General features: G+C 39.5%; 4 protein-coding genes across 7 annotated transcripts; 2 read left to right on the top strand and 2 right to left on the bottom strand.

Annotated features, from left to right (window-relative positions):
* Nucleotides 1-1,489: 1,489 nt before the first annotated feature.
* Nucleotides 1,490-27,719, bottom strand: slc1a2b (solute carrier family 1 member 2b). Of its 3 annotated transcripts, none has more exons than XM_040025278.1 (11): nt 14,756-15,039; nt 12,262-12,401; nt 10,350-10,502; nt 9,848-10,098; nt 8,078-8,225; nt 7,340-7,466; nt 6,881-7,114; nt 6,593-6,787; nt 5,736-5,870; nt 5,335-5,599; nt 1,490-2,877 (listed from the first exon to the last, which is right to left on the bottom strand). In XM_040025278.1, the coding sequence occupies exons 1-11, from the start codon at nt 14,791-14,793 to the stop codon at nt 2,806-2,808; spliced, it is 1,758 nt and encodes a 585-aa protein (XP_039881212.1). In that variant the 5' UTR covers nt 14,794-15,039; the 3' UTR covers nt 1,490-2,805. The 3 variants fall into 3 exon arrangements, with proteins under 3 accessions (XP_039881212.1, XP_039881214.1, XP_039881213.1); XM_040025280.1 differs by having other exon boundaries at nt 5,411-5,599; nt 14,756-15,037; XM_040025279.1 differs by lacking the exon at nt 14,756-15,039 and adding an exon at nt 27,509-27,719 and having other exon boundaries at nt 2,806-2,877.
* A 5,858-nt stretch (nt 27,720-33,577) lies between these two features.
* pamr1 (peptidase domain containing associated with muscle regeneration 1) lies at nt 33,578-54,924 on the bottom strand. The gene is made up of 14 exons (XM_040025277.1): nt 54,577-54,924; nt 47,808-47,984; nt 46,624-46,749; nt 45,970-46,084; nt 42,037-42,254; nt 41,251-41,358; nt 38,713-38,883; nt 38,345-38,536; nt 37,305-38,153; nt 37,036-37,212; nt 36,206-36,272; nt 35,824-36,053; nt 34,636-34,994; nt 33,578-34,563 (listed from the first exon to the last, which is right to left on the bottom strand). Exons 1-14 carry the CDS (start codon nt 54,734-54,736, stop codon nt 33,988-33,990), a joined length of 3,525 nt encoding a protein of 1,174 aa, XP_039881211.1. The 5' UTR covers nt 54,737-54,924; the 3' UTR covers nt 33,578-33,987.
* An 18,063-nt stretch (nt 54,925-72,987) lies between these two features.
* On the top strand, nt 72,988-77,634 carry fjx1 (four-jointed box kinase 1). The gene has a single exon (XM_040025276.1). The coding sequence runs from the start codon at nt 73,392-73,394 to the stop codon at nt 74,688-74,690; it is 1,299 nt and encodes a 432-aa protein (XP_039881210.1). The 5' UTR covers nt 72,988-73,391; the 3' UTR covers nt 74,691-77,634.
* Nucleotides 77,635-97,717: 20,083 nt separating this feature from the next.
* On the top strand, nt 97,718-143,673 carry trim44 (tripartite motif containing 44). 2 transcript variants are annotated; one of them, XM_040025274.1, is made up of 6 exons: nt 97,718-97,960; nt 98,700-99,381; nt 100,627-100,704; nt 106,899-107,195; nt 112,541-112,563; nt 139,526-143,673. In XM_040025274.1, exons 2-6 carry the CDS (start codon nt 98,737-98,739, stop codon nt 139,608-139,610), a joined length of 1,128 nt encoding a protein of 375 aa, XP_039881208.1. In that variant the 5' UTR covers nt 97,718-97,960; nt 98,700-98,736; the 3' UTR covers nt 139,611-143,673. The 2 variants fall into 2 exon arrangements, with proteins under 2 accessions (XP_039881208.1, XP_039881209.1); XM_040025275.1 differs by lacking the exon at nt 97,718-97,960 and adding an exon at nt 97,974-98,312.
* Nucleotides 143,674-144,179: the final 506 nt, after the last annotated feature.

Raw genomic sequence — 144,179 nt, 5'->3', positions numbered from 1 at the left:
AACAGGTATTAGAGAATAAAAAAGAACAAGCAATTTATGACATATTTTCCTCTCTATACATTTTGTCTAATCTAATTTTACTCGTGACATGGATGATTTTTTTCTCTCTAGAGGATTACATTTATAAATGTCACAGCAATGAAACTATATTTCTACGTACCATTTTGATACCCCCCACATCCCCTGGAAAAAAAAAACCCCAAACAAACAAAAAGCATCTGTTACCTACAATATGTACACAAAGTGCAAGGAGGCACTTCAAAATATCATGCTTTTAAGATAGTGGTGCAAAAAATAATTATCATATTATTTTAATTCATGCTTCTAAAACCGTGAGTTTGAACATAATATTGGTCCAACACACAATCCCCATCGGTGACACTGTCGGCTACTCGCTGTATATGTATATAAAGATATATATGTGTATGTGTGTGTTTGTGTGTGTGCGTGTGTGTCGTGAAGATCATAAGAGGTTAGAGTGTCAGTGCTGTACTCACTCATAACAATTACAAATGTACTGACCTTCCATGTGTTTATTTGTTTACTTATTTTTGCATTTTTGTTACGTGTGCATTTGGAGAAAAGTGTGAAGATGGTGCATATATACATCATTCTATGCAGTATGTTGAGCAGAACGCTGCATGCTCATCGTGATGTATAAAAGTAGACAAATGACAGAGCGCTGCACTAGATGTTGTGTTAAGTTTCCTACTGTTACTTTAATTGGCATTTGTTTGAATCGAACACCTTCAAGGCAAGGTCATTCAGCACGGATGAAAAGAAACAAGAGAGGAGAGAAGAATACAGTGCAAAGAAATCAAATTCACATTGACATCAGTTTCACCTCCCTCACACATGCACCCAGAAAACAATAACAGACAGCATTCCTGCTTTGTTTGTGTATTTGCCATATATTGTTTTTAATCATTTAGTTCTATGAGATGATTATATGTGTATTACCTGATAACTGGAACATCCTGGCATATAACTGTGCGTGTCCGTTCTCATATTCTGGTTTCATCAACTACCTTCCCACTTTATGGATAAACAGCTGCAGCATTTAGGGTTTGTAGAAACAGTCTTGAGCTCTGGTGGCAAAAATATATTGTTTACCTTTATAGATCTGGCTAAAACAAGAAGCTGGCAGGTGTTCCCAGAGAGGATCTGTCTCTGTTCGTGCAAGCCAAGAATCCATCTGACAGCCGAATGCCGCTCTACTTCCTTCTCAATTTCTTTTTATAAACGTTTCTAGCTGTTCACCTTTTGTGCTATGCCAGTGTTTAGTAATAACTATGTCTGTGCTTTCTAGTACACTGGTTCACAGGCTCACTCAGCCACTGGAATGTAGTTTGAAATAATAAACGTGTGCTCACTGTATTTTCATATATTATAGAATAACTTTCTTTCGACAAAGACTTTTGCTGTCATTTTTCATAGACAAAGCTTTTAAAGTTGTGCTCTTAAGAGGCCATTCTCAAGGAAACACTGGTCTTACAAACAAGTAAACATTTTAGGATTAAAATATGTTTCCCTGTAAGAGTAAACATGACAAGCCTGAGTATCTTTTGATCTCACTTATTTTAAAGTAGTTTCTTTTTTAAGTTGGAAAGATTATTGTCTGCACTCACATTCTGGCCCAATTTGTGCTTTAAAAAATATATATTTTCAATATATTTTATTCAATATTTTATGTAGGTATGCCATTTAGATTTACATTTAGTTTTAAACTGATTGAAATGTCTTTTTCATTGGTATTAAAGAATTACTATTTTTGGTGAAAACCGATACTCTATACATTGTAATTTTAGGGCAACGCTTTAGATTTTGAGGTTTTATCTCTTGTTGTGCTATAAATGGATAGTTTAAGAAAATGGATGTCATGGTGACAGTTCAAAGGCCTCTGTGAGCTGATTGATTTTCTGCCTGTTTGGTCCCTTTAATTGACTCGGTCATGTTTTGACCTTAGCACTCTCTCTCTCTATCACACACACAAATTAGCTTTAAATATCACTGAATGCGTGACACAAAGAAAAAGATCCCTTTTCTACACAGTAGACAAAATAAAATAAAATAAAACCATTGGGTGCTTTGAGGCTCAGCATGTTTTTCCTGTTCACTATTGTTCTCCCTGACCCCTTTATCAGTTTTCTGGTCCACAGGGATACTGAGTAATATTGGGTAACTATAATTGCAGTAAGAAGCACTTTAGAGACACTTTTGTTCTTAGATGAGAGGCTGGGTTGAAAACAAAAAGCAGTGGCCATGTGCACACATTGTGATAGTACTGACAGGGATGGAAAGAAGGGGATTTCATTACAAATTGCATTGGCTGTCGTGAATAATGCTCCAACTCCCACTTGTCTTTGACACTATAATAACGTGTCACCTTTAAGAAACGTGTAAGACACTCAGTGCATCTCCGCTTCTTCACTCCTCATACAAATAGGGGACCAGGATGTATTGCTAAGAATAGCTTTTCTAACCTTTGTTTTCCTCCCTTCCTTCACCCTCCAAGTCTTGAAGTATGTTGTGCAAGTGTCTGCTATACAGGACGTAACTGCGCTCTAACATGTGAGGTATGCCTATGTTATCATTTCACAATTAAGTGAATTAGTATCATATATATCAGTCAGATAGACAGTTAAAATTTTATAGGGACTAAATTTTTTTAAAAAAGAAAAGAAATGTAAGCTACATAAAAAAGAACAATTAGTAGTTCTGTTCATGTGATTTTTCATTCATTCTTGTATATCACCAGACAGGAAAGCTTGTGGAGCCCAGAAGCAGGGGATCTCTGTGCTGCCATTATTCATGTTTCCATGGTTCCTCCTCAACAAGCGTGCACTCCGCAGCAGAGCCATTAGTGGCTGAGGTTACCTGTAAGAAGTTAGCAGAAGATCTAAACAGCGGATCCAAGAAAAAAAGAAAATTCTGGTCAAAAGACCTTAGAATAACACCACATTCTTAAAGCTTATAACGCATCAGATCAACTACTGCATTGCTATATGATGTCTATAAACTAAAATATTGTATACAACATTCTTATTTAAATTTGACTACTTTTAGCTATAGCGCTTTGTAGGGCTGTAGTCTCCAGAACAACTAGTTAACTGACCAAATAATTACTAGTTTTCTAATTGATGTTACTTTCATAAGGAGAATGTCGTTTCAGTACTATTCCCTCATTTTTAATGGTTGGAGCAAAAACTTACAGTTAGGATCACTTTGGATAGAGACTTTGAAAAGAGTAGCTTTTTAACATTTGCTCAGCATTAGCTCTGTGATACCTGTCAAAAAGGTCGGCAGTGTGGCTACATTTTTATTAAGGCTAAATTTTTCACACATCTTTCATCTTAAATGCTTGAGACTATAAGTATGTGCATGTTAGAAACTGTAACTGGTATGTGTATTAAAGCAAAAGGTTTGGGACCAACATCTGCCAGTTGCAGTAAGACCAACAAAGCAAGACCATATTCACCAAGACCAAAGCAAATATGAATCTTTCACTTTCATCAGAAGGATTATATTACAGTTGGAGAGGTGTCAAACCTATTGGTCAGAGCATGTTGCTTGTTTGCATTTTTGTCCTGGGATCACCAGTTAATATGATTTGTGTGGATGCACACTGGTATATGCTGGTTGACTGCAAATCTGTTGTTTTTATTTTAGTACAAAATGAAGAGTTTGAAATAATTTAAACAATGTTTTGTTTAATAACATTTTTGTTTATCTATAAATAATTTTGGCTAATAAGGCAAAATGCACTCAGTACAGTGGAGCTGATTTAGAAAGATTATTCTCCCCAAGACCAATGAATAGGTTTTAGGGTAGAACCAATTTCAGTTAATGGAGATTTTCTTTGGTTGACTACAGCCCTCTTTAGCACCTGAAACCTACAAAGACAGAATTGCTATTTTGCAATAAGGAACACTGGAACTGCAGGAAAACCACTGATGTCCATGCATGCTCGTGGTAGTCCTAACATGAGTTAGACAGTTTCTTTTAATGACCTGGGAATGGACCACAAATTTATGATGAAAACCAACTTAAGAGGCAGTAAAAAAAAAAGACAAATGAATACATTTTAAATTCAGAATAAACAAATAACACAAAAAAGGAAAGAACACTACCAAATGGATGCATAGTTACGTTTTAGCTATTCTGCAAGCATCTATGGCGTTTCAATGGACTTGAAATGGGTTAGAAATGTATATGAGGCAAAGCAGAACAGAAAACAGGGAAAAGTGGTGTGGAAGGTACTGGAAGCAGCAAGGTTTTGTGTAACATTCATATGTAAGTGTCCATTAATAAAGCAAGTCTGAGAAAGAAAGATATAACTTTTTGCCATGGGCAGATTGCTTGTGCGACAGATTACCAGCGTTGCTAGGTAACGCCCTTCATCCTTTAATAAATGAATAGGCTCATCAGTAGACCTTTGCCGCCCGTCTGTGTGTGTCAGAGAACAAGCATTATGAACTTACATATAATATTCTAAAAGACTGGAATACATTCAGATATTAGATTTAAAATGTTTTACATTTCCGGAGCTCCTTCTCCCCTCTAGATTTCACAGAATATTTCTCACACTGGACAGAAATAGATGGTGTCAAAATGCAAAAAAAACAAAAAAAAAAACCCTTGTAGGGAATGACTCACTGACAGTTTCGTAGTTGGTGTGTAGGGAATATATGAACTGCTAATTAGCTCTAGCACTTCCCTTTCTGTATCTTAAATCCTACAGAAAATGGGAAACCTTTGGAAATGTTCCCATTTAACAGTTAAAATCTGCTGTATTCTAAGAAAAAGCAGAATATGCCACACTCGACAATAACTTGAACATAAGCAATATTTAAAATTATGTCAAAAGACATTTCTTTAAAGTGTTTATTAATACATGTATTCTGAAGTTTTGATAAAGGTGGCTGGTAAATAATTCCTCTGTGTCATAATGAGGATTATCCTGCTCTGCCTTTTGAACTGGAGCCAACCCCCAATTGGCTCCAGTAATCAGATTAGGCTAACTGTTGAGGGAGAGAAATTTGATCCTTTATTCATATGTACCGATGCTGAATAATATTTTGACATAAACTATAATTTTTTGTTGTTGTTTTTCAACAGCAAAGCTGCTATTCCAGAGAAATGAACACATGCATACATCCAACTATTGTTCCATTGCTTCACTTCTGAAATAAAATAACAGCGGGTGTATTTACAATGATGTAAACAAAGACGCAATGCTTAAAACTCAAACAGATTCAAGCAAGGTGCAGGGTGAGCATGCAACACGAGAGAGGGTTATATACAGGTCTCTATGTTTGTAAGCATTAAATGTACCTTGCATTCATCTACTACAACAGAATTGTTAGCAGTGGCGCTAGCAGTTGTGGTATCGGTAGCGGTTAAGACGCACTGGTTGGAATTATTTTCGTGGTGGTTCTTCATGTCATCGTAATAAGACTGGGTCTTTGTCATCATTTCAATGTCATCCGACTTTGCCGTGTGTGCATCCAGCTCATCCAGCTCTGCCTTCGACATGTGGTACACGATGCCTGCACCGTAGGAGTCACCCACCACGTTCACTGAGGTCCTGAATCGATCACTGATGAGACACAAATCAGCATGAAAGATGGCTTTGCATGCTAGTAAAGGGTTTGCAAACCCCTAATACAAAAGCAAAGGCAAAATTACCTTGTACAGTGTAACCACAATATAATTTTTTCTTTTATCAAACTCACAGCAGCCAGTCGACAGCAACCAGGAGACTGATATCTTGGGTTGGCAGGCCTACAGCAGTTAGGATCAGCAACATAGTCACCAGGCCAGCACTGGGAATACTCGCCGCCCCGACACTGGCCAAGGTGGCTGTCAGACTGGGTGAAGATATGGGAAAGCGGCACTCAATAACATTCTCCAAAACCACTTGCCTAACCTCATTCTTCACACCCTGATGCACTTCCCCAAACACCAATGAACATTACATCCTCTGCATCTCACAGTTAAAAGGAGGCACTCAGTTTCTGCTGTGCTTAGGCTGAGGCGCACCCGAGTAGGTTCTTCATCTTTATGAACAGAGGCTCACAGAGATGAAAGAGAGATTGGATATTTAATTTGAAGGTCCATGGATTTATATCCAATAAAAATGTCAGAGTCAATGTCATCTATGTGCAGATCACTGGATTATAAGAGTATTTTGGAAAGATTGTTGCGATGAAAACAGCGAGTGACTGGTAATTCTTGCTTAGCTTCCTCCTTAGCATGAGACAAGGGACTGGGGCATATGGCTGCTTCCTCTGGGTGCTTAATTTGCTGTACTCTAAATTTCTTTTCAGCTCACCACTAAATGCCACAACACTTCTGCTGAGTTTATCTTTATTGTAATGATCTAACTGTGGGAGCTGCATTTATCTCAGTTTAAACAATTTAAACAGTGGGAACTGCAAGTCTTACTTTGGTGACTAAGAATAGCTTCAATGGAAGAACTGCACACATATGCAGCCATTCTGTAGGACTCCATTTCTAAAACCCATTCTTATATATATGTAAGCTAGGATGGGATGTTAAATATTAAGTGCAAAGCCGTGTTTTTTCTGACCTGACAGTGATAATCTGACCAGGGTCAAGGTTGACACCGTTCATCTGGGCAATGAAAATGGCAGCCACAGCCTCATACAGAGCAGTTCCATCCATGTTGATGGTGGCACCGACTGGGAGCACAAAACGAGTGACTCTTTTGTCAATACCCAAATTCTCTTCCAGACAACGAAAGGTGACAGGTAGTGTACCAGCACTGGAGGGGAAAAGCAAAACAAGTTGGATTATAAATGTATAATAATTTGCACAAATATTAAGGCAGCAATTCCTTTTCCATTCTGATGCTAACCTGGAGGCTGTCCCCAGAGCAGTAATCCAGGCCTGGAAGATGCCCAGGAAGAAGGTGAAGGGGTTTTTCCTGGTGATAACGAAGTAAATGCTGGGGAGGAAAATTGCTCCGTGGATAATGAGGCCAATGATCACTGTCACCATGTACATGCCCAGCTGCCTAGCCACGACCTCCAGATCCTTAATGGAAATGATCTTGCCACAAATCAAACAGGCAATACCAAAAGGAGAGTACCTGATGAGAAGAAAAAGTATATGTTTAATCATTTAGCAACATATTAATATAGTTAACCCTCATAAAATCTTCCTATTACAAGCAAGCCTTTATCTTTTAAAGCGTTACAGTGACTTGACAAATAACTTGGAATGAACAACAAACACATTAAATTAAGTCATTTCTGATTCAAATGACTTAAATGAGTTTTAAAATGAGTCAATGGGAATCTTGAGTGACACTAACCACATGATCATGATGACAAGTTTCATCACAATCTCATTGAGGATACTGAAGAATTCAATCATGAGCCTGGCCTTCTCTCCCATCTTGCCCATGCAGATGCCAAATGCAATAAAGAAACCAATCAGACCTGTGACAAAAAATCATAAATGTGTCACATTTTGAATGCCACCAGTGCTGAAGGGTGAGATTTGTCCAGCATCAGGGAATTCTTATAAGATGATAGGGTTTCCATTTAAAAACCAATAGGCCTGTCCAGATATTTGCAACATTCAAAACCGATTCCCAGTCATGACTCTAGAGTATGACTGGAATATCTGAAATACCTGAACATCTATTTTCCATGATATTAAATCAATATGGTGCCGAGGGAATTAATCTAAATGACTTTGATTATTCCCCGACTTGTTCTCTTTGCATTGTGGTTTCGATGGAAATGTCTCAACTGCAAAACATTCAGAACATTTCCATCAGGCAGCGATCTGTATTTCTGTGTATTGCGCTAGTTAGCAAATGCTGTGATGGTGATGGCTAAGCTGGCTAAGATGATGAATGTTCTCAACATGTATACATGTTCTGTTACCTGCTACCAGCTTAGCATTTGCATCTTAGCTTCATCATTGTCTTCATTTTAGCATGCTGATGTTAGCGCTTAGCACCATTCGTAATATTGCTTAATGTTACTAGGCCACATACTGCAGCTATATTACTGTGTTTTCAGTTGCAGTGAGTTTTACATACCCAAAACATTCATGCCACTTTTGAACTGCAGTGACTTTTTGATGACGTACTGAGGCTCCTTTGTAATGTTAGCCACTAGGCCCTCCATAGTGGTGGCATTGACATCCTCCTCAATAACGACCTCCACCTTCTTTGTGACTGTCTGAATCTGAAAGAAATTAAGCATTAAGCATAAATATTAATGAGCTAATGACATTTAAAATATTTTGCTTTAAGAATTCTTTTGTGGTATTAAAGGTAATGCACTGCAGTGGTTCTGAATCAGATCTTTCTAAAAGACTCCAGTTTGCTCGTGTAAATGGAGAGTCCTCTTCACACACTAAGGTTAACTATGGAGTTCCACAGGGTTCCATGCTAGGACCAATTCTGTTAACATTATACATGCTTCCCTTAGGCAGTATCATCAGAAGGCATTGGCAAACATTTTCACTACTATACAGATGATACTAAACTTTATCTATCCATGAAAATACACCATAACACACACCAGTTAGTTAAACTGCAGGTATGTCTTAAAGACAAACCCACAGCAAGTGCTATCCAGAGTAAGCAAATTCTCACTCTGGATAGCATTACCTTGACCACCAATTCTTGGAATTGTTTTTTACCAGGATATTCAACGCATATATTAAACAATTATGTAGAACTTTTTTCCACTTGAAGCATATCTCTAAAATTAGAAACATGTCTTAGAGTGATGTTGAAAAACTGTTCATTCATTTATTACTTCTAGGTTGGATTTGTTCATTATTATTCGAATGTCCTAAAAAAGCCTTTAGTTGATCCAAAATGCTGCAACAAGAGTATTGACAGGGACTAGGAAGATATATAGCAACATATATATATATATATATAGCAAGATATATCTTCTACACTGACTTCTCTTCATTGGCTCTCTGTTAAATTTAGAATCAGATTTAATATCTTTCTTATAATGTACAAGGTCTTGGATAATCAGGCCGCATCTTATCTTAATGACCTTATAGTACAATAACATCACATTAGAGCACTTTGCTCTAGACTGTGAGCCTACTAGTTGTTCCTTTAGTATTTGAAAGTAGAATGAGAGGTATAGTCTTCACCTTTCAGGCCCCTCTTCTGTGGAATCAGCTCTAAATTTGGATTTAGCAGATAGACACCCTTTCTTCTTTTAAGATAAGGCTTAAAACTTCTAATTTTGATAAAGTATATTTTTAGGGCTGGATCAGGAGACCCTGAATCCTCAAGCTCTAGGCTGCTGGGGGATTCCCATGATGTGTTTCTTCTTCAATAACCTTTTTCACTCACTATATACTCATTAGTAATTAATTAGTTATTAATCTCTGGCTCTCTTCCAACAGATGGCTGCCTCTCCCTGAGCCTGATTCTGCTTCTTCCTGTTAAAGGGTAGTTTTTTCTTCCCACTGTCCCCAAAGCGCTTGCTCGAGGAGGGGTTGCTTGGATTTTCTATGTTTCCTTTCTATTATTGAAAGCTATTTACTTCACAATATAATAGCATTGGGGCAACTGTTGTTTTGATTTGGCATTATATAAATAAAATTTGTATTGTGTGTGCAATTGTTTTGGTTTATCAGGCATCAACCCCTGTAGTTCTCTGTTGGTAGCCTCTTCCGAACACTTTATGAATGTAAGCCTACACATGTCCCAATACACAAGTTTATTTTCTATGACTTTATGTAATATTCCCTAATAAGTGATGGGATGGCATTCATGTGTTCAGATATCTCACAAAGATTTTCAAACTGTGAGTAAATCCTTTTAATCTGTTACCTGTTGGAAACAAGCCTGCACAAGATTCTCTGGGAAAAGGTTCCTGATCAGATCAAAGAAGGCATCCAGACTAGACACATCATCGTTTTTCTCGCCCTCGCCAAGATTCTCCTTCAGTTTGGGGTTGCCAGGGTGGATGACTAACACCAGGATAACTCCCAGGATAGCAGCAATAATTGTGGTTGTCATGTAGTAGACCATAGCTCTGGTGCCCAGGCGACCGCTAGATTTGGCATCAAGACCGGCTAGACCTGCACCCAAAGCAAGCAAGATCATGTTTGCCTGTTAATTGCTAGAACGTATCCAATGGAAATGTTGACTCAATGCTGCAAGACATGAAGGCTGTGCTATGCAAAGACAATTAGTAGATTATATAAGGGTATTTTCTTATTGCATTATGACTTTTTCACCAAGTCTATTTTAGTGTATTAGAGCAGCAAAAGGTGTAAATCAGGAACTTAATATTCCTAATTTATTTGAGTGTGATAAATTTACACTGCACCTGTGATTAAACTGGAGATAATGAGTGGCAGGATCAACATCTTCAGCATCCTCATTAGGATGTCTCCAGGAAAAGCAATCACCATGACAATGTCTGGGTGGATTGGGGAAGCAACACGAAGCAGCATCCCTGATACAGCCCCCAAGATCACACCTGAAGTGCAACAAGAAAAATAAAAAGGTGTAAAATCCCAAAATATGAAATTGTGTGAGAGAAACAAAGAGAAATACAGAAACAAAGTGGCCAAGCCAACTTTAAGTAAGTCAGATATTACATGCAAATAAAGCATAACAAAATGCTATGATTTTAATCATTTGCTACTTGAAAATAGTATCAATTCAAACTATGAAATAAATAATTCTCAAATGATTTGTTCTCAAAGACATCGTATTAACATCTTAGTAACATCTTAGCTTCCAGCCTTATAATTTCAGTTGTTTGGTGAGAAGGAATCTGCTGGATACTTAGGGAGGGCAGTGGGTTGTGAAGATAAAATGCAAACCTGCTGACAGTGAGCAAAGCTCGTGGAGGATTAAGATCAGATTCCTTTGAAGCAGAGAGGAGGAGCAGCATGTCAGACTCACTGGTGAAGCATCTGTCATCTCAGCAAACTCTTTTAAAAATGTTATTTTTTCAAAAGCTTCAATAAATGATGGATAAAAAGATATGTTTCACTCTAATCTCAGGCACAAATTTTGTCTCACTGAGATACTTGGATTATTTTCACATTATCTTTTTTGCGTGTGCAACCTTACCTTTCCTCTGATCTCCATTCTTTAATAGCCTGAATATTGTGACATTTGAAAGATCCTCTATTCTCAAACAAAATCGTTGTTGACCCTTAAAGCCACAATGTCTCTTCTAACCAACAACTCTTTTCCTGCCACACACTGTTCCTGCCATTAAGTAAAGCTGACCTCTGTATGCTCCCACCCCCCCCCCCCCACTCCCCTGCCTACCAGGCCTGGTGGTTGGCCTCTGTGTCTGTCTGTCTTAGGCAAGACAAAACTCCAACATCCTCCTGGGGCTGCACTTCCGCTGCCAAAGATAACACAGCCCAATATATTGTTTCATAACACAAACTGATCACAAGGCCTCCAGCGTTTTTTTTTTGTTTTGTTTTTTTTAAACCTAAGTTGTCTTCAGCGCTTTAATCTATCCCCCAGTCTAACAGCATCCTGTGGATTCTGCACACCCGATGGTTTTGGATGGCACTTGATTTCCTGTGCTTTCCCTTTGGAGCAATTGCAAGTTCCCTTTCAAGGTTTCATCTGCCAAGTGACAGATGATCAATGATCATGCTGGCTCACTTGCTTTGTGAGCGTCCAGCCGGGTGCCATTGGATGTACACAGTACACACGCTCACACAAGCCCACATCCATACAAGTGCAATGCAGTAAGAAACTGAATAAGTCAAATGTACGCATATTTTTTAATTTACAGTTTAAAGAGTCCTGTAATTATAGACTGTATGACTGGGAGAGCCGACATAAAAACAAACCATCAGAAAGAACTACAGTTTAAACAAATCTAATTTAAGACCTTACATCTCTTCCTTTATTAAAAACTTTTTTTCTTTGGACCCTAATCAGCCTGTGGTAAGATGACAGCACTTTTCATGCATCACCAGAGGCTGTTTGTATGTCCAGTACAGCACAGCTTTTGATAGCAACAGGTGGCACAGAATTGGGAAAGTTCAGAACACTCAGTCATCTTTCTGTCTGAGCACAGATGGCATCTCCTCCGCACATATAATTGAGCTAGCATAAGACTGAACTCAGTGGTAGTTAGTATCTGTGTTTAGCCCGCCTTGCTTTTTATTTTTTTTCTCTCGAGATAAAAAACAAAACAAAACATAATAATAATAATAAAAAGTAATTGAAAGAAAAAAAAACAGCGTGAGGGGGCTTACCAAGGACAGTGAGAGTGAGAAGAAGGTTCTTGAACATTTTGGAGCAGATTAGGGCACATTTCGACTGGGGCCTGGCCTCAATGGGCTCCAGGTGACTCTCGTGCATCCTCACCTCCACTTGTTTAGGCATACTGTTGGCACTGTGATATGAAGAAAGAACAAGTGATTTTTGTTAAAATCAAAGCCATCAAGTCAGACAATGTGAAAAGTACACACTTGACCACAGAACATTTTTGATGTCCATGCTGTGGCGATCATGCTGTGGTCATATTCTGTCATGTGACAGTCACTGTGAGAAAGAAGACTCTGTTGATTCCACAACAACATACAGGAGCCTTTGAAAACTGTTTATAGCTCAAATCAAAACACTGTGTGATGAAAAATGTTTAGCATTCAAGCGTTGCCAAGCTGTCACTCGAACACTGTTTGTTCATGGTTAAGAGAGCATTCCAAAAGATGCAAGCTGACTACAAGCTGCTGCTTCTGAAATCACAGTCCTTTGGGGTATCTCATCTCAGTTTACTGAAGGGCGATTGTGTAGCCCCAATTTTCTCAGAGCAGACTTTTGTTAGATTTTTGCAGAAACTGTGAAACTTTTTTTCTGATAAAATAAAATAAATTGTGGAAAATGTTGGCAGACTTTTCAGGAATTGTTACAATGCACAGATTAAACAGAGCCTTAATTTTACAATGTTGTTGCACTGAAAAAAAAAAGAGTATGAGACAAAAATGCCTAACTATCAAATAATATATCTGTTTAGACTTTCTCTTTCTATCTCTCAGTTATCATTTCAGTTTTCACATTCACAGGTAATGCTTTGAGAGCAGCTTTGTGTTGAATAAAACACAATTTTCCATAATGAGCAGCCCAGAGTAGCTTTCTGTAGTCCCACTGAGGTGTTAATGCATTTGTTTAATGAGAAGGGAGCCAGCTGTGTCTGTCATGTGACAGTTAGGTATGTGTAAGAAAAGAGAAAATAACAGGCACTATAGCTTTATGCTAATCCCTCAGCATCAAGTTAAAGAAAAAATATGCACAATTAACTTGCTTGGCTTGATATATCTTTTGTCTGCTTATGGTCTTTGTTGCTATTCAATGAGCCCATTACAAATTCTGGTGTGATGGATAACCAAGAACAGAAAAAATGAAATAAAGTGACCCTCACCTTCCCCCTTGCCATGGGGTTCACAGTCTAAAAAACACAAATGGAAGCTTCAGTGGTGAAGATTATGCTATTTGGAGATATTAATGATGATGTCAAGTATTTTTTTCTTTCTTTGTCAAAGCTAAAGCTTTTACCAAATGCAACAGAGAGCTTGAATCAAGAGGTTGTTTTGGGAGAGGAACCTCACAGCCAGCCTTGTTATTATTATGATTTTTTAGGTTTTAGTTTTTTGTGTATGCATACAATTCCACATAAAACACACACTTTCTAAGTTACACGCACCTCCCCCATTGTGTGTGCATTGTGATGCTGAAAGACTATAACAAGACCACCTGGTCACCTTCCAGGCACACAGATGGATGATTCCTAGCTCCTCTTATTAATTTCTACGTGTGAAATACAGAAAATACACGCAAACAGCAGGCAAGTAGCAGCCACATTGCACTCTATCTTGGTGTGATTTCATACTTTAGATAAAAACTCAAGGAATTCATAAAACCCCAGAAATTAAAAAATTACCATTATATAAAAATCCTATTCCACGGGAGTGATGAGTGCTGCTAATTGAATGTCCCCCTTTTTCTCTCCCTTTCATTATTTTTAGCACTATGAGAGGAAGCAGGCGATACTCTGCCGTAATCCTCTCATTAACACTTCTCTCACCAAGTCAGAGACAAATGAGAGAGCAGGTTTGTGTGACCCAGTGATGGATGAATGTGAAAAAATATAGCTAAGAGTTACAGCCACTGCAGCAGCTGCATTATTTATTATCAATTTGCACCAGGAGGAAATAGCAAGGTGTTTTTGTGTTATAGAGTCATTTTGTTGGATGGAACATTCTTCTTGTTATTAACATTTCATGAGCTTCGAATTAATTACTGTGCCCTAACAAATAATTCTGAGAAGCTTCACACTTAAGTCCACAATCAGATGGGACTGGGCATCTTGTTTTAGGAAGTGTAAATGTTAAAAAGTTACTTTTGTTTCAGTATAATCAGATTTTACTAAATGTTCAGTACAAAACCATATTTCAGACCTGTACAAGCCCACACACCCACAAACAGCTTCTTCCTCTCAGTCACTAATGGGATCATGTTGTAAACCGGTTAATCTTGGCTGAGAGCTTAGTCAGATTAATTGCATTACAGGACTGTAAAGCCATGAAGAGTTACTGGAGTTGTGAATAAAATGAAAACTATAAAACTATATTTTTTTCATTGTATATAAAAACAAAACTTAAAAATCAATAAGTGGCTGGAGTAAAAAAAAGAGAGAAAAAGTAAAAGGAGTAAATATTTATGATATGAATGGAAATACATAGTACTTACTTCATTTCTGGGGGAGTTGAGGTAAGTGCTATATACATTGACCAGGATCAAATCTCCAGTCTTTGGTATTTAAGAGGGAGTCGGCACAAGAAAGTGTTAGCAGGCGTGCAAGTGCTCCATCCAAATGTGTTGCCTGATGTCAGCAGATAAGATCCCAGGTACAGCCGGTGGCTAAAAACACCTCTGCTCTGCTGACGGCAACCTGCTTTCAGCTGTCCACAAACTCCTCCGCAGCATCCAGAGAGGAGCGAGTCAACACAGTCCAGACGACAGACTTAGTCACAGACACAGCAACCTGAATGGCCCCATCCTGATGTCTGCTACATCCCCCACCGCCCACCCCCCCTCCACCACCACACCTCCTACCCCTTGACTCCACTGCCACCAACACCCACGGCCAGCTACTCACGAGTCTCACACGTGCACACATATCATACGCAGACGCACAGCCAACAAACCTAAAAGTAAATAAATAACTAAGAAGAAGAAATGGAGGGAGGAGCTAGTATCAGAGCCTATGTTTCAAATCCCTCAGGGTCCTTAACAGTCCCTGAACACTGTAATCCCCACAGAGAGCATGCTTCTAGACACATCCAAGTACCATGGATAGTGCATGACAGGCTAGACTGCTGGAGATGAGCATGATCATGCTGGCACAATATAATAGTGCTTTGTAAGTAACCCTTTTCTGGGAAAAGATGATTAAAGAATAAATGATTAACATACATAATTCTGCTGTTTAGAGGTTTGAGGACATCCAGATGGATATGTGGTTCACCACATTATACACTGGTTAATCTATCTATCTATCTATCTATCTATCTATCTATCTTATTGACTATAGTCAATAAAACTCCAAACTGAACTCCAAAGCACAATTGACCTATGTGATTCATGTGAGGATGCTGTCACGCTGATTTCCCTCTAGTCTCCCAGCAGCATGAGACTTCACATGGCATTGAGCAGTATCACATTATTCTAATTAGGGAAATGTGTTGGAAAGCTATTTCCTCTTCAAACAAATGACCAGCTACACAACAAAAGCGAGAGGAATGCCATCTCTGTCTGTAAAGGTTGTGTCATGAGAAATCACTCATCCTAAATCCCTTAACATGTCATCCTTATTCAAAGGGCTCTCCCGGGAAAAGAGTGCAGTTTCGGGATGAGAGCAAGGGGCTAGGACAGAGAAGAAGGGGTTACAAGGGGGAGTAAGAGGGACACTAGGGGAGAAGGGGGTACTGGGGTCGCACCAGCACTTCTCAGCCAAAAGAGGGGCCTGTGAGGGGAAGGCCGAGGCAGCCATCCCCGCTTTTGGCTGGTACCATGTGAAGCTCTCTGCTTCCTCTCTCTTCCTTCTGAGGGGCTTTGTTTCACACGCAAACAGTGGCAGTGGCCCCAACTCGTCCGGCCAAGCGCTGCATCCAAACTGGCAGGAGCAAGAAAAGGAGGGGGGGGGATTCAGATGAGAGGGGGTGCAAGGGTATAGCAAGAGGGGAGTGCAGTGGGCATGTCCAGAATGCCAGTTCTTTCAGGCCACTGATGTCATGCCTGTGCCCACCGTGGGAGAGCAGCGGAGGGACCAAGGCGCCCCTTTCTCTTGCCCCCCTCCACAGTCTCTTTTTCCAGGATGAATGAATCTTTCAGAAGCAGCAACTCATTGTGTCCCATAATCGACGGCGATTATCCCAATTTTATGCAGCCTTCCCAGTGCGAGGAGGTTCCCTGAGCGCTGGCATTGAGGGCTGCTGCGATGCAGCAAGGACCACGAGGGGTTGTCCTGGCAACACTCTGTGGTTTAGAGAAGAGGATGAAGGGGAAGGAGGAAGCTCACAGCCACACACATACATAGCATACAAACACACAGCCTGCACAAACACCCTATAAAGAGAATGTATGGCTCAAAAGATTGAAGTTTTATCTTTATCTCCTAAAAGAAAATTCATTCAAATTCATGCATTCAAAGAAAATTTAAACAAACTTCATGAGGCATTTTGTGCTGCTTCATAATTTTTGAGCTACTGTGGTAAGTGTGGACATATGGTGCCAGTCATAAAATATGTCTACCTAATAACTAAAGAAGTTTGCATTAGAGGCTGGTTGTGTGATTACTGGTCAAATTCAGGCTGTTATCATCCATGTGATAGCACAGACGGCCCATTATACACGTTTCCCACTGGTCTCTCGAGGAGCCCGATCCCGGTTCTCTTGATTGGTGCATCACAATATGTTGTGATGTAAAGGCAACTGGAGCAGGGCCAGGCTCCGGATATATCTGCCCCCTTTGGGCCTCACAGTCACTTGCATTACAGTGGGAAGAAATGAGCTCACACATACTGGCTGCCTAGGAGCTGTGACCACCACCAGCCCCTCAAAAGGAAGCTCTCAGCAAACACTCCAGGTTGTGCTGTGCATAAGAAGTGGGAGATAATTTCCAGGACTCTAAAGAAAGAGAGGCTTTATCACACTGCACCTCTAGATTATGTATCCCTACATGGTTGGGATTAATATGTTCAGGGACAGGTATCGATAGAGATGTCCACAGAGGGAAAAGTAATCAAGTGGAAGTTCCAATAAAACAATACTGATGCAAAACTGCATGTGTTAAATATCAAATCCCAAATCACAACTGACACTGTGCTTTCCTTCCACAGTCAGTATGCTATTCTCCAACAAATAAACATTTTTAAAGATTATGTATTTTCTGCATAATATCTTTATACATTGTCTTTTTACATATTTGTGTCTCAGCTGTTTCTGAATGTTGTTTTCCAAAGCATGCTACACCTCTGACATTCCCATTTTAGTGTTGGTGATCCTAAATTTTCTCAATTCTGTTAATTTAAGAGAGTAGGTGTACAGTCACTCAGTGGGACACTTAAAAAGTTGTGTTAGGCCTATTCAAATTTAACCGTGCAGTGAGCTTATAGTCACAAGAAAGACACAAAGGTAAATGTATGTGAACATGAATAAAATATATTTATGCTGAAATTCATCAAAGTCACTAATCACTAACTGGAAAGCAGGTGATGTGTTCTAAAGGAAATTCTGAGGAAACTTTTCTGCAATTGTGAAGTTTTACTCACAGTCAAATAAGAGAAAAGCAACAGAAATTTAAAGCGTGTTGTTATCAATATAGTGCTGCAGATCTGGTGACAATAACAGGGGTATCCTTAAAAACATATGGGCATCCTGCCTTTGTAGGCCTAAGCACTGGTATTCAGTACCACGGTCAGTGACCCAGCCTCCGGTCTTAGCACAGATCTCCCAAATACTGACAGACTACCAAGTACTTACCACAGCTGACCCTGAGATTGTCACATGGTGTTACTGCCCATACTGAAACTATAAGGAGCTCAAAAAAGTCATACTTGTCATAATTATACCAATATTTTTACATGAATTCACAGACTGGAGCTTGTCAGTTTTGTCTTTCAGTGCTTCCAACAAATACAGTGATGACTCTCCTCTTCAATTAATGTCCTTCCTGAGAGATACAATTCTCAATTTCTTGTATTCAATAGCTGTAAGACAGATTTTCTCTTTTCAAATTTCCCATTTTTCTCATTATATTTTAAAATCACAGTGTATCGCCATCTTGGCAGTGCATAAAGGAGCATTCCCTAAGGTTTCCTTTTGTTTAGCACAACTCTGTGTCTATAATGAGGCAGTCATTAGAGAGTCTCTGAGAATCCCGAAGCTTGTGTTGGAGTCTCTATAGATCGCACATGCGAAAAAGTCCCACTGTAATTAAGTCCTAACGGCCCATTATGCAGAATCATGGTTGTCACAGGAATGAATGAGGTGACTTCAATTCATCTGGATAATATCTGACAGGGAATTTAGTCTGATGGTATCTATTTCACCACAACCTCTTTACTGCTGGAGCTACAGGACACGTAGTGACACCCCAGAGTATGTTGGATTATTTTTATTATTTAAAAAGGCCGAACATCAAACAGCTATTCTCAAACCTCTCACATTCATAACCCAAGTCTCAGTTTTTATGACTCACATTCTTCTTAGACTCTTAACTGTGAATATTTCAGCTATGTAGTGACCGCTCCTTCATTACAAGCTATCCAACTCTCCAACTCTTTTCTAAGTTCACAAAAAAAGAAGAGTCAACTGAGATGCTCTCACTCTACCGCTCCAAACCTCCCAGATGATGGGTTACACACATTTCCCGCCTCTTAAGAGTGTTTCTGTGTTCATGCTGTATATGAAGTGAGGCTACAGCACTATCATTAGCAGAGGCGCATCTGTTTAACAGAACATCCCATTTTTCAACACACAGCTTTTCATGCCGTTGGTCCGATCCCCACCGGAGCTCATTAAATGAGCCAGTAAGGCAGGACAACCCCACCCCCTACTACAAACACCGCTATAATATACCCGCTACATGGCTGAGAGGCAGATGACAGGGAAGAGGGGAGGGGTTAAATGGCAAGAATGCCACATCGAGATGGATCCATAACAATGCAGTGGGGGAAGGGCGAGGGAACGGGGGGCGTCACTGATGGAGGTAAGGATGGAGACAAAGGAAAGGAATGGCAAGCAAATAAGAAAACAGCAAAGGTGAAGGGGAGAGTAATCACTTGAAGAGCAGCATGTCTCCACATTTACTGTAGGCACGGGGCTTTTTTGTTAGCACGTTATCTGTGGACACATGACGAGCTGACATCTGTGTTAGGCAGCTGGCCCTGTGAAATTGGATTACTGCGCAAATCATGTTTCATACATCACTAGACTCACCTGACACACTCTAAAATTGAAATGAATTAAAATGACAGGATGCACGTAAAATTGTTTTTGAATATGGAATGCCATTGTCAACAATGAAAACGTCTGCTGGTCATGTTCCATGAATCAAAGGCTGGGTGAGGGGGGTTAAAGTCCGGGTCTGGATTTGCCAATAAGAGGACAAAGGAGGATGGATGTTCTCTCTCTAATTAAACAGTGCAGCCTATAGGGACTGAGCATTGCCTGAAACAGTAGCCATTACCCTGATTTCCCCACACCACCCTGCAGCGTTGCCTGAAAGGGCATGCCTGCACACATACAGCTCATTACATCATCCAGCTCAGCCAAGATACCACGTGCACATTTTGTACCTACGCTAGCATATGACTCAGTCCTAAAGACAAATATTTTGTGTAGATTTTTATATGTTATATGAATTGGATCATTTAAATAACAAGCAAAGTCTGGTTAAAATTTTAGAAGTCTATATTAAATTTTGCTTAAAAACAGCATGGAAATCATTTTAACCTCTAACAGTAAGATAATAATACCGCAGGTATAACTGTCTTCAACAATGAAACCAGTGCCTAGTATCTGTGCAACCAAATGAAATGCTTGTACTTCTTGGATATGTGCCATATGTTATCTGCATATAAAACTTGAAATAGATGTATGTACACATGGCCGTTACAGTGTTCTTAGCAAAATCACATTTCGGTAAGATGTGCTCATTAGTTGAAAATGTAATAATCTACTAAGAACATTCTATGTTTGTGTGTGTCCAGAGGAAAATGCACATCATCAGGGACGCAATATGGAAGCGTATCAGGAGAGCAGGGAAGTGTGACCGAGCTGTCAGCTGCTCACTTTCAGTGTCTCAGCATATATCTGTTTTCCTGTTCATCGGTCTCTGTCTCTACCTAAGTTTCTCTCTTCTTTTCTTCCTCACACACATACAAGATACTGATACAGTACGGGATATTTTCGGCCAAGGCAGATTATCTTGAGCTTTTTTTGGTCCTGGTTCCATGAACTGGAGTATTTTAGGTCTTTTTTGAAATAAACAGAATTTTACAAATTAACAATTACTAAAGATAAAGAAGCACTTTACTATCGCTCTTCTTTCAGAGCCATGTCTTTGAATCTGAAAAGCAGGAGCTAGCTGTTGCTTACTACTAACACTTTTTACACGTGAAGCCACATGGAGTCTCCTGCTACTCTTTGGTTCATCTTTTTTCCTTTAAAGTCATGCACACTTTGTCAAACTTATGTAAATATGTATTCGGTCACAGGCAGCAAAGGAATGCCGTAGAGGGTGAGCACTCTCTCATAGACTTTTTCCACAACCTAATTATTGAAGCCAGCATATAGTGGCAGTCAATCATTATCATAGGCTCTGGGCAAAATAATTTTCAGCAATTTTCCACTGTCATAAATCCCACATGCATAAAAATCGTAGCCTGCGAGAAGATCGTAAACTTGCTTTGGATTTCAGGACGAGGAAACAAGGATTCCCAAAGATGTCAGTGGGAATGTACCAACAGGTCTGTGTAATCCATAAATGTTACATGGTAGACGTTGATTTTAGGTTATATGTCTAGATATCTAGAAGACTAGATAGACAGACAGACAGACAGATAGATAGATAGATAGATAGATAGATAGATAGATAGAGCTCCTAATTAACCAGTGCATAATGTGGTGAGCCAAACGCTGCTAACAAAACCCTCTCTGTGTTCATCGGCCATTGAGGCAATCCGCTCTTGGAACACGCCAACCCTACTAGAATAATGGGCCACTTTACAGGCCTCCAAGTTAGTTCACAGAATATAGAGCTGGGAAACCGCTCGCACAGGGTTCATGGGGAGGAGGGAAAACTTAATTGTTGCCTCCATTTTTGTTTTTCATCCCCCCCCCCACACCCTCTCTTTCTCCTCTCTTAGTTCTGAAAAGGGGGCTGACAAACAGGCAATGGACACAATTGTTGTGTGTTCCGCTGGACAAGTGGGTGAGGTAAACAAAACTAGACTGTAGGGTCTATCGACTGGAGCTTGTCAAGATGGGATAGGCTGAGCAGTGGGGAGCAGCACACATGCAGAGGAAGGATTGGTCAGGGAGTTGTGTAAGTAGGAGGGGTGAGGGCCACTGCCAGGTCTGGGGGGGAGTTAGGTAGAAAGGGTGAGAGTAAAGGGTCCTGAGGGAATCAGGAGAGAGAGAGCAAAAAAAAGAAGGGGGGGTTCCGGAAGAATTGGGGGGTGGACATGGGTGCTGAGGTTACTCTTCTAAGTGTGGGTATTGTATTTAGTGCTGAAGTTCTCATGCATGTCTTGCTTCAGCTCCCTAAAATGTCCGAAAGTGATGGAGCTCGCTGCGATTAAGTAGACAAGTAGCAGCTCTGCTTTGCGCTCCCACAGCTCAGGCTATTTACATACTCAAGAGGAACATTAATGCCAGTCGATCCCCCAAGGCTGAACAAAGAAGCACACAAACCTGCCTCTGAGGCCCATTACGCACTTAATTGAGGATTTGTGGAATAGTAAAAAGGGGCAAAGGAAGAGGAAGGTGGGTGAGACTGGGAGGGGTAGTGGGTGAAATGGGCAATTAAACAATTTCTTTGTTGTTTTTGTGTTATTTTTATGTTTTTCCCCCTTTGAGTTTCAGTAAGATTTGATTTCCAAAACATGGATTTCAAGTATCAAACATAGAAATGATAGGTAGACAAATGTAAACAGCAAAACCTAAAGACAGGTTAAACAAAAATGTTTGTTATTAATGTATTTTAACAGTTAGAAGGCTCTTTGGCATCTTTTTAGTTACACTTTTTGAAAGTCTCAATCTACAGATTAATGGAATAGCTCTATTATTGTTATTGAAAGTAGAGCATTTTTGCGATTGGATGCTACTTTCTGCAAAATGCAAAGGCATCTGACATCAAGTTAACAAAGCTGTTGTATAAACCAAAAGGAGCTCCATCTGATAATCAGTGTGAATCTGTCACGATAAATCACTGTTCAGATGAAGTCTTTTATTTGTTTTGAGCTCTAAATCTGCTTCAATTATGTTTCTTTTGTCGCCACACAATGGGATGATTGTTCATAGTGGCATGGTCTTTGGTGCCAGGAAGGAAAAAAAAAGAAAGAAAATGAGACCCCCTCTATCCTGCCTCTTCTTCCCTTTACCAATCACTATTGGAGTAATTTTGTGACTCCCCCTGCTGACCTGAATTGCAGTGTAGCAGGTGCCAATGGGATGTGGGTGGTTTGAAGTTTTGCAAGGAGGAGGACAGTGGCAGTGATGAAGCGAGTGGGAGGGATGAGGCCTTTGCTGTACCAGTAAATGCTGACTCAAACCTCATGTGCACCCCCCCCCCCCAGCTAGTGTGGTGACCTCCAATATTAATTATGAGCAGTTATCTAATATGATGCAGAATATAGGTCAAAACAGGAATTGGAAACTGCAGATTTGCATATAATAGGCAGAGCAGATCAAGTCAGTATGTGAGGAAACTTATCTGTATTTATGTAACTTTCAGAATGTGATGGCACTGGCAGGCTTTCAGTACGCATCCTGGATAATCTAACAATAACTTCTGACCCATGTCTACCAGATGGGACCAAACCCAAAATTCAGATAGTTTAGTAATGGGCCACAGGGCCAAGAACTTTGCACATCAAAGCACTAAATTACACTAGAAGGCTAAAATGACATCTAATTATATGATATGAATTTTAATAAGCCACTATTACAATTTTTTATTTCACAATAGTGTAGCAATGAGGCAATGTACCAGCCTGCAAAGCACAAAAAAAGTACATAAAGTAGCACCATTTTACTTTGTTGCTGTTTATGAGTAGCCTATAGAGCACCTTTCCAGCACATATACAGAGGCGTTACGCTGTGATGGCAGAAATTCCAATAATACTGTACAATTAATTTTGTTATATTTAAATAAATGTAAACTTTTTTCACTGTATTGTTTTTGTATGACGGAGTTAAGGTGTCTTTCTTTACCTCTGCTGTCAGAACCCTCATTAAGGAGAATTCTAGTCCAGCGGTACAAAATATTATTCTGAGACAAAATTTACATTACATGAGATAAACTGTAAACTTAAATGGCACCACATGGGTGGTTTTGCTTCTTCATCTGCACATCATCAGAGATTAATTGGGCAGTTTATATTGGTGTCTTATTGCAAAAATGAAGACGTGCCTCATTCGTGGCCAGCAGAGATCTATCATTTTGCCGCCCAGCAGCAGTCCCGCTAGTGAATGCCTATGATTCTGTTCCTGTGCAGTCATACAGAAGTGAAGGGAGCTGGGCTCTTTGTTTGGTCATCCCATGGGAAAGGCTTAACTGTCCAGCTCTCTGAGAACCAAAACATTGGTTCTATAGGCAGAACTACAAGAGGGAAAGGAAAAAAAACAGATGATGAATCACCTTCTTCCCCATATTGGGAAGACTCACAGCTGCGATAGAGTTACAAGAAAAAGACAAATCACGATTCAAAGCCCAGAGAGAAAAGTTGGCAAACAAATACAGTAAAATTGAGTAAAAAAATGAAATTGGGTGATATTACTGTAATTTGGAAGAACTGCAATAAAAGCAACAGCTAGAGAAAGAAAAGGGGGAGTGCTGAATGAGTGTAAAAAGAGAGATAGAGAGATAGAGATAGACAAGCACGGGTGGTAAAGAGTGAAAAGAGGAGCTGGATGGCACTTTGGCAGCTTCTGAATGTTCCCAGGAGGATTACTCAAGCACTAGATGCCACAGACTGCCAGCGAGACCACAGAGAAGCTGGGTGAATGGAGACACACAACCACACATGGACACAGGTACACTTCTGTGGATGTCCTCCTGCTGTGGACTGGTCTCTAGTTCACCTGTTTCCTCTCTTTCTTTTTTCTTCATCTACCATCAGTTTTCCTTCATTCTTCCACATTTCTCATCCCATTCTAAATCACACTTGTTCTCAGTGTCTTCAATCAAGCCTTTCCAAACAGATAAGAGAACAGGTCTGACTTGCCCAGCCCCAGACAGGTAACATGGGCCCCATCTTCTAAGTGCTTCGGTCTCAAGGAGGGGAAACAACCCCACCTTCTCCCTTGCTCACCCACTCCATCATTTATCAATTTAAAAACAAAGACTTCTATGTATTACTCTCTGTCCTCCCCAGCATTTTATCTTCCTATTACTCCCACATGTTAACTCTCTCACACTCTACCTCACACTTCTCACAGTGTAAAACCTCAGTTTGCCTGGCAAAAACTTAAGTGCTTTGGATTTCCGTGGGTGATTTTTCACCTGTTTGTTTGTTTGTTTTTGTTTGTTTTTATTTATTCCACCACATAGCTTGAATTTTCTTTGAATCAGTTCATGTCTAAATACTGCTGACTGCTTAGTTGGTCCACTGTTCCCAGTCAACTGAGTACATTACACAAATCTATCTACTGGATTCCTTCTCTAATAATTCTGAAGCACAACAGATCTTTATCAAGTTTCAAAACTATTGAGATTGATTGGTGGAATTTAATTTGCACTAAAGAGGATCACTGAAGAAGATATCAGTCAATCGACACATGGATTTTTTGACAAGGCGCCATGATTTGCCTTCAGCCGGTTTCTCCACAACAATGTGAGCGTGTATGTGCATGTGAGTGTTAACCTAAACATCTGTCCTGCCCTGAGGGCAACGAATGTTGTCTTCACTAATTAAAGTAGCATCTTGACAGATGTTAAGGATAACAGCTTTGGCAAAATATACTTTTGACTTGTTTCACTTCTAGAGCAAGATTGGCCATGCTGCAGGATGTGCATGTGTGTGTCTGTACTGCGTGTTTTTTGTGTGTGCGTGCACATGCATGACAACTGGCAACTCCTTTGTTACATGTTTTGAGTTTCCAAACTTCCAAGAGTTAAAACATATTTTAAACATATTTATTAAAATTTTACATTTTTGATAGTCATTGCAAAATTGTCTTTAAAGTTGCAATATTTGTCTTTTCAACAGTGTTACTTTGACCATTTCTATAAGCTGAAAAGCACAGAAAGAGAGAAAATTCCTTTTCCTGTCTTGTAACAAAAAATCATAAACACCCTAGAAATAATTAGTTTTTGATCCTAATTAATTCCTAACAAATGCAGGAAAGGAAGATTCAAAATTGAACTGACAGATACAGTGCCTACAAAAACGTGTTATTAATTTCTTCTGTATAAGTGGATGCTAAATATATGCATCATACAAACATTGATGTGGATGCAAATTTTCATTTATGTGAAATGCTATGGCTGCACTTCACAGTGTGAAACCGCATGACATGATAAAGACATATGCTTGCAAATATAAATGATCCCCCCTCCTTCCCCCAGCTGCATGTGTGGGTTTGCCTTGAATGTGTGTCAGGTTCAGTCATGTAAGGCAGAAAAATGCCACAGTGCAATAGTTTGCCAATATGGATCAGCTGCATGAACAGTTGCTTTACAGATTCCCGTAGCAATTACAATGAAGGTCAAGACCTCAGCGATCATGTCTCCTCATGGTACAGCCAGTTCCTCTCACAAGGCCCACCGATGGAAGAAAACATGCCCATTAAACCCAAACATATAGACTTATCTGCACTCAGGCGAAGCGCCAAACCCTGTCTAGGTTTGATCAACATGCTTTTGACAGAAGCATCCATAAACAACCCTGTAACCGTTTTCAAGACCATCCGAGACTAATGCAGAAGGCGATCAACTGAGAGTGCCAAGAGAATTGGTTTCCATGGTGACATTGATGGTGCGATTGGAAAACTGTGTGTTTGTGTGTGCTCACACCCCAACGCCCATGTGCATTCCTTTTAATATCAAAAGGAAGAGTGCTGCAAGGATTGGTTTCAGATGGGGTGGCGTTTGTAGCCAAAGGTAAGAAGGGGGGAAAGGGGTGGGAGGGACAGCTCGCTATAAGATATTTTCGGGTTTTTTGTTTTTGTTTTTTTTAAGGGAGGAGTTATTACATATATTACTCAACTGCATGGTCGTCTTGTAAATGCAAGAGGCTGCCGACACCTGACACCTCTACGAGGCTACGAATAGATTTTCCACAATAAAATACTTTATAAGAAGCTGCAACACAGGCTACAACTTGTTGGCTTTATCTTCAGAATCACTACACAGGCCACACAAGAAAAACAGGGTTTGTTCATTAGTACGCAGTTACACCTGGTGTCAAACCAAAATTTATAATGGAACTGTAAAAAATATGTCACAGCACCTATTTACAATAAAATCTACTTTTTCTATGTGATTTGCGCTTAACCCATCTGAATTTCTCTAAACAATAATAAAATGGGAATCGTTTCGCGTTTGGATGAAGGAAAACAAGGGCAGCCACCTTCACAGAGTGCTGCTTTTGGCTCAGCTGACAGTTAATTAGAATAATTATTATTAGAATAATCACGGGCCATCCTCAGAATTGTGTCCAGAAATGTTAGGTATCAAAGTGTTGACCATCGCAAAGCCGGGTTTATTTTTAACCGTCCACTGTAATGTTTCTTTACATCGTTTATCTACGTCCAACCGACTTTCATTTAACATTTGCCATTTTCGCGATCCGAAGAGAAATATGAGCATATTTAGCCCTTTTCACTGCTGCAATTTAATCTGCAGCTCAAGCTTATTGTTGACGGTCGGCCTTGTGGGACTTTTCACTGCAGGTTGTCACTTTACCTTTGGAGTAGCTGCGATATGAATGTAAAAACAAACAAACAAACAAACAAAAATGTTAATTAAAAGGGGCAGAGATGGAAATCTGTCAACCAATTAGCTTTTTGAAATGGTTTACCTACTAGCATGTATATCAGGTGCACCTGTAATCGTTTCTCAAAGCAATTACTTATGTTTACCTGTAAGTTGTAGTGATGAACAACCAACTGGATGTGACGCCAAAGAAAAGCCACTCACTCGTTAATAATCAACCTGTTTGTGTTTACGTATGCTATTTGCATGTTTAAAATAAACGCCAATCATTGTCTTACCTTTGCAGCAAATCGCGGCGAAAAAAAGTTTTTGGTGCTGTCCCCGTACAGGACCTTATTTCATCAGCTTCAGAGAGGGGCTGCCACCGCGAGATTCAGAGCGCACCGCGTTCCAAGAGAGGAGCGCTTCACAGACCAAACAGGGATTTTCTGTTAGTAAAATCCGAGGAGCTCCGCAGCTCAACGATCCCACTGAATGAGCTCTGCCTCACCTCACTCTTCGGCGCTTTACTCCCCCACCCACCTCCACCCGTTTCCCCCCTCTTTGTTCCTTCTGCATGGGAATGCCAACTCTCGTTGGCTGAAGATGCAGCCTATACCGTACCCCTTTTTCTCTCCGCGTCTCCCTGTGACCCTCTCTACCCCACTCAGTCTCTAGTTTTCTTTCACACGTATGCATAGGAGCACGCGCGCGATTTACCGGCAAGGACACGCAAAACCTTCCTCATAAGGACATTGGTTAAGTGAGCTAGATTTCCTTAAAGTGAAGCCCACTAATACCAACCTAACCTCAAAAAGTGTCCTAATTAAGTCATTCTTTGATAGCCATGAGGTGGTCTGCGGATTTTTCTGATCTACACCAATGGCATTATTGGTGATGTGAGGTTTTATTACCTATTTTTACACAGGCTCGAGGTTATATTAGACCTGCACTACATTTTATATGTTGTCGGTCTAACTTGCAGCATATTTATTAGATAAATGAAAGAAAAGTGAAATATATATCCAGTCTAAGTCTAAAGTAAGAAGAAGGTGTTATTAGTTAGTATTTAGCTTCATGTAAGATTCAAAGAATGACGCAGAGAATCTTCAACCCAAAGCTAAAATTAAATTTAATACGGTAGTAGTATGAGAAAAAAAAGTATACAATCTTTACAATGGAGTACACGATGAACTCTCATTTTCTTTCTCTTGAAAATGACTCCAATGATCAATTGTTGGCAAAGAAGTAGTCCATTAATTCTGAGTGGGATAATACATTTAAGATTACCCTGAAGTCCAAATCAAAAATACTGCCTTCATTCTGGTGATGGATATAAAGTAGTGTGTGTCATCTGGCTTCATGGATGAAATCTGGGTATCATCTGCATAGAAGTGAAGATGTATATTTCGCCTTCATACTGCCTGTATAATGTAAATAGAACTGGTTCTAGCACGGAACCCTGTGGAACTCCATAATGAACCTTAGCATATGAGAAAGACTCACCATTTGCATGAACAAATTTGAGTCTCAGATATAATTCAAGCCACTGCAATGTAATAGCTTTAATATCTATGGTATGCTCTAATGGTTGTAAGAAAAAATCAAGATCAACAGTATTGAATGCTGTGCTGAGGTCTAGCAGGACAAACACAAAGATAAGAGGCCATACGAATATCATTTGTGACCTTCACTAACATTGTTTCTATACTGAGATGACCTGATTGAACTGCTTTAACCTCCTAAGACCCGAACTCTTTCATGGCATGCATTTTTAATTTATCTTTGATATTTGGGCTGATTGGGACCTGATGAATGTAAAAACAAAGAATTACCAGATTTTTTTTTTTTTTACCTAATTTTTGTTTCTAAGAAAAATGAGAGCCACATATGAAGATATTCGTTTAAAATTTTGATACAACAGTAGCAGTATAATGTCCTCGTAAGTGGATATCAGGCCCTTGTAGAGCAAAATTTAGTATTTTGGTGTAAATAACCCAAAATGTGATGTCCACATATGTGGACGCCAGGTCCTAGGAGGTTAAAGCCCACAAAGGTGTAATGTTTCCAATTATTCATGAACCATTCCAGTTTGGGCACAGTGTTGTAAAAGTGATATCTCCCACACTGATTTTCAATACTAAAATAAACCTCTAAAGTTACAACATAGCTAAAGAAGTTAAATAACTCATCTCAGACTTAACCCAGACAGCATAAACAATTCTACCTTTCTAAATGTTTTGATTATGCAAGGTGGTGTGAGACCTTTTTCTGAAAGGAATAAAGAGTTAAAATGTCAGAAATGCTAAAATAAAATTCTCCTATTGATTCCATTGAAAGACAAGACATTATAGAAATATAAAGTAAGTAGGTCGATATTTTACTTTCACAAGGCATCGTGACGCATCCTCAATTTAATGTTTTTGCCTCAGTGTAGCTGATAAAGACGTATAGTTACAGTGTTCCAGACCATGGGCTATTAACGGTTCTGTGGGACTGTCAAACAGCAACCTTTCTCACTCTGGAAAACAGATTTTTCTTAAACTCTTTCTGTTTATTTATCAAGATTTCTTGCTTTCATGTACAATTTTTAGGGGTTTTTTTGGTTAGATTTTTTTTTTCTTTGCTCAGCTTCAACAGAACTCTGTGAGAGAAGGCTTTTCACCCCTCCATAGGTGTGGCTTGCCTGATCGAGTACAAGTAGCATATTTCAAACATGATGTCAAAAACTGGCTTTGTAACAAGTTTGTTTTCAAAGCCAATGAACTTTCAAAATTCACTGGCTACAAAATACCATTGAGATGAGTTTGCGATCAATGGACTGATCTTTAAAGAGTGGGATTTGACTCATGAGAGCGCTGTTTGCATGCTGTTTCCTGTCAGTTCAAAGCCCTTGAAATCCATAAATCCCCTTTAAGCTGATCTGTTAGGGAATACTCTAGTTTGAGTGGGGACATAGTGATGAAGCAGTGCTTAAGGTTACTGTTTCTCTGACAGCATGTGATAGATCACACTGAATTATCATTGAAGTTACTGTACATTTAGATAAATATGGTCTTTGCATTTAAAGCTTATTAACCTCTTAAGCCCCAATGCCCCCTGATACGGGGGCAAAAGGCAGGAGATGAGTTAGGCTTGAGGCTTAGGAGGTTAAGCAACAAATAAGTGTATGTGGCGTAATGCAAGCAAAATCCCAAACGCAGAGTGCTGACCAAGAATTGTCAGGTATGAGGGGTTGGTGGAGCACTTTTTCAACTGATTTGATATAACACTTCTGCACACATGACTCAATACAATGATTGCATGTTTTCAGCTGAGGGACCCTTTCGGTATGTATGCAGCAGCCCACTAGCTTGGAAACAGAAAGGCATTTGTGTGAGCAGCACTAATTAGTCTCTACAAATTCTATTTGCAGCTTTGCCACCATGGATGTGGAAAAGTAAAGACTAATTGAATGGAAATAACAGAAATACATTTTTGATTTTTAACACAGGTAGTCTTAATTTTAATGTTTCGCTTTTTACATCTTCAAATCGAAAAGTTTAGGGCAAACTGAAGATCAAAAAGAGGGATCTGCTGGAAAATTCAACATAAACCAGAAAACCATCAAAGTTACACCAAGACTGTATCAGTATTATCTCTTCTATTGTGTAGATATAAAAAAGAGAGAGCAGACAAGAAAAGAAAATGTGTCTGGGGTGTCTGATGAGCAGCACTGCTGACAGGAACAGAATGAGCAGTATGGACAGGGTGATAGCTTTGAGAAAAATAACAAGAAGCTTGTCTCTTTGGGAGAGCCATTGATGATATTGACAATCGAGGGGCTTACCGCAAGAAACTCACCAATCTTTCACAAATGCATCATGTAGATTATGTGCAATATGGTATTCTTCCTTTTGAAATTAGCCCCACTTCTACTAGCTGTGGGCTCTTGGTTTCTAGGAATGTCATTTATTTGAGTTATACCTATGTAATGTAGGAAGGCATGACAGTGCACAGAGTAAGGGATTCCTGGCTTAAACTCACTAGCCAGCTAATGCCCGTCTGTGTGGCATTGCCAGTTATCTCCAGGTATTCAAGGTTTCTCCTATAGTCAAAGATATGCATGTCAGGTTAACTTGTCCATAGGTGTGATTGTGAGTGCAATATACCTTATAGAAAACAAACAAACTCAAAGACTTACTCAGCATTAGGAATGGCCCAAAAATTGATTATCCCGAGTCATATTTGGTATGGTTATCTTTTTTTCTTGACACAGCCTAAACTCTCTTAAGCAGGCTTTCTTGTACTTCCTTAAAGTATATGAATCGTTTCCACGTTTTTTGAAGAGAGCCTTTTTGCTGACTTTTTTTCCGTTCTCTGTCAAGATGAAAACATGCTGCTTCAATAATGTACTATTGAAAATGTTCCTAACTCAAGGAATGTTGCTTCAGCCAAATCTATGAAAAATGCTAATAATAAAATAATAAAATATTATTTTTGCATGAGTGATGTGATTCCTAATAATCTATTATTTGAAAACTTAGCATATCTCAGGATGGAGTACTGTTGTGTCCTTAAAATCTTAAAGGAAAGTGGACGAGAGCTTGGAATTAAAATTGTTTCCTTTGAATGTCTCTTGTCCTCTCAGCCTTCCCACCCTGTCCTTTTAACTTGTCTCAGTCTGGGTCTTACATTAAGAATTTCTTAAGCTGCTTGGTTTTCACGTACAGATATTTCTGCACAAATCTGTTACCCAAGATTACTCGACTGTGACTTCAGTGTGACCTCAAGGAATGACATATTAGCTAGTTTATGGAACAGTTTAAGTAATTTATTTTTATTTATTTGTATCATGCTTTAAACACAATGATTTGTTAACTACCCTGTACGCAGTATTGTATTGACTATTTAGGCTGAAGCTGAAATAAGATTTGATAGAGATAGCATGGTAAGTTGTGAAGTGCAACATTGAGTCAATAAGACAAGTAAGCGCAATTCAGCTTTCCATCTTTATGCATCTATTATTGTACAGATACAATAATAATAAACACAGAAGTTCAATGTTTGCACTGACTGACATGTAACTGTTGTAGTGTGTGGACACTGCAGTTTAGACTGAGTAAATCATAAATACAGGTGGAAATTACGGTTTAATTAATAATAGTGTAACATTAGCAAGATTTGTTTTAAACATTGACAAACATTTTTCAAATTTACCTTTAGTACCAGCAAATAAGCTTTATGACTGAGAGCTAGGGAGGTCTATGAGAAAAATGTGAGGAGCAAAGCTTGAACTGTAAATGCAGAAGACATTTCTGGACATTACAGAAGAAGTCCCATTTTGTTATGACAACAATGCTAACAGTGGAGTATGTGGGCATCCTTTTCAGCTCAAAGGCTTCCTCTCATGCTGAGAAGCAAGCACAGAAAGCTCATCAGCCTAACTGGGAAACTGGATCAACACCTAAACATTTTCTTTAAGTCTGGTGTTAAGTATTTTACCCCTCCGGCTCTCCAGTGTAAACCATTTTCTCATGGTAGCATTTTCTCATCATTATCCCAGTACTTTGTTCAGAGCTACACCTCTGTTCCCAGGCCAGTCAGCTTATGGTTCAACGTTGCCTGTGTCTCTATTGATGATGCCCTGTGAGCTTACAAGGGCCTGTGAACAGACGGTCTCCCAGCACAAGTGGATAGGACTGTCCTCTGGGAAACATGGGACTATTGCTAAGCTGTTGTTCAGCTTTGGTAAATGGTTGAAGAGAAGACAGAAAGTCTTTGATAGATGTTCCTGTGAAGAGAAAAAGGGAATTCCACCAGTTCGGCATTCCAGTTGTGACCTTGCATTATTAATATCTCCTGTTGAACTGTAAAAGGCCAAATAGTTTTTGAACAGTAATAAGTAGATGTTATACTAAACACAAATGTGTTTGCTAAAACATTATATTGGGTGGAATGACACAAAGCAATTGCAGCCAGCTGGAAATGAAAGCTCAGGTCATTTTTGTCTACGTGGTAAGACTGCAGTGTTTCACCAGCTTCACCATGTGCATAAATGGAATAAAACTACAGTAATGCATTGCTTACTGTCCCGTTTTCTAACTCATTATAAGCTGCAGCTCTTTTGTCTATGCAAACTCACTTGGAAGTTGTATAATGGAGAAAAGTCACAATGGAGGTAATTGATTTGGGAAATGATCTGTGAATAACTTGCTATGTTTATGGTTGTGAAAATGGTGCTGCTCTGACCCGGATTCATTCCATTGTGTGCTTCATGAAGCAAATATAAGGTGCTTTTTCAATGTACCCGAATCTGTCTATGGAATATATTTGTCATAAAGACTTTTACACCGTGTGAAAGGATAAGAATAACCAGTCTCACAAGCTTCACCACACCAACCTTTCCTTTAATAAAAATGTCATGATTTTTCTCTTTCAATAAAATATGTACATCTCTGGAGTCACTTGAATTGATATAATAATTCAGTACATTACAACATATATACATAACAGAGGTTACAGTCCAAACCATTAACAGTCAAATACTCAGATGAATGATTTTCTTATCAGTTTCAAGTGTTTAATCTCAGGTTGAAAGACCTGAACACTAAAGTCTTCAGATAAAGGGCCGATGCATCAGCACATCTAATGTGCTAGCACCCCCTTCAGTTTGAGCACTGTGATGTCCAGTGTTGGTTCTGCGTTTAGTAGGAAAATGCCCTTGTGCATAAAAATAGATTAGACAGAATGAATTCACTAAAATAGAGATTAAGCAGAGGAGAGGACTGTAAGATGTTTATTTCATATTGCTCTCAATCCAGTCTTTAAAGCTGGCTACATGTGTGTAGACTGTGTAGAGGTCAGGATCACACTCCCCTTGGTCATAGCCAAAGCTCACCAGTCCCAGGAGTCTCCACAGCCTTTTGCTCTCCCCTTGCGCCTGTGCATAACCAGGCTTTCGGTTATCATTGACTTGATTCTCAGAGAGGGCAGGGAGGACAAGAATTCCCCCAGTGTCAGAGGGACATATGTTAGATGGTCCATAGTCGGGCTTTTGGCTGGCACACAGCATATTGTCTGTTACGCTGACTGGCACACCATTACGAGCGTATTGCTGCTCACATGGGACTACATCAGCAAGGTGAACGAGCCCAACCCTAGCCTTCTCATCAGGGCCTAAACTTGACTCGGGCATTGGAGACCAGCCCGTCACAAGTCCTTGAGTTGATGTCAAATCTTCTTCCTGGTTTTCTGACAGGCACAGAGGCAGGACTTTTTCTCCAATCCTTGCCTTGTCCAGTAATTTGATCACAGCAATGTCAGAGTCAAGAATATTGGGATCATAGTTTGGATGAATAACAATGGAGGCCACCTGAAAGGGGAAAAGACATGCTTAGTTTTATCAAAAGGGATTGTGTGAATAACAAGACTTCCAAGTGCTTACCCGCAGGTGTTGAACACCTTTGGTTTCCCTGTCATCATCACGATAGTGCTTCCCCACAACCACCTTTATTGTGGCAGTGTCCAGGGGAAAAACCTTGCCCAGATCTGTCACACAGTGAGCAGCTACGACCAGAACCCTTTGGTTAACCAGAGCTGCACTGCAGACCAGCTGCCAGTGAAAAGCCTGATTGTGTTTGCCAGTTCCTGCTCCACCATCCTTCTTCAGGGACCCTGCCTGGCTGTCTGCCTTGGTCACCTTGGTCTCTGTACCCTTGGTGGAGCGGCGGTAGATGGCAGCCAGCCAAGGCCAGTGAGCCTCTTCTGGCCTCTCTGTGTCAAAGGTTGGATGCTTCCCACACACTGCCAAAGAGAATGAGAGGTGAGACCATTATCAACGGGACAGCAGGAAAAACAAGACAGGAGAAATTGAAATTGCACTGAGGTTAAGTCAACATTTTGAGCTGTGGGACTGCTTTTATTTAAAGTAGTAGCATTGATGGAGCAGAATATAAAACACTTAAAGGCTACAGAGCCATGTGAAATGTGACTCCCTGAAAGAAGAAGTGAGAAAACGTCATCTTTAAGTACACAATTTGCACATAACATAGAATGGTACCTTATGTATATTCACTATATTCAGTATTTAATTAACAGCTAGAAATATTAACAACTTTAATAATGCATGATACATATATATATATTTAATATAACCAGCTCATCTTCACTGTTTAATATGATGAAATAATAATGTGTAGATAGCAGCATTACATCAGCTGTGTTTTAACTTTGCTGTTATAGTCTTCTCCACTCTAACTGTTTATGGAAACAAGAGGCATTAGTGCTACATCTGACATCTTTTATTGAAAATTCTGTCATTGCACCGATGTCACAGCTGTGCTGTACATACCAGCTTATGAATTTGAGCTTAGCTTCTTAGCAAGCTTTCACTGAGGAGTAAAAAGGCTGTGCAAAAATGCTTTAATCAATGTCAGCAATTAGAGACAAGAATGCTTTTAGAAGGTGCTTTTGTATATGATCATCAAATATTACTTCATTATATAAATTGCCATCAAAACGCTATGTCTAAGTTACCACATCATCATTTTTAATGTCTGCACAGGATTGTTATGTGGGTGTAAATCACTGTATTAAAAATGTCTGACAACTAGTGGTCCTCTGCTGCCCTCACCTGGTGAACAGGAGACATGGCGCCCGCTCCATTTCCCTGTCTTCAAGCAAGTCCGACGTGGACTGCCAAAGTGGTGGTAGTACTGAGATGCACACTCATATTCTATACGTGTGTAAAGATGGTGGAAACCCTGGGGCAACTGCGAAAGCACCAGGGGGGCTTTAGTGGGACTGTGCAACTGTGGCTGCTGGCCCATGACTGAGGAGTAGAGCTTGTGCACGGGTGTCTTTCTGAGGGGGAAAATATGCCAAAGGTATGTAGTAAATGCATTATATGAGTCCTTAATATTAATTCTTCAGCTAAATGGCATACATACCTACACAATACTATATATTTCTGGTTGTCAGTTATTCTATATAAGATGATGTTTTAATAATCATACCTGGATGGTACCTGAGGGGGCAGAACTTTTTGTTTCACCAGCTCTGAGACTTTGGGCTCACGACATGCTGCAAATAAACAAATATGTTTAAAAAACCAATTCATATGAAATATGCACAAAAAATTCGGAAAAGTGACACTACATGCAAGCCAACCGGCTGCTGGTTGCAGTATTTTTTCTGCTAAAGATGCATGTGGAATCTATCTGTATATGTAACACTTAGCCAAAAATAAAATAGGAGCTTTTCCCACAATGTTAAACCATCTTCTTAGAAATTCATTTCTAAATGCTTTTCACCTAAAAGCCTTTAAATTGTATTAATAGAGGCATGTTTTGCATGCTGTTTCACATGGCCTACTTTGGCTGTGCCTGTTTCTTTAATTTATTCATTAAAGCTGTGCCAGTGGACAGTTTCTCCACTTACCTCTTGGCAAAGAGCTACAGGGCACCCAGGCCAAAATCTATTAAGAACTAATTAATATTTACAGCTCTAGCCCTGATGGATCATTTTACTGCCAGAACCCTTTCATTAATAACATTTAGCATTAGCGTTTATTCAGCATTTTCAGATTATTGACATACAAGCCTGTATATCTACAACTTTAATAGACTGATATAACATCCACAACCATCTATTAACTGTTCATTTTGTTCTCAAACACTACAGTGTCCTCTAATGCTTCAATATGTCTGAAACCTACACACCAGTCCAGTAAAAAAAGAAAGAAAAAATGCTGTTTGTATATGCTTAAAAAAAAATTTTTCACAAATCTCCAAACAACAAAATCTTAATAATTAATTCCATAAAAAGGCAAAGCAGGCACTGGTACCTCTGACACAGAGGGGCTGTTTGCCACTCCATGTGCCATCCGGCTGGCATGTGCGTCGGTCATCACCACTGAGCGCATAAGATTGATTGCACTTGAACTCTACTGTTTCAGGCTCCAAACCTGGCACCACCTGGTGGTAGCCATGGTAAAGGCGAGGTAGAGTTGGGCAGCTTTTTTCTGGACAACAGAGAGCGGGTGAGAGTGAAGGCCAAATAAAAGCAGATAATTATTCACTCAATTATTCATATTGTCGTCATTGGTTCTCTTACCGGTGAAGCTTTGGTTGTCTTCTCGCTCCCTTTCTTTCTCTTTTTCTTTCTTCTCTCTTTCCACTTCCTCCTTTGTTTTCTCAGTTGAATCCTTCTCCTTTTCATCCTTCGCAGTTGTTGATTTTTCCTTCGGTTTCCCACTTTCTGCTCTGTACAGGGTGATGTTGACACGAGTTGGAATTATTTTCCTCCCTGGCGGTAGAGACCCTATGGTATTATTTTCTTTACTTGTGCTCTCGGTATCATGTGAAACAGTGTTGTTCTTTGTCATTTCCAGTTCAGGCATTTCCACTGTGTTTTCACCCTCAGATATAACCGTCCTGAGCTTGGTGTCATTGGGGCCCACTTTGTCAGGATCTCTTTTCCCATTCACCTGTTTTTCTTTTCTTTCACTTTCTTCCTGTCCTTTGTCTTTTGTCACAGGGACCTCTGTAACATCTGTCTTTCCCTTGTCAAAGTTTGTGTCTTCTTTTTTTTCAGGTTGTTTTGGTTCTTTCTCTTCAACCATGTAATCTAGGCTGTTATCTGGGCTTTCGCTAGTCACTTTATCTTCCCCACCTCCAGATGGCTTCTCTGGGCCAGTATTTCTCTCATCTACCTCTCCTTCATTCCTGCCCTCAACCACAGTTTTCCCAGGAGTGGTCCCATTATATTTATCTTCCCCGTCGACTGCTGTTGTGTTCTCCTGCTCAGTGTTTACATCTTTTCCGGCAACACTTTCGTTTTCGCTAGTTGTGTTATCTTCTTCTTTCTCTTTAGTTTTACTTTTATCTTTGTTACTGTAAATATCTGTCTCTTTGCCCTTTTCTTTTACTTTGTCCTTTTCTGCTTCATTAAGAGTGTTATTCACTGTGAAGAAAAACATAAAAGAGATTATTAAGAGCTCATAGTCATAGCTATTCATTGTACATTGGCCTGTACGATGAATAGCTCTAAGGCATTGAGTCATTTTCTCTCATCTATTAACAGCTTACTATTAAAAAACCCCCAAAATGACTCATCCATCTCCAGTCTACAGTTATTAAGACATATTTTCCAACCTTTAATGCAAACAGGAGAAGTCCCACTCCAGGTGTTATTGGGGAGGCAGGTTCTCTGAGAGCCCCCACTGAGTTCATATGGCTGGTGGCACAAGTACTGTAAGGCGATGAGAACATCATTGGGCCCATAAACCAAGAAGTGGTCCCCATTGGCTGGCTTGGGTGGCAGAGCACAGACTCTTTCCACTGGAACTGAAGGGAGAAAGGAAAAAAAATCATATTTATTTTCCATGAGCTAAACCATTTTTGAGGCAATATGTATGGCATCCAGATGCAAGCTAAAGACACGCATACTGTATAACTTTCCCAGATATGAAATTGTAATTATTTTGAAGAGGGAAAAAAACCTATTTGTATTATTATCCTACCACAGTCTGGAGCAGGCGCACTCCATGTTCCGTCACTCAGGCAGATGGCGTGACGAAACCCCTTCAGCTCAAACCCAGGGTCACAACGAAAAGTGATGCGTGCACCAGAGTGATGAAACAGACCCTCTGTAGATCCGTGGGTGGGCACCGGAGGCCTGCGGCAGCCCACCACTGACGAGAAATACAGACATGTGGGGTTTATTTATATACACACAAAGTTTCCCTTTTTCCGAACTAAATGTCCAGTCATCAAAATTACAACGCATAGGAGGCATCTCTAACATACCTCAACAATCAGTTGAGACCACACAAACAGTTTCAGCAAGTTCTTTCTTTTCCTTTCTATTTACAGGTCAGACAGGTAGTCCATAAAGCAAAGACTCATTTTTTCTAATTCAAAAGGTTCCTGAGATTTAAAAGCACTGCCTGCTACCTCAGAGACTCATTAATAAATAATTTCACTCATCATCGCAAAGTGCGAACAGTTAACAGCATGACTTTAACACATGGCTTGTAAATAAGGAAGAAATAGATGCAATAAAAGCCCTTTTAGTCAAAATGTTCAATTTTCCACTGCTGTAAAAGAGATTTTTACGAAGTCGGATAGTAGAGACTGGTAATGTGTTTATGGAATACTGTGTGCAACTGTCCCATAGAAGAACCTCTTGCAAAAATAAAACAGTCTGGGGAAAACTCTTCTGCATGTGCACTGTAATCCTTAATCATTAAGCACAGCTGCACATATGCACACAAATGTTGTGATAAAGGCCTGCGAATGGGTTCGCAAAGCATGTGTTAAGACAACAGTTATCATATCTCTATGAGGCTGTCTCGGGAGATTTGTTATGTTGTTGACTTTAAGTGGGATCAGATCCATGAAAGGCACTGTCTGTGGTTTTTAAGCTCCAAACCAAAGAACCCTCCCTATAATCTTTATAACTGAACGGCATTTCCAACCTTCAGTCTTTTAGGGGATAAGGAATGCGCTTGGCAAACCAAAAGTAGAGAAATAAACTGTAGCTGACCTCTTTTGAATATGTATAAAAAACCATGAAGTGCCCAGAGGTGCCGTGTGCATTGTTGCTCTTTTCCCATGTCTTTTATATGCGAATGTTTTCAAAGACAAATCAAAATAAATGTGGAGTCATTAGAGTGGAATGCTAACATATTACACATCACAACATGTACTGTAAGTAAATCATTGTTTCTTTCACAAGTTCTCTGGAAACTGAGTTACTTATTGCATACTGAAACTGATTATTGTCAAAGATAAATTCAACTGACGCTGAGAGGGAAAAGAAAAAGAAGAGAAAGCATTTCCTGTTTTTTATGATAAAGTGTCACACTGTCTCGTACCAAATGAGTTTTTAGCTTTCGACAGATGACAGGGTGATTACAGAAGGCATAAAATATGGCTAAGGTCAGGTTCATATTTGAAATTCTCCATCTGACTCTCAGGCAGAAATACAGACTACATTATCACCACAAAATGTAAGGCATTAACATTGCTGCAGCTCTTTTCCATTCAAATTAACAGCTGAGGATTCCTCGTGAGAATACAGATGAATGCACGCTGTGTGAAATCAAACAGCCATTTAAAAAAAAAAAAAATGGGTGTCTCCTCCAGTGGAAAATACTGTCTGTTGTTATATAAGTCGAATTGTTTCACCATTAGTTTTATGGACTTGAATGTAGCCCTGAAAAACAACACCAAAAGAAAAAATGTGGAATTCACCAAGTCTGCTTTTGCAGAATCTTAAAAGAGGTGTATTGAATACAAAAACACACCAGACATCTATAACTAAAAGACCTTGTAGTGCCTTGTAGGCAAACTTAAGGTTTGGTAACTTAGGGGAGCAGTACCTCCAGAGCTCCAGGGCACACAAATATTTAAGGTGGTATAAAGTGGCAGTACAGTAACAAAATGTCTTGACAATAACCACTCGACAAAATCTATTCTGTGTTTCTTCTCCTTGTCCACTTCCTCTTGCTGCCTTCTTTCCTCAGTTAGTTTCTTGTCATTTACCCTATTTATCTGTCAACAGAAGAAAATTGCTTAATTTTGCACATCTATATGTGTTAGGTGGCCATTTGGGTTTTGCTGTTTCTTCCAGTGAAACTTGAAATCAACACATATGAACGCAGACAGTCCTGACCGTATGACTGTAGCAGGCAGCTGGCCTGATCTCAGTCCAGACCACAAACCTCTCCCTTGTGAAAATGAATCACTGCCTGCTTTGGGGCAGCAACAACAGTAAAGAAAAGCCTCAGGGAAGAAATCAATTCTCTGTAAATTTGTTGTGACTAGGCGTGCCGATTTTCAGATGAAAATTACTGAAATAATTTAGGGATTTTGTAAGCCTCAGTACATTAAGACGCATGTCTTTCCAATGCCTCATAAGATGGAAAATAGACTGGTTTAGTCTTTCCTGTGATTAAAACATGCATGGATTTTATTTTAATTTCCAACTTTAATATATTTTCTCCAAAATATCAGTATTTTGCTCACCAAAGTCCCCTATTATGTTACAGACTCACCATTTTCACACCTCTTGCCTGTGTAGCCAGCCAGACAGGCACAGTGGTAAGAGTAAGAACTGTCTAGGATACATGTCCCATCATGCAGGCAAGGGGAAGAGCTGCAAGCTGTGAACATACAGGCAACATTAGGGTACAAACAGAAAGACTGTCTTTATCAAAATAAAAACATAGAAAGCTGAAATGTGTGGCTGCAGACGTCAGGCTACATCCAGGAATCATACTCAAAGCTGAAATAATTAAAACTTCATTTCCAAAGCCCACTGTTTACTTTTACTACATCAGGCTTAGGCATTGGTAACATGTGTGTGTGTCTGTTTTTGAGTTCTAGACCTTGAGAACGAGGGCATTTCTGTGAAGTGAGGGCATTTTGGTTTGTAAACAGGCTGTTAACAGACTCAACACCCATGACAAAGTCTTTTGCCAGAAAATGTAGGTGCTAGTCATGCACTATTAGGAGCTTTTATTAGGTACTGGACACTAAATACCATGGAAACGTCTTTCTTGTTTGTATTTGTTGTGATTCCAAAGAACCCCGTTGTTCATGAAGAATTTATAAACAACTTCTTATCTATTCCCTATACAAAAGCAAAGATTCCAGCTCAATCTAAATATCAAGATTTTGTTTTAGGTTTAAAGAAAATAGTTTTCTTCCATGACGACTCATTTAAGAGGGCTTAAGATTTGCAGCTGGGAAGTATGGTACATTGGCAAGGGTACTTTAAAGCAAAGGAGAAAAGCACTGTTCTTATAGTAGAAGAGATACTACTTTGTTATGTAACCTACCTGAGTTCTCTTGGAAAGTGGCAAAGAATCCATCAAAATTCTTGTAACCATCAGACACAAAGAGAACATGCAAACTGTTGCCAGAGCTGTGAACTGGTGCAGGTCTGTTATTCCCACAGTATCTACCGATAACACGCGAGTGGATACTGTCTCCATCTCGGACTTCCACATAGTCGTAATGACAAGAATGGTGAAACTCCAGACTCAGCATCATGAACCTGCAAATACAAGAATCGTGGCAGATTGAAATGGCAGAGAGTAGAACAAATGACCCAAGGCTATCTAACCATCTATTCTCTACTGCATATCCAATCAAGGGTTGGGATGTGCTTCAACATTAGACTTAAAATTTGCTATTCATTATTTTTGTCTTGATGCTATTTGTGTCCACATGATGCTGATGATGTGAATAAAGTTAACAAAATAATTACAGTTCTTAATGGTTTTCCTTTCCATCTCACTGAATCTTATATTTACAAGGTAGCACAGCATTTAGAAAGCTAGATTTCTGAACTGTTTTTGTTTTGTTTTTTGTTGTCAGATGCAACTAAGTCAGATTAAAAAGCTTTGTTGTAGCCAGTGTTGGATTTAACGTTTTCCAAAGTAACACATTACTGTGTTTTACATTTAACTTTTCATAAATACAGTAATTTAACGCATTGCTGTACTGAATTCAGTAATCACATTACAGTTACAAATCTTGCTACTTGTGTTACAATCTTGTGTGAAAAATCTTCTTCAGTTATTTGCATGCCGGGCAGATAGAAAGAAGAAAAATCAACCAAACATGCTTTTTTCTCCCTGCACATTTTTGCTACAGTCAGCTGATATCAGGACCAGAGTGCAACAAAAATAAAGTGCAAACCACATCCAGGGCAGAAGCAACTGCATTGTACTGCTAACAGAACTTCAGCTCTTTGCGAGCTTCTGTACAGATAGCATGCTAACACAAAGCTAGTCAAGAACCCAGACTGATGATAAAGCTGAGTGCATGCTGACCCCAGCCCAGCAGCCAGAGCCTGAACTTCAATAGGCAGCAAAGGCAGCAATGAGCTCACAGCCTACATTTCTTCCTGTTCATTTTTATACTGTAGAATCACTGTGGCATTTGCTTTGAATTATCTTTAGGCTAGTTTTAAAATTTATTTTTGTGTTTTCATCTTTGTGTTCATGCATAATTACTAAAAAAAGATTTTAAAGTAAAGGGATCACTAGAGGTCATGTCGGATACAGGCAAAAGCAAATCAAATGAGATGCCTATTATTAAGTTTGTGGTTTGGGTGAGCCTTGAAACCTCTAAAGAATGTTTGAAATAGTAAAGTTCAGTGTATTGTGAATGCTCATTATTTGCATATATCAGTGCCATTTCATTATTGTAATAGGCAGGATGTACTGCTAATAAACAGTGTAACCCATTCCATTTCAAATCAACATACTGTTTTGTTTGTTTGTTTGTTTTTCAGAGAGGAAATTACTAAGTTGGTCAGGCAGAAACACATTTTCCAACAGTCGGTTTAAAAATAGAAACGCACTTTGGTTAAAGTTATTAAAATGTGACAATGGCTGCACTTATATTGCCCTTCAAGAAGGATTTGGCCCTTCTCTTTAGTTTGTCACATGCATCATGGCTGTAAATTTTAATGAAGCACTTCATACATAGCTTTAAAAAAAAATCCTTGCAATCATTAAGTCTCTTTCACACACACTTCAAGCCCAGACATCAGGAACTGCATGCTCGGTCTGAACCTAGCTGTATGGAGCTTTTGTTCTTCTAAAAACCTGCACAAACACTTGCCCATAAAATCTGTATTTGTAATGGAGAAAATGACAGAAATAGAAATTTATCACAGGACTGAGAGGCCATAATCTTACCAAAAAAAAAAATGGTGTTATGGTTTCCAAACCTCCAAACTCTTTGCCATCAATCCTCAACATACATCTTCCAGCTGAGTGGAAATTTGACTTAACCAGGCCAGTTGATAATATTTACTGCAGATGGACAATGAAGATAACTGAGGATTGAGAGCCAATCAGACTTGACTTGACAGACTCAAAGCTTTTCTGTATTTATAACCAATGGTTAAATTGATATTAATTATTTTTTTTACAAGCTGGTGTGCAACAGTAGGATGGTTTTCCAAGGACTTTCAGGTAGGAAGCACTTCACTACTGTTGACAATCTAATAATTATTCATAATAACTGGGTCATTGTTTTTTGTTTTGTTGTTGTTGTTGTTGTTTGCTATTTAACACCTTTGCTTTTGAGCCCTTAAATGTATTATTGTAGCACTGCTGCAGGCTGTCTCTAGGAAGGGTAATTATGACCCACCAACAATCATCAATTCTAAAGAATTTCATTTAAAATGTATTACTGTGCTTGGCACTAATGTTGGCACATCATACAGATTTTAACTGCTTAAAATCAACATATTAGCATCTTCACGATAAAAATGTCACTATGTTTATCAGATACAGTATTTATGGAAGTGAAGCTAAAACCAGGGCCACCAGTGGATTTGCAGGTCATTATTTCAGATGAATAAGGCTGCCATCACAAAATATAATCACAACCTATCTGAAAAAGTCTCGAGCCACCCTTTATGTGGCTAGAAAGATGGAAAATAGGTGCTGCAATTTATTGAAATTTGTACAAGCGTATAAGGAAATACAGTGTATAAGGCAAAAACAATGAGAGTAGTCCTCCAGGCTTCTTGAAAGACACTTGAAAGCTTTTATTTTATTCATATATATATTTTTTTGATGTTGGCTACTTTTCTCTGTCAAGATGATCACATTGCAGCAATAAAATTGAGGTCTGGGCCAATCTGTGACTAATAGTGTTTCTTTGTGTTTTATCCAGGTATGATTTTACTGTATTGATTCTGTTTAGGAAAAATGCTCAAAACAATTGCCAGTCAGATGTTTTCCACATTCTGTTGCACGTGTCTGGTCTTTAGTGGATTTGTTCTTATCCCTTAAAACATGGACTTTCCAGATACTTTTCATCTGCTGCAGAGAGATTTCTTTTTAGGCCTGCCACTTCTTTTGCTGCCCTCCACTTGTCCAGTTTCCTCATTTTTTAGGACACACTGCATCACGCTGAGGTTTGCCAGGTTTTCTGTAAACACCTCATAGTTGATTCTCAATGAACCAACTTCTAAACCAACTATAGTTGGTTCAGAAGCTCTAGCTTATGCCTGGAAAACTGTGTTATCTTTGACATTTTTCATATATTCAATTAAATAAACCAGTTGTGTGTTTTTGCAGCAGGTTGCTAGTAAGTGCCATAAGATACGATTTAAAATGTTTTCTTTGCTAAGTTGTCTGTTATAGATAAACACATAACAGACAACTTGAGAGGGCACCAGACGCATCTCTTGAATCTGGTGCCTTCTTATACTTGAATGATTCATAAAAACATTCCTGTGAAAATTAATCCCTGTCTCTCTTCCGCAGCATGTCTTCTATCCTGTCTTCCTTCTCTCTCCCCAAATGGTCGCAGCAGATGGCCCCGCCCCTCCCTGAGCCTGGTTCTGCCGGAGGTTTCTTCCTGTTAAAAGGGAGTTTTTCCTTCCCACTGTCACCACTGTCATATGATTGTTGGGTTTTTCTCTGTATGTATTATCATAGGGTCTATAGGGACAATGTAAAGTGCCTTGAGGAGACTGTTGTTGTATAAATAAAAACTGAATTGAACTGAAAATAGTTAGGTCGAGTGACTGGACCGAAAAAATGAAAAAGTAGCCAATGTCAAAAGAAAACATTGAAATGATCATCAGAAAGCCTGAAGAACTTAGCCACAAAATACAAAGAAGAGTAGCTTAAGGCTTTTGCATAGTTCTATAACAAAGGTACTACTAACTATTCTAAAATAACACAGAGGAAAATGAACACCAGTAACTACCTACAGAGGAAAGTATCTTAATATCTTACCTGAGTTCAATAGTAAATGGCCTGTCCACCTGTATGGTCCATTCACACCTAGCATTGTTGGGGTAGCTCTCCAGGACCAAGTGGCCCTGTCGTTTATGGATCACCCCTCCACACTCTGGAAAACACAGAAAGTTAATTTTGAAAATATTGACTTGGGCAGCTACTTCAGTTGCTTTAATTATTGTTTTGAAGAGCCACTTTCAAATGCTTTGCTTAGCATTAAGACAACAGTAATTGCATTTAGACTTTCAAAGTCACTGCAGAGAGCCTACACAGCAACATAAATAAGGATGATCACAACACACACACACACGTTGAACAAAGGCATTCAGCAGCTTCGGAAGGTTTCTGCTTTTAATTAAATGTATGTTTGTTGTGCCCGCTGGTAGAATATTTGCATTTAAAAGCTAGACCCAGTGTCCAAAACTAACATCTTAAATAGTTTTATAGGATTCCTGACTTGTCATTTAGCTCCTTATGGAAAACCTCCTGGGCATGACTGCATTCCAAGTTGGCACAGCTTTCCCAAGATGGAGATAAATCAGCAGAGATGGAAAAACCATATAGTACGTGGTATTCATTTCACTTAAAGTAAAACAAATGATTTAGAGTGAAGCCGTAGGATCTGTTAATGGGAAGGATGAAAAAACTTACTCATGCAGTCTCCACCAGACCAGCCAGGTCGACATTCTGCGCAGTATTTGCCATTAATGAAGAAATCATCCCTGGGGCCCCATGTCCCATTGTTGCAGCGTTTACAGTTCTCAAATATGCTGCAACCTGAAAGAGGAGAGCCAGAAACAAAACTACAGTAAAGTAGAAGATAAAGGTGGATAAATGAAAGCAAATAACATTAATTATCTCCCGAAGATGTGTTTGTATGTAAGAATAAAGAAGCCTTTATCTGAATGGCTTATGCTGTATTGTTGAATTTTAACAAACCCACCAACCCCTAAAATGTTCCCTTTGCATCAACTCTGCTGAACTCGTTAAGGTCCTCTTTCACTGCAATAGAATGTGAAAACATATTGCTGCTTCCTGAAATAGAAATGTGGAGAAAACCTGTTGAAACAGTTTTGTTTGAGGCTGGATTTTCACTTAAGAAGCTGTCCCGTCCATGGGGTTGTGAAGAGCAACATCTGACCCAAGTGGAGGCATGGATTTTAACAACGCACGGGCCGGGGATGTGCATGTGGAGATTTATGGTCGTACGCTGAGGTTGGAACACTTTTTTGTGTGTGTTCAACAGTTAAAAAGTAATGTACAGGCATCCATTTAATTCTGAACAGCTGCTTTCTTCCCCCATAAAGGAAAAACTCTGCATGCTTGAACTATGAAAAAAGGCATGACATACCTCTACAGGCAAATGGCATGTAAGGAAAAAAGAGGATTTGGAGCTGCAGCAAATGCAAACTCATCTATGTGAATAAAAAACAAAAGGATCTAGTCTGATTTCATTCACAAATCAAAGCTTTGAGTGTGCTCATTCACTCCTGAATCCTGTCAGCTTTCAGAGGATTCTGCCAGTCAGTCAAGAGAAGAAGCCAGTGTGAAGCTAGCCTGGAAACAAATTATTTTACACACAAATGCAGAAGTTCTTTTCAGTCTTTCTGTCACGCTGTCATGCTACAGTGCAAACAGCTGCACAGATGATAGATAGCACTTGGTCTTGCACAAACAACATGGCAGATACTCAAGATATTCACGAAGGTCGCTCCAACAGATGCATACTTATAAGGCAATGCTCGATATTTTAACAGCTTCTTTCAGTGAAAAGAAATAATTCGAGATTTTATTAGATTCATAGTATTATTTAATCAGAACGACATTGGTTTTACCTGGGTGGATAATGCAGGGATCACACTCGTTGATGGCATTCCGGCAACAGGGTACTGCATAGCCTACTGGAGTCCCTTGGAGGGGACACTTACAGCGAATCACATCATACTCGCAGCATCCTCTGCACATAACGTTCCACTCCGGACCTGGACAGTGGTTGTACAAGTGCCTGTAATCTAAAGAAGACGATATCTCAGCAAAAAGCAATTTGTTTGTGTAACCTTCATTTCATTAGCAGTGACGATGAGTCAAAATTAATAGTTCACCTTTGTGCAAAATGTGAGCAGAAAAGGGTTACTGGAAGGATTCAGTTTAGTGTTTATTTGAGCCACTGTCTCTCTAGTTATTTCCACTGTCACACGGTTTCTCGCTCCTTTTTAGGAAACCACAAAAGTCTCAGCAGTTTACCACCACTGTGTGTTATTACGTCAGACGACATGCCAAAATGGTTAAATCACTGTCATGGAAAACAATACCAAATCATTAATCAGAAAGTGATATATTAACTCCAGTGTAAACAACAGCCTTCTTCTTTGTAAAGTTTTTACCTAATAAATGTGACGTTTTATTGGACTGGAAAACACTGATTCTAAGACCTTTGAGTTAGAGCGGTTATGATTATGTAATAGTGGATTTAAATGCTGAAACAGACAAGTGGAAATTCTCTTGTGGCAGATGTGGAGAACAAACCAAAGCTGCACTTTAAACTTGGCACATTGTCACTACAACATTTTGCGCCCTCTCCCCAGCCTGCAGTCATAATAGCTTCTTTGCTCTCAATCACTGACTTTTTATTTATAAAGTGATAGCTGAACACTGGCTCTAATTGTTGTTTATATGTCAAACCGGGACTCTAATACACAGACCTAAGTGCACAGACACACAAAAGCAACTACAAGTGTTTAATCTCTCAGTGGCTGGCAGTCGAGAGGCAAGAAGCACAGATGTTTAGACTCGTCTCTATTTTCTTTTCTCTAATGATATCATAAAATGTCGCTCTGTCCATCACCGGTCTGGCTTCCTCTCCAACTAGAAGAGATATGGCATACATGGTGATATTAATCAAACAGAAAGCAGGTTGGGCAGTGGAATCCCAGCGGACGTTTTTAAAGGACAGAGTTTCATCTTTATAAAGCCATTGCAGTTTTTTGACTCTTTTATGTTTTAGTATATGGGCTCAGCTGGATTTGTGTATTAGAAGTGAAAGTATGTTCAAAAGTCCTGAAAGAACATGGTCTTCTGAGGCCTACTTAAACTGCTACAGATCTAAAAACAAAGATAATAAAAATGTTTGGGCCACTGGGCTCATTTTCAATCAGTCCTTTGATTGTGTTACCACTCCAGCTACCAATAAAGCTTTCTTGAAGAAAGAATGCCAAGTTCCATCCCTTCAACACTGTCCTTGTAAATCAAAGCTGATGTTTATGCATGATCTTCTTTGTTTAACTTGGACTGTCACCCAGAGACAAAAAGAAAAAAATAGAAAAGGGGGAAAAAGAAAAAGTCTCCTTCTTTCCTCTCAGACTGACATGTTTGTGGATTTCTTTTGACCAAATGTGAGAACCACAAAATTCGATGGGTTTAACACTCATTAGGACAGTCACAAAGACATGTTTTTAGCCACAATAAGCAAACAACTTTATGATACTCTAATTGAAAACTGCTGTTTCATAAGAATGTTTTCAAAAAAAGGTATTGCGCATGTTTTATTGGGTAGCTTTTTGCTCAAACGCCCTTAAAAAGAATCCGAATTGTTTCTTTCATTTACTGCATGCTTGTTTTTTTAACAAAAACTGGAACGAATCACCTTTTTCGATACAAAAGTTCATCCTTTTTTTTACTGCATAAGCAGGAGAACCCTCTAATTCCTGTGAACTATGGTTGTTTAAATCAGCGGAGATCCCCAGACACTTGATCAAAACAACTGAAAAGATCCGCAATGTGATTGGTTGTGTTGTTTATGTAGCCTTCTGTGAAAATAAATCGCTATGTTAGAAGTATCTGTAACCTTCTGCATTCAGTAGCCAATGGCTCACAGCTGTTGCTACTGCATAACACGACTCCGTCCAAGCTATAAGTAACTATATTTCAAGAATCACTTCAGTTATGATTACAATATGACCCAAACCACAAAATTCAGACACTGGGATTTGTCAAAGTTTAATGCCTGCCACGTGTAGATTAAGAGTTGCTGACACTATCACTCCCTCTTACAGGACAGCTTTTCTGCTTTCATGTTAAGGACAGTGGCCAAAAAGACCATGAAATCTGATTCACAGGACATAAACATAAAAGACACAGAAGCGCTTATGAGTGGTCTTGGTAATGTCATTACATGGATCACTGCCATTTGTCTTGCCTTTGATATACTGTAGAAACGTCCGTCATCTGCCCTTAGCGCACTTTCACAAGAATACAATCATTTACAGTGGAATACAACAAAAATATTTTTTTATTTCTTCAGCCAAGTCTGGAAAACATTACTCCCTCTCACCTCAGCAGTCCAGTGACATCACTGTGCATGCATTCATGACAGGATCGGTTCCCAGATTTCCATAAGCTGTGTTCTTTCTGTGCCTACTTGAGGAAACTAAACTCGGGCAGCCACGTTTTCAGTGTTTATACACTGTGACTGAATTCAGTTTGCTGACCTCCAGCTCTGTTGATAAGGCTGTTATGTTTTCACTGAGCCATGACTCCGAGGAATCTCCCGCCGGGGGTAGGATACATGCTGGAAAGCATCGATATTTTTCTGGACTGCTATGTCCTTTCTTTAAGATGCATTTAGCAAAGCTATTTTTTACATGGCTCTGAGATGAATTTGTTCATTTTAGCAGGGAGCCAAAGACTGAAGAGTAAAAATTTAATGTGTTTTTTTTATTTTTTAACAGCAGTTTAGGAAGGTCTGAATAGGTTTGGAAGGGTTTTACTAATGTCTTCCATTGCATAATCCTGTCTCCTCTAATTGTTTTACACAAACACAAGCAATGAATGTTGCAACATGCAAAGACCCCTATAATTAAACCCAAGACTGTGGTTATTTTATCTACCCCTTGTCTCTAATCACAAACTGTAGGTGATGACAGTAGTTGTCAGAGAGGGTAGGAAGGCTCAGAAGAAATCTATCTGAAAACAAGGTTTGCTTTTGTGTAATGCTTTAAGGCTGCCTTCCACAATTTTCATCCAGCGTGCCAAATATGTATTATGGTATTTTCGATCATTTCTACATTGTTACATATTTTCCCTGTGCATAACTAGCATTTTCTGTGACAGAAGATATGCAGACATAGAAAGACATTTTAATTTGTCTTTTCCATCCCATATGTTAGGCTTTTAAATGTACTCTCCAACATTTAGCGATGCTACAGAAATAAAAATAGTAATAGTTATAACAATAAACAGTCATAACTTTATGCGTCATATGGCACTTTCAAGTGCTTTGCATTTTCAAGGAAGCTGACTCTGCTGCTCACTGTATTTATGTGTATCCTTACAGTGACAGCAGTAAGATCAGGGGTAGAAAGCCTTCCTGTGACCTTGCGTCTGGACTTAATGCCCTGCTGGCATACTTACCTGAGGCTTATCCACAACAACCTGTGATTATTGCCACTTGGAAAATATATAACTGTGATGATATTGTTCAGTTTCATTCTATGTTTTACATTAAAAATATATTCACAGATTTTAAAATGCAGAACCAGCACGACTGATGGCTCGCAAGTGACTAAGAAACCCCATCTGCTCTTAAACTGTTCCATGGTTTTGGAAGCATTTTCCTTTGACTTGAGCTAAAAATAAAAGCATCTGCATTTGTTGCATTAAAAGCGTTTCTTGCAGCACTTTTTTATACTCTCGTTGACATGAACAAATTAATTGCTGCCTTCAGAGTTTCAGATAACTTATCCAATAAAGATTTAATCTGATCTCAAGACACTATCATAGATGCAGCTGGGCACAATGCTAGCTGTGGAATTTAAGCCAATTACTGTCTATTTTTTTCCTTTGTTTACTAATCTGGAACTCTTATCAGCTTGAGTTTTGCTTCACTCTGTTTTCATTCTAAACCAAGCAGGACCACAATACAGACGGGACACCAGTTGGGAACTTCAGGATGAATCTGACATGCTTAGGAAAATCATTGCATAATAATATGGGTTAGTCACATCTGTTATACATGGTATATCTTTACTCTCATGTTTTGACAGATGTTTTTTTAATAGAATAGTTTAACATTTGAGAAAATGTAAAGAAGATAGAATGTGCTGATTGTGTTTAAGGGTGGCAGCATTAGTTTTCAGGCGGTCTGCTAAGTTAAGCTAACCTGCTATTAGTCGCAGGGCATCTGAGTATCTGTCAAACAAGTGTATTAGCATTCATTTCAATCACACTAAAAAAATCTACTTTTTTCACAGGCCCCTTGTAGAATTGAAATGCACATACTACTGTGCACAATCCTACCTGTAACACAGTTAATTCCTACATGTTCCTTTTGATGATCTAATAATAATTTTTGCCAACATCAGAAAACATTTCACGGAGTAAATGGCAAGTTACAGTGTTTACGTGAGAGTAAATAGTTAGCTTCCTCTTGACAAAATGGAGCTTATTTCACACGGTAATAACTGTTGTTTCTACAGCAGCTGTGAGTGTATGTGCTATGTATGTACAGTATTTGTGACTGTGTAATTCATTTCCTTACTGCCCACAGCAGCTGTCTTTTTTGTATTTTGAGGTTGGATGCATTAAGCTATCATGGAACAAGGAAACTCCCTGGGGAGCTCTGTGGTCGCTGTGACCTTGAATGCATCCTGATCCTGGAGTGCTGATCCCAGTGGTCATTCTGGAAATAGCTTTGAATAAACTTTCCTATAATTGGAAACCACAACCCCAAAGAAATACACTATTATTCTATTATCAACAGTAGTTTTCTGAAAGTTCAAAGACATTTATAACTATACGGTTAGTCCTTTTTTCTTTTTACTGCAACTACAAAAAAAGATTTGACCATTACTTACCTAATCTAATTTAGCCCTCTCTGACAAGCCCCACTGCTTTTATTCTTTTATCCAGACAGCTGTGAAGGCATGCACAGGCAATACAGTTGTCAGGCAACCACTACCACACACACACTGTATGGTACATGTGCAAAAAGGGTGGGTGTTGCTCATTTGCTCCCCAAACTTGCCCATCTCAGCCTGAGAAAGAACCACTTAATAGCCGACAGTGACACGTTTTGAACACGCACTTACGAATAGATGGATATTCTCCTTTTTCTAAATAGTTTTCTAAAATTGGACTCCTTGGGGTAGTTTTGTTGTAGTTTGACCTTTTCCAGCATGATGTAATTGGTAGTTTGTAGCACAACTCGTGCACTATAGCCCAATCCTGTCATCAACTGTGGTGAATGGAGTCTGAGGTGTGCACATTTGTTTTAAGCATTTAACTATGAAACTTGAATCTGACATGTCACACTAATTTTCCAAAGCCAGAGGCCAGTGTTTTTCATCATGTAATTTGAAGTTTGTGCCATATCCCCCCCCCACCCCCACCCCTACACACACACACACACACTAATATGAGTTTTACAACTGCTTGCTTTCGCCATTATGTCCTACTGCCCAGTACTCAGAAGCTCTTAAATGTTCTATGTTTTAGCTTAACACACAGTAAGGGGAGGGTGTTTGGTGGGCAGAAGATCCTAAACAGGAAGCCTTGCACAATTCAGAAACATTCAGAGGGAACGCCAAAACATGCGAAAATAAAAAATACACTCACGCATGCATGCGAGCATGAGTGTAAACAAACCACAAAGACAGGACTTGCATGCAAAAATCTTGAAATTATTTTAGGTTTCTCAGTAGAAAACATCTCTCATCAGCTGATTAGACACGATTATATAACAGGCCGTGCTGACAGTGATTCAGCTGACTGACAATAACAAAGTTGGTAAATCAGTCAGTGGAAACTCTTTTAATCACTACAGCAGAATGCAGTTGCACTCTGCCAAGCCCTTTGCCACATTTACCAATATTACAAATTGAAGGGAGTGTTTTACTGCATGAGCCACGCAACGAAGAATCAAACAGAGGGCAGAGGTTTGGTTTCGGAGCCTTGGAGACGGCGTATGGTATGCACATTACCACGGTCAGCATGATTGTCTCAAACATGACTCATGTCTTCCTGCAGCAGTTCAAGGGTAAACACGCAGAGTAAATCTCAGTCTCTAGGAGAACTCCCTCAGATAACACGTTAAAGGGAAGCTTTTGCGCAAAGGAGAAAATATTGGCAAGATTCAGCTGCTCTATTAGAACTGCAACAGTCTCCCTTCACCACAAGGAATGTGTGGCAACATGCAACTCTTGTTTTGTTTTGTTTTTATTTAGTAACAAAACAACAACCACAGTGAGAAGGAAAATATATGAAGACTCCTAGAGTTTCCCATTTTTTATGAGACAATAAACAAAGCCACACAGGACAGTGCCTTCCTCTGTATTTCATAACAAGAACTTTAAAAACAAACATTACACAAGCTGATCAGCTGTGTTTTTCTTTGCTTGCCTAAAAAACGGTATAAATCACCGGGTCGCTCTCTGTCACTGTTCAACAAATGTTGCTGAGCGCCGCTGCACTCGGAAAGGAAGAGGGGATGGCAAGAGTGCTGATGCCGGCTTTTTAAGAACAAAGAGCCAAGAGGCTGCGCCAAACACAGAGATAGGAGAGGGAGTAAAACGGAAGAGTGGTGAAGGTAAATTAATTGACATTCTTTACCGTAGGGCCAGGCTGTCCCTTGGGGCAAGGAGATGGAAATGAAGACAGAGATGAAGAGAAGCCAGTGCCCCTTCCCAAAGATAAAGGTGGTGATCCAGGGGATTGTTTGGATACCCCCGTAGGTTTTCCCCAGCTGCAATCTCCGTCCCGCAGAAAGCATGCTTCAGTCTGGAACTCTGTTTACTTTCTGAACTCAGCTGACATCACCTTCTCTCTGCCCTTCATTCCTCCCCCTCCCTCCATTCTTCTCTCTCTCTTTTTCTCTTAACTTTCTTTCTTCCTCAATTTCCCTCTCTCACTTCTCTTAGGCTTCAGGTTTCAGCCCAGCCTTGCAAGGAGTTCCACTACCAGTGGTCTCCTGAAAACTCCCCTCGCCGCACTTGGGAGATGACGTCACTGCTCATGAATGAAAGTGAGCGTGTTTTGCTCTTTCTGGTGGCATGAAATGTGACAAACAAAGCAGTGATCAGTTATGTGCTACAATTGATGTCAGCTTCACTCAGGCTCGGGCTTAAAAAATGTTGATGTCATTATTATCACACCTAAATAAATGGGAAAAACAGGGAGTGTGGGATTGTGAGTGTGAGGATGTGATTGAAGGGAAATTTCACTTCTGTGACACAATAAAACCCGAAATATTCCAAACACAAGCATCCCATTTCTATGTTGTTTGGAATATTGGGCCCATATTAATACTGTTTTTGGGCAGGATAAATCTTGTTACACATTCCATACTTTAAACTTTCTGATTGTTGAAATTATTCGGAGTCTACTGTTCTTAGTTTCATGTGTTGTTTGGTTTTACATTCTCAGTTATTCCTAACATTTTGAGTTTTCAATTCTGATTATATTTTAGTACCATTTGCATTTGTTTCCTGAGTGTTTTCAGTCTTATCATGTGTCAGTTCCCCTAGTTTTAATTTATGCATCTACATTTCCTCTTTAGTGCTATTCTCACTCCTGGTTTTATTTTGATAGTCTTTCGTATCCCACCTCTTGTATTCAGTTTTACTTCCTCCAGTGTTTCATTGTATTAACTGCCTTCACCTGTGCTTGTTTGCCGAAGCTGTCTCCACTTCCATTGTTACTTTTATTAAGGTTTGTGGACATTTGTTAATGTGCAGCTGTCTTAATGTCCCACCACAGCATTTTACACAGGTTGAGGTCTGGACTTTTTCTTACGGAAATTCTCCTCCAGATTTGCTGGTGTGTTTCTGTGGAATACAGAAGAGTTAATGGTCAACTCAGTGACTACAAGGTTCCCTGGGCCTGTACTACCAATTCAGTGACACTCAGGTTATCTTTCTGCTATCAGGATTCACTTACCTTAACATTAGCAATCAGGAAAAACAATCACATCAAGCTCGTTACTAATGTGCTAAGTTGGCCCTGCGCATTCATATGGGTGGTGTTAGCAACGTCTAATGTCTGACAGTTTATACGACTCTTCTTCAACACAAAATTATACCTTTGAGTGCCACCTACTCCAACTACTGTCAGAGACATTGTTAGATGATGATAAAATTGAGATAAATAAAAAAGAGCAAAATGCAACAATGTTGCAAAAAGACACATTAATGCTACCGAAAATTAATAATCTGATTATTTAACGTACAGACCTGTTCAATAAACATTTTAATGAATTACTTATTTTATCACTGAGTGCCCTCTTGGCGCCGTTGTTTATTTCTGCGATGATTAGAGCTTTTAAATCTTTATTTTTGGATACATTTAAGCATCAAGGTTTACTATCCTCTGCAGTTTGAGAGTAAAGTTTAAATATAAAAACAGGTTTCAAAAATAAGCTTGGTGTACATACAAATTTGATATGAGGTATGCAAATACAGTATAGGTGCAGATACTTACAAAAGAGATCTTACAGGAATGGTGATGCTATTATCTGGAGAACTGAAGGTTATTTCCCATCTGGAACAGAGTCTACTCTGGAGCAGGTTCACAGTATAATGACAATATACCTCAGTTAGAAGTGAACTGCCTTCTTCAGAGTTAACCCAAGTTACTTGGATGAGCCAGGCATCTCTACTTTTGTCTCATCTGGTTAAAGGACTTTGTCCCAGACGTTTAGTGGTTTGTTCAAACTCAACTTTGTAAACGGAAGCTATGCTTGCATGTTCTTTTGAGAGACAAGAGGCTTCCTTCTGGCCACCCTTCCAAATTAAGCATACTTCTTCAGGCTTCTTCTAATTGCACTACAATGAACTTCAACATTTAACATAGTAATTGATGCCTGTGGAGTCTGAAATGTAGTTCTTGGGTTTTTTGCAGTTTCTGAGCTTTGCACGGTCTGACCTTGAGGTGAATTTGCCAGGAAATCTACTCCTGGTAAGACTGTAACATTGTGTTAACACACTTCAATGGTCCAGACCAGCAAACTGCCAAAACCTCTACTTTTACAGAGGTGGTCACACTTGCTGATGTTTAATTAATGGAGTGTATTTGATTAGCAACACCTTGTTGTTACTTATTCTCTTGCTTCCTATAAAATCAGTAAGGTTGTAATTTGTTTTTTACAGGATTACTTAAATAAACTTTATTTAAATCAGGTTGCAAATACCCTTATTTGACACTTGAAAACAACAGAAAGGTAGCCAGTGAAAACATTTTTTGTGTCTGTTTACCATTGCTTTTATTTTGTATCTATTTGGGTCTGCTGAGTGGGTGTGTTTATTTCTGCTGGATGTGACACTGGAATTAATTCATTTGTTGTTCTTTTCCCACATGGAAAGCTGCATGTGAGAGCTCATGGGGAGCAGAGATCAAACAACTCAGAGAAAGTGAATCAAATATCTCTGGCGGTTTCCTGAAACAGTAGGGCTTAAACCACAAAGTGCACACAAACTGTAGTCTATGTATTTCTTTGGTAGGAAAACTGAATAAAGACTGAAATGGAAATAGTTTGTGAAGAAAAAAAGTATAACGGCAGTGGGATGAAGAGGGAAAAGTAGCAGAAGGAGGAAAGCAGGAGAAGAGAGTAAAAGGAAATGGTATTTGCCTGAGTGCAGTTTCTATCCACCTTCCACCACCCCTCTTCTGTTTATCCAGATGCATAATAGTTTATTATGTGAAACCCAAGGCTTTGATTGTAGAGATCTACTACAGCTGCAGTCTTCTGTCTCTAGAGAGCACACACTAGATGTGGTTTTTAAATTACTATTTTTTACATAAAGAAAATAACTCAAGTCTAATACTGAATAATACTGATTCTGCAAATCATTATAACACTTTTGTGTGTTTAAGACTCACCCAGCAAGAGTTATGTTTGAAAGCTGTGTATTATTTTAGTTATAACTCTGTATTTTTGTAGTTTTTTTTTTTTTGTTTGTTTGTTTTTTAGAACAAACTATATATGGGTAGGTAACAGATAAACAGATTATCTGTGTTCTAGACAGTAACCTGTTCTGTGTCCACCGAATCCAAGTGACAAGTAAACGGGCTGAGATGGTTTAGATATGTGCAGAGGAGGGATAGTGGCAAAGTAGATTTAGTAGTCTGTCTCAGCTACCGCTGCTAACTCAGTCAGCTAATTTAGTGAAGCAGCTACATTAGCTTATTCCATGTTAGCTTATTAACTGTTTGCTAACCGTATGAGAATGAGAACTGCTTTGCTTTGCTTTTCACCAAAATGGCTTGGAAAAAAGACAAATCTAAAGAAAATTAGAATATTTACTGTGATACAAACGATGTCATTATTGGTCAACAGTGATGAAGACCAAGCCACCTGACAGCTGGTGTTTCTGGCTTTTCAATGAGTCTTTAATCCCACTTGCTCACATTTCAAAATCAAACCACGTGCAGTGGGCGGATCTTCATATGTGACTGGACATGAACAAAATTAAAAATCTAAAGGCCGGTTGATTGTTTTTACAGCTTGAAAATAATGCAGATTTTGTAATGTTTTTTTTTTTATTTATGTAATATTTCACAAAGAAATAAAATCAACCAAAAAGAGCAAAAAGAATTTGTTAAACTTTATGCATAATATTAGTGCAACAACCTGTGAGCAACCGATAAAAGACGAGAACATTTTACTTTTACTCTGTTGGCTTTTCTCAGAAGCTAAATAATGTCAGCTGTTATATCAGATCAAAGACAAATATCTTTTATGTTTGTTTATGATTGTTTATGTTTATGAGTAATAATATTTTTTTAAGTAGTAGGTACTTAATATGCAAAATATTTGAAGTTGATCAAAAATAATAAATTGAACTAACTCAAATGGAAGAAAATGTAAGATAAACTTAAGCTAATTGAGTTGGTAAGACTGTTTTTAAAAAGTTACATTACTTAAAAGTACTCTGAGTGTTTGGGTTTACAGTGCAGTAGAAAACATTTAAAATGTTTCCTTCTGTGCTATATCCTGTATAAACGTTTTGGAGTCTGAAACCACTGAAAAACTTTCAGTAAAAAAATAAAATAAAATTTGATAAGGTGATATGTGTAATTTCATTTTGGTCACACTGCCTGACAAACAGAAGCCTGCTCCATCCATCATGTTACTGTAGTCAAGGCATTTTCACAAAAGAAAACATTTTCTCATGACCTAAGTTTATTCTGAACTGCATTTTTCTCAGGTAGCTCCACAGTGATTGTTGTTTATGAATGCCCACAGCACATAGAAAAATCTCATTACCAAGTACATAAAGGAAGCAGTGTAATGGGGGTGCTTTTTCTAGGGGCCATTACGAGAATTCCCATGTTGGCTGCAGTTATGTTACTAAATCTGTTCAGTGTTATTTGTAAAAGTTCAGTCTCAGACTGGTGTCTAATTGGTTTATTAACAGTAGCATTAACTTGTGTTTGAGGTCTGAGGGTTCTCGTGAGGTCAGACATCAGGAAGGTGTCTGACTACGGAGACATGTGGTTTTAATATGAGCTGATTTAATCATGACATCACATTTCATTTCTATGGTTACGCAGTGGACAAAGACAGCCCTCCCATCCCCCCAACAATTAACTGTCTGGCCTTATCATGTCCCAGCCTGCCATGTCCATTAATTTACTTTCAGTATGTGGAATTTAAGCCATCTGCTTCGCAGGTAGGCCAAGATGCCAGTAGGAGCTTTTACGCAAAGCTAGTGACAATGTTTTCCAGTAGAATGTAATAATAAGGTGCAGTTTAGTAACTTAACGCAGCAGAACAGTTTGAGGACACGACCTTTTAAAAACACACTCTCATGTATTTGCTGAACTTTTTGTGAACTCTTTTAATGTTAAGCACTCTACTCTTCACAGCTGCTGTGTTTATACATAGTTCTGTCACCAAGAAGGAGCAGAGCCATTTCTGTTCTTTTCACTTATCGATCATTTCCTTTTTTCTATAATATATATTCAGCTAAAGAATAGGTGAAAAGTAACCCATGGATATTATCACTAAGAGGATGGATGGATGGATGAGTTAGCATTTTGAATGAATGAAGTGCCCTACCCATTTACATATGCTTATGTGTACATTTTCCTGATTTCACTCTCTGCTTGCATGAAGTCCATAAAGCCAATACTCTAATATCTGATCAACTACATGTGTGTCATACCAGATTCAGTGCTTTAATGTCTGTCAAAGTCTGATTCATACTTCAGTATTTTCCATGACTGAAATGCATACAAGCTATGTTAGACACATCTAACATACCTTTGACTCACACATTCTTACTTGTTGCGTTTAAGTCACTCTCCAAATTGTCACGGTCTGTTTTTGATTTACTTGAATCCATATTTCAGGTCAACATTTACACACGACTTTACATGAAGCTCTAAATCTGCCCTCTTTAGTCTCCACCCAGTGACGTTATACAGCTATAGCTGCTCTGTCTGTAAATGACAAAGACTTGGATTTCATCTTATTAATCCCAGAACAAAAGATCCATCTGTGGGATATTTATAATAGCAAGGAACTACATTAAAGTTAATACCATTACAGCACACTTAGAGTCTTCTATAGACAGAATGCTGGACAGGCGGATGCCTGTCTGAGCATATGCATATGTTCCCATATATGTGTGTGTATGTGTGTGTGTGTGTGTGGGGGGGGGGGGGGGGGGGGGTTGTTAATTTTTTAGTTTTACTGAACGAGAACAAAGCTGAGCCGTACTGGTGATGTTTTTAAAAGAAGCAATTTATTTTAATGGAAAACAACACCATCTAAATTGTGGCATATGAAAAATATCTGCAAGCCTCAGCTTTCTGTGCTAACTCACGCAGAGCAGAATATAAAATCTGCTAGTAATTACTTATAAAGCAGCATTAAACATACTCTTTCGATCTTTAACTATTTATTCAAGATTTAAAAACTTGAAACCAGATGCTGTATATGCTCAAATAAGGGAAAATCTGGTGCAGCCTTAATAAGCTTTGGCTTTGGCTGAGCCCATTCATGTCCTTGGATGTGTTACATGTCATTAGATTTATATTATGTGAATATAGTGTGTGCTTGTGTGATACTAAGCATTAATTTTTATTATTATCCTTATTCCCCTCTTTTTTTAATAACTTACAGAATTCTATCAATCAGATCACCTCATCCCTCATTTTAATTACTAAAGCAAAGATGCTTCTTTTTAATAATAAATCTTTAGCTGACTAGGTTTCCACAAGGTCACCTTGTCTTTCTGCGCTCTGAGAGGGAGTTGTCTCTCAAAGAGCCGTGCGCCATCATCTAAATGGCTCTCAAGATCATAAATCCTGTCCGGTTAAGTTTATAGGAAGGCTGAAGACGCTGTCTTCTGATCATAGTTTCATGTCGTGACAACTGAATTATTGAATGGGGAAGAACAACCGGAGCTGGTGGCAGTAGCACTGGAAGCTTATCCAGTAATTGCAGACAAAGCTCTCCTGCTTGGAGAGTTGGGATAAAGAAAAATAAATAAATTAAAAGAAATCATATAATGGAAATCTCAGAGGGACATGCAAGGAGAGAGAGAAGGAAAGTTTGGCATGCCGAAGGAAGGAATCTATTCTGGGCTCCAAGTGGGAATTTTGAAGTCTCTCTGACATCTCTGCCTTTTGCATTAGACAACTGCATTTCCTTCCCTTCATCTGTGTTTCCCTGGAGTGACCTTTGTCGTGTCATTGCCACTAAATAATAGCCACACAACTGTCTCACGCTGAGAGTTTGTTTTGGTGTGCCATGGAAACAAGGTTTCTGTTTTTATCCCCTTCCTGTCAGTGCACTCAGTGGAGCACCAAGTCTATGCCACTACGGTGGAAATAATTTGGTCAGCGAGATACAGGGGAGGCAAGAGAAAGGAGAGGCCAGACTCAAAATGTGAGGCTGAATGAGGTCAGCGTGAGACACCACAATTGGAACCACTAAGCTACTTTAAAGTGAACCACAGCAACCCAGAACCCATTAAGAGAAAGCCCAACATTTAACAGCACCTCCTCTCCAGCTTTGCTGCTTAGAGAGCAGTTTTTCCTTCTGATCTCTCAGTGTTTTGTTGTTGGTTTCCATTGGTTATAGTGCTTGAAGAGTCTCCAGACAGGAGCTCGTTGATGTCAACATCTTCTCAGTGGGATAATTTGGATTTTATGTAAGGAATGGAACAACTGACAAGAGGAATTTAGATTTTTATAAAATATAACCTCTTATTGGGAAAAAGAAACAGGTGCTACCAGTCAGGGGGTGAGGTATGGACATGAAGCTATGCACTCTCAACACTTGATCTGTCGTGTGTATTTATAGAGGTATTAATTTGGCATTATGTTTTATGGGCGGGTTTGTTGCTTCGCAGCCATCATCATAACAGTGGACCAGGTTGGTATCTTTTTTCACTGAGCTAAATATGAACCTACCATGTATCACGCAAGAGCACACTTAAAGAGATTTAGCATAGGGAGAAAAATATTATCTCTGTGCTTACACACAGATATTCTACTATTAAACCATAAATTATGACTTTCATCCACCTAATCACTGTTGCAGTCCAAGCACATCACAAACAATAGCAACAGCACACCTTAATGGGAGCAGTCTCCTTCGGCAGGTTAATGAACCATGCCACGTCCCAGAAAGTGCTCCGAAGCAGCCAAGAACATGACACAGAGCACAAGGCGTTGACCCGGCTTTCAAATGCACCAAATTTCTGATGTGCTGGAACAAGCCTGATCCAAAGAGGGCCCACCCACTCCAACACCTAGCCCAAAGGATCCATTAGCAACATCCCATTCCCAAAATCATACACAAGAAGAAGTGTTCTTGTTGCCATTGTTCTTTCATACAATATACATATATACACACCTTTTCATTTAATGTTTTTTTTTTTTTTCATGTCTATTTACATTGTAGATTTTCACTGAAGGCATCAAAACTAAGAATGAACACATATGGAATTATGTAGTAAACAAAAAGTGTGAAATAACTCAAAACATGTTTTATATTTTAGATTCTTCAAAATAGCCACCCTTTGCTTTAATTACTGCTTTGCACACTCTTGGCATAGCTGGATGAGTTTCATTAGGTCGTCACCTGAAATGGTTTTTCAACAGTCTTGAAGAAGTTCCCAGAGATGCTGAACACTTGTTGGCCCTTTTGCTCTTGATTGGGTTTAGGTGAGGTGACTCTGGAGGCCAGGTCTATCTGGCACAGCACTCCATCACTCTCCTCCTTGGTCAAATAGTCCTTACACAGCATGGAGGTGTGTTTGGGGTCATTGTCCTTTTGAAAAATAAATGATTGTCCAACTAAATGCAAATGGGATGGGATGGCACGTTGCTGTAGGATACTGTGGTAGCCACCTTGGTTCAGTGTGCTATCAGTTTTGAATAAATTCCCAACAGCAAGGCATCCCCATCCCATCACACCTCCTCCTCCATGTTTCATGGTGAAACCATGCACGTAGAGTTCATCTGTTCACCTTTTCTGCGTTGCATAAAGAGGTGGAACCAAAGATCTCAAATTTGAACTTATGAGACCAAAGCACAGATTTCCACTGGTCTAATGTCCATTCCTTGTGTTTCTTTGCCCAAACAAATCTCTTCTGCTTGTTGCTTTTCCTTACTAGTGGTTTCTTAGCAGCTATTTGACCATCAAGGCAAGATTCACACAGTCTCCTCTGAACAGTTGATGTAGAGATGTGTCTGCTACTGGAACTCTGTGTGGCATTTATCTGGGCTCCGATCTGAGGTGCTGTTAACTTGTGATTTCTGAGGCTGATGACTCAGATGAATTTTTCCTCAGCAGCAGAGGTGACTCTTTGTCTTCCTTTCCTGGGGCAGTCCTCATGTGAGCCAGTTTTGCAATGTTCTGGACTGACTAACCTTCAGTTCTTAAAGTAATAACGAACTGTCATTTCTCTTTACTTTGATCATTGGTTCTTGACATAATATGAATTCTAACAGTTGTCAAATAGGGCCGTCAGCTGTGTACCAACCTGACCTTTAAACAACACAACTGATGGTCCCAACCCATTAAGAAGGTAAGTAATTCCACAAATGAACCCTGACAGGCACACCTGTCAAGTGAAAACTATATCAGGTGACTACATCATGAAGCTCATTGAGAGAAGGCCAAGGGTTTGTAGCGCTGTCAACAAAACAAAGGGTGGCTACTTTGAGGAATCTAAAATATAAAACAATTTAGAGTTATTTATCTTTTTTTTTTTTGCTACACAATTCCATATATTTAGTAATATATATATTCATATATTTGATGTTGTCAGTATCTATCTACAATGTAGAAAGTAGTCAAAATAAAGAAAAACCATTAAATGAGAAGGCATGCCCAAACTTTGACTGGTAGTGTATGGACATGTCCACTCTTTTTCTGTACTTATCTTTGCAAAATAAATAAATAAATAAATAAGGAGCACAATAGCTTAAAGAGCAACTGTGTTCTTTAAATCAGTTTCTTGAGATACATGTGTGCAGCGGCCTCGTGTGGCCAGACAGGAAAGTGCACAGTATGCTTGTACTCGAGGGGAAAGTGTGTGTATATTCAGTGTGTACGTTCAGTTACAATGTAGTAATTCAGGAGATGAACTAGTGCCGTGTCTACACGTAACAGACAACTTAGAAAAATAAACTATTTTAAATTGTATGTTACTAACAGACTATAACCTAAACATAAAAAAACTCATAGCTTTTCCGATTTCTTTAGTTAAATCATCTAATAGAATTTTTGGACAATGAATGTTATTCCCAAAGACCTAGTAAATAAAAATCTATATACATAAAACATAAGAAAAAAAATAGTGTCAAATAAGTCCTTAAAAAAGAAGAAGAAAAAACCTTCGGAAACTGGAGGAGTGGGGAACAATAGGCTCTCCATTCTCCACTCACAGGCTTTAAACTGAATATGCAGATGAATGAACAGGGATAAAGGGCTGAGCTATACAAAGTTCTAGAAAAACCTGACTGAAAATCAGTCATGTTGACTCCAAATTAATACATTTGGAGGTCATCAAGAGAGAGGCACAGCAGTAACTGTCTGCATGTATCTATATAACATGGTGGAGGCTCTGTCATATTTTGGGACTGCATTTCAGCTAGTCTCGGTCGTTGTGTCCTTGGGCAAGACACTTCACCCGTTGCCTACTGGTGGTGGTCAGAGGGCCAGGTGGCGCCAGTGTCCGGCAGCCTCGCCTCTGTCAGTGCGCCCCAGGGTGGCTGTGGCTACAATGTAGCTTGCCATCACCAGTGTGTGAATGTGTGTGTGAATGGGTGGATGACTGAGTGTGTAAAGCGCTTTGGGGTCCTTAGGGACTAGTAAAGCGTTATACAAATACAGGCCATTTACCATTTTACCATTTTGGTGTTGGGGATCTTGTGAGAATTCATTAAATTATGAAACTGGAGGAATTAAAAGTACTATTAAAAGTTAAAAGTACTATCATGGATTGATTGACAACAGCTTCATATGTTTTTAATATTACAGTCATCCCAAACATACCTGCATACCTGGGTAGAAAAACACATAATGGCTTCCCCAGAAACTGCACCTCAACATTGTACAAAAAGTGTGGGATTTTGACTGAAAATGGAATCAAAGGCAGCCAGCTTTGGAATATTCATCAAGAAGCCTGCAGAACTATTCCTAAATAAATAACAACACACCTCAGGCCTGAACTCAGAGAGTTCTCGCTGTGTTGAAGAATGAAGGTGGCAATACCAAATATTGACTTTCAAGCTTGTTAGAATTGTACAAACAGTTTTTTGTTTTCAGTATATACTGTATTTCTACTTATGTTTGCACATCTTCCAAAAAATTACTGCACGTATTTCACATTATCCTAGTAAAATATGAAGAATATGAAATGATTTCAAGGCCACCGTTATTTAAATAAAAAGCAAGGCACATTTGGAGCATCCGTATTATATTTGTAATAAAACTGACATAACAGAAAGAGACAGACTGTGCTTGCGAGAGAGAGAGCCTGGTCAATTAAAAAAAAACAAAGGATCTGTGAGAACAATGAGGCATAATTAACACATCTAAAATCTAAAAATGAATCTAACAAAGAACAAAAAGTGTGAAAACGTGTGTAAGTTGCTGAAAAAAAGTGAAATTGCACTTCTATTTTCTAACGTTCGTACCTCTGCACTTGTAACTGTTGGTGTCATTCTACTATTTAACTTCAAAAGACCTTTGATCTTCACATGTGTTGTCTCTCACTGCAAACTTTGGAGAGGAAACTCCATAATGTTAAAAGGCTAGATCTAAATGAGTAAAATATCAGAAGATCACTTATCTATCATTGATCTTGGATCAAAATATTTTAAGACTTTTAAGACTTTAATCAAAAAAAGCACCATGATCCTGATAAACCCTGCTGATAGCTGAGGATCTGTTTCTCCCTAAAGTTATCCTTACAGACCTGTTACATCATGTGTTGCTCATGCGGATGTCTAAGCTCTTACAGTGCAGGCAGCTGAAGCACAGAGCGTGCAACATCGGCTGTGGTCTGACTGAGCCTTCTGATGTTGATGCAAATATATTGTTTTCTCATCACTTACTCGGTTGTGACTGTGACAGCAAATTGACAACAATGCTGCAAATAATCTCAAAGCATGACCATAGAAAAGGACAGTTCAGATGTCTAAATTGTGCAAACTGAGTCACCAGTCTGGATGTGACTTAACTTATTGGTAGAATGCCACTGTGTCACTGAAAAAGTGTTTAAAATTAATTTATGAATACATTTTAAGACAGAAGCAGCTGCAAAAGTAAGCCAAACCCCCCAGAACACCAAGCCAATACTGAACTCAGCAGTAAACTGATATATTTTTTAAAGCACTTGAATTCTTAGCAACAGCATGTTAGTGTGTTGATATAAATATGAGTACAAAATAATTAATGTCCATCACAAAAATGTGTGTGTTGCTGTTGATCATCAGGGCCTCTAGAGGGAGTCAGAGCCTGCAAATCTATTTATTTCTTCTCCAAGAAGATGAGATCAATCTCAAGTAGCCCATAATAGGCTAACAGGAAATGTAGGGTGTTTTATTCTATTTATTTATTTTTTATTTTATTGTAACTTCTGCAGCAACATCACAAAAATCAGATCAAGGAGAGAAGAAGAACCAACATCAGCTTTTGCATTACACAGAAAACACATCCCATCATTCCTACTTCCATCTGTTATGGAACATATTGATTTGCCATTGCAGGCAGAAAAGCAGAATCACAATTTTGACTAAATGTCAGAGCGAGAGGGATGTAAGCACTAGGCACTGGACTGGAACGGGGCACCTTAACTAATTACTCTGATCTTATTTTCTTATTTTTATTTCCAAGCCTTGTGTGAGAGCTGTTTGATCTGTTCTCCACTTCTTTATCAGCAGCGAGCCACTGTGAATACCCACTGTGCTAAATTATTCAATTGGGCCTGCTTTGTTGTTAATAGCAGTGATCATTCTTCTTTAAACCACATAATGTATGTGCTGACAGCCAGCAGTGATACAAACCTGTCCTGAGGGACACAAATCTATCAGTGGTGGGTGCTATCAGCTACATTAGTGATTCCCAGCAGCAGTGAAGCATAGGCAAGTAAAATACACTGAGCATCAAGGCCTGTGGAAAAGACTCGCTCTGCAAGGCCACAGCCATAAATGATCAGGCTTTCACTCCACAGCCAGCTTCAGAGAAAATTGCCAGCATTTTGAGCCTTCTCTTCGTAGTTTAAAATGACAAAAACTATCTAACATCTCTTTCAGTTCTACCAAATATTTGTTGATGCAGCACATGTAAAAATATAGAACAAAGATTACAAGATAATTCCTGATTTAGACATCCTGTGCTGTGAAAAGTCTCACAAAACCAGCCAGTCCTTTGAGTCAAGTTGCAAACAGCCTATAATGCATGCTAATTTAGAGCAGAGGACTGAGCCAGCTTTGAGAAAGGTTTTCCATAGTCTTGTTGGTCTTGCAGCACTTGCCTGCTAGCCTTTTCCATGTGGCTTGTTTGCCTACCCTCCCCCACTAGCGTCCTGTCAACACTACCAGCCTCATGGGTAGAAAAAAAAAGGTCAAAATGCAAAGGGGTCAAGCTCGTGCCCGGGTATTTGGCCTTTTCCCTCTCTTAATGCCCCAACAGTACTATTACTACAGCTGAGGAACCATAAAAACAAGACTACCACTGGGAAACGCAAAACATAAGGTTGAAATAACAGAAGCTTTTTCAGATGTTACTGACCACAAGGTTTGTATTCAACTAAAGTATGTGCCTAATGTGCCTTCATTGTATCTGGCAGTTTGTGATCAGCAGATCTGTGGCAACCTCACACATTGGTAGCATATTGCAATTTTTCTTTCTGCCCAATGTCCAGCTGCTACATCTAAGGTGTATTTTGAAGTGACAAGATGAAATAAATGTGCAAGCTATAGTTACTGTGTAAGTGTGTATGTGTGTTTGCAGTGTGCTCCATATGGTAAATTAATAATATTACAGATCTGCACTGTCCTGTGGACTTTAGCCTTTGAATTTGAGCTTAAATAAGTAATTGAAAACACTGTTTGTACTCTATCTGGAGCACAGGTTAGAAAAACAATAACTTAATTTAGAGTTTTTCATGATGTGAAATAAATCACGTTAATATGCATATCTGGATGCATCAGTTTAAAACGAAATGTGACTGTGTCCCCTCCTCTCTCTGTGTAAGCTTGGGCCATATGCTGAAAAGGTCCCATGTTTTTCATTAGTGGTTGCTTTAAACTGGTTTGAAATCCTGGGAGGGTGGGGAGGAGTTAGGAGAGAAGATGCATTTAGACCGCTGCACTCTTCCCTCACACATGCAGCAGATTCATTCCAGTGTGATATGAGAGCAAGCACTTCACGCTGTTTGCCCATTAAATTTGAAGCTGCTAAATTTTTCGCTGAAATGCTAGGAAGACATTCAACCTCCATCTCTAATCTTAACTGACCATATGACCCCCTCGAGCACTGGGGAGGGGAGGGGAACCAGATCGCAGCATCACATGGTGCATTTCATCTGAAAAAATACCAAGGCTTGGAAAGTCATGACTTTGTAAATAATGATCAGATGTTCCTAAACCCTCCTTTTAGCCAATTGAAAGGCGGACCTCACCACAAGGCACTGAGCACACTTGAGTCAATAAGCCAGTTAGCAGAAAGGAAAGAAAAAGAATTCAATTCTTGACTTATTTAATAGGGGATTTGGCATGGCAGGTCAGAGGGTGTAATCCAGGAGATTGGACACTGATTCTTTAATCAAGTGGCTCCACAGTACATCTCCTTCCTCCCCTCCTGATTTCACTCTTGTAAGAGGGTCTCCCTTGTGTAGCGCTGAATTTCAATGGCCCACTCCTCTGCTCGTTCAAATCTCCCCTCTCTAACTTCTGCTGCATGGAAGCCGGGCGGAGACGAGGGTGCAGTACATGAATAACCCAACCATCTTTTCTTCTGTGACTACTGGATAAATTCAGCATTTATTAACAATAACCCATTCATTATTAGCAAATGGCAACCAACCACTCTTTTAAAAACCTTGGGCCTGTGTATCAGGAAATTGGCAAAGGCAGGCTAGCGAAACTGCAGTGAATAGTGGAAAAAAGGCAGCCGTTTGGTGGCTGTGTGCCATGTTCAGCAATGCAGTGGATCGCTTGTTGTAGCAACAGCTTCAGTTTGATTCTGCACAGGCTACTTGTTTCTGCTCACTCCCTGTACTTCTGTCTAAATGAAACCACGAGTGAAACTGCTTTTTAAAATGGCATCATTCTGGGAAGACTCTAGCCGAGAATTAAACTGAATTACCTCTCACATTTAAGACCAGCAACATCTGCCGGCTAATTGAAGTCAGGATAATCTACTGACAATAAAATCAATTTTGGGCAATGTATGCAGAATTCCAAAGCATTACTTGAACCAAGTACTGAGAAGATCTGTGTCTCCGGTACATAAAATAAATGTGTTATGTCTCTCTGAAGTATTCATTACAATACTCTGCAAAAATATTCTATATTAATGTGATGGGAGAGAAAGAGAAGACCATGTTGGGTTTCTTGAACAGATAAAAATGTGCCTCCTCCTGGATTCAAAGCTAGTATTGACACCTCACATATACATATACATTACATAATCACGTGAGCCTCTAATCCCCTTGGTATTATCTGCTCCACTCTCTTCTTTAGAATAAACACTTGTAAGCATACATCCACATGCAGACATCTCTGCACATACATAAACCAGGAGACACAAATTCATCCCCATGGATCTCCTCCGCCCTGTCCCCAAATCCCAGAGCATGAGTAATTGTAAGGCCTAGTGAAATAATCGTAGCTTTCAACACTAATGGAAGTCCTGCACATTCATTATTCAGTCCAGGAAACAGAGTGCCACAAAGTGTCAAGGGACCCATGAGTTATTACTCAGCATGAACAACCTAAGACTACGGGGGAAGTGATAGAAGCTCACTGCACTCTCTCTTCCACTGTCTCCGTCCCTTAATATCTCCTTTCCCTCCCTGCGTCCATCTGCGCTGGCAGACAGGCACCACACAGGCACCACGAGATTGTATCACAGCTGTGGCGTTGTCAGGCGACTAGTGATGGGTGTACTGTGTTGCTGCAGACAGAATGACAGACGGTCTGAGCTCTCCCGTGTCACTGCGGCACTTGACTACGGACAGCCATGACCAAGGGGAGAAAAGGTTTCCATAAGTTACAGCCCCCCCGGGACTGCTGTGGGAGGAATGCAGCAGCAGGGGGCATGACAGCAGTGGGATGTCTGTGTGTGTGTGGAAGAGGGTGGGGGATGGGGGTGTAATGAGGAGAGAGACATAGGGGTTAGGTGACCTGCAGATAACACATAGCAAGAAAACAGATAGGTTTGATATGTGAACATGCCCACACTTGTGCTCGGGAAAAGCGACACCAAGAGCCAGCCATTACTGTTAGTCCACACTCCTTTTAAGTAACAGCCATCAGACAGAATTCCAGCAATGCACTTAAGCCTTCTTCATTTTCTATGTCTAGACACTGAAAGTCTTAAATCTTGCTGTTACTCACTTTTCATGTGGAACTGAAGGGAAGTGGCAAGGTGGTGAAGGATTGTTATGACTGGAGATCAAAGAGAGAGATATTTCAAACTACTTCAAGGTACCCTTTCAACGTAATTATAAAGTTGTATATATTTAGCAAACCTGCTGAGTGCCCTAACTATCTGCAATCTTGAGCAATTGGCGGCATGCAATTAAGAAAGGCTAATTTGTTCTACACAGCAGGTGGAAAAGCCTCACTTTTACCAGGAGTGACTCTTTTGTCAACATGTCAGAAAAAACAGCCTCATACCACTCACCGCTACACAAACCATTTATTGAGACTGTTGCATTCATTATTTCCTCTTTGCTTGCACAGAATCGAGAGGTTTTTCAGTCTCTCTCCACACTGCTCCATCAAGCTGCAATGCAGAATCAAACATGCTCTCAGAAAGGAAATTATCCTGCTGATGTTGATGAAAGCACACAAGAAGCATGTCCCAATCAGAATCATTTCGCCTGCCTGTCTGTAGGAGTTTTTCTTCTATATAGGATTATAAAAGATAAATTCGATTTATTTATTTTATTATTTTGTAATTCACTATGTCTCTGTTCCAGCTATGATATAATATGAATGTCAGTGGAGATAAGAGTTTAAGCGCTCTGGGCATTTCGAGCATACATTAGTGGACATCTAGTTTACTGGCTGTAATTGAGTATTCTTGTCCGTGGCTGTCTTTTCGACTCAGGCGATTTAGCATGCCAGCATGTTGCTATAAAAATGACCCAATTAATTTGATTAGGAAACCAAGGTTCAAGATACAGAGAGTGAAAACATGAGTGGAATGGTATAGGTTGCAGTGGGATGTTAATGAGAGAGAATATTAGTGAGGGAGAAGTGTATAAAGGAGTTTATGTGCACGCATGTTACATCTGGTTTAACAAAAACCGCAAACAAAGAGCAAACAAGCAGGGGTTCACTTTAGTGTGCCTTTGGTGTTCATAGGAGAATGGTCAAATGCTTAGCAGCACAAATTTAAATAACTGTGCTCTTTTTAAATATTCATCAAGAGTGCAAATTATTAAAAATACTGGAATAGTGTATTTGTATCCGCTATGCATAACTGAGCAAGTCTTATCTGCTAATAAGGACTTGGCCTTCTCTTAAGGGAATAATGTTAAAACTGTATGTTATAGAAACTGGGGGAACTGTAGGGCAATTGAATTAAAACAGAATGTAAAAAATAGGCTCAAATTGTTTATTACTTGTGATTGCATTGTTCTTAAAGAAGGAGACTGCATTTGGCTCCCAACAAACTGCTTGAGTCAATAAATTGGAATATACTGAATCCTTTGCCAGGCTTTTCGTTTAAGTATCTGCTTTTTGTGTTACTCTGGCTCTTGGCAGAGAGGCAATCAAATCATCGTGATCAGATCATTTGGTTTATTTGTTCATATGTTGTTGCTTAGTTTGTATGCTCTGGAACAAAGAGTCTTGTGGCCAATGTAGATATAGATACTCCAAAAAAAAAAAAGCGTAAAAGCGTAAAAGAAGTAAAACAACAAAGTAAACTATGATGACACGACTTAGTGGTTTCTCTTATTCATAATGACTCCTTAACGGACATAAATTAGAAGATAAATTCGAAAACAGTGAAAAATGCTATGCAAAAAGAGTGAGGTCTGCAAACTCTCTCGCCTGGACTCCATTCTTGTCTGCCTCGCTGATGCAAGCACAGCATACGGAATACGAATGTATTAAAATGCGGAGTATTTATACTCTGGATATCAATTATCATAATGGCTACCTTTTTGGAATAACACACAATCGTCTGACATCACACAAACACATAAAACGCACAGCGGTGCACTTGCTCCGCTCCTCTTGGAACCCTCCTTCCCACGATCCGCCCACCATCTCGGGACTAAAGTCACGTGTCTCACCGCCTAGTGTGTCTCTGCTAACCGACTCCACCACAAATCAAACTCACCCAGCGCCCGGTGGAGAGATAAAGGCAGATGGGAAAGAGTGTGGCGTGCACGCACAGAAAGCCCTTACGACGCCAGTGGACTGTAACGGAGAACGTCCAATAGCGGCTATCGGGGTGAAGCGAAATGCGCTCATTTTTTTCCCATAGAGTAGGAATATGACAAGGCGTGTGAACAGGACGGGAGATGAGCTTCACACAGTTTCGGAGACCCTCTTCTCCTTGTGATCTTACCCAGTACGCCTTTGAGCCGCAGGGCTTCGGGCGTGTAGAGGACAGAAAGCGCACCGCTCAAAGCCGCTCCAGCTCAACTGCGGATCGGAGAATTTTTTTTCTGCCTGTATCTTATTAAAATCTGCTGGAGTACTGTGTGCCAAGAGGAATGGTGGCCGTCACCATGAGGGTTCTTTCAGCGAACTTGTTTTCTCTGCTCCTCCTGTGCGCCCTCGCAAGTGTTTTCTACGTCTGGAGCGCACTGGAGGACCGTTTGGAGCGACACAAACGGAGGTTCTCAGTACCAGGTGCAGGGTCCTTTCACCAAGCTCTCCCAGTGGACCTTTCAGCCAAAACTTTCCGTGCATTGCTTGCTGTCCCAGCGGCACAGAGACTGCACTTTGGAGACAGACTGAAGACTCGCCTCAACCTCACCAATCAACCTGTCTCTGCAGGAAATCGAGATTACAATATGAATGGGGATAACAAGAGGTCAGCCCCGCGGGAGGGCCCGGTCAAGTTGTCCCCATTGGAAGACGGAATATTTTGGAACGAATGGCTGGAAGATACCCTTCCTGCGGGATTCACGGAGGAATATGCTCTGGCTTGGCAAAAGAAAGCGAGGACGTACCGGGTGGTGAAGCTGGAGCCGGGATGCGGCAGGATATCCAATCAGCTTGCCACGTTTGCAGACGGGACCAAAGCTTGTGTGCGTTACGGGATAAACGCGGACCAGGTGCAGGGTGAAACTTTGACTTATTACCTTGCACGTTTGCTTGGCATCACAAACCTGCCCCCTCTCGTACTGTCCCAGCTGGACAGTGACAGTGAGCAATGGGAAAGTGTGAGGACGCGGATAGATGGTTTACAGTGGAATGACCGAGCCGTGGTTTCTCTAACTCAGTGGATCTCCAACCTGACAGGGGTCATCACACCTGCGCCGCTGAGACAGGAGAGCAGCGGGCTGCATCCCGCGCTCAAGGAGCTCTGGAACAAGACAGCGGTGGAGCTGCTGGAGCTGATGCAGTGGACAGACCTGATCGTATTAGACTACCTGACGGCAAACTTTGACAGGCTCGTCAGCAATTTGTTTAGTCTGCAGTGGGACTCCCGTGTAATGGAGAGAGACACGAACAATCTCCTGAAAACCCCTCGCGGTGACCTCGTATTCATAGACAACGAGGCCGGATTAGTGCACGGGTTTCGAGTGTTAAACATGTGGGAGAAATATCACAATACAGTCCTGAGCTCTGTGTGCGTGTTTAGAAAAAGGACCACGCAGCGCGTGGCAGAGCTGCACACGCGCAGAGACTCCAGGCAAAGGCTGCTGGAGCTCTACAGAGACAGCGAGCCTTTGTCTCAGGAATTAGGATTTCTCTCAGATGAGCACGCCGGTGTTCTCCAGGACAGGATAGACAGATTATATACACACATTGTGCATTGCAAAGGAAAATACGGCCAGCTGTGAACATTCAGCATGCACAGGTGATGGATTTGTTGTCTGCCTGCACAGTAATGAGCTTTGCAAACGCAGCTGGCACACCTGTGCTAAGCTGATGCGCATTACACAGAAAAAAAATGTCTTGAATATCCAGCTGAACTACCTCCTGTGAATAGAATGTGTTTCCTAGTTTATCAATGAATCAGTTTGACACGTTTATAAGCTGAGATGTTCACTGTTCGCCTCACTGTGAAGAATGACCCTGTCTTTACTTCACCCCTCTGATGTTCACCTGAATATGACTAAATGTAAAGAGTAGACTATGCGTGGTGGGTATCATAAACTACCCCTTCATGTGCGGTTTGGATTGTTGATTTGTGTTCAATAATCCCAATGATAAACTCCTAAGCCTTAATGTAAGTTGACTCTTGAATATTGTATTTCTGTTGACGTTCAGCTCGCTCTTTTAGAGAAGATCTTTTGCACACACATTGCCAGCACCTGCACTCTTGTAATTGTGTTTGGATAGCGTACTTAGCCTTAATTTCACAGGTGGAGCATATTCATTTGTGCATTTGTCTGATGTAAATACTGTCTGCCAACCTGTTTTGGAAATTTGATGCTACACTAATTTAATGTGCTTTTTAACATTCCAAAAAACTCTTTTTTTTTTTTGTTTTTTTATAAATATGCTGTAATTTAACTTCTCTGTTAATGCGTATTTTGTATGCAGTTTGTTCTTAACTGCCTTATTAGAACGCATCAAATATTTACCTATTTTGTGTGGAGTGCTGTTTTTTTTTTTTTCTTTTTTCCTTGTTTTTGAAGCCTCTGTTGCCTCTGTACTTTCCCATACAGTGCTCTCATTGTACTGTAGAAATATCTTGCACTGGCACACTTCCCCAGGAGCCATTCTGTCAGCCACAGGCACGCTACAACAGGCGTCTCTAATCCCCTTTATAATCTCACCCAGAATGATGAACTGAAGGAGACGAGTGACATTATTTGACATCATTTGAAAAGGAATTTGCTGTTCCCTAACTATATTATGACATTTCATAGCTATACCGTATATTGCAGAATATTTTTCGCACAATATAAATTGGTCAACCTATAAGCAGTCTGCCTTACTGGTTGCATGTGCTGCATGTGCTGTTAATGAGTGTTTTGCCCTCAGTGGAGAGACTTGTTTACGGCTTTTTATGGGTTGGAAATGTAACCGTGAAAGGTTTTGAAGAGAAAAACCTCAAGGCCAGCTGCGTTATTTCGCTGTATAGTCTGTGCTGTCACTTTACATCAGCACATAATTTTTTTAATTTGAACCTTATAGAGCCATACTTTTCTTATTCGTTCCACTACAGGCCTACTTCTGTGTCTGATCTCTGGTTCCAGACTTATGAGCACATCTAAGGGAAAGACAGTGATCAAACTTTTGACAGACTAATTCTTTCCAGCCTTTTGCTATCCTACAGCCCATCTGGTTTCTTTTAAAATTTCTTTATATATGTTCAACTCCAGGACACGCCACAAACTGTTTGCGCGACTCCACGAAGAGAGATGAATGCACCTTGTAAAATAGTGGCTCGATCTTTGTACTTATACTTTATTTCATGGTTTACGGCATGTTTCAGTGAATTGTTCTTCTGCCTGCTAGGTCACTGCATAAAGGGAGACAGGCAGCAAAGGTGTAAATAGGTGTAACTGGAGGCATTCTGCTGTGCTTCAGCTGTAATAGGGACTTGGGGATCAATATGTGCACTGACTGGTGTGTATAGGCGAAAGAAGGTCATGTTAATGTGCTGCCTTTTCAGTTAAAATAGGAACATGTGTTTCAAGGCCCTTGCAAAATCTACACTTGCAGCTGGGTATGGTGCTCCAGGCATGTCTGTTAATACCAAACTCTGCAAAGAGATTTACAACCGGCTGCAGGCTCTGGGGATTAAAAACAATGCAAAGCTAAGGTCTGCATGTCGAAGACAGACTTGTGACCTTTCCTCCTTTCTTGCCTCGCATGATTTCCCCTTCCGTATTCCATCCACACCATGTCCATCTTTTTGTGCATCTGTCTTTGCTCTTAACATCACTGTCAGCTTCATTTATGACCTAAATTGAAAATGAAAGTTTCATTTTCCTAATTAGCTTTTTTGTGGATTCCTTTGCACAAGAAAGTCATTTTTTAACCCGGGTTTCCTGCCAGCTGTAATCACACTAATGGGGTATTTCAAAGAGGTTGTTGAAACACCCTTAACTGTTCACATATGTTCTTCCTTCACTCTTACCGCCTTGCTTATTTCAGATAACCACACAGACTTCATGAGGTCTTTTTTTCCCCACCCAACACCAACAAAATCTTCATACAGATAAGTTTGTGTAGTTGTGTAATGAATGCAATCCGTCCTAGTTTGTGGCATCAGTGCGGCAGATTATTTTACTTACAAGTTAATACGTGTCAGTTTTCTTCTGTTTCCTGCAGATGTGTTCGTTTTTTTTCTGTGTAAGTACAGACAGCCGGGGGCTAACAGCATGCCCGAGCACAGACCCCAGGTACTCGAGCCAATCTTGTTCTTCTTTGTGCAAATTTCAAACATTCCTGAGGAGCTGAGGGAGGATCATCTCCACGGACACACCAGCACACACAGACACTTCTCAGGCACTGAAGCGTCCCAGCTGTGTACACAAACCGCTGTCAACGTTGACTCAGATCCTTTTTCATCTTTTAAAAAAAAAAAAAAATTACAGCATGCTACATTTTATTAGGAACAGAAAGACATTTCAGTAGATGCTAATTATTGTTGCTTTCTTGCTGTAAGGTAAGTGAGAGTCTAGTCAGTTTGGTGTCAGGAGGCTATACAGCCACAATCTTATTAACTAAAAGGAAAATCTACTTATCAGCTCTTCTAAATCTCACAAATAAACCTTTTACTGTATCTTGTCTGCTGAGTCCATATACATTAAAGAAAGAGTAAAATGATGTGACTGTGCTGGTTTAATAAGATTTAAGATTAAATTTTTCTTTTGGCCAAGAGGAGTGACTCCTCCAAATTCTCAGCCAACTGCCTGGCAAACCTATGGCGACAACAAGACTATGACAACACCTGCCAAGAAATATTCTGGCACACACTACCCTGTAAATTTTCTTGTTGTTTCTACACTTGTTGAGCTGTGCATTTAAGAGTAAAAACAAGGCGTAATATATCAGATACTGAGTTCTGGAGTTATTTAATAGACTTTAGATGTTTTTTCTATTTTATTTATTTCAAGAAAACAGGACTGCTTTTGTCAGACCTTGCCAAAAAAAAGAGCATTTTCCCAGACACTAGGTGACAAACTGACTGGTGGCCCGTGAGTGGAAGAACACAACTTGCATTGTTTCACAGCTACACAGTACAAGGAACTTCCTGCGCATGACTGAATGATTTCATTATGAAACTCAGGAAGAGTCACTTAGTCACAGCTGAGTGGATTTGGGCCATGATGGTTAAACTGGGGGGGGGGGGGCAACGACTCGAGGACCTTTGACAATGCAAGCACTGGACATGCAGGCTGTGGTGTGCCTGAAGAGCTGGCACAAAGACTGAATTTGTCCAATCCAGGGCTGGAAGTGCGAGGCCAAAGGCTTTGTGCATTCTTGTACAGCAGAAAGTAATGAGAAACAAACTAAGGCGAGAAGGGGAATGCACATGCATCATGGAGAAAAAATATGTCAAATATCTGAGAATGTGCAAATTAACTGAAGTAAAAGTTAAATATTATTTTATGTTATGTTGAACATTTGCTAGTTTTATCACTAGTTAAAAATGTCTTAATTTGCTCTATGATTTTGAAGTTCTTTGGGTAACAATTCATGAGACCTCAGATCCAAGCTATAACCCCTCTGTCCAGGTTTTCCCACCATTAAAACCATGCCAGGTTAATTTCTTCTGCCACTGTGCCCTTGACCAAGGCACTGACTTACCATTTGAGGTGATCCCTGGTGTCTCCATGGTGGCTGCACACTGCTACTACTACTACTTACTAAAGTTTGCTGATCCTGCTTGTTGTTTTTCCACACTTTTAAAATACATTACCACTGCCATTGACCGCTATTGAGCTTTAGGCTCCCAGGTGCTGAAAGACAAGGATTCTTTGTCCCTTTCCAGTCATCTCTGTACTCTCCCGCAGCTGCCACCCTTGCAGATTGTCGAAGAGATTACAGCGAACTTGTCTTTTTCAATCACAGAAGTGTGTTACCGCTATTGCAAACATCTTTTTTCCCCCTCAATCTGTGATGACAAACCCTAAGTCAAATCTTTGATCTCAATAGTTTACGTAGACAGAAATATAGACAAGTCATTGTCTATATATAATGATAGTATAAGGCTTGGAGCAATGTTGTAGCCTACAGAACACAGATGCAGATCTGCAAATAATCCGTTAACAGTTTTAGAAACAAGAACTGTTTAGCCTCAATTTGGTTTCCCTCTATTTTCCCTTAATGCGATTTGCTTCACGCTAGTCATAGGATACATAAAAATAAATCCTGATTAATTTCAGCACTTAAATCCATCCTGTTTGTCATGCTGCGCTCATCAAGCTCTGTCTCCAGAATGTCACACCGTAGCCTGCAGACAGTCATAAGCTTGAGTTGATTTCATGTTCAACATTTATATTTGATATCATAAACACTATGTCTACAGATATGAGAACAGGCAGGAAAGTCTACCGCCCAACATATCTACAGCACATTTATCATAAACGTTTCTTCACTTAGCAGATGTGCAAAATGGGAAAAAAGCAATTAAACTAGTTTCACCATGATGCTTTATGCCAGCATTTTAGCGAGTTTTGTTTTAATTTCGAACCAGGAAGTGAAACTTAAGATTTCTAATCTCTTTCGTTTACTTTGGCATGACATTGGCTCCCTTGTAGAGGGCCTTGTTGTGTTGAACTGTTTTGCTTCTCCCCTCTTGCATAGCATTTGATCAACATCCTTGATAAAAGTCGATATTAATCTAGGTGAAGCTTGTCAGTACAGAAAGCGGACCAGTTTTAAGTAACATGCAGCTTTTCTCATTTGCATCTGGATTCATCTCCATCTCTATGTAAATGTGAATTAGTATGCTCATGGAAATGACTTCTTTCCACCCCAATCTCTTGCTAGGAAGGAATAACTGATCATATCCATGGGGTGATAATCTATCATTTTGTTAGTGAATGTGCATTAGCCTAGCTCAGGCTTTGACCATAATTAAGATATTTCTGTGCAAATGCTATAAATGGGGAGGCTATGAATCAACCCCAGCACCGGACTAATTAGCAAGCTGGACATATGTTTTGAATGGGAGGGATGACTTTTTCTAATTCTGCAAAGCTGTATGTAAATGCTGAAACACGTCAAACAAACTTTGTATCTTATTGTTCAGACTTTAAAGCGCATACTTACTCCTAAAGTAGCCGTTTCTTTTTTACTTGTGTACTTTTTGTCAGTTGAGTATTTTAATGTGACCTTGCCATAAGGGCTTTACAGTTGCCATGCCTGAAGCACAGGGAGAATCGATACGCAGAAGGGCACGAGGACGTGTGATACTTGATGACAAAACACCCACAACCTGCTGAAACAACACATTCCTTCCTGCTTGCTGACCACTTGCTCTCTGAATGTTAGTGTTAGCTGGAGGCTATACCCTGTCGGAGATCTGAACTTGGCTACTCACAGTAGTCATTTTGAATTATAGCACTTATTGCCTGTGCTGGGCTCAGTAATCTGGCCATTTCTATGTAAATTGGGCTTTGTGCCACCATAGTGGGCTTTTCTGTTCGCTTATGCAGCGGCTTGCCTCATCCCATAATGGTCCGCCGTTACAATGAAATGATTAAAGCTAACTGTGAGAAAATGTCATGACAGTCAATCAGCTGAGTAGATAGGTCAACATAAGTATAGAAAGAAGAGGAAAGCACTCAGCCATGTGCCGTTGAAGACAGGTATAAGATTCAAGCAGCCATTTTTGGGTTGCATCCAGGTGCTTGCGTGTCTCTTTACATGGGGGAAGAGGGAAGAGCTCACTGGAGACAAACATTAGGGGAGGTTTATGGCTGACTCTGCGGTATCATTGTCATTTGCACAAGATTGGACATGCCTGAGCGAAAGAAAAATTACACTGTAGGTTACGTAGTGCTCCTGGCCATCTGGTACAGCCAGATCAGCTGTGAGAACATTTCACTCTCTTATTCTGTTTACTATGCTTATTATCACTTCTAGTTTTGCTCTTATAACTGCCTGGGGCCGATTTTCTTTCAGAAAGTTTTTATGTTTTTTGCATAAATTCTGATTTTTTTTACTCTTTAATACCACCAAACACTCTTTACGCAAGCAAAGCAATCGTGTCTCTTACAGATATTAACTTCTCTGTGTCCTTGACAGCAGTATCACTTAAAGGCATCACTATATTGAATTATCCAAAGAAAATTAGGTTTCTTTAAACTTTTTCTCTTTTCAAATCAAACACAATGTAAATGAATTGTGAAACTTTTTTTTGTCTCCTCTTTTTCATTGTCACTACTCAGTTCTCCTACCTGTATCACACTCTACTAAAGCAGATCTTTTCAACATCGTGTTGCTCTGACAGACAATTTCAAGAACTGCCTCATAAGCTAACAGCTTCCTATCAAAGATGATTTATTAATATTTTTATGTGAACATGTGGATCGTGTGGTTTGACTTTAACGGCAGCAAGTTAGAGTAGATTTGCTGCTGTTATTGCCTCTTGTGTCATAAAACTTTAATTTAAAAAGCCAATACAGTTCCATGCAACTACACCATGATCACCCCGTCTTCCTCATATATGCAGCTTTACTGATAGATTTTTGAGAAGTGTCAAACAGCCGTTGCCTGCAAAGGTGACTTCTTGCATTTGCTTGTGTAACAACATGAAACCAACAACCATTAATGCTAACATCCACATCCGCTGTGAAGCGACGGAGCTAACTGCTGCACTGCTGTATCATAACAGCCAATATAAGAATCATGAAGTAGCTGGAAAAGTGGACAAAATCAAGAGAATGGATGATTATATGTATGTATATGAGCACTGAGAAATGTTTGTGTCTCTCAGAGATGTTTCTTTTCTTTCACACCTGTAATCTGACTCATCTCAGATAACAAGACGAAGGCATTCAGGCCTCCCACACATGCCGCAACAGCAATTATACTCTGACACAACTACAGGGTGAGGCTTGGTGTCTAGCATTCCACGACACCCTCAAATTACCCAAACCAGAGAGGAAACAATACAGGGTGTAGTGGTTCATGTTGATCCATGCTAAGAGGCAGTTCAAGTAGCAAACCTTTGTTTTAGCCTTACATTGTGCTATTCTCCATAAAATCAATCAGAACTGAAATCTGGAAAGCGGGAGGTTTCAAATATGAAAAAGAGCACTTGACAGAAAAGATGCGGTTATGTGAAATTCAGACAGATATGTCAATTTTACGAATCAGCAGGTCTGAATTCATGAAAAACACACACAACAAAAGCTTTGATATAGAGATGTGGCTCCTGACCTTGTCCCAGTTTTTTAAGGGCTCTCGCTTTTCAAGTTTTCTTCTTTACCTTTTCCATTAATAACGCTATTTTCTCATCTCAGTCTATTTCTTCACATCTATTTGGCTCCTGCAAATATTGCCACTGTGAGATCCTCTGAGCATTGACTGACTGTATGTGGGGTCTAATCATCTGGGTTGGTTACAAAGACATCTTCCCCATAATCAATGCCACTGAAAGGGAAACTAAATCTTCTTAGGTTCCCACAAACCTTTGTAATATAGCACTGTCTACCACAGGGGGAATATCTATTTTCTCACATTTTGACTCTTCTTTTTTTTTCCCTACATCTTCGATTTTTGAACCACCTCATTTATTCTATATCATTATCCTTTAAAAAAGAAAGAAGGAGATTTATTGTATACTTGGGATTTGAAATACATCATCAAAGCATTGTATACTGCATATGAATCAATTTTAATGGTACAAATTATGGCTTCCAACCAGGAAATAGAAAGGTACAGAAAACTTCCATCTACAGAGCGCACTCAAATGAATTTGGCAATTAATGTGTTGACTTATCTTCCTCCTGTTTTGCCTTCTTGCATAGACGTAGAGTACACTTGTTATGTCGCCTGCAAGTTGTCGTTCCAGACCCAACAAACAAGGTCATGCATAGTAAAATGATTAGCAGATGAAATGACAATAAACTGACAACAATTTTGCTAATGAATCAATCACTGATGTCCGTTTTGATTTATGCAAATTGATGTGGATTGTTTGTCAGACAAAACAAGCAATTCAGGGATGAGTTCAAGGAGGCTGGCTGTGTGTGGAACCCCTCCCCCAAACAGTGATTATCCATTCATAGGACAGCAGCTGTAACTGGGGCACGGCAGGTCTGTCCAGCTTTGGATCTCTCCATCTGGTGAGGGAGTGTGCGTGATCATGCTGTAATAAGAGAGATACTCAACATTTACACAATGTAAATGATATATAGTCTCATACAGAGTATATTCATATACGAATATACGAATTTTTATATAAATATATGAGTAAGGCATTTTTTCTACTGACCTTCTCTTTATTAACAAGTATAATCTGCATTCTTCCCAGAACAGTGTTACATGTTATCATGTTTAATGATTACCTCTCATTAATAAAACTTTGTCCTGAGGAATCACTAACCTATGGCTCAGCATGTTTGCGACACTGAACGTAACCTCCTCCTCCTCACGTGCATTAGTTACCATGATAAATAAGCCAAGTTAAAAGAAAGCCATCTTTTTGATATTAAAAATCCTGGCTTTAGGCTCATACATCTCACTAATCCATTAATCTTGCTTCATACTGCACCCTTTCTCCTTCATAATGATTGCGGTTAATTTCCTACAGAGATACATTACCACGGTAATTTAAGCTGTACACGTAATAACTCGCTAAGAAGCAGGTTGCATTTGAGGACAGAGAAATCACAAATCGCCACCAAATGAACATTCGCTTTTCAAAGAAAATAAGATCACCATTTTCACCGAGAAGACATCATGGGCATCAGTGCATTAATAATGCGAAGATCTCTTAAAAGACAAGAGCTCTTAGAGACTGTCTTTGGCTTTCCCTGACAAGCATCTGTATAAGTAACATAGATTCTCAGGGGAGGAAGCTGCTGTTTTAGTGTTCTATAACCCTTCTCATATAAATATAACCCTAAATCAGAGACTCGTTAAAGCACATTATAAGATTTAAAATGGAGCCAATAAACAAAAAACTAATGAATCATGCACATGCCTTTATGGCAGGCCAGTGATTCTGATTAATTCACTTGCGCATTTGCCCAGTTTGATATTTCTTTCTATCCTTTCTGGCTTGAGCTGGCTTCAGCTTTTAGCTGACATTAAGAATTTAAACTCTTGTTTGCTTAGGGAGCAGCATGGTGGTCCAGTTGGTAGCACTGCTGATTCACTACAAAAAGGTTCCTGGTTCAAATTAAACCCACAGGTTGTATAGGGTGCTTTAGGGCATGTCCCTTTGTGCCTTGGAAATTTGCATCAGTTGAAATGTATTACTCTATTAGAGTTGCACAAATTGTAATTAACTAAATTTACATGCAGTTTACATTAGCAGACCTTAAAGGGGCTTAGGCAGAGCAAGAAGGGCAACATTTGCAAAGCAGTAAGAAAGATCACTTTATGAGGAGCAAAGCACAAATAATTAACACTACAGGAGTCCTGCTGGGCAGTATGATTATTTGATTTCATATTTACTGTACTGTCATTATTTGATAAATGAGAAGAACTGATTGTATTTCAGATCATACAGAAGCTGTTATCCACTGATATGCAGATGTGCCTTGAAATTTTGGCTTGCCCTTTGGTGTGCCTTGGGCACCGATTTTTTGAAACTTCTTGGTCTAAAGGCATGCATGCTAGGCTAATTGTTACTCTAAACTGGCTGCATACGTGGGTGAGGATGGGTGTATGCTCTTTGAGGAACATGCAACATGCTCAGGGTGTACTGAGACCCAAAGCTGGACAATCAAATAAATGGGTGGATTGGAGTTTCTGTCTGCTATTCTCATGAGAAATATGCACAAATTTGTTCTTTGATAATTTCGGTATGTTGAACTTGTTCCGCAGTACTGGCCCCAGGGCTAATTAGTTCTGTGTTGAATAACAAGAATGTTCCTATTTTCATGTCTTTTCCATTGATTTTTGGCCAGAGAGGGATTTGTAACTGTAGTCTAAATCTTCAGCATGCTGTTGAAAGTACAATAAATGTTCTCACTTTTTCACATTTTAAAATGAGCTAGCATTGTCAGGGAATTTATGAATTAACGTTAGCTTACTTTGCTGGCAATAACAACTGCCGAAACTAAAGTTCACAGAGATGAGCCTTTTTTTGGATACCTGAAATGAGATGATTTCATACATGTTTATCATCATCATCATTCTAAATTGCCCATAGAGAATGAAAATTTGACAGGAATAAAATTAAATTGAATAAGCATTTTTTTTTTCTCTACCAGATGGGGGAAAGGTAGGTAATGGTGGAGAAATCCTGGCTAAAAAAATAAGTAATGCAAAAGATCAGCAGTGGTTCTAGACAAACAAATTCAAATTGTATTTGGTCACATATTATAGTATACCAAGGGAGACCTAAAGGCAACACATCTGGTACATAGATTAAAACAAATTGCTGCTCACATTGACACAAATGGAGGGCACTGTAGCGTCTCTGCTGGTAGACACATGGGTAACTCAGCTTCCAGCACAAGAACAACAGAGTTAGGCCAGGTCCCACGACCCCGGCCACGTTTCGTTTTTATAACCCCCAGCCTTTTCCAAAACACCCCACTGTCATCATTTATTTCCCTGCAACTTCTTTCCGTAAAAGGTTGCCGCTGGACATGGAAGCCTGTATCACACGCCGTTGTTGTCATCTTGTAAAAACAGTAGCTGTGTGCATGGGTACAAATGTGCATGCTTTCAGCAGGCTGTTTTCCATGCTTAATCCGGTCTTCAAAGGCATATTACTTTACATATAACACCTAAGATCCGCCAGAACTAATGCATTAGCTTTGTTGGCTGTCAACACGTTGCCCCTCATAGGTAAGCATGCATGAACCCCACCCCCACTCCCCCACCCCTTCCTGCTCCCCTTTAACCCTCCCAGGTGTTCCCATAACTCACTCGGGCTCAAATCCTATACGGGCATTCCAGAACTTCAGAGGCACACCGGCAGATGAGAGCCTGGATTTATGGCTTGCTGATGGACATTGGAGGGGGAGGCAGACTTGCTGCTGGGAGGGTGACAGGGTCCACTTCAAAGAGGAGGAAGCGTTTGTTGTTTTACTCCGCGGTGCTCAGTGGTGCACATGTATGAGCACTCTCTCCCTCTGAACGTCAGACAGCCGGAGTGTTCAATGCCTAGTTTACACGTTGTTATCTGTTCAGATAGCTTTCATTTAATTTTTTTGATTCCTGTATGAAGAGAGATGTCAGTTTGCACCTTTTGAAGTCCACCTTTCTCATCCCCACACATCGATAGGCACACAGAGCGCTGATTTAGCCTGTTATTTTTCATATCAAAGGTCACCCTTCAAAGATTGCTTCAAATCTTTTTTTAGTGCACCTGCATATAATATCTTGCACTTAAAAGCCACCTTGTTCTGCGCTATTAGAGTTTGCTTGTGTGCCTTTGATATAATACGATAGGTCACAGACTAATGAGTGTGTTTGTATTTGCGCGTGAGCACACTGTCGTTCCCATCCAGCTAGTGTTACATCGCAGGGGCCCACGTGAGTGAAGTTGATGGATGTGTGGAATACTGTCGTTTCTCTGAGCAGATGTGTAATGAACCCTGCTTTGCTTCCGTAACATTTGGGTTGACTGATTACAAACAAATGCCATTTAATATGCAGGGGTGCTGTCTCTTAACAATGCAACAAAGCTTCATAGATGAGATTATACATAAAATATGAGTAAAGACGCCCTGCTTTTGTCCACAGCGTGCAGCTTTTTAAATTAAAGCTGTGCCATTATCAAGTTTTCTCTCCACCCGCATGAAAGCACCACCCAGGATGAAAATGAAGCTGCGTGATGATTCATGTACAATTTTCCCATCTTATGTATTTCTTCAAAGCCACTTTTCACTTTTTATGGAAGAAAGCATTTCCAAGTATATTTATTGTTTCAACTTTAAAGGTTCACATTGTTGCTTCTTTTTCTCATTCCCTCTGACTTTGCTTTTCAATTTTTCTTCTTTGAGCATTCCAGTTCTATCCATTGTTAAGGTAGAAAAGCTGCAGTAAATTGTGGCTGTTATTCCCAGTAACCAGGGTGACTCAAAAGGCTCCAATCCTCCCGCTGCTTAATCAGACCACTGTTTGTTCAATCTCCTTTTTCTCATGGTCCTGCCTGCCAACTAAAACTAATCAGGTATTATAAGAAATTAAAAACAGGCTCTTTATCCTCTCTCACACATGTGAATTTCAGACACTTCTACACACCCAGTATTCATTCCTATAGAGCCACATCATATATCCTGCTCCACTTTTGTCTCTGCACATGCTCTCAAATCATTTTTCATCTCTACCCCATGCTGGGAGCCTCTCTTACCTGCCTCATCTGAGTCAGTAAGGGGATCTGCAAAAGCCTCATACTAGATGTGTGCACATTGTGAGTGTGATGCTGGCCCTGAAGTGACACGGAGAGGGTATAAATAGAGCAGGCCCACAGATCACTGTGCCAGACAGAATGTGGCATCTGCTGTGCTGGGAGTGCAAAGTGTTTGAGAGCCTGTAAACTCCCCACCATTTCTCTTCCCTCCCCTCTTCCTCTCATCTTTCTTCCTCCTCTATATCTCTGTCTGTCAATTCCCTCCCCCTCTCTCCTTTTTCCGTTACTTTCTTACATCTTCTATGTCTCACCCTCCTTCTGTCTTATATTCCCTTTGCCCTCACACTCTCCTCACATATTGCTACACATCTGCTGCCATGTGTTGAGTGTTACGAAGCAGTCCCACTTTCAGGCTATAATATCCTATTTCTAAACACAGGGAGGAAACGAGAGAGGGGGGCAAAGAGAGATAAACACAGAGGAAGCATGAAAAAAGCAGTGGCCCTGCAGTGGTTCACATCAAAGCCTCGATTTCATATTTAACATGGTTTAAAGATTCCTCTGATGCCGTGCTACACATGTTCCTTTAAAAAAAAACAGTTAAAATAAAAAATAATCCCATGGGATTATGTGGTATATTCGCGAGGAAATTTTAAGCAAGACACGCAACTCTGTAAGCACAGGAGATAAAAGCAAAATCTCTGCAGGTTACTTCATTTCAAAAGTCGTCATCGATGCTTTGATTTATCAGTTTATGTCCCTGTTCTCAGTAAAGCTTTTATAAAGTGAAGTTAACCTGCACGGCTCTCTCTTTGTCAGAACATAATGTGTGAATATGACATTAATGCATAGCCTCTTCCAATGTCAGTCATACTTTACTCCTACGTTCCTCCTTTTACATCAACGCATCACACACAAAAAAATCAATTAAGAAGAAATTTCTTGTAGTGCTATTGTAGGCTACTTGCTATATTCATTCACATACATCTTTTTTTATTATTATTTATTTATTTCCCAGCAGCACACCACTTAATCTCATAATCTGCTTTTACTGTGACTTAAGTTGTATTCCCTCAAAGGACAAACAGACAGCACAAGCGAGCACACATGCGCACGCACACATCTGCAGCGTCAGCCAAATTATTAAGCGGCTTAACTGTCTTTAGAGTTCCATTCCTAAAATGATTCATCCATTCTTCCTTCCTTGCGTCTTTTTTTCCCCTTCCTTCCTCTTTCCCTCCCCTGCGCCATTTTCCTGGACCCTCTCCACGGTCTGTGACAGGTAGTCTTCCACAACTGTTTGCTGACTCAGCACAGGAGTTCATATTGCACAGTGGCAATAGGACATTTGCAGCAACAAAGAGAGTTAAAGGGAGGAGCTGACATCAGGAAGATGGGGGACTATCCAACTGTCAGTCTGAGAACAACGGCGGGTCATCTTTTCATCCTTTTGTTTGCTCGCAGACAGTGTTCTCGCCTGTGAAGACGAAATTCAATCTTCATCCTTTCACTCACTGCTTTTCTGTCCCCTCTTCACATCATCCCACCCTTTTGCTAAAACTATTCTCTGCTTCTGCCCTCCCTCTTAAACTGTTTCCCCTTCCTTCTCTCGCTCTTCTTTCCCATATCTTTCTTATTCTTTCCCACCATTCTATCACTCACAGCAGCAGCACACACACACATTCATACACACATATTACACACACAAAAACCGCTTCTTCGTTTCACTGGCCTCAGGCACAGTTGTTTGAGTGAATCTCTTTTCGTCTTTAAATCTGTAATTACCTCAGTGATTGAGCCAAATGCAGTGTCACTCCCCAATTTTCCTCTCTGTCAGAGAAAGAAATAATAAGGTTTATGTTGCCACCTTTTGACTGGCAGGTGTAGTGTTACTGTACGTGGGGAGCAATGCTAGAATTTGATCAGAGGGTACAAAAAATAATGGGATGTGCTTTAAAGATTTATTTATTTTTGGTAAGGTTTCTTTGGGAAATACATTTCCTGTTTCCTTCTCCAAGCAAGAAGTGTGTAAAAACCATTTCAGTCATTATCAGCCCAATTTATCTACAAAATTATGCATTTCAGAGTAGACTTACCTTTGCTTGTTGCAAGATGGCACTTTTTAACTATTCAAAGGTGTTTCTTTCTTTTCCTCACTTGCTTTGTCTATCTCACTAAACACACTTACCTTAAAGCAGTTTTTCTTTCAGCATTTTTGTAAGCTGAATCCCAGACAATCAAGCATGAGTCCCAGAGGATACCATCTAGGGATTTGGAAGGTTTGAATGCATTTGGCACGAATATTCATCCCAAGAGCCTTCCAGGGCCACAACGATGCCAGGATGCCATACTTCAGGGGGCACAGAGGAGCATTGTCAATTGGCGCCCACATTTAGGGGCCTGCTGAGGGAAAAACACTGAATGTCATTGTTATGTAGCGCCAACGATCTGTTCTGTGTCCTCAGCTATGATGTCATGGCAGACACTAATCCAGCTGTGGCCAAGCACGCTTGACTATTGAAAAAGGTCATTAATCTTAGCACTGTATGATTATGCACTTGAATATTCTTGCATGCAAGCTACATAATCAGATGTTAACATCACTTTGCAACCATATTTGTATTCACACAACTTCTTTCTAAGTTCTAGAGTTTGGAAAGTAATCAAAGTGGAAAAGATGCAAGTGGCGTGTGCTCTACTTTGCAGAGTGTGACTCAGTGGCAAGCACACACTTGTTTGCTATTGATGAAGCACAGATGTAGCACAAAAATGAGCATGTTGTGAGTAAAGCCAAGACATAACAACCTCAGACAAAGCACCCGTTGTGTATGACACACTGTTTTCTTACATTTTGGTCTGAGCAAAGAGACAGAATGAGTGTAAGCACAGATAGGTAGGTCTACTTTATTAACCGCAGACTCTTCTATTAAGTACAGATAATTCTAACACATAGTAGGGAACCATCTAAATAAGAAAATGTAGCAACATTTCATGTGGTAGAAATTTTTTTCCTTGTTGTTGCTTCACGGCGGAGGTCTGACTGCTTCCACAAAGTAAACATTACTGAGCATCTGTGTTTTCTGCTATTTTTGAGGCAGCTTGTGGAAAAGGCCAAATCAAACATTATGACACATGGAAAATAACCCTCAGAATTTTCCTTCAAGAACATAAATGAGTTCAAACTAAGATATAAATGAAATATGACAATTTATTTGCGCTCTCATGCACATGACGATTCATGCACGTCACTGCAAAGCTGTTGTGATCACCTTTTCCTGGTTGTGAAACCCTTTTACCCTGATGGGGTAATGCTCCTATCTGTAGGGCAAAGGGGAGGCTGTGAATAATGACACTTTGGTTTTTGCCTGAGCCAGATCCCAGCCAAGCTACACCTTTGGAAAATGCAGCTCTGTACTAACATCTTCAAAACACCACAAGTTGGGCGATCGTGGCTCAAGAATTGGGAGTTTGCCTTGTAATTGGAAGGTTGCCAGTTCAAGCCCTGGCTTGGACAGTCTCGGTCATTGTGTCCTTGGGCAAGACACTTCACCCGTTGCCTACTGGTGGTGGTCAGAGGGCCCGGTGGCGCCAGTGTCTGGCAGCCTCGCCTCTGTCAGTGCACCCCAGGGTGGCTGTGGCTACAATGTAGCTTGCCATCACCAGTGTGTGAATGTGTGGATGACTGGATATGTAAAGCGCTTTGGGGTCCTTAGGGACTAGTAAAGCGCCATTTATCTTTTTGAAGAACTGAGTTTCAGAGATGTGTAGATCCAATGTCCATTGAAGCCATTCTGGTACCTCACAAGGATGATTTGGTTTGTTTTTTTTCCTTTAATTTGTCACCAGGCTCTGTCTTCTATGCCAGGCCTCCTCCACTGTATGTTCACACTTGTGATTTCTTGACAAAAAAAACCTTTCTTAATACATGCATTTCTGTTCTCACAGTCCATTACCAAAATCCCTCTTTTGGGCATGAATCCAATAATAACTTCAAGGATGGTCTCCTCCTAAGATATGAGTCTCTACACAAATCACCTTTTCAGCCTTGCAGATTAAGTTTCTCTTGGAAGTTTCTTTTTCTCTGGAGCCCAGAGAACTTCAGCACTATTGCTTGTCATCAAATAGTTCCGTAATAAATACTGATGTACTGATATACCATTCAGCCATAAGCGTTGTAGCTGTTTCTATGCGTGTATACAGGGGAATCGTCTGATAACATAAACATTAAAGATGAGGTCCTAGATGTTTCTGCAACATAAAATAAATGTATAGTATTGTAAGGTCAAACTCTTGCAGTGGAACAATTATGCTGACCAAATGAAAAAATACAAGGGCCCAGTGCTTTGGGAATGCAGCCGACACACAAGAGTGGACCAGCTGCTGACATATTTTATTCAGAGTTTTTTATTTTGAGTCTGAGAAAACTTTTATTTTTTCTAAACAACCAGAACACAACTGTATCTGTTGATTTATTTGAAAAGACAAAGACATCTAATATTTCACGTGTGACCATCACGAAAAGTTAAATTAGTCATATACCAAAAAAATATATATATATATGTAAAATACTTAATCAAGACCATTTGCTTTGGTAAGTCGGAGGAACTGTCATTTATACAGTTTTATATATAAGGCGATACTTGGGTTGCTGCCTTCTTATATATGTTCCCTGCTTGTAATGAAACATGCTGGTCGGTATTCTCTTCGTCCTCATGGTTACTTGTTGCTTTCTGTTCCATTTGCCCGAACTGAACTTGGTAAAAGAGCTTTTGTCCATTTAGCACCCTTGGCCTGGAACAAACTGCAGAAGGAAGGGAAAATGACTGAATTCATTTCATTAAGTGATTTTAAATCTAAACTACGAATCCTTGAGGCCAAGTCCATAACATGCAACTGTTTCAGTTAGATTGATTGTCATTTTAACTGACTTTTTTATTTTATCTGAATTTTATTGAATTTTATTTTTTATTTTATTTGTATTCTTTCACTTATTGTTGCATGTGTGTTGTTGCTGCCTGTGTTTGAGTAATTTCTGTAACTGTGAGACATCTGCTGCTGCCTATCTTGGCCAGGTCTCCCTTGAAAAAGAGGTTTTTAATCTCAATGGGATCTTCCTGGTTAAATAAAGGTTAATAAATAAATAAAAATAATTTGGCATAAACATGCACCACCTAAATTACCCAGTTAATTACAATGGTTACTGCCTCTTTTTTTCTCTGTTCTTCAAGAGTACAATTTATTTTTCCTCTTTCTATTTTTTTTTTCACATTTATTATATTAATTCAACTTGGATTAAACAAATACAAAAGCGTGCATTACTCATTACTCTCTTGAAAGACAATGAAAGAAAAGTACGAAAACAGACTTCATCAAGTATAAATGTTGTTTTATATATATACCCTATACCATGTAACCTTCATGAGTCATTCTTATGTCACTCTAATTAAAAGAGGCTGATCAGGTGCAGGTGCATGGGGTTGCTGAGCTCTTTAGAGGTCCCAGCTGACACTCAAGCTGCTATAGAAACAAAACAAATTAAGAAAAACGAAATCTCTCTATACTTTCTGAAATGTTCTCCCACACATAGCAAATAAAGGACTAGTGATGTATGATACATTTCAAATTGCTTTAGGAATACAAGCTTAAACTTAATTGCTTCCACACACTAAACTGTGCATTGAGAATTCAGTGTCATCATATTAGCTGAGCTGGATGTTTGAGTCTGTACAACATTATTACCATCACCGTCCAGAGCAAAAGCAGACCTGGTTGTGCATGACTGCGCCGCTTCTATTGGTGTAAGACAGTAACTTTAGTCACAGAGCGTGTGTAAGAGGCTGATAAGAGCCAGGCACTGACAGTGCTTTGCTAGTTCAATTGCTTTGTGTGTACATTGCATAAAAAGGCAAGGGGGAAAAAAATGAGAGCAGTTGCTGACTTAAGTGTAAAATAATTTCCTTAGATTATTTAATAAGGCTCTGTGATTTTTTCATGAAAAAGCCATATTCTTCTTTAAGAAGTTAAGCACTACTAATGCATTACAGGGGAATAATCAAGTAGTGTTGTTTTATTGCTAATGTATAATAATCCAAAGACTCCCAATTATACTTGATATAACCCATTGCTCTCATTCTGTCCATCTGCACCCAGTAATCTCATCCAAGACAGGAAACAGGCTTGAACAGCAAATACGAGGCAGGAGTCCCATGCGATTATTGAATAAATGATGTATTAATGTGAGGCCGCAGTCTTGTAATTGTAACTATTTTAGGTAAAGTACTTGCATCCAGCTGGAGGAAATGCTGGCGCTCTTCCTCACTAACTAAAATATTTCCACTTTCAGGAGGGAGCCTTCAAAATATGTTTTTCTCCTTCCTCTTGAAATGAAATGTTAGTGAAAGTAGACAAAATATCTCTACCCTCTGTCTAAAAGGGAAAAGGGGGGGGACAAAAATCAATGTAATACGTCCAATAAAACCTCAAAATTAATTCTAAAGGCAAATAAACACCTCTATAAAACAACCTCTACAAAACTAAACACTGAAGCCTGCTTAAATGTTTTCTTGAAGGGCTGATGTATTCAGCTCAGTCTGTTTTAGATAATGCTGCGTGAATGCCGTGTATTATCACTGGCTTTAGAGAATGTGGTGTTTAAAGTACCATATTAAGATAATGTAGTTTTCCTTTAAACTGAAGCACATCGACAAGTTGAATGTTGGAATTGAGGGCATTTTGTATTCATGGCGAATGCTGTGAGCTCTTGACTGCACAATATTTAGGATGACAACACTTTTGAAAAATGCCGCCCGTTATCTCAGTCCTTCATACATATATGCGCTCTACTTGCACAAATTGTGCTTATTTTCATCTTCCCTCACCATAATCTCACTCCTCACTGCCTCCGATCAGTCGTGACAGGTGTCGCTCCCTTGCCCTGCACTCACGCACGCACACAAACACGCAGATGCACACACAGAAAATAAACATTAAAGAGTTCCTCCAATGGGGCATATCTCATAAAGCCGAAATACTCATTTAGCTGAAAAACTCTACTCGAATGAAAATAAAACTCCAATACGTCTCTTTTCAGAGCAGTCCGTGTTCCAGATCAGCGTCGAAGGGGTTAGAGGTTTTATTCATGAACATTTAGCTGTCCTTCTTAATAAGACAGACTACAGGGATGTACAGACAACCTCACAAAACAGCTTATTGACTTTCTTTCATGTTTTCCACCTATGACAGGTGGAAAGAGTTGTGGCAAAGTCAGGAGCATCTAGGGAATGATCCAGAGGGCAAATGAGGAGCAGGGTGACAGAATGAAATATTAGCGAATAAGAGGGGAGCCATGGGGGAGGGGGTGCTGTTGAGGGGAGCTAACTCATTTTAAGAGTTCCTCCTCTGACAGACCAGTGCTGTTGCACTGAAGGACATTTAATCTTAAGACCCAAGGCTGACCTCGTGCCAATAAAACAATGTTAAAACTGAGGCATTAGGTAAGTGTTTTCTGTCTGCTCTGCTTGTCTGCCAAAGCTCCTTCCTTCACTCTTGGCTGGCATTTCTGAGAGCTCAATGTGCCTTGTGTTTCCAGCATCCATGTGCAGGCTTTTCTGAGCTGCACAAGCCCATTTTAGGTAAATAATTTTAGCTCCTATCGCGTGTCACATTTTGTTTCACTACAGTTCCTGGGTAGAGAAAAAAAGAACAGATCTCTCTACCACAGACCCATATTGTAGTTATATTGAGTGCTTATTCTAATGAATTGCAAGTCAATGAGCCCTTTAATTGTTCTCAGTTTTATGCAGAATGCAAGATGATGCTGTCTTTTGCTGTGCTGCAAGACAGTAATGACGCCATTAAACTCCCCACTGACGATGCAGCGAGGCTCAGTCATATAAGATAATACAAAGCTGAATGTGATTTTGCTGTGACGTCTGTGCTAACAGTTACAAGCCTTCGACAAATCTAATCCCGATTATGATTAAATGGCCTCTGAAACACAGCTTCACTTTCAATCCTTATGTCAAGATGCCAAGGCAAATATGATTTTGCTAGTTAAATATATTTTCATTGAGACGAAATCTTTTCTGGTAACAAGATATATGGGACAAGAGCTCTCCTCGACAAAGCAGCTCACAAACTTTGGCAAAAACAGCAGCAGGATCCATACTGAGTGGATGCAGAAGGCTTTTTTGGAACACGGTTTATAGCTATTTATGACATGCCATTCAAATCGGACTAACAGTCAACAATTATTTGCCAAATATTGCTTGTGTGAAACCCAGCTCAATAGCCTTTTTAGCTCTCTCTACAGAGAACAGCTTGTTTTGCATCATCTCTCTGTGTCTCTCTCCAGACCTCTAATCCGGTTCCATTGTCTCTCAGTGCAGTTTTATGGATGGTAAGGACATGAACAGAAGGGTAAAGCAGACATTATAATTAGAAACTCCCCATTAACACCCATGCTAAAATTCTCAATTTGTCTACTCTTCCAGCTGAACCTTTTCCTGTATTGTATAATGAATACATTGGAGTTTATAGCTTCCACTCACTTTGTTGTAATTTTTTTTTTTGTTTTTTTACAAATGTATGCATCAGCTGTAAAGAACCCTTCCTTTACTGCCCTTTAGATGAACACGGAAGGCATCCATTCTTTCTGTTAACTACAAAATTAACTATAGCAATGTCTTCTCATCGTCACACCCTATTTTGAGCCACTGCAAAGGATTACAATAGGAGCCAACTAAACACATAAAAATATAAAGTTGCTTTCAGGGGTTTTTTTTGCATTCAATTCATAATTTCAAGGCTACTGCTATGAAAATGCTCAGTTTTAATTAACACCTTAAAAATGTTTTTTACTTGTTGGAAAAATGACTTACATGCAAATGTGTGCATAGGCTTTCTTATCTTACAATACTTACAATACAACAACACTATATTTTGGTAAATATTTGTCATTTTAAACCTACTGCACCGAGTTAATTTTAGATACATTTATTTATGTGTTTAACTGATTTAACGGCTGAACTTTCTTGTGAACTAGAAGATTTTTGTGCAGCTTTAAGTTAGCATGTGGAGATGCCTAAAAGAGTCAAAGTTGTGTTAGCAGTATAATATGGTTGCTTCTATCATAGATGGAGTGTACCTATACCATCATGCTTGTCATTTAATGCAAAAAAGAAATGAATAAACATGTGAACATCGCTACTCCTCTAAAGTTGTACACATCCCACCATTTCTCCTTGAACACAAACTAACATCAGCTGTTTGTAGAGCGTAGGAAGAAAACAGCATGTTTGTGATTTCTCTTTCCCTTTCCATTCATCCTACGTTCAGGTAACTGAATCTATGTAATGCAAGTAATGACAGTGTGATGATTAAATTTAGTACAGTAACACATTACATTACTGAAAAATATAATGGGATTACAGTAATGCATGCATTACACGTAACCCAGAATTTGGGGCTTTTAAGTTTGAGTTCATATGAATTGGTTGGGTTCCTGGCACAGACCTTGCTTTTAAGTATAGTCCACAAATTTTCAATACAGTTTATGTTGGGACGTCCAAGAGATTTATTGTCAGCCTGTGCAGCAATGTAAAACTCTCTTCAATGTGGACATTGATGTTGGGGTTCTTGCAGTTTCCAGTTCATGGCAGACTTGCTGAGCTGTTCCTGAACATCCTAACCAACTTCTCATTTAAAGGTGGCAGTCTCTGTCTTCTCCCAGCCCTTGGCAGTGGTGACACACCCAAATAAGTTGTACTTACCGGTACATACAATTGTTTGAACTGATGAAGGCTCCAAGATAACTTCCCAACTTGTGCAAATCTCTCTCTCAGATCTTCCGTGAGTTCCTTTGACTTCCCCATTGTTCTGAGTTCACTTCAGTCAAGTGAGCGCTGTTAAACAAATCCTTTTGATGCTGGCAAACAGAAACTGCCAGTTGTTGTCAATTATGATCTCTACCAAGAAGTTAATGGGCCATGGCTTTGTGAAGTCATCACAACCACTTATTAAAATATTTACATTAACGTATGCATACATTTCAGCGCATGTGTATATTTTGACTCTGAGTGAAAGTCCACGTATATCTTGTTTTGAAACCCCTTAAAGATGTATGCTGTGCAAAGATTTCACCACAAAACAGTATGCCCCTGAAGACCTCATCTAACCTCTTGACCGGTGATATATTAGCTACATGACAAGGTCATTGGCTTTTGGTGCATTTGTAAAGTAAAAATAAATAGATAAAATATTTATATGAATAAATAAAACACGGAAAAATGTTAACCCAAACACAAAAAATGCGAGGCTTCGGGTCAGAGTTTCTCTGTCTTGGTTTTACTCGTCAAATGAGTTTTCTCTCTCCCGCCTCTGTGTGTCTCTACCGTTCCCAAACACACAGGAGACTGCTAGCAGGAAGTAGAAAAAAAAGAAGACAGCAGCTGACAAAAATAAGGAAGTAAACGTTGTCGGTTTAGAGCAGGAGCTCCCTTTGTGCTGTAAAGTAAAAGTAGATAAGTCGACAGCTCAGCAGCAGAATTCAAAGTACGACGGCTGCGCTAAGGAAGTTAGCCGTCAAGCTAATTCTTCACAGACTCCACATTAACTCAGAACAAGCCCTGGAGAGAAAACACGAGGGAAGAGGAAGACAGACGAGTAAGTACACTCTGCAGACTGCTGCAAACTGCCCTGCAGGATGAGGGAGAAAATGTCTGTGTGTTTGTGTGAGGAGGCACTGTGTGAATGTGAGTAAGAGACAGAGAACTGGCAGAGAGGGGCGGTGGAAGAGCGAAAGAGGGGGAGTTTTCTCTCCATTACAGCACTTTTTCTGTCGGTTGTTTGTGTCAGCAGTGGAGAGAGTACACAAACAAAGCTCAAGAGAGGAAGGCTTCGAGGAGAAAGAGAAAGGAGACAAAAAAAAGTGTGTACCAGCCAGGCATGCATGCATCTGTGCTCTCTTCATTCTGTTCAGCTTCACTCCTGCAGAGTGGTCTGAAAGGGGGTGGTGGTGAGTGCACATAAAGACAAAAAAGAACAAGATATGAAAAGGTCAAGGCTTGACGACATAACCAGGAAGGTGAAGGAAGGAGAGCAGGGGAGTGTTTGGTCATGCTGAGGGCACAGGAATACACACTCAGCACTTTCTGTTTGTGAGTCAGTAAACAATGTGAGTGTGTTTGCACACAAAGGCAGTTCAGTGACTGCAGATGTGCTGTAATGTGGCACTCGATGGCATTTCGTCTAGATGCCTGACAACATCTGTTTCGGGAATATTAAATCAGAGGGGATTAGTCCTGAGAATCTTGGACTTTCCCATGTGCAAAGATGAGATGTGTTTACAGAAGGTCACAGCTATTTATAACCCGTCTTCTTCTCACTGTTTCTCTCCTGTCAGACTTGGCTATCTGATACCTTGAATTTTTTCAGCCACCATGGAGCACAACGGAGAACCTGAGACAGGTTCTAATGAACTGAAACAAGAAGAGTTGCCGCAGATGGACGGTTCATGTGATGCGTGCGAGCCTGATGAGGCCCAGCCAGCGACACAAGTGTGCCCCATCTGCAGTTTTGCCTTCTGCCCCATCCATGCAGACAGACACGCCAGTAGCACGCATCATGTGCTATTGCCCTATAACCCTGAAGGCACCCAGGCTAATGGTCTTGGCACAAACAGGGACTCCAGAGTTGGAGGCGCAGCTGAGGATGAAGCTGTGGGAGAGATGGCAGCTGAAATGGGTGCAAATCGTGGGATGGCACCTCTTGGAGTGGCAGTAGTTAATGGGAATGAGAGGGTTGATCTTGAGGAAGGAGGAGGAGCCCATAACTCTCCACCTGTGGAAGCAGAGCTCGGCGAGGGAGCTGAGGGTGCAGAAGCAGGGCCAGAGGCTGGGGCTGCTGAAGACAATGGGAAGAGAAACACCGTGACAGTAGAGAGATTGCGTTGCAAGGAGCATGGCCAGGAGGGCTCCCTCTACTGTAAACCTGATGAGAAGATCATCTGTGTGGTGTGTGCTGTGCAAGGTGAGCACAAGGAACATGAGATCATAACTCTGCATGAAGCCTACGTTTGGCAGAAGGTGAGATGCACACTATGTAAGGTTTATTTATATATATATATATATATAGTGCACCTAATCTTTATGGCATGCCCCAACAATATCTGCTATGAAACATACAGTGTCACATGTTTAGTTTGCATTTCTAATTTTGTATTAGGTAGTGTGCCAATCATTGTCTTCAAGTTAATTTGAGAGGGCTATGTGCTCTATTTTAAATATAACAATGTCCCATGATAACCCACAGTTCTTCATCAATAAATTAATTCTTACAGACACTTTTATTCCTGTGAAAGCTGTGAAAGAGAAATGAAACATTAAGAATACACCCCGATGTCCCTTTTGGTTTGGTGCCAATTATGGCTTCACCCTTACTCCGTTTTCCCAGATGGCCTTTTCTCTTCAGGCATTTTAAATAGAGCCACTGAGTCACAAGTTGTTTAGTGAAGCACTGCATTTGGTCTAGTAAGTCATGTTAATCTGTTGGATTTGTGGGGGGGGGGAAGGTCCATCAAATCTGGGTTCATTTATGCAGAGCATGGTGTTTCTGATTATTACAGTTTCATTTCAGGTCAGATGTTCAGCACACTGATCACATTTGGGCTGTGCTATTGCACAGAGGACAAGGTGATATGATCAGAAACAAGGGCTTAGTTTTGAATTAATGTTATGAGCATAAGAGGTTTTTGTTTGTGAGCGGTGAAATAAACTGATGTAGAAAGTCTGAGCAGAAGTCTTATTTTAAAATGGTCATGCAAAGTCAGTGAAACTTAACTGTCTAGAACTGCAGTGTTGTCTTTGGTGGTACAAACAAAAGTAGAGCAACACACTTAACTGACTTACATTTACAGACACATATGGATTGATTACAGACAAAGAGGGTCAGACATACAGCCCAAGGCCACAGTGTTTAGTCTAAACACCCCTTAGCTTTAATCCTGCTTCCTGTGTTAATGTGCTCTTGTGGAGAAACTTTAACACCTTGTATATTGCATATCAAAATATGTAATATTGTAGTCTGTAGTCTCCTCAAAATGTTGTCATACTACCAGATGAGGTTTTTTTGGCACTGTCCTTGTGTAGAGTTATAAACTAAAATGTAAACTCAATGGTACTCTTTTGAATGAGTGCAAGATTAAGGTAAACAAATAATTAGCCTGCTGCATGTCTTGTTTGACTTGCACAAAAAGAATATCTGTGTTTGTGCTGTTTTTATAGTGTCCTACTGTGCTGTGTTTACCGCTTGTTTGTCTGTTGTATCTGCAGAGCAGGCAGGGTTATGACCTGCTGGGCTGTACACAACAGATGGCTGAGAAGATCAAGACCAAGTGGACCAACCCTGAGGTGAGTGCTAACTCCTGTGTACAGAAGCCTAACACTTGTTATACAGCAAAGAACCATTTTTAGAAAACCTCTCTCAAAAAAGGTGCACGCATCTGTTCTTAATTAATGAGCTCATACCGGCACTTATTTAAATGAAGTTTGAATATATTTGTGGTGATAAAAGGTGGTTTTAAATTCCATGCAACGGGTGACAGGGCACCATTTGTATATTAATTTGGATTTTAGTGAGATTGTGCCATGTGTTTTGAGTTTGAATATGCAGATTATTTTTGAAGCTTACATTTAAGAGACAGCTGAACAATCAGTGTATTTAACATTAAGTGTCCAAGTGTTACAGAACATAGATATAAGAGGTTTGAGTTAGAGATCAAACAACAGTGTAGTTATACAAATAACCAGTTGCTTGAAGGTTTTTTACTTACTTGGGAGTGACTCCACAGTCAAGAAAATGATGGTCGATTTTAAGTCATATCCATGGACGTATTTAGGGCAAGCAGTGTCAGTCATCCTAACAAACTGAAGCTGCAGGCACTGGGCATTTCTATATTTTAAATGCAAATGCATATTTATGCTGGCACAGTTGGGATGTCACTGATATGAAGTCCTTGTATGAATTATTTCTTTGTCATGGCTTCTTTTAAAAAAAAAAAAAAGATGAATAGCGATTTAAAAAAAAAAAAAAAATCAACTAGGTTATATCTGTAGCAGCAACTTGTTTGATTTTGTAGGTTCTGTAGCTACGATCGAACATTATTTGAAGCCCTAACAAGGAAAAAGACAAAAAGATATTAGTCTGTTACATCTTTTTGTGTGCAGTTATAAATATGATATAGACAGTGTAGTATCAGAAACGGCAGTCTAAAATAGAAGTAGATTATGTCGTAAAGGGATTCAGCATTGTGTATATTCATTGTGCTGCTCCATGCACAGACCACAGATATTCCCTATTGTGTTAGGTTTCTGCAGATAGAAGTCAGCTTGAAGCTTGGCTTCATTGTGTGATTACTGAGTCATGACGTTTTTAGACTTCGGTTGATTTCACTTTTTTGACTCAGCACTTCTGTGCCAAGTCAGAGGTTGTATTTTTCACAGTGACTGTGATCTAGGCATTGTCATGTAAAAAAATAAAGAGTGCTGAATACTAAATGCCCCGTAGCTGTTGTTAAACCCTTTTTGAACTGGGTAAGCTGACAAACAAAAAAATCAAGTGTTCAGTCTTCGACTCAGAATAAGCATATGGTGCAAAATACAATGTTGCATTGCAATGAATTTTTATTATTTTATAATTCATAATTAAGGCAATAAGGGGGACGAATTATCCAATATAATAATGAAGATCGTATCTTTACAGGACTGTTGTGCTATTTCACTACTTTTGTTTACTTGTTAAATCCACTCAAATTCTATGCAGGGCTGGCTTTGTGTACCAGCATCTTACTGTCGGTAGTGCCGTCTGCAAAGGCACCTGCTGGTGTAAGCATTGGGAGGCGGGATATGTGACATAGATTTGTTTCTTCTTCTCAGATTGTCTCAATCATCATGACACAGCTGTAACCTTACTTTACCATTTTCATCAAATCTTTTCCAGGTTGCCCTCCAAAAACAAACATGGTAACCTTTTTCTTAATGTCAGCCTAAACAAAAGCTATTCAAACTGAATTTTCATGACAAGTCAACCTTGAAAGCAGTTGCTGTATTTCCATTACAGATGCTATAGCGGGGGCATGTTCTGCCACTGAAAATAAAACCTGACCACATATGCCTAGGAGTTGTGCACTGAGAGGTGTGACAAACAAAGGCAGGATTGGGAATGTGCGTCCGCGGTCTCGGCTATTTACCATTTAAAGCTGCAGTACCTGTTCTCTCTCTCAACCACCTCTGCAGCCCTTGTTCTGCTGTATGCTCTGCTTTTATAACTGTGTCAGAACCCATCGGTGAGCCGTGGCACACGAGAGCATTGTTGAATACATGCAGAGATGTGACCCAAGCACAGTGGCGTAGTGTAACCGGTTAATTAGAGTGGCCTGTGAGAGAGAACACGCTTTCTGGCAGCCAACACCCCACCCAAGTTCATGTGTATTATCATAGTAAAATATCAGTGCCACCCCAAGGACTTCCTGAACATTTAGTCTGGGGTTGTTTCACTGTGGATTTGCAGTGTGCTTACTGAAAACCTCTTACCTGCTTGCTCACAGGGCACTGTGTTAGAGACTATTATGTGGTATGTCGGCATGTCCTCTCGGCTCTCTCAAATGTCAGCGTCGCTTATTATGCATGACAGGCAAGTCAGAATGACTACCTGTGCTGAGAAAAGTTGTGTGTGTGTGTGTGTGTGTGTGTGTGTGTGTGTGTGTGTGTGTGTGTGTGTGTGTGTGTGTGTGTGTGTGTGTGTGTGTGTGTGTGTGTGTGTGTGTGTGTGTGTGTGTGTGTGTGTGTGTACGTATAAAATAGAGGGTAAAGAAAAAGAGGAGCTGGAGGAGTTTAAATTGCATGGTATTGACATCTTAAAACACTTCAGAGAGAAAGAGGGTCTGAGTGGCTGTCTGTGTGTAGGTGAGAGGTGGATGAAAGATTTAACCCTTGGCTTGCATTTGCTTATTAATTCTAATCTGCTTATGTACTTTGCCACAGGCTTGGGGATTTTAATCTCTGAGCTCATATTGTAATTCTCCACAGGGGACTAGAATATAAGGGGGGAAACAGTGATAAAGCTGCATACATATTAATAGAGGGCCAGAGGCGTAACATAATTTGAGGAGTAAAGATGGCCGTCTGTCAGTCAGCCAGTCACCTGAAGTTAACTATAGTAAGAGTGCAGGTGAAGCATGTTGGGGTTTCAAACCACAGCAGTACGTAGTCAGCATATTTACCTCGTCTCATGTTTTATTTACTTTTTACTTGTTTCTGCCAACCAGGATGCCGTCTAGGGCACATGCAGTCCACAGAGCCTCTCAGCTACAGAGAGAAGAGTCCATTAGCAGCACAGCAGTATCAGCCCAGTCACAACAGCAGTGGCTACATCCATTTTCCCTGCCTCATAAAATCTACAAGAGCAGCAGACACATTAAAGGTGTCTTAGGAAGCTGAGGTTGAGGAATAGACAGGAGAGACATGAAAAGACTTGGCAGACTTGGTAGTGTTAGGTTTATTCACCCCTCTCTACCTTGTCCTATTCTTTCTCTTCCTACCTCCTTTTGCTCTTTAGAGCTGTCACTCCCCTTATATTTTTCCATTTTAATTGAATTTATCATGTATCATTCCCCAGAAAGTTTCTTGGCTGACATTTTTTTAGTCGAAAACAAATAAAAAGATGTTGGAAATTGAAACTATGCTATTGTAAAACCATTTTATAACTTCCGCCACTTCCCTTTTTTCTTATTGTTTTGTATGACTATAGCAGAGCTGTTTTTATTCAAATCAATTATCTGTCCCTTGCTTTGTTGTGTTAGAGGCTAAATTGGAAAATCTAGTTTCTGGGAGAGATAAAGGAGAGTGAGGGAGAGTAGTGTTCACTTGGAACAAGGCCACTGTTGCTAAGGGCAAGGACAGTTCAAATCCATTTAGTCCTAATGTTCTATTAATGCTTTTTAGGCCTTTTTAAAAAAGCATCACACCAAACAGAGCTGTGAATAGGCAGTAGAGTCTGCTGTGATTTGGAACAACAGAGAAACATATCTATCTAAACTCTGTCGCTTAAACTAAATCCCTAAAGCACAAACCTTTTTACCACTCCCAATTACAAAAAAAAATGAGATGATTATTTTTCATCCGTTAAAAACAGGGAAAGTTTGAACCTTTGTATCAGTCGGTTAATTTTAGATGTTTTGATCATTGTGCTGATAGACCGTAGCAGTCTTTTGAAACTTTTGAAGTTAACTACAAATTAAAACGGCATTTTTTTAAAAAAAAATTTATGATGAATTTACTGAAGTTTCATTGTGGTTTAAAATGTTAAGATGAAAAACTCCTTTGTTATTAACACAGCTGCTGCTTTTATAATTCAGTCACTAATGGTGTAAAACATGGACATAGCTTATGGGTCACAAAAATCAGCTAATGCGAAAGTGTTTTCAACTTATTTATAGGCCACCAGATGGTGATAGCTGTAGTTCCAAAAAGACTTCCGATCTTTGGAAGTCTATGGAAAAACAGCTTTTTTTTCTCTCCCTCTAACTTTGTAAATCTTGGTCATTTTGTTTCAGAATGGAGGGTTATTCATGTAGGTTGCAATTTTACAATCAGTCCCTCTCCTTTTTTCATGTATTTATTTGTTTGTTTGATTTGGATTTTTTTTCTAATATCTAGGCTTCAAAATGGCACTTAAGAAACAAATGAATGCTCACGCTGTATCTTTACTCCAACTAGTTCTCAGTAAGCAGTGGACTGTTGTCCCTCCTGAGGCCTCATTTTGTGGCTTTAGTTTGCAGCATTGCAAATGAAGATTAGCACGCATGAGTGCTTCTTCCTTCTTACTTTCCAATCGGGACAAATTCTCAGAGCTTCATTGCTGAGTGAAAGGTCCAATGGCAGAGAGCTCTTGCTTCTCAACAAACAAAGAACTGATCCAGGATCACAGCCTCCATCTGCCTCAAAGGCCATGGGGCCTCACAGAGAACCAACAGAGATGGTTGAGAGAGAGGACGCCTAATTCCGTGTATTCATACCATAGCGTTGGCTTTGGGAAGGTTTGTTCTTTATGGTTCCTCACTGTGGCAAAAAAGACTGTGTACAGTCCTTTTGTGTACAGGCATTTTCCCAGATTATTAGAATGTTTAAAATCGAAATTCTACAGAGAAAAACGTTCATCTGTCCATGTTTTTGCTCACATAGTTGTGAACCCCTGCCTATTTATAGTCCTGAGGCACTCACTGTCTCAACTTTACTCTGTTGCATCTTTCCTGACATATTAAATATTTTGCCTTGTTAGAATTAACTTCACAGTGTTTCTTTTTTTTTTAAAATAAAAAGTAATACAGCTTCTCAGTTTCAGCATTGGTGTGTTTCCTTGGTACTATTTTCTATAAACTTTAAATTATTTGAAAACTATTGTATTTTCTTTTTATTTACATTCCACACAGCACACAGTTGTTTTGGCATTTTAGAATAAATGAACTCTGAGAGAGTCATGTAGTCAATGCTGGTCCTTTCTCTCCAGTATTTTACAATGGGGGGCTTTGATACAAGTAGGCCTTGACAATGAATGAAACTTTGTTACTAGTCTAACCCAGTTGTAGTTTTTTGTTCTTTATCTGAGAGAAATATATTCATGGCATTGATTTTGGTGAAGATAAGAGAATGAGCAATGTGCATGTTTTTCTCTCCTCACACAAAGAAAGTAAATTAAAAGTGTTACTTCTTGCGCTTGGTTTAATGGGCAATTTGGAGAATCTGATTGCTTGTGCAGAAATGGCAAATACACGATAAAACTTTGGGCCCCCAGGGGCCATGGCTCTGCCAACCTTAGTAAAGACTGATGATTCTTTGCTTCACTGGAGAGAGGGAGACTGAGGGGAAACAAGATTAAATAGATGGAAAGGAAGAGAGTGAAGTTCTGCTCAAGGGAAAACGGGAGACAGAGCAGCTGATGTTCATAGATTGAAGCAATTATATTCAGGAGCAGAGATCATGACAAGGGATTTTGGGTTATTTTACCTCATGACAGCATCTTCATTGGAGGTGGAGTTTTGTCTAGACAGAAGAACTGCAGGAACGAGTTTGTTTATTGAGGTGTTTTAACGTAATGAGTCATAGCTAAAGAGAGGCTCGTTGGGGAATGGGCAAAGGAATTAAAAAGGTATCTCAGTGAGCAGTTCTGCTGCCTTGAAAGCCAAACAGATGGCTTGCTGTGGTAGAAGGAGCCTCTGAGATCTCTATCTGCAGATGGGATGCATGGAGTTTGCCTTTGGGGAATCTAATATATGCTATCAATTAGTTAATGCATGACAGAGACCTGTAGGCTTGCTGGAATAATGTTCACATTTAAATGTATAAAGTCCCTATCTGACCCTCACATGCATTGCTTTTAATTGCTTTTCCCCCCGCATTCAGATTTTGAGTAGCTCATTGTGGTTTATTGTGGTTAATTTGTGGCGGCTGTATATCTCTGTTTTGTGGTGAGTTAAATTTGCCCTGTTTATTCTTTCTTTCTCATTGTTTCCTTCTTTGTCTCTTTGAACTCTTTCTACATATCTTAGATGTCTACTGAGGAACTTGAGGAGTATGTGAACAGTCAGTTTGAGGAGCTCCGCAAATTGGTGCTACTGGAAGAGAAGAGGACCCTTCACCTGGTAGACCTTAAAGAAGCATTCCTCACAGCATCTGCTGCTGAGAAAATCGCAGAGATTACTGTTGAGACTGAAAAGCTTCAGGAAGAAATGGCCAACATAACACACCAGCTATGCCTGCTGGAGCAGGCTGAGGCGCAGGCAATAGCTCCTGTAGTGGCAGTAGAGGCCCTTTTAGCAGGGCCTGGAGCAGCTCACAGAGTGCTGGTAAGAGTAGCATTCATAACATTTTCTTTTTATGAGGGATGTTTACCTTCTTAAACCTTTTAAATGCAATGGAGAATATAATTGTTTCCTCTAAGTTGGTGCCTTTTAAACAAAATCTGATTTTTGTTAATTTATTTATTTAATTATTTTTATAGCTATTTTCTTTATGTTCTTAGACTTTTACGCTACCTATTTGTTTGACCAGTTAAGCAGGAACTATAGTGTTGCAGAGACTATATAAAAGCAGTCATTCCTGTTTTACTATAATGAAATCTGCCTGTGGGACACATCCCATCTTGATGCATTGTAATGCAAAGTCACCAGACGAGTCCACACAGTCTCAGACACTAACATCTACCTAGAGCGTTAAACTTACCGTCAAAATGTACGTCGTGAATCGAAGCATGCCAGCAGGCTCGCAGCCACAGAAACTATACCGTACCCAGTACACTGGAGCCTTTCCATTTGCATATTTAAACAAGCTTGTTTACTAACTAGACCTAAAAATGTCATTTACATACCAGTCTTAGAACATTAACCAAGTGCTCAAGAAATTTAATGAAAAGACAGTGTCTTACTTGCATGTTTGATTGAACTTGGCACCCTAATTAGCAACATCACAGCACAAGGTCTGTTGAGAAGATTTTGAAAGAATGATTAACTCATGTAACATGAGAACATGCTTGTAAAATCAGTGCTATTGCTCTTATCTAAAAAAGGTTATAAGTAGTTTTAAGGTAGGATGAATAGAGAACAAGAACCGCAACACAGAACATAAAGCTGTGTTTATTTGCTTGTGGTTAGGCCTGAAAATGGTCTTGCACTTGAGGTCTTTGTTTAAAGATGAATGCTGTCAGCCATGGGCGCTTGATCCCAGGTCGTCCACTTGAAAGGATTTTCTTCCAAGTACTTAAGAAAGCTTCTGCAAACAGCAACATTTATAAGGAGAACAGGTGCCATCATACACAGCTTTGTTCCAAGTGAAAAGAGACACTGGATCTACAGTATTTATTCATTATACATTATACTTATATATATTGAAATTATGTTTTCAGAATGTTCTCTCCTCTGTTAATGTGATGCATGTAGATAGATGCAGATAAAGCCTAAGCTTTTGGCTGCAATGTAAGGCCAAATACCCTTTGCTATAGTATTGGCAGTTATAAACACATTTAGTCTTTTTACATCTTGGCCCCTTGGTGAAAGTTTACACCTTGTGCCAAAGAACTGCACACACCTGCACATGTGTGCAACTACACTATATATTATAGAGGTTTGCATGTATGTGAACTCTTGCACAGTAAAGGGTTGCAACCCATCTCCTCACATGTGCATCAAACTCTGTGGCGCTTCACTGCGTGTCTCATTTGAAAATTGAAGAGAAGGCTTTTACTGCTCATGGCCCCAAATTAAAATATCACATTGGTCCATTTGTCACTCTCTATATTGCAGCCACTGCAGTTAAGAGAGGAGGCTTGAGTGTTCTCTGGAGGTTCTGTGCACAACTAAGTAGGTTGTAGTAATAGCGGTAGCTGATGTGTAGATTGCTTTATGGCCCTAAATGAATGTCGATGGGTAAGCTGTTTGTTGTCATGTGTTAGTTATTAATGGAGTAACTAAAAAGCAGCGTTATTCGTTCACTGGAGATTCGTGTCAGTACAGAAAGAGAAGTTAAGTAGCTGCTCACTTATTACGTATCTTGCTGTATACTCAAGCGAATATACACTGACGCTATCACTCACTTGTTTATCTACAACATTTTGATGTTCCCACAGTGCTTGTAACTGTTGCATGTTTCATGTAGTCCTCTTGCAGTGTGTTGGGTAACAACCTTTCATGTTGTCATGGATGAAACTAACATTTATGATGACTCCACCAATTATTGATAGCACTGGATGTTTAGGCAAATTTGGGATCAGTCTTTTTAAAGTTTTATCTAGGCTGGATGGGAGCCTTAGTACACAACCATTTAAGGTCCGTCTATGATGGTTGATGATAAATGGTATGTTGGTTGCTGGTCAGAATCTGGTTGGGTCACACTATGAATTTCATAGAATTTACCGAAAACCACACTTGTGTTTACTTGGTGCCTTAGGTAGTTTGTTAGATGTTGTGCTTTGGATCCATTATTTTCCTCCTTTTTTGGGACTAGTTTCCACACCATGATGCTGCAACCACAGTTTTCAATTGTGTGGATTATACTAATGAAGTGAGGCTCAGTGCCTGGTTTCATGTGGTTGGGAAATGTGGCCAAATGGTTCATTTCAGATGCTTTATAGCACTCCATCCCTCTATAAAAATCTTATTGGTGAAGGGCCGTGCTACTGATTGTGCTTCTGTAAGGATTTCCCGTGATGAATTAACAATATATTTCCATAGCCTTCCTTTGGTTTGACATTGTGGAGAATTACATCCAGACTTATATGGAAGAAAATGTGTTGAATCCATTTTAACAAGATTTGGAAAATTAGAAAGGGATCTGAAAAGCTTTCACATGCTGTATGCGGTCCCTGTTTGCTTTTTTGGATTACTGTTTATTTCTCTTCTTGTAAAGCTCAATCTAATCCTGCTAGCCCGGGAGCTACAGTTCACCCTCCAGCCCTTTTGGAATTGGTGCTCTGAGTTAAACTTTTTACAAGAAAAGGAGGATTTACTTTTTCAGACAATTGCTGCTTTGTATGCATATCAAGGCCAAATACTGTGACCATGTAACTGCAAGTCTGTGAGATATATAAGCTAGGATGTAAAATATATCTTGCACTTATCCTTTTAACATTCTTTGGATGAAAATTAAACAATTGGAAGGAGTTAGACAAAAATATTAAAAGTTACAGTCTGTTTGTTATCACATTGCTCAATTTCCATCTTTTCATTAAAAAGTGGCTGTAGGTACTCATTTATATCATCATTAAATTTGTGTTTACTTAAACAATTACTGATGATAGTACAGTAATTAAAAAAAAACACACATGCCCCTGGGCAGGAGTCTTACAGCTAAAAGGGCGATATGTGTCAGCTAAAATATCCATACAGATACACAGAGAGCACAGCAAACACTGTAACTGAACATGCACACTAAAACGACAGGACTGTAGAAGATGGTACACAAAACAGGTGCATGACTGTAGACTAAACACGGTTAATACTGTGTAGACAGAGTTTATGTGAAATGCTTAGCGTATAAGTACTGAATTGGATTTCGAAGTTCTCAGAAATATATCTTCAAAAAACAGACACAGAGCCTCACTAAGCTATAAAGAAGATGCAGCATGAACAGAAAGCTAAGAAGCCTCATTATTCAGGCAATCTGAGTCAGAACAAGTGACCTAACCCTCACTTAGTTCTGACCCAAGTCTGTTTTGTTCGGTTTTTATATTTTATACATGTTAGCAGGATTTTGGTTTAAACCATTTGAAAATGATAAGAAATAATATTTTAACAATAATTTTTCTTTTTTTCACTTCATTTTTTCTACATCTATTATATATGACTGTACAAATGGGGTGTCAAATGAAATATATATATTTTTTTGCTTCAGATCATTTTTTACACTTTTCAGTTGATGCTTAAAGCTTCAAATACGATTAAGTTGTTATTTGAAAAACAGGTCATTCTTTTAGGATATTTTCGATTTAAATTTTCTGACTGTGGTTTCTTTCCAGCTTTGAGAGACCAGTTTTTATGTGTGCACATAATAACTAAGTTGCCCCAGGCCATGTGAATAATGTAGGAAATGTTGAATCTGGGCTTATTCAGACCTTGAGGGATATTTTTGTTTCTATTGAAAAGGTAACCATGGTCCTATAGCTGAGATCTTCTTTCAAACTGCACATTTCTTTTAATTTTGTTCCATTAAAAACTCTTAATTGGACAAAATAAAAATGATGAACACAGCAGTGTAACACAAGCCTTGTTTGTACTCATAAACTGATCTAGTCAAAACAAAGAAATGCATTATGTGTTATTAATAGACAGTTGGCCTGCAATGAAAAAAAGACTTGCATGATAAGGTGAAATGTGAAACGGACATAAATATGATATATTTTACCTTTAACAGCCAGTATGCATAACCCTATTAGGCCTTTTTAAATAAAACTTCCATTTCATAAAAAAATGAAATGGAAGTTTCTATTAAAATGCGATTTACCTCATTAAAAAGCCATATTTGCTTTAACGGCACAGACAAAACAAGATTACCAGTGATTTATAAGCATCTGCCATCTACAGAGGCAATTTATCATTTTGTATATCACCGCAGTAGGTTTTAAATCAGACAACCAAGATTCGATTAAACTGCAACATTTCAACTTTAATTTCAAGGATTGATACAAAAAACAAGTTTTGTATTAGCTGTTTAGGAATTACAGCCATTTTTATACACAGTCCCTTATTTTCAGAGGCTAGAAATTAATTGACTTGCAGTCAGTTCCAGGCTTGTTCCCTCAGTATTGCATGACAAATTAAGGGGATAAAAGATCTAGAGTTGATTCCAAGTTTTGAAGTTGCAGCTGTTTACTGGAGCTTTCCATATGAGGTCCGAAGAGATGTCGATCATTAGGCTGAAAAATCAAAATAAACCTATCAGAGAGAAAGCAAAACCTTTAGGAGTGGCCAAGTCAGCAATCTGGTGCATTATTAAACAAAAGGAATATTGGCCAGTTAAGCAACACCAAAATGCATGAAACATCACAGAGGACAACAAAAATGGTTTTGGGGGGGTTATAAAACATCTAGCCAAGTCAAGAACTTTTCAAGGAGGTAGGAGTGTCATTGTTTAAGTCTATACCTTCATCAATGTATAAACAGGAGTGTTCAATATAAGCACATGTATAAACATGTTAAATTCTGACTGTAAAGATTTCATGTCTACAGTCCAGCAGTAATTTAAATGTGACAGATTTGCTTCAAGAAATAATGAATTTGCATCTTCTAGGATTGGATGAGATTTCATTTACTTTGTTGTTATTCACATAAAAAAGGGATTTTTCTTGCAATGATGATATGAGTGTTCCACGCCGGCAGTGTGACATTGAGAAATCTTTTAAGCTCCAATCAAAATTAAATAGAACGGCCTGCACATGACTAATGTTTGCAGCTTTGTTCCAGTTTGTTCCTTTAAAAGCTCATGAATATACATGAGCACAAGTGCAAAATGAAACTAAAAATTAATGGGTCAGATTTTAAGCCACACCAGCTGTGGACTGCACTGATTTAAATTGAGTTCTTTTTTTGTTACTCAAAATGCATGCAAAAAGATGTCAAATGTTTTGTTTTTAAATATGTTTTTCTTTCTCCCTCTCTCACTCTTTTCTTTCTCCCCCTTTCCCTCCATTTATTATTTTCAGCACAACATTGAGGCCAGGCCAAGGTAAGACTGCCCGTATGATTCATGTTCAGCTTTTTATAGCAGAATAGTTTAACTGTGACTGAAGACCCCTCTGTACCTCCTCCTTCTCCAACATCATCCACTATGACTCTAACTAGCATTCATGTCACATACAGTCACACACCTTACAACTTTTTTTTTTTCTTTTTTTTTTTACCTTCCCTCTAACAACCTGTCATTTCCTCCCTCAAACATCACCCAAACTCATACACATCAAGCCATTCCATGCCTCCAAACCTATTCAGTCACATGCAAGTCACATCTGTGCCCCAGCAAGGCAATTAGTAGTCCTCTTCTGAGTGTCCCCCTGGAATCAGAAGAGGTGACAGTCTGCCTGGTCCAATAAAAGTGCTCAGAACAGCTGCTGGCAAGATGCGTGTGTGCATGTGTGTGTGCATATGTGCATGCATTCCCTCATCTGAGCCATTTCAAAAAGCCCAAAAGTGTCTTTAAAAAAAAAAACCAAACACACAATCTTTAACATGGTTCCTAACTAATGTCTGGATCCATAGTTAATCCTTGAATACAATATTATCAGTGATAATTTTAGGGCGTATCGGATTGCATGCATTTCTGACAGGATTGCTGCATCATCAGCAGGATCAGGTCTCACTATCTTATACATCATTGTATTTACATCTCTAATGTCTCAAAGCGGGTAAGGTGTGCCTACAGACGTGTAGAAGGGAGATTTCTTTCTCAGCTACTATGTGTTAATTTGCATGGTGGTTTGTCTATACTTTCTCTTTCACCATTCTGTCTGTGTGTGTCAGACAATCTGAAATGGATAGTCTCACACTTATTGATCTGTTGACATGAAAACCTCTCCACCTTCTTCCACCAGAACAGGAGCACTCCTAACACCATCTGTTGTCTCTGCCTTCCTGCTTAGCTGTCTCTGTGGGCTTTCATCTCAAAAGCACTCCTCCCCTCTACAGACACAGACAGATACACAAATACACACAATACACAGATTCAGACAGTTACAGCAAATGCCAGTTGATCTGTCTTTAAAGAAAATAATTTCTGTATTTATTTAACATAAAGGCTGAATATAAATATAGAAATAGTCATGTGTCGTATAATACACTTTTGATGGACAATATCCTTGTTTCCAGCAAATAGAACTTTAATTTTTAATTAAACTTTGTACCGCTGACATTTGTGCTGCCTGATTGTGGGAAATGGACTTTATTTTCTCCCTGGAGTGTAATGTTCTTTTTAATAAGAAATGAACACATTGGCCAGGCCTGGTGCATGGTGCCAACATGCAGTGTGTTATTGATTGGTCAGCCGCTATTATGACCCTGAAGTTCTAGACCAGATGGCGGCAAGCTTGGACTCGAGGGTGAAATGAAGCTAATAGTTTGCCTTTGGTCAAGGTTAACCTCTACATCTCTGTGCGCGCGCACACACACACACACTCGCACACACAACCTGATATAATTACTCCGACATATTACACTAAAACGCAGTGTGTGCAGAATTTACCATGGCTGGTGAAAAATGGCACCAATTTGGAGAGAAATGAAAGGAAAAAACCAGAAAGGTGTGTTTGAAAGAGCTTGATGTAGGACTGTGTTTGTTTGTTTTGGGGTTTTTTTTGGGGGGGGGGGCTTACTCGTCTTACAACTTGAAGGTGAAGCAAACAAAAAAGTAAGCAGGAAAAAGAGATGAAGTGGAATAGGTGTAGGGAGGAAATAAAGAGAAAGAGAAAATAGATTTTAGAGGATCAAGCATGGAAAGGATGTTTAGGGTTATGTGCAATGGGATCCAGACAGCAAATTGATTATGGAGCAGAAACACTAATCCGCTGTCTGAGCCCCATATCGCTGCCGTAGACAGAGCATTCCCGTAGGACCACAATCCTGCACCCACACACATCTTTCCTGGTCTTGCTCATCAATACAAACCCTTGCCTCTCCCCAAGCCGCTTAACATAGGTACTCCATGCCTGCCAAGATTTGTCCTCCTCTGAATATAAATCTTGCTTCGCTCCCTCCTCCTTCTCCCAACCATTTCTCTGCTGGCTCTAATATGATGCATTGCAAATTTCACTCTTATTGCTTAGCTTTAGTCTGAGCGCCTCCATTCCAGCCCTTGTTCCTGACTTTTAAGTTTTTACATATGTTTGTATATGTGTTTGTCTGGTGTGGATTTAAAGGATACAAAGCTTTTTGAGTGTAATGTTTGTATGAATTCAGATTTCCGAATGGGAACATTATTTGTTGTCATTTATCTAATTTATCTCTTAGACTCTCTTCATGAATAATTTTGGTGGTTTTATATGCTGCATGTGCTCATAGATAAATGCTTAAAGGTGGAAATATCTCATGCTTGCAGCCTTTGACATTTAATGTATCTGTTTTATAAATTTAATTTTACAAGTATTTATTAAATTAAAGCTAATAGGCATTTACCTCCCTTTCATAGCTTATCTATGTACAAACTGGAAGAAAAAGTTTGCAAACCCTGGACAATTAGCAGAATTTCTGCATTGATTACTTCTGCAAAGAACCGTATCTTTTCAGCAGTCGTTTGTCTTGCCTGTTGCAGATTTTCATGAAAAGTGGGAGAGCATAGGGAAAGTGAAAGTATATTCATTTGTGCTGTCTGCATTTCCACCATTCTTGCAACACAAAATGGTTGAAGCAGAATGAATGCACAAAATTACAGTGTTTTTGATTTTGTAGAGATTACTGTTGATGCTTTTTGTCGTTACCCTTGCCTACCCCATTTCTTTCATGAGAGCTGCAGCTGTTCTGTATTTCCATCATTTGTTGATTTTGTTTCTCTGTGGATTGATAAAAATCCATGTCTTACAGGGTGTTTTGTGGTGTTTTTTTTTCTGTAATGCTTCGTCTACATTACTGCAATTGAGGTTCAAAACAACTAGTCATTTTTAGAGAGTAATCTTTACCAGTAGCCAGTTTTTCTATTACCGGTACTTCATTTGTAGGTAGTGCATCTCTACAGTCCACTCTCTCCCAGCTCAGCAAGTAGCTGTTGAAGAAGCTATTAGCACTGAACTTTTTCCAGCTTGCACTGGACTGAGTCCAATAAAGACATGAAAAGTATAGTGGTGTGTTATTAGTTTAGTCAGTTTCTTAGTGTTCAGCTTTGAGTTACATTTAGGATTAATCAGTGAAGATTCCAAAGAGTTCAGGAACTTTCTTGCAACTATGTCTACTTGCCAGTGATCATAGACGTGTGTTGCATGCTGTCTGAACACACAAACACTCATCCACAGTCAAGGAAAAGATGTGGAGAAATGGATTTACTAGTAGATTTTCAGTTCCTGAAAGGCACTTTTAAGTTGTCTCCTGAGGTATTGCTTAAGAGAGAAATGGAAGAAAATAAAATAAGACATTGACAGAAAAAGATTTTACACTAAGGAATTCTACGCATTTGCATTTGCCTTTCTGTTAGACTTTTTGGAGGCCTATTTTTAGCAAACGTGTAAACAGATTTAACTGCCTTTTGGCTTGTAGGACTGAATGTGTTTTTGAGTGAGTGGGTTTTGGAGCTCCGCTTGCCAAAAAGAAGTTAGTGGGGCACCGTTCATGGGATTATTTCATTCTGCTCTGTCACATTATCAAGCCTCTAAGCAAGGGCAGAAGTCAGCCTTAATATGATTGTTGCCTGCACATTCTTGTGATAGATTTGTTGATGGCTGATGGATGTTTGCCCTGTTTGGCTTTAGTTTTAAGTTAGTTGTGTCAGAGATGTGAATATCTAATGAACACACCTCTATACATAACTTGCTAAAATAGGTTCAGGATGGTAACTGGTCCCAACACTAGGCCTAATGCCTATATTTACTCTGTCAGATGTGTTTTTTGCTACACTTCTTTAATAAAAAACTTACCCAAGCATTTCTGTAAAATTCTGCTTCACACTTTCTAGTGTGACAGTTGTAACTCTAAGTATTTTTGAAAGCTGGCCCATCTTTAAGTTAGGTCCTTTCAGAGAAGGCAGGTTTCTGTTTTCTTTGCTTCCCACAGTGAGCTGTACCTCTGATTTAGCCTGTCATCCTGGCCATATACTACAGTACAAATACAGAATATTTTGGGAAAAAGCATGCATCAGTGATGAGTTACAATTGTGTCTATATAATAGGTTTAAAAGCTTTTCAAGGCACGAAAAGAATTGTACCCTATTCAAACAAATAAATTGAAATCATATCTTAATAACAAAAGTGTTTTAAGTGTGAACTTTAAACATTTGCACTTTGTATTATTACAATGGATATTAATGAACCAGTGGAAATAGCCAACGCTTAAAATCATCTATGTGTTAATGTGTCACTTAATCAAATGTAATCTATATTATGTGTGAAAATATCATTCCTACTAAACATGTACTTAGATCTTTGGTAATAAGAATTTTGTTATGTATAGAGGTATATTTAAGACTTTGAAACAAAAGTAATTAATACATAAAGTTGCATTTGCATGGGAAGAAAGTCAGATCCAAGGATAAAAGGGCACTGAAAAGCAGCGGAATCCATCAATAATGGACAAAAAGAAGAAATACACACAAATAAGGAAATAGGATTAGGACACTGGAGGCTATAGTTGTCTTTAACTACATCATGTTGCTCTGTCATAGCTGCTGATAATTGGGTTTGTTTCTCAGGTCAGTATAGGCAAAGAAAAAAACTTTTTTTTTTTTAAACTGATCAAGGCCTGTGAGCTTGTGATTCTCATGGTGCAATTACACAAAAAAGGTAAAACTAGCAGGAGAGCACAGCACTTCTAATTCCAGTGTAAAATTCCCCCCATTCGTTGCTTTAATCAGTCACGTCTCTCTGTATCTCAGAAGTCCCTTTGCTTTGCCTTGCTTCACTTACTTTTTTAATGCATTTCACATAACACACACAGCTGAAAGTAAAGATTCTCTCTCTGGTTCCTTCAGTAATCTTTTTGCCTTTGTCTTACATAAACACTGAATGGCTACCATGAATTTACTCTAATGTATCAGTAATGTACTTTCCAATGTTCCGTTCTTTATTTAGTCATTTCTGTACATTTTATTTGTTTTGTAATTTTAGATAGTCTCTGTTTATAATAACATCACACTAGATATAAATGAGCTCAGAAAAATATATGAGAACTTAAAAGATTTAAATGGCCAGAGCACGGTGGGGATTACTTTTTTTTTTTTTTTTTTTTACTGGTGTGTGGGACTCTTATGGGGGGCCATTATCCTCATTGTGTCGTCGGTGTCTCACAGCGATTTTGGCAGCACATTGTTTGTTGCACCGGTCAGTCATGGACCTCTCGGTTTTTGTAACCTGGCACGTTGCACCACAGCCGTCACAGCTGGACTGAAAATACGAGCATACGATCGTGTTGATTTTTACAACCATTATACTTATATTCCAGTACAGAAGCTGAGAGACATACAGATATACAGAGGGAGATGTTGCAAAACAGGAAACTGTTGTTTAGGAGAATACTGCAGCAGCGTCTTGCTCCTTAATGGTGGATATAAATAGACTGTGAGATGAGGGTGTGTCTGTGACTGAAGTGACCATTCTCTACTGCAACATTCAGAGGGTCAGAATTTGCCATAACAATAATAATAATAATAATAATGACTGTATTTATATTCCACTTTTGAAAACACAGCACAAACACAATACAAATTGCTTTGCAGTTCAAATAAAGTCAATATTAAGTGTACTTATTAAAGCAGACAGACACAGAATCAGCCATACCGACAGACATGCATGCATGGTTGTAAACTCTGGCCAAAAATAAAAAGGAAGAAGTTAAGAAAACGCTAACCTAAAAAAATGAGTTTTCAGTAGTCACTTAAAACAAATAACAGAGTCATCTGACCTGATTGACTGGGTAAGGCTGTTCCACAGTTTGAGCACAACAACCTCAAAAACACAATCACCTCTGGTTTTAAAATCACAGCGAGGGACAGTTAGAAGACTGTGGTTAGATCATCTGAGAGGCCTTAGAAGCTCTGCAGAGACCTGTCCATATGAGCCTGATAAGTTAATAACAGAATTTTATAGTGGATTTTGAATTTCACTGGAAGCCAGTGAACAAATCAGAAACGGTGTAATGATGTCATGTCATCATGGAGCAAAACCTCTAAGGAATGTTTAAGCTAAGAATGAAGCGAAGAATAAAGGCAAAAGGGCAATCCAGTCCAGTACGAGGATTGTATACAAGGTGTAAAAGATGATCATATATAGAAACCGAGGGATACACCTAAAGTGCACCCTGTTTATTGGTCTTTTTGATTTCATTTGGAAAGATAATTTGCAAAGTCATTTATTTTTTAAGAATATATTAGTTAACTAACCAAAAACTGTCAAGAGAGACACAAGATCATTTTTCCTTGGATTTCTGTACAATTTGATTTCTTTGCATTAAAGGTAGTTGCCCCCTGGTGGCTATTAAAAAGAATTCAAGTTTATTGCAAGTTTACTGTTGCTGGGTTAGCTTTAAGCCCAGGAGCTTTTTTTATATATACAGTCTATAGGAATGACAAGGCACAGCAGTAAACATAACTGTATACAGTAAACACAGTATGTCTGTTATTTGATTTGGCAGAAATCTGTCCAGTTTCCTGGTATTTTGGACAGTTTCATGAGCAAAAATTTATATTTTGTTTGACAAAGGAAACACTAAAATACTAAGAGACATGTGGTCACCATTTTCAGAGTTTATTTCTATTCTTCTCCTTATTATTATCATTGTTGTTGTTGTTGTGGATTTGTATTATTTTCCTGTTTTATACTCCTTTTTTCTGTGTTTGAGTGTTCTTAAAACACTACATCATCTATCATTGCACGGTGACTTATCAGGCCCATGGCAGTCAAGTCAAATATCAAAAGAAGGATTTTCTGTTGGAAAATACTTTCAGCGCTGTCATGTCTGTTTTTGCAAAAATACATTCCTACCTGTCTGGACTATTTCGCTTTTTTGACAGGTGGTGTACAGTCATGATTCTTGCGACTCTAACAGATGATTCAATTAGACAGTTTGTGTTTGCTGACAGAAGTGTGAGAGAGATGGGGGGGGGGGGGAAATTACACTGCCTCACTATGTGAAGGCTGCAGACCACCCAAAATCATGGCATGCATTCACATGAACACACAAATCAAGAAAAGAGGTTGATGTGGAAGCAAAGCGGGTACTTTGGGACACAGCTTATCTGTCTGGGCTGCTTGCCCTTCGCTGGGTCAAATAGATGAGTTGAGTGAAGCAAGAAGGTGTCAGGGGAGCATGGCCGGAGGACACAGGACAGAACCCAGAGATGAAGGCACGGGGAGAGAGAGAGAGCTGCATTTCCTCTAATGAAAAATTTACATTGCTTTCTATAAAAGGAGCGCCTACTGGTTTTATGCCATGTGTGTTTGTGTGCGCATATCAACATGCCCTCATTTAATAATTAAAAATGTTTTAGCTAGATGCATCTGTATCTGTTTTTCTGCATTTGTGGTTGTGTGTGTGTGTGTGCGTGTGTGTGAGGGGTAAGGCTCTGCTCTTTTTTTTATGGTTTCACCAGATCCCTTCTCCCTCTTGCTCTTTCTCTGCATCTGCCTTGCTTTCTCTCTGCCTTCTTGTCCTCTTTCAGTCTGTCTTTAGGCCATCACCATTCCACAGGGGTGGATCTGAGGCCCCCAATGAATGCAAAGCACACACAAACCTTCCTGACAAATGGATAGACATGCATTTAGATGATAAGAGACTATAAGCATGCATAATTCATGCCACAGGCACAATTTTCCTCCAATTTTTAAGATGTCATTCATTTGTGTTTGAGTGTGTGGGCACATGAATACTGTCAGCATAGCATGACTCACATCCCAACAGTTTTTGGGAAGCAAAGGGAGAGAGGTGTATGTGTGCATGTGTGTACATCTGTTACAGGTTAGTCTGTTATGGGAGCTAATGACTCGTTGTTTTTCCTGAATCATTTTTCTTTTATGTAAAATTAGTTGATATACCTAGAGGAAAAACACCTCTGATGATGCCCATGTAGTTTGCTTTTGCCTGTGGACACACATTACAATATGGTGGTTCCGGATCAAGTAGGGAAATAGAAACTGTCTAATTGAATCATCTGTTAGAGTCACAAGAATCATGACTGTACACCACCTGTCAAAAAACGAAATAGTCCAGACAGGTAGGAATGTATTTTTGCGAAAACAGACATGACAGCGCTGAAAGTATTTTCCAACAGAAAATCCTTCTTTTGATATTTGACTTGACTGCCATGGGCCTGATAAGTCATCAGATAAGTCTGATCTTACCTCAGGAATTTCACCAGAACTCTAGGGCGCTTCTGCTGGATATTTGTAGTTTTTCACTGCCTATAGCCCTGTAAGGACCAGAAGCACAGCGTGTTTAGGGGTACTTCTAGTATTGATCTGCTGTGTAGATATACACGAGTGCTCTACAGAGCGCTCTGGGCTCACAGACAACACACAGAGAGCAAAGAGTCTGCATTAAGTGCTTAGGATTTGTCCAGGGTTAATGTCGGATTATTGCTCTGTTTGTGTTGATACTGAGCCTGAAGTGTCCATGAATAAAATATTCTTATACCATGTATGTAAAATACATCCATCTTCCACTCTCCCCTTTGTTCTGTGTGTGCCAAGGTGTGTTTGTAATCTGATATTGTTCTGACTGCTCTGTGTGCATCTGCTTTTCTTAAGAGATCCTCATCAGCATACTGGTTTGAGAAAAGGAACGGTTGTCAGTTTTGATTTGCTAACATTGGGTAACTGTAAGAAAGAGATATTTAGCAATTTAAGGAGCACCACTGAACTGTTTAAATATTCATATCTGTTAAACTTTGCCTTGAAGTATAAAAGATTGGATTTAACAGAAAGAAATGGTGTGGGAACCTTTGCAATTTTTCTAAAATAATAAAAGTTTTTTGTTTAAAAAAGGCTAGTGTTGTTCTGCAGAGCATCTTTATGAAATTTGAAAGTTAACATCAGTCTAATATGTCTAATAGAAAAACACGTGCATTGACCAAAGCTCTGTTATAAGCCAATTGTAAAATACCGTTTGTATTGGTACATTGTGCAAATGAAATTTAGCTGTGGTAGTGTGTAACCAGGCAGAGATGAGATGAGCAGAAGGTGAAGTCTGTAGAGATCTATTTCCACTCTATCAGGGAAGATGTGGAGCGACTACTGAAGAGGAAAAAGGAAAAAGAGGGCGTTGAAAACGGCAGAATTACTCCTGAGCAGGTTGGTTCTACAGAAGGAAAAGGTGGGAAAAATGAAAGAAAGCATGGCAAATCATATTTCAGAAGGCTCTGTTGCACAAGTCTGCAACAGTAGGTTAGTTCAGTAAACTTCACTGATCTTCGTAGCACAAAGCATTTTTATCTCTTCCAGTGGACCATATTTTGTCGTATCTGCTTCACCAACTACCCTTCCTGATAACCTTGCACTACCTACTGTAGCTCTGTACTGAAGATCAAAATGAGTCACTTACACTAAGGAACCACTTTCAGTTTCTTCAGGTCTCACCTTCCTTTACAGTTGCTGTGGCTGTAAATTGAGCCAGGACATGTCATCTTTATGTCACGTCATAAAGTGTGTTGATGTGTTATTATGTACTTCATTATTTAGGAGTACAGAACAGTGTTTCTATATGCTGCTTTCCCCTTTTTCATAGCCTGCTCCCTCCCACCGCATCCTCTCATTAAATTACTCGTCGAGACATCTGTAGCTATTCTGTCTGATAATCACATTGTCATAGATGCCACACAAACTCGGGGAAAGACCATGAGGAATTGGTATCAGAAATATTTTTTAAAAAAAAAGAAAGAAATCCAATTGTGTTAATGGCAGCTTACTTTCTCCCATGAAACTAGATACTTGAGTGATTGTCTGTCTATTCTGCAGAGTGTGAATCTTGGTGTGTATCTCTGCATGCATGTAATTATTTGAATAGGAGAAAGCAAAAACAACAAAGAAGTAATGAAGGTGATTGATGATGAACATCTGCATATTCTCCTTGTTCGTCCATAACATGCCGCAGTGGTATAGAAATAACCTTCTGTTTTGGATTTTGTTGTTGTTGAGGAATATTTTATTGTCCGGTAGATGTTATAGGGTTTTTTTTAAGCTCATGCTTTACAGTACACTTTTTGCGGCCTCACTGTTTCGCAGATTTATTTATCTTTTTTGTGCCATTTTGCATGCTGTTTTTTTTTTAGTTTGTTTGTTTTTTAACAGCGCATCGTGTTCTGCATCCTGATTGGCTGTAGGCCATTGTCTGTCAATCTCGTGCCGTGTCTCCTGTCCAATACAGAATGCGTAAAGCTTTTTAAATTTACAAGTGTGAAAATGTTCATGCCTGTCTGAGAAAAGTGTATAAAGTGTGTAGTGAGGGGTTTTACAGCTTTAAAACATCTATAATAATTGTAAAAAAAAAAAAAAAAATGAAGTTGGCTACTTTGCATCGCTTGTTATTTTTGGAACATAACTCCCGCAATAAATGAGAGACCAGTGTAAAACGTAAGGCAAACTTGAAAGGGATTTAAAATTTTCAACTAGCAAAAAAACAGAAACGCATTAGGTACACCGACCGCCGGTTAAACCATAGGTCATAACCACATGCACATTTGAAACCCTACATTGTAACCTACACCATAACATGATGTGCAGTAGGTCTGGGCTATATCATACCGTTCACGGTAATACTGGTGTAATTTTGGGCAACGATAGGAAAATGACATATCGCGATAGAATATGGGTAAAACGCGAATGCGCAGTGCCTATGTTTACATACGCACATGGCGGCGACGCAGAATGAGAAGAGCGAAAGCGGATCGTTAAATGAAACGGATGAACCAGAATTGGTTTGTAAAAATGCTGCAACTTCAGTGGTGTGGAACTGGTTTAGCTTTCGTCCGTCAGATACACAACAAAGCACTATTTTTGGTAGAGCATGCTAGCGGGCCGTTGTTATTACCATGTTGTTTGTAAAATACGGAACACTTAAAATCAATCCTTTAATTTTTCTGAAAATCGACAGAGCCCCTTATAATCCCGTGTGCCTTATGTATGAATTCTGGTTGTGTTTACTGACCTCGAAACAATTTTATGTTGTACACGGCGCTCGAAAATCTGTCAAATGTTTTAGTGCGACTTTGCTAAGCTACAAAGCCGCACCGCTTGATGGATTGTTGGAGCATTACGGCTATATCGTAGGCAGGCGCCTCGCGGAGTGATACGTACTGTGCTTCAACATATTACCGTATTGTGTGTGTATAACCTCTTTTTAAGTTTTGTGGATATTATACATGGTTATGCTGAGGATATGTCGGCCAATTTCAGCTGGAAATGCCTTTTGGTTAAACTGTCAGCGAGGAATTTGCATTTCCACTGTTATATTTTTATATAATTTTAATGCACATAAAAAACAGCTGCTTGTTTAAGTGAAAATACATTGATGGGGTTTTTGCACTAATAAAGTTGTGGAGTTGTAAAGTATTTTGTCTAGTGTCAATAATATATCGTCAGTTATATCATTATCGCAAATTTTCAAATGTATATCGTGATAAATATTTTTGGTCATATCGCCCTGCTCTAATGTGCAGCTCACTAGAAATGTAAATACATGTCACATTTATACAGCGCACATCAACTGTGATAGCCTCAATATAAGGACTCACAGATGTTGCCAAATTCCTGGAGGGACATTAATGAAATTACCAGAATAGACGTGAGAGAAAGTACAAAGAAGTACCTATAAAGAAAAAAAGGAGCACAACAAAGGGTGGGGATTGAGGAAGGAGCAAAGTCCCACCATTTTATGTGTTTTATGTCTGAGACACAGTAATTAACAGATAATGCACCACACATGCTGGCAACAGCATCAGCCACTTGCACAAGTTACTGTATGTCATAGGCTCCTGGAGATTCACTACACAAGTCTAAATCAATAATAAGGCTTAGGTATAACCTAAACACTAAGTGCGCTTGTGTGAACGTCCCAATTTTCACTGCAGTGTATTTAATAAACATGTCACACGATGCACGATTACCTCATTAATTAGCATTTGCCATATGGGAACAGTAAATGGCATTACTTTACTGTGGACAACATAAAAGTTATTGGAATCACTAAAATCATTATGTTTATTTCTGTAGTGACTGGGAATTTTACAAAGGGGGGAAAAAGTAGTCCCAGCTGATGGGCAGACGATTGGCTACACATTAATATCACCCCAACCGGTCACAGCAGATGGCCCCGCCCCTCCCTGAGCCTGGAGGTTTCTTCCTGTTAAAAGGGAGTTTTTCCTTCCTACTGTCGCCAAAGCGCTTGCTCAAATGATTGTTGGGTTTTTCTCTTTATGTATTATTACCTTACAATATAAAAATTATTGTAAGGTAGAATACAAAAATACAAAATTCAGTACATCCAGGCTTTCTTTGCATTAGCTGGCTTGACAAAATGTAAAACTCCAGCTTCAGTCTCTTATGACTCTTCCACTCAAAATGGTTCCTGCGAGTCCCGCCTACTACAACCACAGATGTTATCAGATAATGATGATAAAATAGGGATTAAAAATCACTACAAATCATGAAACATAAAAATAAATACAATAATGCAAGATTGTTACAAGTAAGCACAAAGAGTGATAAAATCAACATTTTAATTCAAGTTAATTATTTTAACAATGCAAGCGCTGTGGGTACTGATGAGTATTTCTAACGTGAAGCTCAGAAACTTTAAAATCAATCCCTTTACTAGAGCCATCTCTGTATCTCTTCCACAACACATCTTTGTTCTATCTTCCTCCACTCACCCCCCCAACTGGTCAGGGCAGGGCCACCCCTTCCTGAGCCTGGTTCTGCTGCAGGTTTCTTCGTGTTAAAAGGGAGTTTTGGGTTTTTTTTTCCTTTCCACTGTTGCCAAAGCGGTTGCTCATAGGGGGTCATCTGATTGTTGTTCTTTTTTTCTGTTTTCTTTGTATTTATTGTAGGGGCTTCACCTTACAATATAAAAGGCAACTGTTGTTGTCTTGTGCTATATGTGCTATATAAATAAAATGGAATTAAATCAAAGGTGGCTCTCCCATACTCTTATAAAAGAGATGTGAAAATCACTTTAGTTTGTTGGAAAATGACAGTGAAATTGATTGTATTGATTGAACAGATATTCTTGGTGTGAATTCTGTTCTGCAATTCCAGCAGTGCAAAAGTGGCTTAACGGCAGATTAGAATCAATTATAACAACATTTATGTATTTTCTGCATCAGCAAACACGAACATTCCCATGACAGTGCGATGCACAGTTTGCACTGTGGTTTTAGGTAGTCATTGCTTAACAACTTAGACATATGAAATCTGTTCCCCAGCAGAGAATCTATAACACACTTTAAACATTTATTGATCCATCTATGCTGTAAATAAAAGAATCAGTAAAAGCTGTCACTCCCAGTCAATTTTAAATCAAAACTCTGAACACATATCCCGAACAGGTTATGTGTTCAGTATAAGTTACTGCAGTGATTTAGCCAGGTAAAAAGAGAGCCACTTTTGTGACACAGAAATCTCAGAAAACGTTAAGATCGACACGGCTCGCTAAGCCATTAATCTCACTTTATAGTATACCCCTCTGGACTATAAGGGTTTTGGAAATGTCAGTGAGACTGAGAAATTGACCAGCCAGATAATAATTAGTGGATTGGGCATGTAGCATATTCAGTCTAGTAGTGCTTGGGAGTTTTGTTTGCTCAAGAAAATAAAATGATTTGGCCTTGGGAAGGCAGAATTGACATACTGTACAGGAAATGGATTAGGCAATTAGAGTTCCTCTTCTCCTGTCTTGTTCTTGTCAAAAAACTTTTCCCATTTACAAATAGGAAAAATAGGCTCTTTGTAATCTATTTGCTTATTCTCTCATGCACACACACACAAACGCGCACACACACACACACACACAGTCCCTGTTTGAGGGTTCTGTCCACAAGGCAGATTGTCATATTGGATCTGATAAGACTTGGCCATGCACCCTTTTGTGCATGCAGTGCTCATGCACACACAGTAAAATCTCTCAAAAGGTGTCACACTCTGTATAAACATTCATTATTCATTCTAGAAGCCACACAAACAACACTCAGACACACGCACACACTCACATGGATGAGGTAATTAGGGAAGAGACGAAAAGAATGAGGAAACCATCTCTTCACTCTGTGAAACCATCTCTTCACAGAGTGAAGAGATGGTTTCTTTCACGCACAGAAGCCTTCCTCGTGCTGTCTGACCCATGTCCACTTTAATCAGAGACACATGTACACATGCGTATCACATCGCGTTACTCTTCGGGTGAAATTACAGGTCTGATTTCAGCTTGGTGAAGATGTAGCAGGGCAACAGCAGCAGGCTCAGCCAAGGGGCTATGAATCAGTGGCTTATCAAACGCTGGCTCTAGGTATGAACTGTCATCGCAGAAAGTGCAGTAACCCATACTCTCACACTTCTGGAAAACATCTCCCTTCCACATTTGGACATAGGAAACAATGTCACATCACACACAAGGCACTGTGCCTCTTCCAGTCCCCACTTTACCCCTCTGATCAGTTATTCTGGCAGTGAGAGGAAGTAGGAGTGTGCGACAGTTGGCATGTTTAATTCAGCAGCCTCACGACAAGCCCTGTCACCATGTAGATTTATAGTATTGGGTAGAGAGGAATGAGGAGATGCTTTGGATTTAACTACCTCAGGATTCTAATGGGAGATTTAGCATGCACTTTACAAAATCACCTTAATCCAGCATTATTCTCTGAGGGGAGGGATGTGAACGAAAAATTAATAGCTTTTTCTGAAGTCAGCCCCATTTGCCCATCCTCATTTCCCCTTCAAACGATTTGTTCATAACTGTTTTTTTGTAGGTAATTAACACGCAGGGTTTTTTTTTTTTATGAATGTTGTTTATCATATAGAGAGTTGTGCATGTAAAGCAGACATTAACATTTTTATTCACCTGTGATTACAGATAAAGGTCTAGCTTTCAAAAACAAATAAATAAATAAAGTTAAATAAAAAAAGGAAATTGCTTCCCGTTTGCTGATGATGAAGTATGCAATAACAGCATGTGACCTTCAAAAGGCAGAATTTTATGACTGATGTTTTACAGGATGCATTAGTACACATAAAGGTTTTATAAGTCAGGGGACACTGGGGAGACTTTAAGCCCCAACACTTTGTATTTCACTGTGTGGAATTTCTGCATCTAACCGTGTTGCAGGAGTAAAAACAAAAGAATTGTGTCCAGGCTAGTCTTAATTTGTTAAGCACAATCTTTAAAGCTCGATGTTAATCTTAGGCATCGTTGCACCAGGTTTGCATTTGAAATTTGAGCTTTAAAGTCAGTTATGTGGTAGAGATCACAACTGTTAATCTTTTTGTTTGTTGCAAGCGAAAGATCTTCTTGCTGCACTCTGAGGAAGTCCTTTAATTCCACAGTGTGTTTAACATTCAGTGGAGGAAAAAAAAAAGCAGGGAGGGCCGCATGAGGCATATGAGACTTTTATCTGGCAAGATGAGCGTTGTGACAGTCTGGAGCCCAGGTTTTCTGGGCTGTCTGTCTGGGTGTCCTTCACAGTGAGGGCTTGGATGCAGGGGAGGGGGAGTTTTGAAGCGACAGAAGGCTCTGCCTAATAGCCAGTCTGTTCTCCAACTCTGGCCATGTATCTCGGTCTCATAGACACACAATATTTTTTTTTCTCCATTGCTTTTTCTGTCCATTTGTGTCCATGACATCATTTCGTATATGAAGGAAGAGATTGCAGCCACTATGATTGCTGCACATCTAGTGTAAAGAGGATTTAATTTTCAAAATCTCTCCAGATTCCAGGATAGCTCATTGGGGCACCTGAGCTCTCCACTTATTAAGGAGGCGTCAACATTCTGCTGTTAAAGAATGGGGTTGTTTAAAAAGAGGCAACAGAGGGCAGCCGTGCCAGCCTGCCAAATGTGTGGGCGCTGCTTTGACTAGTCAGTCTTCATAATGGCTGTCTGCCTCTGGGACAGAGCCAGCTCACTGGTCATATAACAGACTGTATAAATGAGGCAACCAAGACCTCCCTTCAGAAACCCTGGCTCAATCTTACTGTAGTTCCTTTGCAGTCAGGAACACAGGGTGGAATCTGACATAGGATATAATAAAGGACAGAGATTGGACCAGGAAACATAACAGCTATGCTAGAGTCAGAAGCACTAGGGAGAAGAAATGCAAGAAGTTTTAAGTAAAAAGGAGAGTATGTATATTGTAACCTGTCACTATTCATTACCTGTAAGGTGATGCTGCCTTCTTGAGAAACAGATAAAAGTTTATCTCTTCAGTGTGTTTTCCTCTCCTATTTTCACTCTTGTGAGCTTTAGATTCAAACTTCAAAGGTACTACCGGAATTTCGATTTAAACCAAAGTCTGCATTTAAAATTTGCATACATGTTGATTCCAGAAGTTGCACAACTGTTAGGCTCGCCCATCAGTTAGTCCAGAGCCATGCTGCCAGTGCAGTGGTGCTCTTGCAGGATTGTTTCTTTCACAGTGAAACAGCAAACAGCAGTGTTTGCATTTTATCACAAGACTGTAGGTTAGATCACAGTGAGCAATTTATGATAAGTACCCTTAGGGTTTAGAAATGGAACCTAGTTTTTTGGTGTTATAAAAATGAATACCGGCATATTTGTAATAATGTAGAAGTGTAGAAAATGGCAAAGTATAATGTCCTCAAGATCAACCCACATCCAGTACAGTTGTCCTCATATACCGCTCCCTTTGTTAGACATTGGAGAACCATTACGGTGATTCTGTTATCTGCTTTTGCGCTCCTCTAAGGGATCTTTTTAATGCCATTCATTGCCATTTAATTTGTGACCAAGGGTATAATGGTTGTAGAAAATTGAAAGGAAAAAGCAGGGAGCGATGGATGAGGCATACAAGCCTATAGGGGTGTGCTATTCAAGGTAATTGTTGACAGATTAAAAACCCCACGGTGTAGAAGAGCTTTTAAGAAAGTATCCCTTGTCTGCACACAGCTATTTACCTAGCAAGTGACAAGATGCTTCTCTTCTTGTTGAAGCAGTTTTAATTCACCATTAACACTAATCAACAGTTTTATGTTTGTGGGCTACGGGATTGGATTGCTGCAGTTCTCCTCGATTAATTTCTCAATTGCCCCCGTGGCCACAGAAATTTCAAACTTACAAAGTGAGCCAATGTAAGATAGAGGCTCTACAGTGGTTTAATGCTCTTATCTGAATGGCTCTGCATTAATTCCTCTGTATGATTAACAGCAGGTAGCTGTGTCGAAATGATCAAGAATTTAGTTTATGGGATAATGGTGTTCATCCAACTTCTTATACGTGCTGCAGCACAGACAGACCTGTGTGATTGTTCTGATTGGCTAGGCGTCAGCACACCATTTTATTCTGCTTCACCCACCTTTTCTGTCTCGCTTCGTGCACTCTCTACACAGGAGAAAGCATCCTTGGCAACACAGGCATCATGCGGTCGGTTGCTTGCACGCACTCCTTGGTTGGAGTAGTAAGCAGCACACTTCCTGATGTATATTTAAAAAAATAATCGCATGCATGAACATGAGTTTGAACGGGTTCTACTTAAGGCGATACATCTGGTGGATGATGAGATGGATTTTATCCTCGCTGCTCCCGTTTTGTTCTGATGAATAAGCTGTGGTGCTCACAGAGGGTCATTTTAAACAGCCCCTAGCTCCCTGTCCCCTGTACCATGATTCATTGCCTGTTATTGTGCCTTGTCTCTTGACTTCCTTTGCGAACTGATTAAGTCTTTGGAGCAGCATGAAAACACCACAGGGTGCTGCAATGTTTATTGGGGACAGACAGTCCCAGCGAACAGTATGAATAGACCAGTGACTCTGAAAGAGGCAGACTGTCATTGTTTATAGCAATTAGTCAGTCTTTTCACAGTTTGCATCATATTAGTCGGTCTTCTCTTTGGTCTACAAGTTTGTTTCACTCTCTTCCAGTGATCAACAGAGTTTAAATATGAATATTTAAAGACTTTTATCTCAAAATAAAATTTAATTAGAAAAAGGTTTGTGTGCTTAATTCATAACTGATTGGATAGAAGATGACACATTTCTTGGATTGGAGCCGTTTAAAAATTAAATAATTGTATAACAGTATTTTCTTACAGTTTTGCAGTCTGCTGCAGTCTAAATATTGTGATGGTACCAGTTATATTTCCTGGGGTAAAGAATCTTTTCAGCTCAATAAATCACGATGTAAACAAAGCCGAAATTTCTACAAGCATTGTTCGACAAGGGTTAGTGCACACATGCAGGCGGGGTCGCAATGTACGGATTTGTCATTAAACTTCCCGGGGAGTTTTAACAGCCTTGTAGATGATCTCCCATCTCAAGGAGGAATAACAGTGTTGTGGTTATTTTATTTGTCTCAAGGCAAGACTCTAACATCATGAATTTTTTTGTAAAGTATCATAATGTGTTACTGATTTCGATATGGCTACTAATGTTTTTCTCTGGGAACCCGTCTCGTTGTTGTTGTGCTTAAATCCTCAGTGAATTAGGAAATATAAAGCAAAATGGAATATTTTATGCCAAAATAAATGAAACCATCCAGACCCACCCAGCATGCCACCTATTTGCGTGTCATTATGTTAAAGTGACTCTCAAATAATACAATTGCAAAGTGTATTTATGCTTTTTCGAATATGAAATACAGTGCATCAGTCAGTGGTTTAAAAACAGATGAATTTCCAGCTGTGACTCATCGATTCTGATATCCACCTCTAATGCCTGCACTGCATGTCACACCTTTGCTCAAACAGCAGCCTCTCGATTACTGTTCTCACACTCGGAGGTTTTATTTTTCTGCCATAACAGACAGAAACCTTGTAATATTGTAGGTGTTTTGAATTACAAATAAAACGAAACTGCAGAAAGAACAATATTGGAGACATAAAAAGGTGGCCAAAAATATGCACATAAAATGAATTGTTAAACAGTAGATAAAGGTAAGTACTTTACTGACCTGTATAGCCTGATGTTGGGGTGCGTTGTTCTGAATTTTTAGAGCTCTCAGTGCAGAAAATAGTTAGCTTTTCTCCTCAGTCTACTTGTCCAAATTGGACAGATTTTGTCTGAAGGTCAGAATATAGAAAAATCATTTGTTGTCAAAAGAAGCAGATGCAGTCACACTTTGAAACTAATCAATGAAGGCATAGAAAGTGATAGAAGAGTGAGGGGAAAATGCATCTGTGCCTTTTAGCCGGTAGAATCTATATTTGCACACACACACACACACATCATTTAGATATTACTGGGTATACCATCAGAGATGTTTTGGTTGTTTCCCCAGTTTGAATTTCCATCTTGTGCCATTGCCATCACACCAGAGAGATCTGGGCATCTGATACTAGTTTTTCATTTCCCTTAGCAGTTGTTTCTTCTTCACTATATAGAGGTGTTTTTAGTTGTACTGCCTCTGCAGTTGCACTATGGTTTTTGGGAACTGCTCGTAGTTGAGCTGCAACTCCTCTGGGTGAGGGTCTCGAGGATCTGTTCTTGGGTCCTTGAATCCATCTTCACCTAGTAGAAGTCGGACATGCTTTGTAGTGCACAGTTCCAAACAAGCTGGCTTCTTCGTCTTAATCTCATGCTCCCACCACATCCTCCTTTTTTTTCACCCTTACTCTGTATCCTATATATAAAGGTTTAGTGCTGCTATCTGGGCCAGCCTTTTCACTTCCACCAGAACACCATGTCTTACTCATGACCCAGTGCCTCCGAGCTGAATAAAGAATCCTGAATTTTTCAGGCTGTGTGCGAGGGAGCTTCATTTGTTGTTCAGAAGATTTAAAAAAACTGCTTATGAAAGGCTGCAGATAATAGGGCCTGTAATGTTGGTATGTTCAGGGAAGAAACTTACTTTGTAAGCATGACTTGTTCAAACCAGCAAGCCTGCCTTTGATTTGATGCCAGGTCTCTCAAGGTGCAGCAATCACCTCTTTATTTGTTTTGTTTTTTTAGTGCATGGATAATTTCTCTGTGACCTTTCAAGTGATCTTTCCTTTCCTCAGCATCAGGGATTTGAATTTCGCTGGCTTCACTGATTCATCCAGCCCAGGAGGTCTGCTCCTCAAGGCATTTTAGGATGCATCTGCTCCCTGAGATAGATGCCATTCTCACAAGCATTTATCTGGAAAAGACATTCCTTAAAAAAAGAATCAGTGTATTGAATTAAATTAAACTCAACTCCTAATTAGCCACATGCCAAAAATCAAGAAACGTTAACGCATCTAGATTTCATTTTAAAGAATAAACCACATACATTTCTGTCAGTGGTGCTTGCCTTAATCTTAAGTGATCATGTTCTAATTTTACACCTTCGAGACAAACTAAACATTTCATTACACAGCCAACAAAACAGTTTGTTGTTGTTCCTTAAGGATATTACAGAGGACATTACAAAGGATATTACAAGAAATGTCTCAGATGTTAAGGATAGGGGGAAAATAGCACCGGGCTTAAAGTCCTGAATGGATTGCAGCCAGGACCTTAACAACTGTGTCAGGGCATTTAGAAATGCTCACACTTATTTTGTTCTGCTGATTGCGAAATTAATCCAGCAAATTTTAGGGGACTAAAATCAATAGACTTACTTAATTATGGGCACGCTTTTTCCCTACGCAAGCTTCTTTCTATAGCTTGTGTCCTTGTTCTTGGCAACATTCCTATGAGTGCTTGACTATGCAGATGTAATTTATATGGATACTGTTGCCCGTGTTCTTAAGCCCCTCGATACGTCGCTGTTCTCTTAAATTTATTAAAGGAAACAGCTCTAACACCCTTCACTGTATCTTATTTGAATAGATGTGATGGCCATCAATGGAACATCTTATTTTTTTAATAGAAAAAGACATTTTTAATAAAGTATGGTATCATTTATTGACTTAGAAATATTGGATACTGCACTCGAAGAATGCATTATGTTGAATGTAGCACTTCGGATTTCCTTAGGTTAAACAGATTTTTTTTTTACCTTGAAACACTTTTAGCTTATCTTCAGGTACTCTTTTTTTTTTTTTTTTCCTTAGCATGTCTGCTGTGCTTATTATATTCCTTTTTTAAATGCACTACCTGTTGAGCTTGTATTATAGCCTGCTAAAAGCTGTTGCCGTTTCGTGTGTAGTAAATAACCTGAAGAATGTGGACTAGTGGAACTTTAAAAGAAACTCTTTAAAATCTGTTATCCATACCTTTCACTCTTATTTATTACCACTTCCTTCCTCTTGTCTCAGCAGCACACATTTAAATCAAGATAATATCACTTTTTTTTCCATCACTCTGGCTCTCCTTTCTTTGTTCTCTGATATTTAGCGTTCTGAAGCTCGACCGAATGGTCTTCCTTCACCTTTCCGTGTCACTCCTTTTCCCTCCTCTGACTTGCCCTTACATTTCTCCTCATTAGAATACATTCATATCTCAAATTCTAGCTAACAGGATCATCGCAGTGCAAAGTGCTGGGAAGATCACAGGGGTGCTTTTAATGAAAGGTGTGTGTGCATGGGCCATTTCTAAATTACTCATCCGTAGACAAGGTTGTCAGATGAAAGGAAAGAACATAAATCCACGGAGAGAAGATGGATGTTGATGACTTGATGGCAAAAGAGAGAGAAGGATGTAAGCCTCTCTAGGACTATTAGATCAAGCAATAGTGCGTAGATGGTAGATTACTCATAATGCTCGAGAGTCTGTCTTTACTTTTTTACATTATACGTTGCCATTTACATTTTTTTTACCATCTTCCTTCGTTATTTCCTTAATGTTCTGCACTCCTTTCGCTCGTCATCTCTTGTCAGAAATCTGTTTTTAGTGTTAAATCATCCTTCAGAAGCAGCAAATTTTACTTCATTAAATAGTAGCAGAGTGCACTGCTTGACTGGAGAGTAAGGGTAAGAGTCTGTCCTCATGGGCTCTATCAATAACCATTAAGGATCCTCTCTCATTAGACCAAACCTCATAGACCCCCAGGGCTTGAGGAATGGGCTCAGCCATCTTATGTGATGGGGTACGCTTAGATGGCATCACCACTGTTTGGAAATGCAAATTGCAATAGTTATTTCCCCCTCCGGATGATTGTCATGAGGACTATGTACATAGCCTTACTCTCGTTCAACCTCTTTGCTTAATCAAGGAGAACCTCAGTCCCCTATCAGCGACCTGCAGTTTGCTTTTCAGCTCCTCCCTTTTCTGTCTCTCTATTTACACACACACACACACCTCGGCCCCATTCAGCATATCCAAGCTACTGCAGTATGATTATTCATATGGCAATGAGGCTGGCTCAAGCTGGCAAGGCTGCCACAGCAGGATGGGACTCTTTCCGGATGATGACTTAGGAGTCTCGCAGCTCCTCTGCCAAGAGCAGGGAATTCAAACTTAATCAGGGCAAGGACCCCTCCCTCCTCCATCTACTAGAGAGCTCCCTAGGCTATGGCAAAAACAAAAAAAAAAGATTAAAAGAGACAAAAGTCAAAGTATAGGGATCATCACATGCTTGCCCTCCCCCCTCTGTCTTTGTCACAGGGAGACAGAGGTTTTCTCTAGTGAGCGATGGAGTCACTCTGGTTCTACTGGTGAAACTTTTCTTTGTCACTCAGAGAGGAAACATTAGTAAGATTAGCTTTTTCCTACTCGATCAATCCTATCTAAACCCGTATCTCTTTCTCCCTCACACACACACACACACACACACACACACACACACACACACACACACACACACACACACACACACACACACACACACACACACACAATGCTTATTGTCCATCCATCACCCAGAAGCATAGCCAGCACGTTACACTGAAGACCATGCCTGCACTGTAGCAGCCCTCTCAGCCTTCAGCTCTACTCTTATCCGCTGGCCATGGTCACATAAAGAGAAGGAGGCAATGATCAGTCGTGATCAATAAAACATCAACTGCATTAAGGCTTATGAATAAGTCATGGATGGAAAGAACTGAGTCGTCAGAAGACATGCACATATACAATCAGCTAAGCGATCTTTTACTTAGGCCAGGGAAGATGAACAGACAGAAAAAGAGAACAAATCAAAGCCTTTGAGTTATGGGGAACTTATCTCCCATCCACTGTATGTTGAAAGCTCTACTGTCTTTTTTTTTTTTTTTTGTCCACTACATGTCCCATTCACAGCCTCACTCTCACTCAAGTAATGGCATTTTCCTCTGGGTGGAATAAATAAGTTATAACATCCATGTGTCCTAAAGCTTAGCAAAGACCATCTGAATATAAATAGTTCATTTGCCTCCGTAGTGTAGGACTCACTTATGCCTCTTTTTGTGTGTGTCCGAGGAGCAGGGTGACTGTTTTGGTTGACTGGAGATGCAAGATGAAATTGCCTTACACAAATAAGTCTGTCAACGTTTTACCCCAAACACCATCTCAGACAGGACAGAGCTTTGTGAGAGCTCAGGGCTCAGCTCAATATAGACTTTTGTGTGCTATGCAGATGACAATGAATGAACAGCCTGTGTGATGCAGTAGACAGCTTGAATCCTCAGTAAAGTTGGTCTAGTGGATAAAAGCACAAAAGGTAACTTTGCCAAGAATTTGAGTTTACAGAGCTGTGGAATAATTAATTATTTTGACGCTTAAGTGAGATTGTACAACTAAATAGAAACTTACCCTGTGCTATTTGTCTTGTTGACTCTAATATCATTACTTTTGGCAGTCAGTAAGTTGGCGCTGGATGCCAAGGTGTGTGTGTGTGTTTCTGCATGATTATTATAGCTTCTTGGTTTATAGTGTTGTTTTACAGTTTGACCAATAACTAAACTGGTGTGAACTCATTGAGATCTGGAAGGCTAATATGGTTCTAATTACAGGTCATACACATAGGGACTACCAGGTATTCTTGCATGTCATGGTGTTCTTTGATCAGCTTCTCTGTTTTGAGTTTCTATTGTGATGATCTGCTCCTTGAGGAGGTGCAGAAAGGGAGAGAAATCAGTTCTTTGTTTCTGCCAACAAAAGTGTGTCAGACAGGAATATTCAGGGAGCAGTGCTCTGAAAGGTTTTGCTTCCTGGTAACAAAAATTGGGATTTTTTTCCCCCCTCAAAGATTGTGCTATAAATGACATGGACAACAAAGATGGAAGAAGAAAGGTGGCAAGGAAGCTTCAGGGAAGCAGAGATCGAAGGAAATGTATCTATAACAGAAAAATGAGGTAACATTCACAAAATAAGGTCTAGAATATATTTATTAGTTTGCTGCTTTTTTGTTCTTAGATGAAAAGTTTCAGTTTAAAAGTGTCAGGACGAAGTAATATCTTACATCGTCCTGACACACACCTGAAACTGCTCTGTAGATTACCAGACTGCTTAATGCTCATTTCTTTAAGCCGGTTTTGGTTGGTTATTGTGTCCTATCAAAACATCTTAGTGTTAATATCTTTAGTATTCTCTGCGTCAGTGTTTCGGTGGTTAGTATGTAGTAGTAGAACTGAAAATAGCATTTGGGTCAATATCAGGACTCAAGGTTTCCCATAAACACTGCAGCTTATTTCAGTTTTCTGTGTTTTAAGATTGTGGATGGGTGTTGTATAGAGTACTAACTGTAGCTACCCACAGGTAGAATACTACTACGTGATGTAATAGTCTTTCAATAATATATTAAATTAGTCAGTGAGATCCAAGCTCTGGGGAGACCAATCCATGACTGCTAGTGTTCCATTGTATGTTTTTCTATCCAGACATGCTTTTCCTAAGAGTGTGTTTGAGGTCATTGTCACACTGAAAAATGAAACCCATTGCCAAGATCTGATGGTACTTTTCTGTATTCATAATTCCATCAACATTGTCAAGACATCCCTGGGTAAAATGCAGCCCCAAACCATGATATTCACACACATGGGGTTAGATACCAACTTGGAGTTAGTAGCTTGCCCATGGATATTTGTATTTGGCATACAGCCTGGAGCAGCCAGAGGTCGAACCACCAACTTTCAGTTTAGTAGACGACCTGCCCTCCGTCCTCCATCACTCCATAAAACATACTGCCACATATTTTCAGTCCGTTCTTCTGTAGTTTGGCATACTTCATCCTTTTCTTTCTGGTTCTCTTCCTTAATAATGTCTTCTTGACAGCTACCTTCTGCTGAGACCATCTCTGATGCGACTTTTTTAAACAGTAGATGGATCAGCTGAAGGGTCCTGAATGACTGACTTTTGGATGCTGTTCATTTCCTGTAGATACCTTTTTTTAGACCCGTCTCTTTTTTTCTCCTCCACTTGTGAGTTTCCTAAAAAAATTTAAGAACATCATGTCGAGATACAAGTTTTCTGCTAATAGCTCTTCGGGAATCATCTTGTTGGCTGTCAAACTGTGTTATTGTTGGTATTTTTTGTACATTGAACTAAAGAAATGGGAACATGTTATGTGTTGTTGTGACAGGCTGCTAGTGAGACAGTGCCTAAAGGTACAATTTAATACCGATTCTTTGCTAAGCTTTCTGTAATGTATAGATTCATCGCTTGAGTTTAGTGCATAGATAAAAGGATTTCCACTGAAAATATTCGGGTATAAGCACTAGATTGGCTACTTTTTCAGTCATTTTCATTGTCTAATGATTGAATAAAGAATAACAAAGAATAGCTCAAGACTGTTGAACAGTCTACCGGTGATTATAACAAATCTTTCCATCACATCTCCTATACATCAACTTACATACATTTCAAGACATCAGAGAGAATGTTTTATGAAATGACTTGTGTTGCACCCACATCACACTAATATGTTCTACAAACAACTGTTACTCGCATTATAACTGTTTTGCTACTATGTGCAGAAGCTTTCCAATTATTAGTTCCTGCACCGAGTGCTTGTCTGGGAATGTATTCATTTGTTTTATTAACTATCATTTGTAACCATCTGCGTGGAAGAGATTATTGATTAAAATGTACCTGTTGCTCTTTGCTCGTTATTAAACCTCCAAATGTAAAAACTGAAAGATATGAAAAAAGCAGCTCTGTACCAATACAACATACTATTGAGAGTGATAAAGAAAAGGCATTAAAAGCCTGGCATTCATGTACATCTTTAAGTATGCAGGCAATCAAACCTCCATAATAGTTTATTTGTCCTTCTACTGTAGTTTGTGGCCTGCAAAGTAGAAAGTCAGAGGTTTATTTGAACTAAGCTCTTCTTTGCGTATTCATGCTTTGATAGATGAGTGTAAATTCACATATATAAATGCAAACTACCTGCCCAAGGTCATAGAAAGCGATTGCTTTGAATTGATGTATTTGAACGGCGAGATTAAATGGCATAGCCCTAAAGTGCACTGAATCTCTGTGAATTAAACAGCTTCCACATACTGTGAATAAGTGTGTGTGTGTTTAGAAAAAGATGCTGACATGTAGTCTTTTAAAAATGGATGTTGGCCTGTAGATTTAGATGGAAAATGATAATGAGAAAGATGGGATGGGAGAGAAGTTACAGGAGAGTTGCTTATCTGGCATCACCAGTGCTCCGTCACCCTTTCGACATTGTCCAATTAGAGCATATGATTAGTGTAGACTGTCTCCAGTGAAATTGAATCTATCAGCCAGCCTCAAATTACAACAGGTCCCTGCAATTTAGCTATCACTTTGTCTCTGTCAGCTCAGAGCTGCTCATATAAAACCGACAGAATGGATGATTTCTACTTAAGGCGTAGCTTGATTGAAGCTGATTACATTTCACAAAAGGTTTATTATATTTCCATAATATGCGTGAGTGTTGAACTGTGTGGGTGGCACGGTGCTGTTTGTGTGACAGCTTTCAGATGTTTGCGGAAAAAGATAAAAGAGAGGAAAAGCTGGAAGACTGGATATGATATAACATGTGTGTTTTTCTGTCATCTAGGCTGCCTGAGCCACGAGCAGAGCCCATGAACCCACGGGACTTTGAAGACAATGATTCTGGACCATCAATGGACCACGCCCCCTGATACAAGAAGATCAGACTCTTATTACGTCCACCTGTCCTTCACTGTCTGCTTCAGCCAGCCATCAGCTCGCTTGAGCTGTCAGGCTGGCCTTCTCTCTGTCAGCCATCTCCCTGGGACCTCGCCCTCCCCTTTCAGTGCCTGCTGGCAGTAAAGTGACCTTGAAGAAAGCTACTGTGACAAATATGGATAGCCGCATCTTTTCTACTCAAACTTTTCTAATTCCTCACTAGCTACTAACTTTCTTTAATTGAAGCACGCAAGTTATGTGCAATCAATTACCATCAGGCTCAATTTTCACAGCCAGTCAGATCCTTGGCTTACTGGTGAGCCTGGCTGACTTAGACGGTAGCCTGGGTAGGCAGCCGAGCAAAGCATATGTTAAGCCCAAACTGATGTCAGCAATAGGAAATTCTTTGACACGGTGCACTTCACTCTTCATTTATTTGCAATATCATTTTGGCTCTGCTGTCTTGACAAACCCTCTGGACACTCTCAGATATAAAAAGGGAGCATTTCTCAGATGCCACAATGCCTTAGATTGTCAAGAGAATTTATTGTTCTGGGTGTTTTATGTTGATTGTATAAAAGGGGGGGGAAAGGAAACTGTCATATGTGCTTTATATCATCCTGTTGCTTTCACCTTCTCTTTTCCCCACATCCTCTGCCCTACCCTGTCTCAGAAGGCTTGTAGATTTGTGCCACTTCCTCATGTGCTTGTCAGATTTATTATCAAAGGTGGGGGGACATTTTGACATCTATCGATCGGTGAATGTTGCTGACTCTTTGTTAGGTGAAAATTGAACCACATTTTGCGCAAAACAGCTCTCCAGCAGTTATCACCTTTTATGTACTGTAATGTAAAGGCTCATTACTCCTGGCCAATCTGCACCGAGTGACAGATTACATTCCAGACAAGTGTATGCACCTCCTACCTTGACCTGTTCATCCATACCTTTCATTTATGATGTACTGCCATGCGTCTGTCTGTATCAGCAGTTTGTTTTTAATGTGATTGATTCTGTTGCCTTAAATCCACAATTGAAAGCTGTGTCACCCATAATATGTGGGACAAGTTTGACAACAACATGACTTCACCACTGTAGCACTACACTAAGATGCACTGAGCGTATACCTTCCCAAGGGAAATGTTGGTGTGTCAACAGTCTATTGAAAAAACTGAAAGCGCTTTTTTTCTTTTTTGCTAGTATAAGAGCACACAGGAGTCTGGCTATCTGATGTTTTCACTTGTTTTTATTTGTCTATTTTTGTCTTAAATCTATAAATAAACTGCTTGTTTCTTAGATTGGATGCAGATGATGACATTCATATCTCCACTTTAAGAGCCATTGTTTTTATCTCTTGCAAAACTCTAGAAACATATGAAGATCATCAGTCAACCAAGTCACCATTATCAGAAAACCTTACAGGCATGTGAGACTTTTCCTTTTTCTGATAGACAGAGACAGGAAACAAGATGAAATGCCCTAAAGAGGGAAATCGGGAAGTGGAGAATCTTTTTCCATTAAAATTCAAAGAAGCAACACATTCAGAAAGTGCTGGGAATGGGAGGTTTGGAAACAAGAGGGGGTGATGGAGCAGGAGAGCTCTTTAGGGTCTCTGCTTCTCCACAAATGCATTTAAATGCACACTAGCTTCATGCCTGTAGTCTCAGATGAGCTAGAACCCACTTTGATCAACTCCTAACCTGAATCTGAAAGGCTTTGTCTCTCCGTCACTCGTGTTCCTTTCTCACATTACTTTTCAGACACACCGTGTGACGCATTTCACTTCACACCCAGTTTCTCCCTGAGCTGCTTCATCAAGCCAAGAATGCTTTCTTAGAGCATAATTGAAATATTGACTCAAACAAAACACTGAGACATTGACTCTGACAAACTCATTTAGCCTCTGGTTGCTATCTAGATGATAACATCTAGTTTGGTATTCTCTAATTGGTTTAACTTTTGATCTTCCAACATTTACTAAGCCATTGCCTCCTGTCAAAGCCCCAGAGCACTTAAACCCCTTTAGAGATTCTCTTTTGTTGTGAGCGTTTTAGTGTCTGCAGCTAAATTGATTTAAGTCAGTTAGGCGTGGGCATAGTCAGATACAAGCTCCTGTGTTATCAAATGGAGGCTGGTTTTATTATCCCTTCTTGTGCGTTGCTTATGTCATGGAGCAATAATGACAAACCTGAGGAGGAACGGGAGGGGGACAATGTGCCCGTTGTCAGGGGAGAAAATGCAGAGGAAACGATTGTCGGATCTCATTTAGCTGGGAGACCACGAGGTTTCTTTTTTTCCACACCCAATTACACCTGCTCGTCCTCGTACACTTCACCGAGCATGATCACACACCGTCACAAAGGTGTGCAAATAAACAGAAGCTCAGTCTTAAGACCTCCACTTTTCTTATGGGGCAAGAAGAAAAAAAGCTGTTTGTGTATTTGTATTGACATGAATTAATTGCTTCATGGGTTGTGAGATTGAATTAGCTACGTGACAGGCTTGCTAGTGGTGGGGATGAAGCTTTGATTGCCGCCATTAATGGAGCCTGTTTCTCTGCCGTCATTTTAAAAGGCAGTCAGAGTCTGTGGGTTTCCCAGTAATGGAGCAACTCCGCCACTCACCAACCCACCAAAACATGCCCTAATGATTCTGTTTATTAGCGTGCAATAGCGGCAAGAGAAATAGGAAATTTCTCTAATAACAGGCTCCACACTGCGCTGAAATGTATCTTGCACGTGCACACTGTGTGTTTATTTATGTGTGTGCTTTTTTTAAGTATTTGTTAGGATGTGCGTTTGCAGAGACCCACACCTCCACCCTCGCCCAGTTGGCATGTATCTTTGAGTAGAATGTATTGCTTCTCTCACAGTAAATGCACTCTCTTATTCATCTTTTCCTCTGGTCTCTTCAGACACACACATGCACACACACGCGCACCTGCACAAATACAAACAAGCAAACAGGCATCGGTCTGAGGTTGCTAGTTGAGATTTATTTATTTTACATTTTCATCAGTTGGCTTTCGGTTTAAGCACTCTCGCTACAACCAGATATGACTGCTATAACACCTGACGTGGTGGTGAAAATTCAAAGCTAGTGTCACCTTGAAAGCCAACATTTTCATCACCTGTGTCGACTTATAAGGGTTTTCAATCTGCACCCTACAGCGAGGGAGATGAAGAGCAGTGGAAAATTTGATTAGGTTATTAGGGGTTTTTTTTTTTCCACTTTGACAGTTGAAGTTTTCAGGACATTTTTAAATTCTGTAGCAAAAATTGCAAATTGCTTTGCACATTTAGGCAAATGGGTAAGCATAATTGTCTACAATCTGAGTAATTAGCCTATTATTTCTGTCTTTGATTAAACTATATTTCTTCTTTGTTGAATAGATTTTTTATATCACCAAAGTATGCTCATATTCACACATATAAAAGCCAATTTAGGTGTGAAAATCCACAAAACTCACAAGCGCACATCATAAAAGTTGTGTGAACATATTTATAAGACTTAAATGTACTTTGTTACCATGGAGGAGCCTGTTTCACCATCCATAAAAGAGGCAAAGGATGTGTGGCAATGCAGCAAGAGAACCACAACAGAGCAGAAGATGCAGAAGAGTGCAGCTAATGGTTAAGTCGATGAGAATCAGTGGCCAGACAGATAAGGATGTGTACTGATTCCAAACACCGGTTTGCTACTGTGGTATCTACACATAGTATTCTACAATCTCAATATGAATTAAAGGGTGGACTTTCACATTAAGATATCTTTACTAATCCCACAGAAGGACTATTTGTTTGCAGCTTACCCAAACAACCTATTATATTTGTTCTACACTGGGGTTCAAGTTAGCAGCAACCTGAGAGCAACTTCCTGAACTCAGATGGCAAAACGTGGTCAGGAATGTTAAGGATGTATTTTGCCTCCTTTATCCTAACCATCCTAAGCATGTTTTATCATCCGAGTTCAGACAGTTGCTCTCAAGAGTACTATAAGAGTACTACGGTGCTTTGCTACTGGAAACTGAATTTCCTGGAGGAACCCACCTGAGGGATTAATAAAGTTTCATCTAATCTAATCTCTACTTTATCAGCTAATGCTACAATAGTTAGCTTGGGTAGAAAGCTAACTATTCATAAACTGTATCAGTACAACACATGGGCAGGTTAATCAATGCTAATAAAAATTACAGCATTACACTCACCAAAATTGAAGCACATATGTCTCAGATGGTCTGTGCTACAAAGCAAGACCAATTTTTTGTCGGATAATCAATTAAAAATGCTCCAAAGGGCACTGCAAACACACACAAAAAGTATGTTTGGGTCAAAGTGGTGGATGAGGCCTAACAGACCTAAACGTGCTGTTTATCTAGGCTGGTGAGTTATTAAAAAACCTCTCAGTCAGAGTCGTTAAAAAGGGGAAACTATCCATGGAGACAAATATGCTATAAAGCAGGACTTTGTGGGGACAGACGCTTGTTTGGAGCCATCCTCAGTTGGTACCTAGAGGAACTACAGTTTTTGCCTCTTGCCTCTTTAACACTTTTCAGCTGTAAAAG

This window comes from Simochromis diagramma, unplaced genomic scaffold (assembly GCF_900408965.1).
Source record: "Simochromis diagramma unplaced genomic scaffold, fSimDia1.1 OVJJ01000293.1, whole genome shotgun sequence".
NCBI classification, from domain to species: domain Eukaryota; kingdom Metazoa; phylum Chordata; class Actinopteri; order Cichliformes; family Cichlidae; genus Simochromis; species Simochromis diagramma.
The sequence above is the reverse complement of the archived record's forward strand: the minus strand, read 5'-3'. Positions and strand labels throughout refer to the sequence as shown.

Excerpts from the sequence above, each read along its gene's own strand:
- fjx1 (XM_040025276.1), top strand. The coding sequence starts at position 73,392 with ATGGTGGCCGTCACCATGAGGGTTCTTTCAGCGAACTTGTTTTCTCTG.
- trim44 (XM_040025274.1), top strand. The coding sequence starts at position 98,737 with ATGGAGCACAACGGAGAACCTGAGACAGGTTCTAATGAACTGAAACAA. Across the intron at positions 107,196-112,540 it reads GAGCAGCTCACAGAGTGCTG|CACAACATTGAGGCCAGGCC; the intron begins GTAAGAGTAGCA and ends TATTATTTTCAG. Across the intron at positions 112,564-139,525 it reads AACATTGAGGCCAGGCCAAG|GCTGCCTGAGCCACGAGCAG; the intron begins GTAAGACTGCCC and ends TCTGTCATCTAG.
- pamr1 (XM_040025277.1), bottom strand. The coding sequence starts at position 54,736 with ATGCTTTCTGCGGGACGGAGATTGCAGCTGGGGAAAACCTACGGGGGT. Across the intron at positions 38,884-41,250 it reads AGGCAAGAGGTGTGAAAATG|TGGTGGGCTGCCGCAGGCCT; the intron begins GTGAGTCTGTAA and ends ATTTCTCGTCAG. Across the intron at positions 36,054-36,205 it reads CCCCCTCAGGTACCATCCAG|AAAGACACCCGTGCACAAGC; the intron begins GTATGATTATTA and ends TTTCCCCCTCAG.
- slc1a2b (XM_040025278.1), bottom strand. The coding sequence starts at position 14,793 with ATGTATATAGCACTTACCTCAACTCCCCCAGAAATGAA. Across the intron at positions 8,226-9,847 it reads TGCAGGCTTGTTTCCAACAG|ATTCAGACAGTCACAAAGAA; the intron begins GTAACAGATTAA and ends AATTTCTTTCAG. Across the intron at positions 2,878-5,334 it reads TTGTAGTAGATGAATGCAAG|GTAACCTCAGCCACTAATGG; the intron begins GTACATTTAATG and ends AACTTCTTACAG.